Consider the following 144179-nt stretch of genomic DNA (forward strand, 5'->3'; position numbering starts at 1 on the left):
ACAAGGAAGGCAAGAGTTAGCTACTGTTTGATTGGGATGGGTAGGAAATGCGAACTCTTGCATTAACCCTGGCCACATGCTCCAGGACTTTCACATAGCTGGTTTCAGCGAGGGCCCTTGGACCCCACAGGAACTCGTAGCGCACAGGATCACTGCTGGGCACCTGGTGGTACTCCAGGTAGTTTTCCTGCACCCAATCTTGGGTGAGCAGCTTCCTGAGCTCCCAATAGGCGCTGTGCTCCCTCCCATCATACAGCCCCATCACACTCAACGCTTCCCAGATTGCCTCCTCCGGGGCGCAGCTGCCCTCCATTACGATCATGCCCAGGACGATTATCAGGAGGCCGGTCTTGGGCGTGCTCTGATCGTCACCCAGCAGGCCGTCATAGGAGAGGCCCAGGCAGGTGACAAGGACGTAGCAGTGGCCGGCGGGGTCCACTTCCTTCACGTCAATGCCAAAGATCACCTGCATGCACTCAGAGGCTTTGCTGAAGATCTCAGGAAAGTGGTTCTTGTAATTTTTGATGACACTCTCCAGCATTTCTGCCTTTGTGACCGGCTCCTTAATTTGATATTTGCGGAGCAGGAAATGAACTAACTCAGCCACTTTCTCATCAAGTGCTTCCCGGAAAAGGGACTCCAGGTGAGCAGGGTCTGGGGAGGTGCTTGGCCCCTCCTCTTCATTGCTGCTGGAAACCTCATTGGATTGGCTCCATAGAGTGTCGTCGGTGACGGTCAGGGAAGAGGAGGCACCCCGAGGACTCTGGGCAGGACTCAGTGACCCAGAATCAGGCACCTCCTCCAGGGTTCCCGCGATCAGAGTAGAGGAGGAGGATGCAGCCTTCTGCTCCTCAGTTGTGAGAATCTGCACGTCCATAAGCCCCGGTGCATCTCCTTGGGCCTGACGGCCTTCCTCAGCCTTGCAGGACTGACGCTTCTGCCGAAGAAGCATGATGACTCAGGTCAGGGCAGCAGGCGAGTGTGGGCCGGAGCTGGGCAATTGAGACCCACAGGCCTGGGGAGAGAGGAAGCGTGTGAGAGGCCTCAGCTGGGTACCACACCCTGGATGCCCTAACAAAGGCCTACTTACAGGTCTCCTTCAGTGCTCCTCTGGGGCCTCCCGACCTCCCGGCTGGCCTGTTCCCTGCGAACCTGAAAGAGGAATTGAGAGGGCATCTCAGGGTGCAGCCTCTGGGCAAAGGCTATGGCTCCAGGACTGACAGAAGGGCTGGGAGAGCCAGGAACTGTGGGGTTCCTGTTGTTTTGATGCTAGAGGGGCCTCTAGTATACACACAGGGGAAACACCACCTCAGCTTGACTGCTGGTACTGCCTGGACCTCTTATGCTCTGTGACTAAAGATACTGCCTCAGACCAAGGCCTCACAGCCTGGTTCCTGGAGCTCCTAGAAGATAAATCGAGGGGGAACTCAGGCTGCAGACTACAAGCACAGCCCCAGCACCCCAGTGCTGTCAGGAGGTTGAGCCTGACTCTATGAGCTCGCCACTATTTTGCGTGGATGGTCCTTTCTGTGCTCACTCAGGGCCCTCACCTTTCTCCCGGCAGGGCCCGGATCTGGCCCTTTTGCTGGCCTGAGCAACTTTCAGATCAAGGGTTCACATCCCTGATATGGAAGAGAAGGACGTAAAGGGACCCACATCTGGCCCCATGTGCCCAAGGCCTCCTGGGGAAAAAGCAATAGCTACAGAAAGTACATTGGGGTCCATGTGTCCTGTCCTAGGGTGAGAAAACAGCAATAGCTACACAAAATACATTGGGGCCCATGTGTCCAAACGTGAGGATCCTGGTTGGTCCTCATCTTCCTGAGTTTCCCCAACTTCCTGCCCATAGCACAGGTGAGATTGCCACTTAGGACCACCCTTGATCGGGTTTCCCCACAGATAATAACCAAAGTTAGCTAGACTTTGTGGGGTCCCTTCTTTCTAGGCCAGGAGTACCCCCAGTCATCACAAAGGGTACACACGTTGGCTCCTGCAGATGTTGTGATCCCGTCCCTCGGTTGAACAGGTGTGGCTCCCTGTGCTAACCTGTGAGTGACACTGGGACCATGGTTCTCACCCTCCTGAGACTGCCCATCCCCAACCATGTGGCAGAAATGAGAGCGTGCCACATGTGACCCATGCCTGAGGCCCCCTAGGACTGAGAACCGAAGTCACGCTCCACAAGTTCCCTTTTTCTTTGGGCTGTGTAGGTACCTTCTTACCTTCAGTCTTCACCAACCTTTCTCCCTTTGACTCCAGGCAGACCCTGGATTCCTCCCTGTGCTGACCAGGTGTGGCTCCCTCTGCTGAGCTGAGGACACCCTTCAGACCCAGGTTGCCACCTCCCTGAGACCCCGGAGGCAGAAGTAAGGGGAGCACTACACGGGCACCCCTGCAGAGGATTTCCAAGGCTGACAGAAGTAGGTTTCATGGGGGCTTTCTCTGTCTGGATGTCATCCAGGTATTCATATTTACTCCATGCAAGGCATGGTCCTTTCCTTCCTGCTGAACCACGGATGTGTCTTGCAGCTCCCTGAGGCCCCCGACTGGGGAGTGGGGGAGCACATCCCTTCCCCACAGTCTTATCCGCGGTGCCCCAGCCTGAGAGCAGGGGCAGGTTTCCTGAGGCCAAATGTGGAGGCGCCTGAGTCTCAGACAGGGGTAAGGTGAGTCCCCTGTCCTGGGGTTCCTGGTCCTCTCAGGTCTCCCTCATCTCCCAGTACGGCCTGGGCCGTCCCTCTGCTCCTCTGAAGCCGTGCTCATGATACCAAGCCCCTTCCCTGCATCAGTCCCCTATGCGGACATCAGAATCAGTGTGCCCGGCCGCCATGTCCGGCCGCCATGCCCAGCCACTGAGCCCAGGGCTTCCCAGGGCTGACAGCAGAGGCAGAGATGTGTTCTGTGGGGCCTCAGCCCTCCCTCAGGGTCCTGATCTTGATGTCTGGTAGAACCTGGGCCCTGCCCTCTCCTAACCAGCCCTGCCCTGGTCACACCAAGCTCTGACTCCAGAGTCCCCTGGGGCTTGAGCCAGAGGTGGTGAGGGGTGGCCCAGCCTGAGAAGTCCGCCCCCGAGTGGTCCAGGGCCGGCAGCAGGGGCGGCGCTGGATTACTGAGGGTCCTCTGTCTGGGGCGGGGGCCTCCTCAGTCCCCCCTCAGCGTCTCACCTCGCCTCCTCACAGAGTCTGGGCCCGCTTCCCTCAGCCGATCGCAAGCGAACCCTTCAGAAGCAGGGCCTCGCTTCTCTCTGATCCATGCGGCCGCGTCGTCAGCGGCGTCACAAGCGGCCACCCGGGGCTCACCTGGGCTGACGGCAAGGGTGGAGCCGGATTCTAGCGCGGGGCAGGGAGGGGCGGCTCAGTCATTCCTCAAGGTTCTCACCTGGAGATCTGGGACAGCCTGGAGCCCCGCCCTCTGCTGATGGGGTCTGCACCCCTCAGACCCAGGTTCTGACCCCGAGTCTCCTGAGGTGGCAGTGGGGGGAAGGGTGTGGTGGGGGGACAAGGCTGCTGGGGTCTTTCAGGGCTGACGTGAGGGGCTGAGCTGAATTCTGTGGCCCCCCTATGGGGTGTGGGTGAACCCTCAGTCTTCACTCAGGAGGGTCCTCTTCCCGAATCCTGCTTTTAGGAAATACTCTATTTCTGTCACCTCTGAGCATTTGCACAACTGCACCCCTTACAGAGAATGGCTGCGGGTCCCAGGCTAGACGCTCCCTGCGGGGTTGCAGCACTCACGATTCTAGTGACCTCTGGGAGAAGACACACACCTTCCCACGGAGGCTCTTCTCCAGCCAGAGGTCGACCTTTCAAACCTTTGTGTACTAAATGACTTATTGTTACACTGAAGAGGCTGAGCAGCTGCAAGAAATTTGCGGAGGTCCTGAGCTTTGAAGTTATCTAACCATTCCTAGTCCACTTCAGTGATTTTCGTATTTTAACCCTCATTCCTATAGTAAGGAAGAAATTTTTCATCTATGCCAATTGTGTATGTGCATTATATATGGTATATGTAGATCATATTTGTGTTTACATGCATAAGCACATACATGTATGTATATATGTTTATATTATATAGCTATATGTATTTATATGTATGTATCTTTACATATATTCATACATATATGTGTGTGGACTATATGTACTTATTTTATTAAACAATATCTACTAATACTATGTGTGATTCACTCATACTATTCTATTTCTAGTTCATTCTATATATTTAATTAAAGTAATAATATTTTGGAAAGTCAGTCCTAACCTTCTCTTTGTCTCTAGTTGTTATTAGCAGAACTCTGGAGCCATAGTCTCTCAATCAATCCAATTTTGCTGGTGTCCTGATATTACCTCGTGGCTACTGGCCTCGTGTTTTGAGGTGCAGACTCAGATTGTACATTGATGTGAGGTGGTCATTTAAAACTTTTCCTTGCAACACACCCTGTCATCTGCAGTGGTTGCAGACCTCCTCAACTTCCCTGCCTCTCCACCTGCCCAGAACACAAGTACCAGTTCAACACAGTCTTCAATCTTCCCCAGGGTTTTTCTCTGTTTCGTTGTTTAGACTTTGTTGCTGATATTGTTGTTTTATTTTTCTTTTTCCCTTCTATATTTTTCCACAGTTGATTTTGGGAGTAGAGCACAGCAGCCTGGGCTTGATTGTCACTTTGGCAGCTACAGGTAGGCATTCACTCTTTATTTAATTTAAGTGAGATTTACACCTTTGCCATATTCTGTTCCTCATCAGTGAACATCATATACTACTCCATTTATTTGGGAATTTTTTCTCTGAATCTGTCAGCAGACTTGTACAGTTGTTCTGTAAATGTCTTGCATATTTTGGTTAGGCTTCTTCTTCTTTATATTTTGGGTTTAAATGCTGTCGGGGATGGTGTATTTTTAATTTAATGTTCTAAGTTGCTTATGTGTGGCAAGTCTCTTGTATTCGCTGTAGTGGTCTTTGCATGCTGTCTTCTGGAGTCTCTTATTCATTTGAACATTCCATGCGTCTCTTCCTTCGAATTTTCTTAACGGTCATATTGTGAAAAATACAATCTATTTCTTTTCAATCTTCATACCTCTTTTTCATCTTGATATCCATAGCTCTGACACTTTCTCCTTTTGATATCCATTGCAGCTATGAACGGTAGCAATGAAAGCATGTATCAGTGACTTGCCCCAGACCAGGACGGGAATGGTTCTAACATTTCACATTCAAGTATGTTTCCCGCCAATTTTAGAAAGTTAATGTGCCTTTGAATCTTAGGTTTGCTAAAAGTTTTTCATTTGAAATCGCATAAAATTTATTTCAGAGGCTTTTTCTGTATCCATTGACCTGACTGCTTTTTCTACTCTATCGTGTATGTAGAAAATTAAAATGGAAGTTTTCTATTGTTAAATAATATTTTTGTTCCTTGCATATGAGCTGCTTGTTCGTTTAGTCCACTGTTGTGTTGAATATACAATTATCCATTTAGGACATTTGCTGCAATATGAGTGAACACGTGGCTCACATGTTCTTTTTATAAAGGCTGGATGTCTTTATCTGCTTTTTCAGTGCAGGAGACGGAGCCCTGGAAAATGAGTAGAACAATTGCCACGGTTTGGGATTATTTGGAAGAGTTAAGATGGCAATTTGTTTTCCCTGACCACTTGGTGGAACTGACCCCCAAAACTGCCAGCCCTAGAACAACAGAGGGTGGATTGAGCTTTAAATACATTTTCAGTTTCTGGATGTACTGTAGGTTATATCCATTCACCACTTGGAAAAAGTCTTGATTGTAAATTACAAATAAGCTGAGATGGAGTCTCACTCTGTCGCTCAGGCTGTAGTACAGCGGTGCAATCCTGGCTCACTGCAAGCTCCGCCTCCTGGGTTCACCCCATTGTCCTGCTTCAGCCTCCCGAATAGCTGGGACTACAAGAGCCCACCACCACACCTGGCTAACTTTTTAAATTTTTTTGTATTTTCAGTACTTTTAGTATTTTTGTATTTTTTGTATTTTTGTATTTTAGGGGTTTCACTGTGTTAGCCAGGATGGTCTCGATCTCCTGACCTCGTGATCCACCTGCCTCACCCTGCCAAAGTGCTGGGATTACAGGCGTGAGCCACTGTGCCCGGCCAATTTAATTTATTTCTTTATCTCACCCATTTTACCACTTTGTTCTTTCACATTAAAAAAGATACTTAATCCTCTGCTATGTTATGTTGTCCCAATTCAAATAAATAACATAGATTTCCCTACATAAATAAAAAACAATGCACTTACTTTTAACTATATAAAAAACAATAAGTCTGCCTACTGTCATACATGAAATGAATGTTGAAGTTCATTACAACATCCATTAAAAGGAACATTCGAACAACTCCAAAAGGAAACAAAGATAAACCTCCAAATCGCCCAAGAGAACAGGAACCAAGAGATGGTCTGCCTTGTATTCCCTCACACCCAACTTGTTCCCCACTGCTGAGAACGGTGACTGCTCTCTTCAAACACAGAGTGAAGAATGGGCCTCATGTAACAGGATAGGGAAGGTGGTGGATGTCGCTTTGGAACGTGCACTGGCCCAGGCCCTCCCCCAACCTGCTCCACTGGCCCTGGCTGCAACTCCTGCTCAGACTCCCTCTTTGTCCTCTCCCAAAGTCTCTTCATGCAGGGATGGGTAGGAAATGCTCTCTCTAGTACTGACCCTGGCTGCATACTCCAGGACTTTCACATAGCTGGTTTCAATGAGGGCCCTTGGACCCCACAGGAACTGGTAGCACGGGGGATCACTGCTGGGCACCTGGCGGTATTGCAGGTAGTTTTCCTGCACCCAATCTTGAGTGAGCAGCTTCCTCAGCTCCCCAAAGAAACTGTGCTCCATCTCATGATACACCTCCATTACACTCAACGCCTCCCAGATTGTCTCGTCAGGGGCACAGTGGCCCTCTGTTAAGATCATGGTCAAGACCGTAACTCCAGGTGAGTGAGGTCTGGCGAGGTGGTTGGCCCCTCCTCTTCCCGGCTGCTGATGCCCTCACTGGATTGGCTCCATAGAGTATTGTCGCTGATGGTTAGGGAAGACGAGGAGCCCTGAGACTCAGGGGAGGACTGGGTGACCCAGCAGCAGGCACCTCCTCCAGGGTGCCTTCAACCAGAGTAGAGGAGGAGGCAGCCTCGTGCTCCTCAGTGGCGGAAGCCTGCGCACACACCAGGCCCAGAGCCCCCTCTCCTTGGGCCTCAAGGCCTTCCTCAGGCTTGCCGTGCTGACTCCTCTGCTCAGAAGACATGATGACTCTGGTCAGGGCAGCAGGCTAGACTGTGGGCAGGAGCTGGGCGATGGGGAGGAATCCACAGATCTGGGGAGAGAAGGAGCTTGTGAGGGGCCTCATTTGCGAACCACACCCTGGAAGCCCTAACAAAGCCTACTTACAGATCTTCTCCTTCGGTGCTCCTCTGGGGCCTCCTGGGGCTTCTGATCTCCTGGTCGGCCTGTCTGCTGAGAACCTGAAGGAGAAAGTGAGAGGGCACCTCAGGGTACAGCCGGCCAGCAGAGGCTGAGGCTGCAGGACTGACAGTAGGGAGGGTGAGGCTGGGCTCTCTGGAGTCCCTTGTGTTCTGGGGAGTGTGGGGCCCTTGTTGTCCATTCAGATCAGAACCTCGCCTTGACTGCTAACACTGCCTGTGACTCCTCTGCTCTGTGGCCTGAGGACAATGCCTCAGACCAAGGCCTAACTGCCTGGTTCCTGGAGCTCCTAAAAGAGGAATCGAGGGACCCTCAGGGTGCAGACCGCAAGCACAGCCCCGGCTTTCCAGTGCTGTCAGGAGAGTTGGCCACACTCTGTGAGGTCCCTACTCTCATTGGGTTACATGGTCCCCTCTGTGCTCACTCACCTTTCTCCTGGAGGGGCCTCATCCTGCCCTTTTGCTGGCTCGAGAAACTCAGATAAAGAGTTCACAACCCTGATATGGAACAGAAGGGTATGAGGGGACCCACATCGGGCCACACGTGCCCAGGTCCACTGGGAGAGACAGCAAGAGATATCCAAATTCACTGGACACCATGTGTCCTGGGCGAGGAACCTGCTTGGTCCTCATGTTGACTCCTGGCAGAGTCTGGGGCCCTCCCTCTACTGACCTGAGTGCAGCCCGCTAAGGACCAAGGCATCCTCCTCCCTGACACTGAAGATCCCAGGATGAGAGAGGGTCCTCAGCTGACAGCCCTGCCTATGCTCTCTGGAGTGACATCAGGGGCAGGGAAGATTTCTGTGGGGCCCCCATTTGCGTTCTTGCCTGGGGTACCCTCAACCCTCCCTCAGGTTCCTCACCTGGACACCTGGCAGATCCTGGGACCACTGTGTCAGTCGATCAGATTGGGGTCCCTGTGTTGACCTGAGTCACCCTCTGAAAGCAAGGCCTGAGGGTGAGCCTCCCTGAGATCTAGAAACAGAAGTGAGGAGGCTCCACATCCCATCACCCTTGGGTGGGGTGTCCAGGGTTCACTCCGGGAGCTGGCCCCTTTGGTTCTGGGGTGAGGCTTCCAATGTCTTCTGGTGGGTTATTCATCTTTACTCCTCCTGGCATCTGCCCTTCCTCAACCCCCAAACTCCTGAGATGAGCAGCCATCTCCCCTTTACACCAACACCCCATGCTCCCAAGGGTTCCCCAACTTCCTATCTGTGGGACAAGTGAGATTGCCAATTAGGGACATTCCTGATCTGGTTGCCCCAGAGCTAAAAACAGGTGGCAGCCATAATCTGTGGGGTCCCTTCCTTCTGGGCCAGGGGTACCTCCAGTCCTCATGAAGGGGGCACTCCTTGGGTCCTGCTGATCCTGGGACCCCTCCCTCTGCTGGCCAGATGTGACTTCCTCTGTTGAACTGTAAGTGCCACTAATACCAAGGTGTTCACCTCCCTGAGACCTCCCACCTCCCGCCGTGTGGCAGAAAGGAGAGCATGCCACATGGTACCTATGCCTGGGGCCACCCGGGGCTGAGAACAGTGGAAGCCAGGTTCTGCAAGTTCCCTTCTTTTTCGAGGTGTGGAGGTACCTTCTTACCTTCAGTCCTCACCAACCTTCCTCGTCTTGACTCCTGGCAGACTCTGGACCCAACCTGTGCTGACCAGGTGTGGCTATCTCTGCTGAGCTGAGGACACCCCTCAGAGGGAGGCCCCCACCTCTCTGAGGCCTGGGAGGCAGAAGTGAAGGGGCGCTACACTGACATCCCTGAATGGGATTCCCAAGACGGACAAAAGGTGCATATTTCAGGAGTGCCTCCTGTGTCTGGGTGTACTATAGGTATTCAGATTTACTTCCGACAGGGCCTGGCCCTTTCCCTCCTGCTGAACTTTGGATGGGTCTTGTAGGTCAAGGCCACCATCTCCCTGGGATCCCTAACCAGGAAGTGGGGGCCAGGTCTGTTCCCCACAGTCCTGCCAGAGGCCCCCCAGGACTGAAGGAAGGGCAGGTTTCCTACATCTGGGAAAGGAGCTCTGCTGAGTCTTCCCTCAGGGTCCTGAGACTCCTCCCTCTGCTAACCTGAGCCTCCACTCCTCATACCAAAGCCCTCTCCTCTTTGTCATCTCCAAGGCATAGGCAGGGATGTACCACATGCAGCCATCGTGCGTGGCACCTCCAAGGGCCGAGGTCCCCAATGATCTGGAGTCCAAGGTCTCCTGAGTCCTCCCTCTTTTTCCTCCCCTTGATCCTGGCAGTGCTGCGTCAGAGCTCCTCTCTGCGGACCTGAGTCTATCCGTCGGATTCCTGAGGCGGAATGAGGAGGTACCTTAGCCTGAGATGGGGGCGGGGTGGGCCCCCTGTCCTGTGGTGATTGTCCTTTAAGGCCTCCGTGCTCTCCTGGCAGGACCTGGGCCCTCCGTCTACTCCTCTGAGGTGGTGCTCATGATACCAAGCCCCTTCCCTCCATCAGCCCAGGATGTGGACAACAGCATCAATGTGCCTGGTCTCCATTCCCAGAGCTTCCCAGGGCTGACGGCAAAGACAGAGCTTCCCTCTCTGGGGCCTCAGCCCTCCCTCAGAATCCTGACCTTGAGGCCTGGCAGAGCCTGGCCCCTGCCCTCTCCTAACCAACCCTGCCCTGGTCAAACCAAGCTCTGACTCCAGAGTCCCCTGGGGCTTAAGGGGAGGAGTGGTGAAAGGTGGCCCAGCCTGAGAAGTCCGCCCTCAGGTGGTTTAGGGCTGGCAATGGGGGTGGTGCTGGATTATTTGGGGTCTTCTATCTGGGGTGGGGGCATCCTCAGTCCTCCCTCAGCGTCTCTCACCTTGCCTCCTCACACAGCCTGGGCCCGCTTCCCCCCAACAATCTCAAGCCTCCATCAGAACCAGACCCTCACTTCTCTGTGATCCCCAAGGCGCAAGTCACTGGCATCACATCCGGCCACCAAGATAGGGGATTCCCTGTGTTGACAGCAGGGGCGGGACTGAATTCTGTCACGGTGAAGGGCAGAAGAGGGGATTTCGGGGGTCGGGTGGGGAGTGGACACATTTGGGGGTGTAGGTGTAGGAAGAGGTGTGGAGGTCAGAGAGGGTAGTGGGGGTGTGAGGGTCTGGGGGAGAGACTGCGGTGTGGGGGTGGGGGAGGGGTGTGGTAGTGGGGGAGGATGGGGGTAGGGCTAGTGGGAGACTGCAGGTGGGGTTTGGGGAGCCCTCAGTCATCCCTCAGGGTCCTGACCTTGATTCCTCGCATAGCCTGGAGCCCTATCTTCTGCCGACGGTGTTGGCTCCCATCCGACCAAGGCTCTGACCCGAGTCCCCAGAGGTGGCAGTGGAAGGAAGGGAGTCCTTGGGCAAGGCTGCCGGGGTCTTCTAGGGCTGACAGGAGGGGCTGAGCTGGATTCTGTGGCCCCTCTATGTGGGGTGAGAGAACCCTTAGTCTTTGCCCAGGAGGGTCCTCCTCCTGGCTCTTTGATGAAGTGATGGGTGGGAGATGCTCTGTTTCTGTCACCTCTGAGCATTTGCCCTGCTCCACCCCTTGCAGAGAATGGCTGCGGGTCTAAGGCCAGATGGTCCCTGGGGGCTGCAGTAACTGTGATTGTAGTGACCTCTAGGAGAAGACACACACCTTCCCACGGGGGTTCCTCCCCAGCCAGACCTAGACTTTGCAAAGCTTTTGTCCTAAAAGCTTTGTTTTTACACTGAAGAGGCTGAACGGCAGCAAGAGATTTGGGGAAGCCATGAGTTTTGAAGCTATCTATCATTTCATAGTCCAATTTAGTGATTTTCGTATTTTAATCCTCATTCATATAGTAAGAAATAGATTTTAAATCTTTGCAATTGTATGTGTACATTATATATGGTGTATGTAGATTATGTTTATATTTATGTGTATATACATAAACACATACATTTGTATATGTTTATATCATATATGTATATTTATATGTATGTATCTTTAGATATAGGCACATGTAGATATGTAGACTATATATATATACACACACACACACATGCACACATATACATATTTCATTAAACACTATCCCCTCATAGTATGTGTGATTCACAAACACTATTCTACTTCTAGATCATTCTTTTTTTCCATGAAAATAATTTTTGGAAGGCCTGTCCTCTTCCACTAGGTTTGTTCCAGGTGGTTATTAACAAAACTCTGGAGTCAAAAATTCTCACTCAGTTCAAATTTCCTGATGTCCTGGTATTATCCCAGGGCCACTGGCATCATGTTTTGAGGTGCTGCCTCAGATTGTGCGATGATGTGGGGATGTCGGGTAGATTTTAATATCTTTCCTTCTACCCATCCCGTAATATGCTGTCTATACAGACTACACACCTCCTCAATATCCTTTTGCCTTCCCCCACCCCAAACATGAATACCAGTTCAACACTGTCTTCAATCATCCCCAGAATTTTCTCTGTTTTCTTCAGATTTTTTTTTCTCTTATCTTTCTATATTTTTCCACGACTGATTTTGGGAGCAGAGCACAACAGCCTGAGCTTGACTTCCACTTAGGCAGCTACGAGAAAGGCACTTTGTATATAACTTAAGCAGGATTTACATCTTTACCATATTCTGTTCTCCATCAATGAATGTGGCATGTTACTCCATTAATTTTGGATTTTTTTCCCTGAATCTACCAGTAAACCTGTATGGTTGCCTCCATAAAGGTCATTTTGGTTAGGCTTCTTTTAATTTATATTTTGGATTTCAATGCTCTTGCAAATGGTATATTTTCTATTTTAGACACTAAGTTGCTTTTGTGTGACAATCCTCTTGTGTTGCTGTTGTCATCCTTTATATGATGTTTTCTGAAGTCTCTTATTCATTTGAACACTTCGTGTGTCTGTTCCCCTGAATTCTCTTGATAATTATATTGTCAAAATACTTTTGTTTTCAATCTTTATACCTCATGTATATTTTTCATGTCCACATTTTTGGTTCGTTTTTATTTTCGTATCCTCTGTACCTATGGAAGGCCATGGTGATAGTCTGTGTCGATGGTTGTCCCTGCTGTGAATGAGAATGCTTCTAACTTTTGAGATTTAAGTATGCTTCCTGCCGATTTTATGAAATGGAAGTTCCTTTTCATGTTAGTTTGCTGAAAGTTGTTAATTTGAAATCACATAGAATTTCGTTCAAAGTCTTTTCTGTACCCATTTACACGACGGAACTTTTTCTCTATCTTGTATGTAGGGAATTACAATTGCAACTTTTTCTAACGTGAAATAATATTTTTATTCCTGACATACAGGTTGCTTATGCATTTAGTCCACTGTTCTCTTGAATATGCGATTACATGTTTAGGACATTTGCTATCTTATCAGTGAACAATTCACTCACGTGTTCTTTTCATGTGAGCTGAGGATGCATCTTTATCTGTTTTTTGAATCCAGGAGTCCTAGCCCGGGAGAATGAAGTGGACAATTGCTCATCTTTTTGGCTGCTTTGGAAGAGTTGAGATAAGTTGATGATAATTTCCCCTGACTATTTGTTAGAATTGGCCTCCAAAAGTGTCTGTTCCAGAACATTTGAGGGTGGCTTGAGCTTTGAATAAACTTTCAGGTGATGGATGTACCACTTGTTTTATCCCTTCACCCCTTGAAGGAAGTCTTGGTTGTTGATTTTGAATAAGCTGTTATATATGTTTGTGCACACAGTTTTGTCTATGGGAACCTACATTTTCAATTTAAACGAAATCTAGGAGTAGGATTGCTGAGTCTAATGGTAATTCTATGTTTCCCCATGTAAGAAACAATCAAAAGGTCCTGCCGTGCAATGTAACAGTTTTCTTCTTTCCCAGCAATGAATGAGACTTCCACATCCTCTCCAGAGTCTGGTATTTTCAGGTCTTTGAATTTTATTCATTGTATTAGGTGTGTAGAGAAATCGTACTGCTCTTCATATTTGCATTTTCATTGAATAATTACAATGATTATCATTTTTATATCTTCTGTTCCAGTCACAGAAGAATCCATTTTCCAAGTATTTCTGCTTCCTTGTATTGAGGAAAAGTATTAGAATCCTAGATGTGCGTGCTAGGAATGCTCATCATTCCTTGGGAGATGTTGCTTCTTGCTCTCTCATTTACAGAACAAAGAAATATATGCGTGTTTATTTACCTGCTTATTAGTGTTTATGTGTGCACCCTCTGTATGTTTATGAAGTTGAACATGAGTATTTCCTGATGTCCATGACACTACTCTAATACCACAAGGAGCTTTTAGTCTCCTTCCTTTGTTTATCTGTAAATATCTACCTCAACAGTGAGAAAGCTACTTCCCACCAACCTTCATCTATATAATTAGTTGGTCTATGGGGATAGATAGACAGATGGATAGATAGATAGATAGATAGATAGATAGATAGATAGATAGATAGATAGATAATTATTCTGTTGTCACATTGCTGTAAAGAACTACCCGAGACTGTGTAATTTACCAAGAAAAGAGGTTTAGTTGAGTCACAGTTCTGCAGGCTGTACAGGGAGTATGGTTGTGGAGACCTCAAGAAACTTACAATCATGACGAAAGGTGGAAGGGAAGCAGGCACAGCTTCAGTTGGAGTAGGAGAGAGAGAGATAGCAAAGAGGGGATAGTTTCACACTTTTAAACAACCACATCTTGTGAGAACTCAATCAACTCCTTGAGAACAGCAAAGAGGAAGCTCCCCCCCACCCCAACATGATCCAATCACCTCCCACCAGGCCTCTCCTCCAACACTGAGAATTATAATTCGACATGGGATTTGAGTGGGGACACGGAGCCAAACCGTATCATTCCACCCCTGGCCCCTCCCAAATCTCATGTCTTTTCTTACATGTTCTTACACAACCAAGCCTTCACAACAGTCCCCCAGAGTCTGACCTCATTCCAGCATTAACTCAAAAGTCCAAGTCGAAAGTCTCATCTGAGACAAGGCAAGTCACTTCTGCCTATGAGCCTGTACGATAACAAACAAGTTAGTTCCTTCCAAGATACAGTGAAGGTATAGGCATTGAGTAAATGCTCCCGTTCCAAATGGGAGAAATTGGCCAAAACAAAAGGGCTACAGGCAAGTTTGAAACCCAACAGGGCAGTCATTAAATCTTAAAGCTTCAAAAATAATCTCCATTGATGTTATATCTAGCAATCAGACCACACTGATGCAAGAGGTGGGCTCCCAAGACCTTGGGCATCTCTGCCCATTTGGCTCTGCAGGGTACAGTCCCCTCAGCTATTTTTTAAATTGCTTCCTTTTAAGCATTCTCTGTAGATTTTAGATACTTGTTATTGTTTAATTTTAAGCTTTCTGTAAAGATTTTAGATATGAGCCTTCTGTCAGATGTATGCCTTGCAAATATTTTCTCATAGTCTGTAGCTTGCCTTTTCTTTTTCTTAATAGTGTCTTTTGCAGAGCAATTTTTTTTTTCTTTCAGAAAGTGCACCTTTTCCGTTTTGTGTTCTGTGGGCCATGTTTGTGATGTTGTATCTAAACACCCATCTCCAACATCAAGGTCATGTGCATGTTCCCTTGTGTCTTCTTCCAGAAGTTTTAAAATCGTGTATTTTATATTTGGGTTTATGACCTATTTTGAGTTAATTCTTTGTGAAAGGTGTGAGGCTCTCCCCAGGTTCATTTCAGTGTGTATTGGCATTCATTTTGTCAGGTGCCATTTGTTGAAAAAACTACAATTTATCCATATGACAGCCTGTGCACTTTTGTCAAAAATCAGTTGACAATGTTTGTGTGGGTCTATTTTGGGGTTTTATTTTGTTCCGTCGATGTGTGTCTATTCCTCCACCAATACCCATATTTTCTTGATTAGTGTCGCTTTACAGAAGAAGTGCATACCAAAGCTAACATCAATCATGAGAAGTCGTATTTCTGGTAATTTCCTTTGACATGATGTAATGAGAATGGGGTTTTACATCTGAGATCTTCCTCTGAGAGCTCATACCTCCAATGCTAATCATGAGAAAAGAGATAAGACAAATCTCACTGGATGGACTTTATGCAGAAGACCTAATCAATACTCCTCAATGCTGTTAAGGTCATCAGAAACAAGAAAAACCTCAGAAACTGTCACTACGAAGACAAGATGAAGGACACGGGATTACCAAATGTCATGAAGTATCGTCGATGGGATCTTGAAACAGCACAAGGACATTTGGTATAACTGAGGATACTTGAATAAAGTATGGACTTAATAACAATGTATCAGTATTGATTCATTAATGGGGACAAATATAGATGCTAATGTAAGATGTTAATAATAGGGAAACTAAACGTGAAGTGTATGGAAATTCTCTGTATCCTGTTTGCAATAATTCTGTAAATCTAACACTGTTCTGAAATCTAAAAGTTTATTTTACAATGACACTTGGATGTCATTAGGAGTGCGAGCCGGGCACAGTCGCTCATGCCTGCATTCCCAGCACTTTTGGAGGCAGAGGCATGTGAATCGCCTGAGGTCAGGAGTTTGAGACAAGCCTGCCCAACATGGTGAAACCCCACTACTACTGAAAATACAAAAATTAGCCGGGTGTGGTGGTGGGTGCCTGAAATCCCAGCTACTTGAGAGGCTGAGGCAGGAGAATTGCTTGAACCCAGGAGGCAGAAGTTGCAGCGAGCCAAGATTGTGCCGTTGCACTCCATCCTGGGGGACAGAGCAAGACTCCATCTCAAAAAAAAAAAAAAAAAAAAAAAGGAAGAAGTGCAACCACTCCTTACTTGGTGACTATCGGCAATCCACTGGAAATCATTAAGCTTTTTTCTGCCCTTCCTTTGTATTTCAAAAATTCACAATAGTTACGGTAGTTGAGGGAGAGGTCTTCCTCACTGAAACATTGCAGCTGAGGATGGTAAAGGCTATGTTTCAGAAAAAAACCAAAACCAAACCAAACCCAATATCTGCAACTCCCAGTGAGACACTTGCTGTAGGATGAATGAAACGCTTTGGTTCAAGGCCAATGAGGCATCCTACAAGAGAGGAATGAGACTGTCATCACCTGAACCCACCTGTCAGTGTCAATAAGCTCAAGAGTGAAACAACCAGAAATCATGTGCCTCATGCTAGGATGCAGTAGGAGACAGGAAACCAACAATGAAGTATTTTCATCAGAAAAGAGTGAGACCTACCTCAAATCTAGATATGAACCTAAAGCCAGATAATCAGAATCCACGGAAAGGAGCAAGAGTTAAATGACACAATGAGGCAGCAGACAGACAAATGAGTAGTGGGGAGACATGCTGTAGGTCCACTGATCAGTCAGCTGCAACAAGTCAATACAATGGAAAAGGACGGTGGGATGCAGGAGGGCATTGTGGGCCATAGGTCTGCTAGAGACTAAAAGAGACCCAAATGTATGAACTAATGCTGAACACCCATACACTTTAAGCCCCTCAGAATGTCCTCTCAGAGGTATGTACTAGTGGAAAGGCACACATTCATTCAACAGAAGATGTGTATAAGAACACCCTTAGGAGCGTGCTAGAAACAACCCCCATGTTCATCACCATGAGCATGGGGAAATACGCTGGAGCTCATGCAAAGGAATACTATACAGCCCTGAGCGTGAAAAAGCTATGGCTACATCCATAACGTGGAAGAAGACCACGAACCTAAAAAGTAGCCAATGCAGAGAATATCAGTTCCATAATTCCATTTAGGTGGAGATCAAAAGAGGCAATACTACTCTACGGCACTGAAGTCAGGATAGTGGCTACCTTGGGAGACAGAGGCTGGGAGGGAAATGAGGGGAAATTCTCATGGCAGATGTTTTTTGTGTGGTGAGTGATGGGCTCTCCAAGGATGTTCATGGGTGAAAATTAAAGAGCTCTACATTTATGATCTGTGCACTCGTTAAGCAGAGGGAGAGAGGATTAAGAGACACGAACAAAAGCAGTGCATAAACCTAGTGGGTTTGGATCAGAATCCCAAAAGACCCGACTCCGTAGGCCATAATGCCAAATGCTGAAAGCCCATAATGTCAATCTCTGACATCTAATTTCGAAATGATCAATACCCCTAAGCAGAAAATAGGGAGGGTTAATAAGGAATGCTCATTTCGTGTATCATAGAATTTCTAAAAGAGCAGCGCCAAATAGAAAATGAATGTGAGATATCCTTCAAGGACACACATGTCCTAAAAGAAAAAACAGCAGGTACATGTGACGCAAAACTTCAACATATAGTTAACGACTGTGAAATTCAGCCAGCTCTTAAGGGCTATCTCCATCCAATTGCCTATATCTTCACCTGTAGTGCCTGTTTTCTCAGAATTTTCTAGTTTCTTTTTCCTGTTTGTGTATTTTCACGGTGTTGAAGTGTCAGCGTTATTTTTAACCACTCACTATGCTATTCCTTTCTTTGCATTATTTCCAATACTGGAGGTATAAATTGTGTGGAGACTTTGAGAGAGTTCTAATTTGTTTTATGCATTTTTCAGATTTGACTCCACAAACGTACGTTATCCCATTGTTAACTCTGTGTGCAAGCACTGTGCACGCATGTATAAACATTGACACTTGCTCAATAAATGAAGAGATGTCCTTTTTTAAATCTTCATTTGTGAAAGAAAACATTTCTCATGATCGTGGCTCCTTGGGTGAAACTATATGCAGTGTGATCTGTCAAGGTTTTTCATAGATGTCTTAGGATGACTTAGCTTCTGGTCACAGTATTTCATATGACTGCAGTTATGAAGAAGGCTGCACACAATTACTAACCTTAGTAATATTTGTTCATATATTTTCCTTTTTGACCTATTGGAGTTGGTCCACAGGAGATCATTGGGCCACCCAGTCAGCAGGGAGAGATGGGGAGGAGTCAGGGCAGGTTTATGGGGGTGCAGGCCCCACGCCGGGACAGGAGTGCAGCCTCTGGAGGGCGGAAGGGACCTGCATCATCCATGTACAAGTGGAAGCTTCTCCATCCTCACTCACTCTGTTCTAAACCCAACGTCTCCAGCAGAGCCCTCATCTGAATTTCAGAAAGGGTGGTGTCCTAATGGGGTTGGGGAGAGGCCAGGTGGGCCAGGTCCAGTGACAGTCTCTCACTGGCTTCCTTGCAGGCCTCAGCCATGTGGCATGGGGCATCGGGCATTGGGTAACTGTTGATGAGAGCAGCCCTCCCCTGGTCATGGGGAACACAGCGAGGCCAGGGCGAGGGCAGGGCTCTGTGAAATGTGACTGCTGCTGGTTATAAGCTGAGTCAATCATGCGCCTTCTGTGTGCCTCGATTCTTCATTTGTAAAATGGACATGTAATAGTACAACGTAAGAGCATTGTTGTGAGTTTATACCTGAGGTCACCCGCATGTAAAATGCCTGGCCCAAATGATGTGGTGAATAGGAAGTAGCTTTGTTTACTGTGTGTCTAAGTTTTAACTTCCCCCCGTATTTTAACATTTCTAAACCTATATATGTCTTATGATCCACATGCACATTGGTTAATGCATTTATTTTCTTTTTCTCCTGAAAATCTGCCATCACGGGTAAATCATCTCACATCTCAGACCTGTGCAGGCATGGTGGAACTTGTTCTAGTCCTGCCTGGGACGACAGCCAGGGCTATTGAACCAGACCCAGGATCAATACATGTGTCTGTGGGAGTCGGCCCTGGGGGAGTCTTCCAAGACATTCTCCAGGCTCACCCTGCCTGTATCCATCCCCACAACTCAGAGCTCTGAGAGGAGAGTCCTCCGCCTGGACACTGTGGGTGCCCCCACTTTGCTTGTCCTCAACCTTTCAGGTGCATGTTTCTAAGGAGGGCTGAAGCCACATTGCAAATTCTTCTGCCACAGCTTAGACATGCAGGGCAGCCCTCTACATGGCTATTTGAAACACAGTCTTGCCCACACAGTTGTTTTCACGGTTTGAAACAGCCTGCAGTTACCTATTTAGTAGCTGCAAATCTCTCTTGAACCTATGATCGTTCCCATTTTCTTTTCTGTATTACCTTCCAGAAAGCAGCCAGAAGAGGAATTATGTCCCCAGGACATGAGTATATGCTGAATCATGGCTCAGAACTTGTTGATTGCATGGACATCAACTCCTCAGATGTCTCAGGCCTTCCTTTCTTCTTTGTCAGCCACTGCACTCCTCTTTTTCACACACTCAGGCATCTGCCACACCAGGTGCCCTTCACCCTGCTTGGTTCAGGGTTTACTGGGTGCCAGGCAGCTGCTGTGCTAAGTGCTCTGCTGGTCTGTGTCATTTTCTGTGTGCAAGCCTCCCTTGGGTGGTTGGTAGGAATGAGCCCATCTCTGTAATGAGCTAACCTTTGCAATGGTGGGATTGAGCCATGACCCTGGTTCCACAGTGAGGAAGCAGAGGACCAGAAATAGGCCCACAAGGTCAGACCCTCGGACCTGCAACCTCACTCATTTAGAATGGGTATTCTAATGATCTGTGCAGAGGAGTTTGCCTTTCTACACAGAAAAGTGCTGAAGAAAGCAGAAACAGCAAGCAAAGAGCAGATTGCTCATTTCCAAGTTCCTTTCCATTTAGGGTTCAAGCAGAGCGCATCTCTTGATTATGCTGAGTCATATTGATTGGCATCTTCTGAAATTTTTTAACTGGCCCCCGTGAAAGTTCAGTTTCATTTCATGACACTTAGCATGAGTGACCCCATTCTGGTTTTATGATCTTCCGGGGCCTAGTTCAGGAAGCTAGCCTGGCACAATGGCCTCCCATTAATTTTGTTTCACAGTCTCCTTTCCTTTGGGTCATGACCAAATCGTAGGACATGAATGCTACAGTTAGTCACCATCAGTTTTGGGTTTATGGAGTTAACATGCCATTCATATGTTACAGTGTCCTTGTTACCATGTGTTTCTTGGAGCTTTCATCATTCCAGCTGCAGACAGACCATATGGCATTCAGCAGATGGCTGCATGGAGGTTAATAAGCCTTTTTGAGAGGATGCAGTGAACCAGGGGGACTACTCTTATGACTGTCAGGAGGATAATACCCATAGTTTGGAGTATGCCCTTGTTATGGGAATGGCAGAGCGGAGGTTGCTGCCTAGGAAGTTGAAGTAGAACAGTACACTCAACTGGCTCAAGCCTGTGGGCAGAGTTAAAAATTTAGAGGCATCTCTCCCCGCTTTTCCTTCAAAATCCTTTTCTTTGAAAGGACCATTCAGACTTTTGACTGTGAACCTACCTGACCCATTCCCTATTCCTGTATATTTATATGTTCTCTCTCTCTCTCTCTCTCCTCTCTCTCTCTCTACCTGCCTGATTATTTGGCTCTTCGTTCCTGCCTCACATGATCAGGGAATGGAGAACTGTCCTCCCAACTCTTTGAACTCTCTCTTCCCAGGATCAGTAAGTAACAAGTCTTTGAATTTATTTTGTGTTGTGGAGGTGATTTGAAGTTGTGCCTTTCACCTGAACATCAAATGGCAACCAAGGTCAGACTTTATCTGGGATGCTGGGGGATGGAGAGAATTTCAAACTCCAAGCGCCGGAATGGTGGTCACAGGCAGGCATAAGCTGGACACAGATCAGACAAGAAGCACAAGGACATCTGCCAGAGTAAACAAGTTTCCCATATGAGGGGCCACGTGATCACTGGTCGGTTGGACAACTGGATATTAGGCTGTCTGCCAGGCACAAGAATTACCCTATGGAAAGCATGCTGGAAAAACTTGCCATCAGCTCCCCTCCATTTCCAGTTAGGTCAGCCTTTCCAGATACTCTGGTACTAGAATCTCAGGTTGGCTGGGGGCTCTGAAAACAGCCCCTTAGGCAGGCTTCCCATGAGCTAAACCAACTGAAATTGAACAGACCAAAGAATGAGCCAGATGAGGAATCTACCCATTCTAACTAACCAGCCTGTTTGTCTTATTCATCCACATACAACAGAAAGTGTCAGCAGCTGCACAGAGTCCTCCCTGTGGCTGCATGGATGCTGTCTTGAGGCTGGCGGTGACATGGTATTTAACTTGTTTCATGACCAGCTGATCCTAATACAGATATCTTATTTTTAGGTGGTGAGTGCTCCAATCGCTCCTGAGTGCCCAAACTGGAGCCACCAGTCAGTCCTGGCTACGACTCTGAGCTTCTCTTGACTAACGTAACCAGTGAATCTCTCCTACCGAAGCATACAAGCAAAAGAAACTGGAGAACCCAGATCCCTGCAAATTTCCCAAAACCAGAGTCACACACTGCCTGTGATCAGCTGCTCCCTCCATCAGTTACCTTTAAAACTACACGTCTTGTCAGTGACTTGTCAGCCCCCACAAACCCCCAGGTCATGTTCTCTCTCACAGGACAAATGAATCCTGGAATCAAGAGCCAAAAGGATCAGGGGAATCAATGCAAAAATGTGACCCGAGAGGAACTGACAACGCTTGTGCCTCTGTGAGGGTAAGAGGGGCCTCCGAAGCTGTCAGCGGCATCTCCCCTGCATTTGTCAAGGGGTCTCCAGGGACATCAGCTGTGTCTTTTGGGTCCCCCAAAACCACCAGAATCTGCCAAGAAAATAATAACAGCAAATATGATTTAAAGATCAAACTGGCTTTTATTGGCGATGCTAGAATTGAGCAACACTACATTCTGTAAAATAAAATGAGTGTTACAATGAACCAAGCAGACGAGGTTGGCTTTGTAGGCAGAACAGTGCTAAAGAAAGCAGAAACCAAAAAAAAAAAAAAAAAAAAAAAAGAAAGAAAGAAAAGGAAAGAAAAAGAAAACAGATTCAGCATTTCAAAGTTCCTTTCCTTCTAAGATTAGAGCAGAAGGGTCTTCCTTATTTCGCTGGCTCAGGTTAATTGGAAGATTCTAAGTTTTGTTTTGTTTTTTCTTTTCTTTTCTTTTCTTTTTAATTGGCCCATTGGAAAGTTCAGGATGATTATGTGGCACTCAGCACAAGTGACCCCATTCTGGTCGGGTGTGATCAGCTGGGGCTCAGGGCAGGAGGCTAGTCCACAGCAGTGGCCTCCCCCGAATGGTGTTTCACACAGGCCCGTCAGTTAATCAGCCTTTCTAAAGGAGACAGTGCTGGCTTTGCTTAACACTGAGCTTTCCTCCCTTGCTCTAGACAGGGATACTTGGATGCTTGTGATTTCCACTGGTTTTCTTTTCTACAGAATCTTAAAAGCCTTTTGTAGGAAACTTTGTCTGTGAGGAATTATAGTATTAACATTATTCGCAATCCATCTATATCTAGTGCTTGGATTTGCTTTCACGCTTTTTCTCTCTAACTCTGCGTGTGTGTTTGTGTTAAGTTTTTCAAGTATGGGTAACAGAAAGCGTTTCTGAAGGTGATAATTCTTGCCTCCTGGGATCCCTGGAGGAAGGAAGTCCACATGGAAAAAGAGAGACGGTCTCCAGGTGGAGATACATCTTCAGAGACTTTAAAAACAGCTTTCAGCTTGTGTCCTATAAATGAACCAAAGATGACCTGTGTGTGTAGCCCCTAGGCTGGAGGAAGGCCTTGCTTATTGTTTAGATGTGGGATGTGGCTGGCAAAGGGCCTTGCAGCAGCATCTCAGCTGTCGTGCAGCATTGCTCATGTTTCTCTATGTTTTCCTTCACAAGACTGAGACCTGTTGGCTCAGAAGCCCATCAGCACAAAACTGAATTTTTCACACATTTGATTGTTTGAAACGTGGCACTGCCAAGCAGATCGTTAGGCATTCAGAGCCTTGCTGGCTTCCATACCCTGCTAGTCCTCACCTAACATCTGCTAACCATAGGTAAGATAGAATCTTATGGTTACGAGACTCCCAAGCCACTTTGCCCAGCTGCTGAGCAATATCACCTATACCCATAAGGTCCTTCTCCAATTCCCATCTGCACCATCAGTTCTCCTGCCTTCCTCCCGTTCTGATGGTGACCCTGGAAACACAGACTCTGGACAGTCTGTCCCCTCCCTGCATTCCCTGTCCAAGCACCACCCAAAAAAGCTGCTTGTGTGGTATTGCCTCTGGTGATCCTATCATTTTCCTTGATCAACCCCCAGTCCCAAACAGTGTGAAATGAGCTCTTCTGAACTGGGACGTCAGCCACGTATAAGCCGATGACTGTTGGAGCTAAGGTGCATGATTTGAGGTGCACGTTTGGACTGTAAGACTGGCAAGGCCTAAAGGCCATAGGAAAGCATACCATGCAGGTGTCTCCCTGCCTCACTGTTGTCTGGCCTTGCAGCATGCTGGCTATCCTGCTGCTACAGAATCCCTTCCCCCCACTACCGACTGTTTTGGAATTGCAAATTCACAAATCTCAATAGGCTGGCCTTGACTCTAAGCTAAAACCAAAGGATCTGCTCTGGGCGGTTTCAGACTCACCACAGGCTGTGCCAAGCAGAAAGCAGGCATAGCTCAACGCAACAAAGGCATCTTTGACTCTGGAACCCTGGTAGGCTTTAAACACCTGTTAGTGAGGTTCAAAACTGTCACCACACAACACAGATGCAGCCCTGGACCTCGCACATCTCTTGCAGATGCCCATGATGAAGGGCCTGTTCTCCGGTGGGGCCAACTGGAGTGAAGCTGCTCATGGGCACTGTATTTCTGATGCAGACAGGTTGCACTTCTAACTGGTGAGATGTCTGCTGAAAGCTGCATGTTGTGGGATGGCACCCCCCACCCACTGTGATTTCTCCACCCACTCGTGACAGATCAGTCTGAGATCTTCTCTCTAGCATGTCCACTGCCAGTCACTTGTGTCCCAGGACCCACGTCAGTTGCAATTTTAGGTAGTGGACAGACAGCCTAACTCTGCTTCCTCTCCTTCCTCCTGGTCCACACGCCAGGCAGTAGGATTATCAAATGCAGCTGAGCCCAGGAAGTGATGGATTTTTTTTTCTTTTTATCGTTGTTGTTCTACACTGTTTACTGCATAAATGAGCGGGATGAAAAGGGTTATGCAAACTCATTTTGGAATCTTCTGGAAACACAGGACTTTTTCCTGGCTGCTTCCTAAACATGACGGGTCTTTCTATTCACATCTTGTTTTATGACAGTGTTCTTCTGTGAAAATGTTTTTGTCCCCGTGCCACATAGCCCTGCCAGGTGAGAAGGCCTCGGGCAGGGTAGGAGATGATTGAAGCAATGTAAAGCTTTTATTATTGAGTGGGCCATGCTGACTTAGTAAGGATGGAGGAAAAACACAACATCTGGGGAGGTGTGAGGAGGGCATTGTGATCTTGGTGTTGCAGAACTGTTCCCGGAAGCTTTCTTCTCTTGCTGAAGGAAAACTCGCCATGCTGCCTTTGCAAGCAGCTGCAATTTCTGTGACTCCAAACTCACGGCTGCACCCATGACAACATCTGACCTTGCTGACTAGGGGACAGAGGGAGAGGCCCCGGCTCCTCTATGTTGCCCGCGGAGTACCTCCAGATGCCCTCCCTACCAGTCATGGAAAAGCCAAATTGTCTGCAAGTGAAACCAGGGGCTGAACTGGATTATGTGTCCTGTGTACTGGATACCCTTGTAGCTGGCAGGGGGTGCCATGGTGGGATGTCACAGTGAGGCCTCGATATTCTGTGCTTCCTGACTGAGTTCGGCCATCTTGGGGTGCCCAAATTATGGTACAGTGTGTGTTTGCAGGGGGACCACATGTGCCCTTGGGGTTGTAAGTCCCATGTGTGCCCTGCCTTTGTGACACGGCCTCAGCCCTGGATGACTTTCAGGTCAGGTCACAATAGTCCAGAGCTGTGTCCTGTCTGAACTCATGCCCCAATTGATTGAATTGGCCAAGTATAAAGAAAACATTAATACTGAAATTTAAGAGGGGAGCCACGTGGCTGTCTAAGATGCACCTCTGTGGTTAATGGGGTTTGTGTTAACTGGTTCAGTCCAGGACCCCTAATGGCATAAGTGACATCAATATGCAGCTCAGTTTCTCCCTGCTGTGTCAGGTCCTACTGATAATTTCCTGTAAAGACGCCTTGTCCAGAAGGGTGCATGGTTTAGAAAAGGAGCACTGGGCAAAGAAACCAGAAGTTGTAGTAAGGTCAGTATAGTGGAGAAATGCCTGTGCTATTTTTCCCTCTTGTATCTCCAAGCATGGACTCAAAGGCAGCCTAAATTTGAGAATTACACAAGGATAGGAAAAGCTGTATATATGAAGGTCTCTCTGTATGGTTCAAGAGCTAGGAAGGCAGGCCCGTAGAGGACACGGATAATGAGGGAAAAAAACCTTTTGATCCTGCTGGACCTGCCTCCACACCAGCCCCAGTCCTGAATCTGTAACCTGCGGTGGCAGCATCAACCACAGCTGGGCAGGCATCTAAAACCCTCAAATAGGTGATTCCTGCTCTCTGACAAGAAATTTCAACCAAAAAGTATGGGGAGAGTTGGGGGGTAAGAAATGAAAAGCACTTGTGCAGGTCATGGCACAGTGGCAGAGGCCAATGAAAAGACAGGCCTACTCATAGGTGTGTAGAACGCTTCCTCTCCCCCATACCTTTCCACGATGTCAGTAGGCTCCTGTGTAATAGCAGGGGAACAGTACTGAAACAAGTGCACATCGCAAACTTCATTTAAGAAGAGTCCCATGCCAGGCACAATGGCTCCCACCTGTAATCACAGCATTTTTAGTTGACAAGGCGGGAGGGTAACTTGAGGCCAGGAGTTTGAGACCAGCCGAGGCAACACAGAGTGACACTGTGTCTAAAAGAAACAAACAAAATAGAAGAAGAAAAAGTCTCTAGGGAAATCCAAGACAGGAGGTAAGAACAAAACAAGGACACCTGAGTAAAGTTTAACCTCTGACACATATAGCTCCAGCAAACAGTAAACAGTCTACAGCATAGTCAGATAAAAATAAACTCTCATCTGAAAGGCCCTTTCTCTTCCATTCCATTTACCCAGGACATTACTACTGGCTTTCATCAAAAAATGTTACAAGGCATAGTGAAGGGGGAAAAAAAAAATCACAGTTTGAAGAGTAAATATCAGGTACAGACGCAGGTATGGCAGAGATGTTGGAATTGCCGGATTGAGAATTCATACCACTATGATGAATAGGCTAAGGGCTCTAACGGAAAAAGTGAACAACATGCAAGAACAGGTGGGTAATATAAGTAGGGAGATGGAAACTCTTTAAGAAGAATCACAAGAAAACACTAAAAATCTAAAACACTGTAAATAGGCAATAAAAGAAAACAGACAAATTAGATTTCATGAAAATTAAGAACTTTTGTGCATCAAAAAGCACTATGAACAGAGTCAAAAGGCAAGTCAAAGACTGTGAGAAAATATCTGTAAATCATATATCTGATAAGGGATATATACCCAGGATGTATAGAGAACTCCTGAAACACGACAAAACAACAACAACAACAACAAAATCAAAAATGGGTATAATATTTGAATAGACATTTCTCCTAAAAATATATGCAAGTGACTGATGGGCACCAGAAAAGATACCCAACACCACTAATCATTAGGGAAATAGGAATCAAAGGCACAATGAGCCACCTCCTCCCACTCACTAGGATGGCTACTGTTAAATAAAGCAACAAGGAACCAGGAAATAACAAGTTGGCAAGGATGTGGTGTTATTGGAATCTCTGTGTTGGTTGGAATGTAAAATGTTACAAAATTGCTGTGGGTAGCAGTATGTGATTCCTCACAAAATTCCAAATAGAGTTACCATATTATCTAGCGATTCCCCTTATAAGTGTATACCCGGAATAATTAAAAGCAGAGTCTCAAACAGATGGTTGTAGATCCATATACATGTAGCAGCAATGTTCACCATAGCTAAACTGTGAAAGCAGCCTAAGTGTCCCTTGACACATAATTGGATTCGGAAAATGCAATATACATGCAATGGAAAATTATTCAGCATTCAAAAGGAAGGAAATTCTGGCATAAGGTACAGCGTGACTGAACCTGAGGACATTATGCTAAGTGAAATAAGTCAGGCATGAAAAGACAATACCATAGGATATCATTTACACACGGTACATAGAGTGGTCAAATTCATAGAGACAGGAAATAGAAAGCTAGCTATCAGATGAGAGGGAGGAAAAATGGGGAGTTATTTTTAACGGGTATAGTGTTTCATTTTTGTCAGAGGAAAAGAGTTCTTCAGATGAGACATGGCGATGGTTGAATAAGGGTATGAATGTATTAAGACCCCTGAACTGTGCACTTCCCATGGTTAGGAAGGTTTATGTGATATGTGTTGTATCGTGATAAAAATAATTTATTAGGAAAAATAAAACAACCCCCCCTGTAACAGAAATGAAGGATATCTTTGATTAATTCACGAATAGGCAGGACATGGCTGAGGTAACAAGCACCAAGCCTGAAGAAATGTCAATCGAAAATCCAAACCTGAAATGCAAAGAGAGAAAAAAGGAAGGAAAAAACAGAACAGAATGTTCAAGAAGTGTGAGACAGTTACAAAAGGCACCACTGTGCACAACTGAAATACCATGCTCAGAAGGTGAGAAAGAAACAAAGGAAATATTTGAAGTGGTAATGGCTGAGAATTCCCCCAATTAATGACAGACATGAAACTGCAGATTCAGGAAGCTCATGGAACAGGAAACAGGATAAATACTAAGAAGTATACATCTATGTATATCATATTCAAACTGCAGAAAATCAAAGAGAAAAAAGTCCTGAGAGAAGCTGGAGGAAAAACAAGTGTGAAAGAAATCCATATTACGTTTCTCTGTTTATCCTCCCAACACTTGGCCGCCTAGCCTGACTCCTGAAAGGGAAATGCACAGCAATGTGAGGACACCAAAGACTTACCTTCTAGCTAGAGGATCAGAGGAAGTCCCCAGGGACCCAGTGAACTTGGGAAAAACCACTGAGAATAGCAAGTGTAAGCAAGAGAACACATTAAATTGAGCAGAAATTCCTGGGCCCAACCTAAGGTGCTCATGCAGAAATCTTCATAGTTACTAAGGACTGGAGAAATGAACTAGTGGTAGATCATCACCCAGTTCTCAGCCATTATTCAGGATGACTCAGAAATACTATGGATGCAAATATCACAGCACCACCAACATCCGAATATGTCTTTTTTCAAGCACACCTGGAAGACTCGCCAGGCAGATTGTCTCTTGGGTCATAAAATAAACTTTTTTTTTTTTCTTAAGACAGAGTCTGGCTCTGTTGCCCAGGCTGGAGTACAGTAGTGAGATCTCATCTTACTACAGCCTCTGCCTCCTGGGTTCAAGGGATTTTCCTGCCTCAGCCACCCGAGTATGTAATACCATTTGACCCTAGACTCTAGAACTCTGGGATTTAGTAAATGTTGTTGTTCTCCAAGACTTACCAGAGAATATACAGCTCAACAGGACATGGGATAATCAGCCCAAACAGGAAGTTTTGTCAATGAAATTAAGTATTTCCTCTTTGCGAATGTACTTCAAAATTTGGGTGTTCTGGAGTCTTGCGCAGCTGAATGCAGCTCAGAGCTCCTAGAATCTGAATCCAGAATCAACTCCTTTCCTCTCTGCCACCTGCTTTTTGATCCAAGACACTGTTTTCACTTATTTTGTTAACACTCAAAATCTAACCTTTGCTTACAATTGGTCAAATCCCACCTGAGATAACTTGATTAGAATGCCTTTTAAATACAATCAACTCTGGCTCTCCCAGACAGGCAGAAAAGCACCTGGCCAGTGACTTCTGGGCTTCCCTTCCCGGGAGATTCACCCTCATCTTGCGGGAAACCCTTGCAGATGATAGGTATCCATCACCTAGCCCCTGCACTGTGTTCAACCGCACCGAGACGAGAGCGCTGGACAATTTCCTTCTATTCCTGTCCCAGGTGGAGACTCTTCTCTGTTCATCCACTATCCAAAAGGAACTGCTGAGCAGTTCTCCATTCCAGGCCTTTCTCTCATCCTCTGAGAATCTAGCTCTGCCACCATCCAGCTTCAATAGAATTACCTCCCCCAGAAGGAATTGCAGTTTCCCAAAGCCCGAAAGACCCTGGCTCAGGGCATATACACTCGACTGCTGTCACCTAGAGCCCCAAACCCTCACCCATGTTTTATTTTCCTCTAGTTCTTAGAGGACATGGCACCATCTTAATTTTAGGATTGTGGCTCCTAGACTTCACCACCCTATGGGGAAGGGGTGGGTCTGGCTTACCTAGCCTCTCTACTACTAACCCAGGGTTTTCCGAACAACAGATGCTCAGTCCATGTTTGAAGAAAAAATGAGCCAGTGAATAGGAAAGATTATTCTTTCAATTTTTATTTCTCTTACATTCTCAAAGAAGCCAAGCAAATCCAGGTATACATGTATATATTTTAATTTTACAGGGGAGAGAAAGAGGTATAAGGCAAGAATTAACTACATTTTCATTTCATTATTTCTTTATGAGCTCTATTTTGCTGCTAAGTTCAAGTTTCTAAAAAAATTATTAATTCCTCTGCTACGTTATCTTGCCCCAATTCACAAAATAACAGGGATTTCCCCATGTGAATCAAAAGCAAGAGTCTTACTCCCAAATAACATAAACAGCAATAAATGTGACTACTGTCATTCATTAACCTCGATGGTGAAGTTCATTAAACTGACCATTAAAAGAACATTTGAACAATTCCAAAGGGAGCAAAGATAAATCTCCAAATCACCGAATAGATAAGGAACCCAGAGAAAACATACAGTGTGTTCACTTCCACCCACTGCCACTGAGAACGCTGATTGCTCTCTTCAAATACAGAGTGAAGAATGGGCCTCATGTCGCATGGGGCAGGGCAGCTGCTGGATGGGGCCCTGACCCCACAAACATTGGCCCTGGCTGCAGCTGGTGCTCAGACTCCCTCTTGTTCCCCCCCAAAAGCCTCTTCATAAAGGGATGGGTAGCAAATGGGCTCTCTTGCATTGACCATGACCAAATAATTTATGACCTTCTCATAGTTGGTTTCAGCATGGGCCTTTGAACCCCACAGGAACTCATAGTGCGCAGGATCACTGCCGGGCACCTGCCGGTACTCCAGGTAGTTTTCCTGCACCCAATCTTGGGTGAGCAGCTTCCTGGGCTCCCCATAGAAAACGTGCTCCATCCCAACATACACCCCCATCACACTCAACGCTTCCCAGATAACCTCTTCGGGGGCGCAGTTGTCTTTGGTTAAGATCACACCCAGGATAATGATCAGGAGGGCAGCCTTGGGCATACTATGATCATTACCCAGCATGCTATCGCATGAGAGGCCAAGAGCAGTGACAAGGATGTAGGAGGGGCCGGCAGGGTCCACCTCCTTCACCTCAGTGCCAAAGATCAGCTGCATGAACTCGGAGGCTTTGCCGAAGATTACAGGAAAGTAGTGCTTGTAATTTTTGATGACACTCTCCAGCATTTCTGCCTTTGTGACCGGCTTCTTGACTCGATATTTGTGGAGCAGGAAACGAACCAACTCAGCCACCTTCAATTTCAGTGCTTCTTGGAACATGAACTCCAGGTGAGCTAGGTCGACCGAGGTGCTTGGCCCTTCATCTTCTTGACTGCTGGAGCCCTCATCGAATTGGCTCCATAAAGTGTAGTAGACGGAAGTGGAGGAGGAAGAGCCTCCCTGAGGACTCTGGGGAGGACTTGATGACCCAGCAGCAGACACCTCCTCCTCCTCATCAGAGGAGGAGGAAGCCTCCTGCTCCTCGCCTGTGGGATCCTGTGCACCCATCAGGCCCAAGTCCTCTCTTTGGGCTTCAGGGTCTTCATCAGGCTTGCAGTGCGGACTCCTCTGCTCAAGAGACATGATGACTCTGGTCAGGGCAGCAGTCGGGAGCGTGGGCAGGAGCTGGGTGATGGAGACCCACAGGTCTGGGGAGAGAGGGAGTGTGTGAGAAACTTCAGCTGAGAACCAAACCTTGGAGGTTCTAACAAAGGCTGACTTACAGGTCTTCTTCAGTGCTGCTCGGGGGCCTCTTGGGGCTCCTGTCCTCCTGGTCAGCCTGTCTTCTGAGAACCTGAAGGAGGAAGTGAGAGGGCTACTCAGCGTGCAGCTGGCCTGCAGAGATCAAGGCTCTATGAGTGACAGTAGGGTGGATGGGGTCAGGTGCTCTGGGTTCACATGTGTGCTGGGGCAGGTGGGGCCCTTGGTGCACATTCAGGGCGAACACTTCACCTTCACTGCTGACACTGCCTGGGCCTCTACTGCTCTGTGACCTGAGGACACTGTCTCAGACCAAGGCCTGCCTGCTTCCTGGAACTCCTGGAAGAGGAATCGAGGGGCCCTTAGGCAGCAGACTGCAGGCAGAGCCCCGGTCCCTCAGTGCCGTCAAGAGGGCGGGCTGGACACTCTGAGTTCTACACTTTTGGGGTGGATGGTCCCCTCTGCGCTCATTCAGGGCCTTCACCTTTCTCCTGGCAGGGACTGGACTCCACTCCTCTACGTGCCTGGGAATCTCTCAGATCAAGAGCTCACATCCCTGACATGGAACAGAAGGACATGTCCCAACCAACATCTGGACACACCTGCCCAGGGTTTCCCCGGAAGTACAGTAAGAGATGTCCAAATTCAATGGGGTTCATGTGTCCTGGGATGAGGATACTGCCTGGTCCTCATCTTGATGCCTGCAGGGTCTGGAACCCTCCCTCTGTTGACCTGAGGCCCTATCTCCATGAGACACCTCAAGAGGAAGTGAGGGGAGTCCGTCCACCCAGTGGCTTCCCTCAGCTGACAGAAGGGGCAGGGTCGGGCTAGGTCCTCTGTGTTTGGTGAGTAGGGTCCTCTGTGTTTGGTGAGTGGGGTCCTCTGTGTTTGGTGAGTGGGGTCCCCTCAGTCTGTACCTTGACTCCTGGCAGGGCCTGGGACCCTCCCTCTGCTGATGTGTGCAGCCCCCTCAGACCAAGGCCAGCCCTCCCTGACACCAGGATGGACGAGGGACCTCAGCAGACAGCCCTGCCCAGGTTCTCTGGGGTGACAGTAGGGGCAGGGCAAACTCTCTTGATTTGAGAGTTTCTCTGGCCTGGTGGTACCCTCAATCCTCCCTTAGGTTCCTCACCTGGACTGCTGGCCAATCCTGGGACCACTGTGTCTGTCGAAGAAAGGGGGTCCCTGTTTTGTCCACACACCCTCTGAGAACAAAGTCCTCACCTCCCTGAGATCCAGAAACAGAGGTGAGGAGGCCCCACATCTGTCACCCCTGCGTGGAGTGTCCAGGGCCGACCCCACCAGCTGACCCTTTCGGGTATGAGGTGGGTGTTCCAAAGTCCTCCTGTGGGTTATTCATCTTTACTCCTGCTGGGACTTGTATTTCCTCGACCTCCAAACCCGTGAGATGAGCAGACATCTCCCTTTACACCAACGCCTCATCCCCCTGAGGGTTCCTCAACTTCCTGCCGTGGTACAAGTGAGCTTGCCACTTAGCGCCATCCTTGATCAGGCTTCCCCCTCTCCCCCAGATCTAAGAACAGAGTTCACCTAGACTCTGTGGGGTGGCTTCTTTCTGGGCTGGGAGTACCTCCATTCCTCATGAAGGGGGTACACCTTGGGTCATGCTGATTCTGGGAGTCCTCCTTCTGCTGACCAGGTGTGGATCCCTCTGTTGAATCTCTCAGTGCCCCTGGGATCAAGGTATTCACCTCCCTGAGACTTCTCATCCCCAATCACGTGGGAGAAATGAGAGCATGCCACATGTCATTCCTGCTTGGGGCCACCTGGGGCTGAGAATAGGTGACATCAGTGTCTGTGAGGTCCTTTGTTCTTTGGGAGCATGGAGGTACCTTCTTATCTTCGGTCCTCACCAAACTTCCTCCCCCTCACTCCTGGAAGACCCTGGATTCCACCCTGTGCTGACCAGGTGTGGCTCCCTCTGCTGAGCTGAGGACGCCCCTTGGACCAAGGCCCCCACTTCCCTGAGACCCGGGAGGCAGAAGTGAGGGGGTACCTCATGGTCACTCATACATGAGATACCCAAGGCTGACCAAAGGAGCAGGTGTCAGGGGGCCTCATCAGTCTGGGTGCCCTCTAGGTATTCGTATTTACTTCGGACAGAATCTGGCCCCTTCCATTTTGCTGAACCAGAGATGAGTCTTGCAGACCAAGGAAAACTTCTCCCTTAGACCCTCTTTGAGAAAGTGTGTTTTGGGGGTGGGGTGGGGCACTTCCCTTCCTCACAGTCCTGCCTGGGGCCTCCCAAGACTGACGGCAGGGGCAGGTTTCCTAGGTCTGGGATGAGAGGTCTGGTGAATCCTTCCTCAGGGCTCTGGGACTCCTCCTTCTGCTCACCTGAGGCCCCACTCCTCATAGCACAGCCCTGTCCCCATTGACACCCGATCTCAGAAGCCACAATGCACCACATGTGGCCACCGTGCCCGGGATAGCCCAGGTCACGATCCCCACTGAGCTGGACCCTGGGGTCCCCTGTGTCCTCCATCTTGTTCCTTCCCTGGTCTCCTAGGGGACCCTCTGTGGACCTGAGTCTCTATCTGTCGGATTCCCGAGGCTGAATGAGGAGGCGTCTCGGTCTCAGATGGGGGTGGGGTGGGCCCCTTGTCCTGGGGTGCTGCGTCCCTTCAGGCTTCCCTTGTCTCCCAGCAGGACCTGGGCCCTCCCTCTGTTCTCCCGCGGCCATGCTAACGATACCAAGCCCCTTCCCTTGGTCAGCCCAGGTTGCAGACATCAGGATCCGCTTGCCCGCCATGCCTGGAACTTCCCAGGGTTGACTGCAGGGGCACTGACTCCCTCTATGGGGCCTCAGCCCTCCCTCAGGGTCCTGACCCTGATGCCGGGCAGAGCCTGGCCCCTGCCCTCTCCTAATCAGTCCTGCCATGGTCACACCAAGCTCTGACCCAGAGTCCCCTGGGGCTTAAGCACTGGGGTGGCGAAGGGGGGCCCAGCCTGAGAAGTCCGCCCCCGGCTGGTCCAGGGCTGGCAGCAGAGGTGGTGCTGGATTATTTGGGACCCTCTATCTGGGGTGGGGGCGTCCTCAGTCCTCCCTCAGCGTCTCACTTCGCCTCCTCACAGAGCCTGGGCCCGCTTCCCTCTACCGATCTTCAGCCACCACTCAGAACCAAGCCCTTGCTACTCTCTGACCCCCAGTGCGCAAGTCAGAGGCCTTACATCCGGGCACCTGGAGCTGCTCTGGGTTGACAGCAAGGGCCGAACCGGATTCTGCCGCGGGAAACTTGGGGGGTGGGGTGCGGTGGGGTGGAGTGGGGGCGGGGTGAGGATGGAGGTGGGGAACCTGAGGCTGTAGGTCACGGTGGTGGTGGCTGGGTTAGGGGTGTGGAGGCCTTCGGCCCTCCCTCAGGGTTCTGACCTTGATTCCAGTCAGAGCCTGGGCCCAGCTTGATAAGCCCGACCCTGCGGGGTGATCCAGGGCTGGCGCAGGGGCGGCGCTGTATTATTTGGGGTTCCGTATCTGGGGTGGGGGGGTCTTGAGCCCTCCTTGAGGGTCTCGCCTTACCTCCTCACAGAGCCTGGGCCCGCTTCCCTCCGCCGATATCAACCCACCCCTCAGAGCGAGGCCCCCGCTACTCTCTGATCCCTCAAGTGCAAGTCACTGGTCTTACATCCGGGCACCTGGGGCTTCCCTGGGTTGACAGCAGGGGCGGAACGAGATTCTGGCGCGGGGGGAGTTGGGGGTGGGGTGGAGCCTGTGGTGGGGTGGAGTGGAGAGTGGGGCTGAGGATGGGGCTGGGGAACCTGGGGCCGTAGGTCATGGTGGGGTGGGGGGGCCCAGCCCTCCCTCAGGGTCCCGACCTTGATGCCCCGCAGAGCCTGGGCCCTGTCCTCTCCTAACCAGCCCTGCCCTGGTCACACCAAGCTCTCACTCCAGAGTGCCCAGCAGCTTGAGCGGCGGAGGGAGGGAGTGGGTCCAACCTCACAAGTCAGCCCCAGATCGGTCCCCGGGTGGTCCAGGGCTGGGAGCAGAGACGGCACTTGGTTCTTTCGAGTCCTCTATCTGGGGTGGGGACGTCCTCAGTCTTTCCTCAGCACCTCACCTTGCCTCCTCACAGAGCCTGGGCCCGCTTCCCTCCACCGGTATCAAGCCGCCCCTCAGAAGGAGGCGTGTCCCTTCTCTCTGCCCCCCAGTGCGCGTGTCAGTGACGTCACATCCGGCCTCCAAGCCTGGGCCTTCCCTGGGTCGACAGTAGGGGCTGAACCGGGTTCTGGCGGAGTAGGGGTGGGGATGGGGATAGGGGCCCTCAGTCATCCCTCAGGGGGTCCTGACCTTGATGCCTGGGTCTGGATCCCCATCCTCTGCCGATTGGGTCTGCTCCTCTGGGACCAAGTCTCTGACTCCCAGTCACATGAGGTGGCAGTGAGGGGAGGGGTGTGGTCGGGGTGACAACATTGCCAAGGTCGTCCAGGGCTGACAGGAGGGGCTGAGCTGGATTCTGTGGCCCCTCTATGTGGGGAGGGTGAACCTTCAGCCCCCACTCAGGAGGGTTCTCCTGGCTCCTGCTCTTTGGTGAAGTGATGGGTGGGAGATGATCTGTTTATGTCACCTTTGAGCATCTGCTCAGCTGCACGCATTGCAGAGAATGGCTGTGGGTCCAAGGCTACATGCTCCCTGGGGGGCTGCAGCACCTGTGATTGTAGGACTTCTGAGCGAAGATGCACACCTTCCCATGGGGGCTCCTCCCCAGCCAGAGCTAGACTTTGCAAACCTTTTGTCCTAAAAGATTTATTTTTACAGGGAAGAGGCTGAGCAGCAGCAAGAGATTTGGAGAAGCCATGTGTTTTGAAGGTATCCGACATATCAGAGTCCAGATCAGTGATTTTCATATTTTAATCCTCATTCATATGGTAATAAATTTTACATTGTATATGTACATTATATATGTTATATGTACATTTTGTTTATATACATGTTTTAGACATCATATACATTTATGCTTATATGTATATATACATGCATCTATATCTTTATATCATATGTATAATTATCTGTACTTATATATCTTTAGATACATATTCGTTTGTATTTGTAGACTTTATACTACATATATGCACACATATTTTATTAATATCTACTCCTAGTATGTGGGTTTCACACATACTTACTATTCTATTCCTAGTTCATTCTTTATATTCCATTACAATAATAAGTTTTTGGAAGGTGGGTCTTCCCCTACTAAGTTTGTTTCAGGTGGTGGTTAGCAGAACTCTGGAGCCATAGTGTCTAAATCAACTCAAATTTCCTGGTGTCCTGATATTACCCCAGGGCTACTGGCACCAGATTTTGTGGTGTTGCCTCAGGCTTTGCGATGATATGGGGTGGAATGTTAAACACGTTCTCCTACCTATCCTGTAATCTGCCATCTATGCAGGGTACAGACCTCCTCGATTTCCCTGCTGCTCCCTGGACCCAAACACAAGTACTAGTTGAGCACAGTCTTAAGTCATCCCCAGGGCTTTCTCTGTTTTGATGTTGATGTGTGTGTATACACACACACACACACACACACACACACACGTATATATATATTTTGTCTTTTCCCTTCTATATTTTTCTGGGGTTGATTTGGGGAGCAGAGCACAGCAACCTGAGCTTGGTTGTCACTTTGGCAGTGACAGTTAAGGCACTCACTCTGTATTTAAGTGGCATTTACATCTTTGCCATATTCTGTTCCCCATCAAGGAATATGGTATACAGATCCATTTACTTGAATTTATTCCCTGAGTCTATCAGCAACTTCGCACAGTTGCTTCCATAAAGGTCTTGTTAGGCTCTTCTTATTCACATTGTGGATTTTAATGCTGTTGTGAATGGTATATTTTCTATTTTCTATTTTATGCACTAAGTTGCTTTTGTGTGGCAAGGCTCTTGACTTTGCTGTAATGATCTTCTATATGATGTTTTCTGAAGTCTTTTACTCATTTGAATAATCAATGTGTCTATTCCTTTGAATTTTCTATGCAGACAGTCATATAGTTAACACATACTATCTGTTTCTTTGCAGTCTTGGTATCTCATTTTCATTTTGTCATCCATAGCTCTGGCTCTTTTTCATTTTGATATTCACTGCAGATGTGGATGGTAATGGTGACAGCATATGTCAATGACTGGTCACTGCTGTGAATGGCAGAGCTTCTGACATTTCACATTTACATATGCTTGCTGCTGATTTTAGGAAATGGAAGTTCCTTTTAATGTTAGTTTGCTAAACGTTGTTAATTTGTACTTACATAGAATTTCTTTCAGAGCCTTTTCCTGTACCCATTGTCATGACTGTTTTTTTTCTTCTAGTCTATCTTGTGTGCAGGGAATTAGAATTGAATTTTTTGCTAACATTTAATCGTATTCTTATTCCACGCATACAGGTGGCTTCTTCGGTTAATCCACTGTTGTGTTGGATATGTGATTATCTGTTTATGAGATGTGCTGCGATATGAGTGAACACTTGCCTCACAAATTCTTTTCATGAGTGCTTGGGTGCCTTCATCTGTTTTTGAATCCAGGAGAGGGAGCCTGGGAGAATGAGTTGAACAATTGCCCTTGTTTTGGATGCATTGGAAGAGTTGAGATAAGATGGTGATTCATTTTCCCTTGCCACTTGGCTGAACTGGCCTCCAAAATTTCCTGTCCTGGAATATTTGAGGGTAGACTGAACTTTGAATACACTTTCAGTTTGTGGATGTCCCATTGGTTTTACCCAGTCACCTCTTCAAGGACATCTTGGTTGGTGATTATGAATAAACTACTATATACATTTGTGTACACGATTTTCCATGGGAGAACCCAAGTTTCCAATTCACTTAGGTAAAACCTAGGAGTACGACTGATGGGTCTAATGGTAAGTCTGTTTTACTACCTAAGAAAGGGCCAAAAGGCCTTCTAGAGTGAATGTAACATTTTTCTTGTCTACCAGCTATGAATGAGAATTCCACATCCTCTCCAGAATTTGGAATTCTGAGGTATTTGAATTCTATCCATTGTAAAAGGTGGGTAGAGGAATCTTAGTGCTGTTGACATTTGCATTATTAGTGAATAATTAATGGCGATCATCTTTTCATATGTGTATCTTCATTGGTGAATGTATATGTACTTCTGTGTATCTTCATTGGTGAATGTCTTCAAATGATTTCCATCTTTAATTGGATTCTTTGTTTCCAAATGGTTGAATGTTAAAAGTTTGGTATTTATTTAGCATATGAGTTATCAGACATCAGATTACTAATATTTTCTCTCCATCTATATATTTTTGTCCCTTTCTTTTAACAGTATTTTTTTTCTTTTTTTTCTTTTTTTGAGACAGAGTCTCACTCTGTCGCCCAGGCTGGAGTGCAGTGGCGTGGTCTTGACTCACTGCAACCTCTGCCCCCCGAGTTCAAGCGATTGTCCTGCCTCAGCCTCCTGAGTAGCTGGGATTACAGGTGCCTGCCAATGTGCCTGGCTAATTTTTGTATTTTTAGTAGAGACAGGGTTTCACCATCTTGGCCAGGCTGGTCTTGAACTCCTGACCTCGTGATCCACCTGCCTCAGTCTCCCATAGTGCCGGGAAGACAGGCGTGAGCCACTGCGTCAAGCTGAGATTTACAGGAAAACCAGGATTGGAGCAGTATAAATTTGTAGGGAAGAGTTTTTGTTTTGTTTTGTTTTGTTTTTTGAGACGGAGTCTCACTCTATCGCCCAGGCTGGAGTGCAGTGGCGTCATCTCAGCTCACTGCAAACTCCGCCTCCCAAGTTTACACCATTCTCCTGCCTCAGCCTCCCAAGTAGCTGAGACTGCAGGCTCCTGCCACAACGCCTGGCTAATTTTTTTTTTTTTTTTTGTATTTTTAGTAGAGACAGGGTTTCACCGTGTTAGCCAGGATGGTCTCGATCTCCTGACCTCACGATCCACCCACCTCAGCCTCCCAAAGTGCTGGGATTACAGGCATGAGCCACCGTGCCCGGCCAGGAAAGAGGTTTTTAAGTGGCAGCATCTTTGCATGATTCAAACTCTGGAGGCATATGTATAAAGTCCAAGAAATACATGTGAAAATTGTACTTCTTGGAAGCTAAGGAGCTCACAAATGATGAAATGTGATTCACACCAATTTGTAAATGAGCACCCATTTGTAAGTGAGCAGGTCGAGACAGGGAGATCCACCTGCAGACCATGGCTGGACTGTGAATCCATTCCCGTGTCTGCATTCTCTTACGGCCTCTTCCCACTTCTCCCAGGACTCTGCCACCTACTGTCAAATTAAAAATCACAGACAGGGATATGTGTCGGTGTTGGGGCTGTCTGCACGCCCTGATTTCAGAGCTGTTTTGATGTCTGTGCCCAGTTGTGTCTACGGTAAGAACTTGAACCTATTTCCTCAGATCATTCAGTCAAAGAGGCTCATTGATGATAGCATGTGTTCTAAGTTGAACACTCCAAGTCACCAGAAAAGGCTGCTTCCTTAGTTAAAACATGACATCTTTTAAATTAATTTTTGACTCAAAAAGAAAGAAAGAGAAGGAAGGAATGGAGGGGGCGAAAGAGACAGAGAGAGAGAGAGAGACGGGAAGGAAGGAAGGAAGGAAGGAAGGAAGGAAGGAAGGAAGGAAGGAAGGAAGGAAGGAAGGAAGGAAGGAAGGAAAAAAAAACAAGAAAGAAAAAGTGGGGGCGGCCGGGCGCGGTGGCTCAAGCCTGTAATCCCAGCACTTTGGGAGGCCGAGACGGGTGGATCACGAGGTCAGGAGATCGAGACCATCCTGGCTAACGCGGTGAAACCCCGTCTCTACTAAAAAAAATACAAAAAACTAGCCGGGCGATGTGGCGGACGCCTGTAGTCCCAGCTACTCGGGAGGCTGAGGCAGGAGAATGGCGTGAACCCAGGAGGCGGAGCTTGCAGTGAGCTGAGATCCGGCCACTGCACTCCAGCCTGGGCGACAGAGCGAGACTCCGTCTCAAAAAAAGAAAAAGTGGGGGCGTAGTGGGGGAATCAAGGAAGGAAGTAAAAAACACCACCGGCTCCAGTACAGACATAAAAGCCAAACGTAAATCCTGTCCACCAGACACTAATGAGCACCCTCTAAACCATAAACCCGTAGGACTCCTTGGTGGCATCTGTGACCTCCGCAAGTAACAAGGGCACTTTTTAACCCAATGACAAAGCCAGACGTGATCTCATCTGTGTGTAAAGTGAAGATCCTGTTATATAAAGGCACCGCCACGACAAGGTATGGCCAGCAACACAGTGACATTGTGAACCCTCGGCCATCAATGCTAGCACCACAATTGGCACTCAGCAAGCAGCTCCAGGTAATTTTTTTTTCTTTTTGAGACGGAATCTCCCTCTGTCGCCCAGGCTGGAGTGCAGTGGCGTGATCTCGTCTCGCTACAAGCTCCGCCTCCCGGGTTCACGCCATTCTCCTGCCTCAGCCTCCTGAGTAGCTGGGACTACCTGCGCCTGCCACTACGCCCGGGTAAGTTTTTGTATTTTTAGTAGAGACAGGGTTTCACCGTGTTAGCCAGGATGGTCTCGATCTCCTGACCTGTGATCCTGCCGCCTCGGCCTCCCAAAGTGCTGGGATTACAGGCGTGAGCCACCGCACCTGGCCAGCTCCAGGTAATTTTTAATGAGCAGAGGCAGGATGTCTGTGGGGCTTCCTAAAACCCAGCACCTGCTCGAGTATCTCCTGGGCATTTTTCCAGGGAGGTGTGTTAGGCTGAAGTCTTTATCATGCAAGCCAAAGATGTCGGAGGGGGTACTCGACTGCAAAGAAACAAAAAGGACGGAGACCATGAAGACTCTTTTGTGCAGTCAGAAAATTACTCATTTTGTGACACATTTATTGACCGGCACATATTCTGCCCAAATGCTCGCCTCTATGTGCGCTGGTCTGCGTAGTCTGGGTATGCCTGGGGCCATCGCTAGCTGGCATGTACTGTGATGTGCGGTGGCTGTGGGGGCAATGGTGGTGCAGAGCTAGGGGATGGGGGAACATGGCCATGGAGACAACAGGCTGTGCAGCCCCAGCAGCCACTAGGGTCACCGGCACCCAGAGATGGCAAAAGGGCAGCATGCCAGGCGCAGGAAGTCCTGTGGTCTCCATGGCAAGGGTACTGGGGGATGCTGTGGGAAGGGCCACCACAGGCCTGTAAGAATTCATCTGGGTGGGAGATCCGGGGACAGAGAGGAATGGCTGCGATGCAGGCCCAGGGACAGCGGCCACCGGAGTGACGTGAGCCTGGCTGCCCTCTGACCACTCGCCGGCCGGCTGGGTCACTGGAGTGTTGTCACTTGCCATGGCGGGATCGGGCACCATCACAGGACTTGCTGGTAGAGCAGAGACACTTCTGATTTGGGTGTTGGGACCCACCGCTTCCTGGTGTTGCGGTGTGACCTGATCATTCTCATTCGGAGATGTGTGATCTTGTTGCTCAGTGTCTGCTGGTGCCAGACAGGATCCACCAGCTTCTGGCTTGTCCTCCTCCTGATGTCCTGGTGCAGACTTGACGCCCACTCTTCTCTTCATCCTCACGAGGAGGTGAGGGGAGTCTCTTTGAAAGTAGGGATGGCAGTAGAACTCTAACTATGAGTCAAAGTTTAAATAAAGAAAAGGAAACTGCAAGTCACAAGGATGAACTGCAACTCCCAACCATCTACGCCCCTGTGCAAGAGAACTCTACTGGCCCAGGAGGACTTTCTGGAAAAGGTCCCAGTCCCCAAAGGAAGCTGGGGACTCGCGTTCGCATCATCAAGGTTTACCAATTTGTGGCGGGCCTTTCCGTCTTGGAAAAAGCCTCAAAATGGCAGATTAGGGTGGCCACGGCCGGCGGAAAGGGTCTTTGAAGTTGCAGACCAGGAGGGAAGATGATTCTGGGCCTCCCCCACAGTGTCAGCTGGCAACAGAATGCACCCCGGCTGGGCTGGAGGTCCTGGGCACTGGCTCTTCCACAGCAGGGGCCCCACCTACCAAGGGCAGCAGGAGCGTCTGCACCTCCTGTGCCAGGCGCCCTTCAGCGCTTCAACTTGAGCACTTCTCCGACACCAGCTAGGGTGATAGTGGTACAAATACCAGACTCCCCTGGCCTGCTCACCTCACAGGGTAAAGCGCTATGGAGTCAGGGGGACACAGCAACCACCAGAGGACATGGCTGGTCCCGGGTAGGAGGACATGCAGATACGGCTACTTAGCACCTGTGATATTTTACACACTCCAGAGGGGCCGGCACCATCCTCAGCCCTCTCCCCACATTCACTCTTAGTTCATGTCACCTCCACCCAGAGGGAGACATAGGCCCACAGTGATGGCCCCACACCCTGCCTGAGGTCGCCCACTTCCCAGGAGGCAGTCCTGGGACTTCCACCTGACCGGGACCCAGAGCCCACAGACTTAACACCTCCAGAGGCTTGTCGTTCATTACCTTATTCAAGATGGAGACCGGCCTTTGTGCGGGGAAAACGTGGGTGAGGGTCCTGAAAGAGCATTGACGCCGTTTTCGGAAGCCATACAAGTTTAGCTGGCGGAAGAAGCTCTTTATTGAATCCGTGGCAAACACTTTGTGTGTGACGTCCCTTTCGAGAATCTCCTTTTCAAAGAGTTTTTGATTGATCACTATAGAAGCCCCTCCTTCATCCCACCAGATGGATGAAAACTGATTGCTGCTGACCAGTCTCCACAGTTTCTGCGGAAAAGGGAGGGAGAGGAGATTGTCTTCTCCCTGGGGCGGGATGTCACCATCAGGGCGCGGCCTTCTGAACGAAGCCTCCTCGGCCAGAGCTTGGAAAGCGATTTCTTCTGTCAGCAGCCTGAAGTTAGGGCTCCCAGTGGACACTGGGTCATCCCAGGCAGGGGAAGGATCTGCTGGGTGAAGGTAGGTCTCTGAGTGCAACTGGGGAGGAAAAGGCACCCTGTCCAAGCCATGACCCTGTCCTCTCGAATTTCTTTCTTCACAGAGAGCCACACTCAGTGATGGCTTGTCCTCCATCTGGCAAACTTGCTAGTGCAGTGTGGCCAGCAGCACCCCTTGGCAGTCATGTAACCAGCCCCACGACATCACAAACGGGCTCTGACTGCTGGGGGGATGACATCTCCACAAACCCAGCAAGTTATGTAATAAAGGGCCAAGGCAGACAAGTAGCTGCCCATCTGCACGTGCACATTCTAGTCCTCACAGTCATTTCAATGGGAAAGACGACACTAGTACACAGGAGTGTCGAGGGGCCCTGCCACACCTTAGGTGTAGACCTGGAGCGGTCCCCTTGTCCCAGAGCTCCTGAGCCAGGCAGAACCACAGCAAAGCCCTGGCTCAGGAAGGTCAGAGCTCACCGTCTGAGTCATGAGCCCACAGACACCAGCACGACTGACCCTTTGAAGCACAGAATAAAGGGTAGGATGGTGCCCACGGGTCAGGCTGTAGCCACGCCCCCCTTTCTACCCTGTCCTAGCCAGCGGCAGCAATGTGCTCCATACAGATCCACCTAACACACCCCCACTGTCGGTCCCCAGCACGCAGATGCCCGAAGGCCACTTACGCAAATGGCTTAGCTGACTGCCCCACCAGCGTCGCCATGCAGTCCAGTGGCGAGTCGGAGGCTGCCTTCTTCCCGCCTCTCCTTGGCCTGCATGTGTCCCCCCACCAAGCAGAGACACTCTTCTACACCCCGGGTCTCTGCGGTCACATCGTGGTGGGGCATGCAGCTGTTGGCCTTCGAGCATGTCTTGTTTTCCTTGGCCAGTGTCTCCAGAGAAACGCACGTGGGTTTGTGCCCAGAGGTCCATCTCTGCAACAGTTGTTCCTTTGGGATGTAATGCTAGGAGGTCACGGGAGCGGCGTCCCTCCAAAGCAGTGTCTGTGTCACACACTGTCCCCACACACAGGGCCACCTCTCTACAGATTCCCCTGACTCATTTCTGGGCAAAGAGCTCAGGGACCTTCCAGAGACTTCCACAAACCAGTGATGCCTCCACGCTTGAGACATCCTGACCCCAGGGCCCAAGACGCACTGGCTCAGGGGGTGACGGTGAGGGGTCTGCAAACAGACTGCTGATGCTGGTGTCTCGACCCGGCCGCTGCCAAGCTGTGTGACTTGGGCACGTCACTTAACCTCTCTCAGCCTCTGTCTCCTCCTGGGGATAAGAGTAGTAGCACCTGCTTCCCAGGGCTGTGAGGATCCAGTGGGACGAATAGGAACTAGCAAGGCACCTGGCAGTTGGGTCATAGCTACTGTTGTCACTTCACAAGGCATTTTCTTGAACAGCAAGTCGGAAATCTCATGAGCCTAAGGCAGAATCCACCTGTGGCCTCTGGTTACAACCCACAGGACTGAAAATCCTTCCAGCCACAGCAGCTGGTGGATTTCCTCGTCAATTGCCGCAAGTCATGAGCTCAACCCCACTTGAGTTTCAGTTCAGGCAGAACTCTAGAGACAGCTAGGGCTAGCTAGACAGCAATTGCAGAGCCTTTTGTTGCAGCATGAGCAGTCCTCAGCTGTTGACATGACTGGGGAGCAAACGAGGGCCAGCAGCAGTAAAAGGACAGTGTCTGCTGCAGACTGTCTTAGCACCCGAGGAACACTCCAGAAAGCCTCCTAAGCAGTAACAAGTGTGGCACGGTGTAGCCCAGCCAACAGTGGCATCTGCGCAGCGTCCCCTCCTTCCCGCTACCCCATATATCCCTGGGAGCTGTGCGCTCAAGGACTCATTCTAAAGGCTGTGTCCTAGCAGCCGCCAGCCTCACTCGGCTGCATGTGCCAGCTGGAGATTTCTTTCCTCTGAGGCTGGCTGAGAGGGCCATTCCAGTTCCTGGGCCATCCAGCAAATAAGATACACATCGTGCACATGTAAAACGAGGAACCAGTTTATTGAACAGCTTAAGAGAGCAAAAATAGTGGCTTTTGCTACATTTTTTTACACACTGAGCAGGAAAGGCTAAACCATCCTGCTCCCCCGTACCCCAAAAAGAGCAGGCTTGCTGGAGGCCAGTGCCAGGGGCGGAGTCATGTTCGCAGCAGAGTTGAATTAACCCCAAGTATGCCGGCGAGCAGCTGGTCGTGTTAAAACGCCACACTCTTCTCCTGGCTGAGAAGATCAATACTCATTTTTTACCCTTTTTTCAGCATAGGACCTATTTGTTTTCGGGAAGGAGGATGTTAAACTTGTAGCCTCCGGCACACGGCGGAACCTGCAGTGCTTGGAGAAACAGCACGCACACGTGAAAACATCGTGCCTACCCCAAAGCGTTCTTGTTGCTGGCAGGAGGGAAGCCTGAGACTTTCCCAAGCATAATCGTGACCCGCGTGGCCATTTCTGCTCTCAGCAACATTCTCCAGTGTTCCGGCTTCAAGCAGCGCTTGTCAGGTTTTAGGCTAGCCACTATTCTGAGAACGTCAGAAAAGCATGGACCATCTCTTGCTTGGCTTTGCTGTTCTGGCAATAGCAGCTACTACGTACCTGCATGAGTTCCAGGGCAGAAGTGGCAATGTCCCAGGAAGGCATGGCACCCCACTGGGGTGGGGTGGGTGTGCCACGGGTGTCCACTTCTGCAGCAGAAGGCATGTGCCTACAGCACAAGCTTGTAAAAAAATACTTGAACAGAATATGCTGTACAGAACTAGGGGTTAACACCGCATATGAAGATGCTAAAACATTTGTATAAATACTCTGTATACAGGCATGGAGTCACTCCCGCAGAAAGGGCTCATCGGTGAGGCTATGAAAAAGTGCTGTCAGCATGCCCAAAGAGAAACTACTTCCACCGTAGGAACAGAAAAAAGGACTGTGCTGTGTCTAAACACGTGGTGCATCAGAGACATAGTTACAGTTCCTACTGACTGCGCCAGCTACGACCTGGGAGTGCTAAGGACCTGGGAGTGCTGAGAGAGCTGCAGGAGGTCAGCCCCGTAGAGAAACATTTCTAAACAACACTTTTGATTGGGATTTCAGCACCGTGTAGACAGATGTTCCTTTTGCGGACCTGGTAAGCAGCCATCCCCCGGTGGGTCTGACGAGGAAGAGGGGTACCTGGGGCCCCTCCCAGACAGATGGAAATCCCGCCCCTGTTCTCACACTCTTCCTGGCATCCACATCTGCTGGCACACACCCCTGTCACCTGCCACTTCCACGTCCCGTCGTGGTGAGTGGCTGATAGGCGCAGGATGCAAACAAGGCATGAGATGGACGTACCTGGAGACCCAGCTCCAGTACTGGTTCTGGTTTGTGGGGTGAACGAGGGGGCAGAGGAAGGTGGAGAGAGTGCATCGCAGTCCACTTTAGCTCTGTCCCCGGAAGTGGCATCTAATCTGGCATTTCGATATTTAATTTGGGAGGTGGGAGCACATACTTCCCAGGGCTCTGGGTAATGACCACCCTGGCCTTCTTTCGAAACATGGGTGCGATTTTAGGAGGCTCCGGAACTGGGGTCTCTTCGGTTTCTTCATTATCTTCGTGATGGAGATCATAGGAAATATTTCCATATTCTCGTAGAAATGGGAAGATTTCAAGCAGAAACTGACAGAAATCTTTGCGGATACCAAACCACCCTGAAAAATAAGAATTTTTTGTTTCACACACGAGGCTCAACTGACCTTCCTGTTAACTTTCTTTCCATAACAAGAAGTTTCACTCCTACAACGTCATAATATACTTTATCCAGACTCCTGAGTCACAAAGCCTGAACAGGGCTTGAGTACCCAAAATGGGGGAGAAGTACAAATGCTAGCTCTGTGGTTGTCTGAGTGAGGTTCCCGGACTGGCAGGGACAGCGTCCCCGGGGTCTATTTAGGGATGCCGTTCTCGGGCCCCAGCCCAGACTTCCAGAAACTGAGTCGGGCTAGGGTGGACTCCAGCGGTCCCCTTTTTCTGGCCCTTTTGGGATTCTGCTGGGTGCCCAAGTTTGAGAACTACTGCTCCAGGGAGTCTCAAAATATCTGTGGTGCGTAGACTATGGTGTCTTCCGCTAATCTTCTCCAGCCAGGATAAACTCATGGATGACAGTGCCACCCAAAAACAAGATTTCCATCACCCTCTAGAATCTGCGAGGGCAGTAGTCATGCGTGGGTCCTGGCCAGGAGGGGGCCTGAACTCATGGAGCCACCTTAAAGCCACTTTCCCAGCCCAATGCTACTGGAGTGTCAGCTCGGTGCAGGCAGAGGCACAAACAGCAAGCATAGCCTGGGCTGCTGGGCTGCAGTGAGGCCCGGCCCCCAAACCCACTGGCTTTCCGAAGGGCAGTGCTCTGGGCTTCCATGCCATGGAGCTCACAGCCTCGCCAGGAAGGCACCCTCTGCAGAGACCATTTTGGCAGTGTCTGCCTCAGCAAGCAGATGGAGGGGAATAGAGTGCTAGCAAGGCAAGACAGGCAAGGCTCAGGTGATGGCAGCAAGGGTATGGGGGAGGCAGAGGGGCCAACAGGGACCTAGGATGAATCCCAGGGTTTGGGTGGGAGATGTGGATTTTCCATCAAACCCTCACAGGCCTGGGAAGAATCTATCTTGATCCCCATTTTGCAGAGGAGGGAACGGGATCTCTGAGAGGTTGCCTGCCTTGTCTGGTTCTACCTCAAATGGCAGCGTGAGCTGCGAGAAAAGTCCCAGTGCAGGCCAGCGGAACACCAGAGTTATGGCATGCCCTTCCCTTAGAGGGTCCCAGAATTTCCTCAGCCCTCGCTTTCCCACACAAGCTTCTAAATTGGGGCCCTCGGAGACTCATCCCTTCCTAGACTTCTATCCATCCCCCACCCCATGGTCCCACCCCACATACACACCAAGGACTTCTCAAATGCTGAGTACATACAGTGGTTTCCTCCCTTCTGTCCAAATGTGGTTGCCATCAGCGTGATCAACGAGAGCCAAAGGGGGACAAAAATCGGGATGCAGGAGAAGGCGTTGTGGCCATCCAGTTTGTGAACCAGCAGAATCTAAAGAGACATAGTCCCTGTTGATGCCAACATCGAAAATGGATAGAGGCGGAAGCCAGACCTCATTAGGCAGCTCCTCCCCACCACCCCACCCCCACATGGGCTCCCAGAAGAGGGAACATCAGCACCGCAGGAAAAGGCAGGAAACCACCCATCCATGGGGAAAACTCCAAATGAGCTTTTATGTCCCTCTTCAGAGCTCAGCAGTAGCCTCTCCACTTGAAAAGTTCCCAATGCCAACAGTTTTATGGCAAACTCTTCCCAGTGTTTGTTCTAAGGAGTCAACAGCTCCCATTCTAGAATTCTCCATGCGACTCCAATACATAAATCCGGCATCCAACTCTGCTTTTCCAAAGTGGAAACTGGAGCCATACAGAGGCACCATGGCTAAAAACGGTGCACTCTTCTCCCTGCCAGGCCCACACACTGCCCCCAAGAGAAAGGAAGGATGCTTTCCTGTCTCCAAATCTCCCTCCCAGAGATGGCCGTGTTCTCTCCCCTCTCCTGGAGTGGGCTCACTGTGAGCTTGACGGACAGAGGCTGCCTTTCCAGGGGTGCAGAATCCTGTCAGGGGAAGCGCAAGCTTCCGGGGCTGAAGAGGCTTCCCGTGGAACGCTTACCTCAAACGTAAGAAGGGGCACGACGATGGTCATCCAGCTCAGGGCCATGGTTATGTGTGTCCTGCGCTGCTCGGCAATCACATCCATAGAGCGCAAGAACAAGACGGACCACACGATGTAGTAGAGGACCACCAGGCACAGAAAAGACATGAGAATCCACAGCGGGACACACACAACCTGGGAGTGGGGGAGAGAAGAAGTCTCTTTAGAGCTTCCCACCCGGCCTCTGATGGAAGGCACCTTTAGCACCTTGCTGTGTCTCTCCAGTTAAGGCGGTCCCTCCCGCGAGCTGAATAAGGACGTTCTACCTCCCAGGACTGCTGCGAGGATCGCTCAGGACGGAAAAGGTATGGTATGTTCACTATGGGGCCTGCTGCCACCGTTTATGATACAAACGCTCAGTGAGTCCTCAGTCCGTCTTCTTTTGGGTGACAGACAGCCCTGCATCTGGCTCCGCAGCCTCTACTCTTCCAGAGGCCCACCCTCTCACACTCGCTCAGGCTCCCCCAGGCTCTGCTGCCATCACAGCTTCCCAGGAAACGGGACACAGCTGTCACCCTGTGCACACACACAAGATCTCACCCCAACAGACTCTCTTCACAGCCAACATTCCCACAACCTGCTGAGGGTACTTTGGCAACACAAATGGGAAAGGGCTCCCCGGAAAGTGTGGCTGCCTGGGCTCCTAAGGATCCCTAACCTCACCCCTACCAAGTTAGTGAACTTGACAGGTTGATGCTGGATACAGGTTGATGCTGGATACATAGGGCTGCCGGGTCCCTGCCTCCACGGCAAGGGTGCATTCCAAGTATGTTGCTGTCGTACCAGGTAGACCTTGTCTCATCCACACACAAGCCCAGAGGATGAGTTCTGGGGATGCCACTTGGCCAAGGCTCCCCTGTGACACGTCATCGCCCTCCTGGCCTGCCCCCTGGGACGACACTTCTCTGTTCTCCCTTTTTATTAATTATCTATCATACAGCAGGAAAAGTGACTGTCTTCCTTTAGTGTGCGTTCCCTGAGTATTCACACAAGTGTAGATTCGCACAGCCATAGACAGGATGCGGAAGAAGTCTGTCACCCTGCAAAACTCTCTCGTGCTGTCCCTCCACTATCACACTGTCCCACCATTAGCCCCGGCAAACACTGATCTGTTCTCCGTCACTGTACTTTTGTCTCTGCTGGAACTTTATGTAGATGACATCGCGAGACAAGACTGTTGAGACTGGCTTCCCGCCATCCACATAATGCCTCTGAGATTCATCCAAATTGTTCCCTCCCTGTATCCACAGGTGGACCCTCTCATTGCTGAGTGGTATTTCATTGTATCGATGCCTACAGTTTGTTTACCCAGCCTTCCGCTGCGGATGGTTTCCAGCCCTTGGCTATCACAAACACGGTGGCTACAAACACTAGAGTGTGGGTTTCTACCTGGCTGCGCCCTTTCACTTCCTAGGGTAAATACTTAGGTGTGGGGCAGCCACATCCCAGGGTAAATGTGCTTTTAACTGCATGAGAAACTGCCAAACCATTTTCCACAATGCCTGTACCATCTGCCTTCCCCCCAGTGACACTGGAGTGTCCCAGTTCCTCTGCATCCTCCTGGGCACATGCCCTTGTCAGTGTTATTGAGTTTCGTCATTCTGAAGCCATGTGTTTCGGGCCCTCATCCTGGTTGTAGTTTGCCTTCCCTAACCTGTAATGACATTGAGCATCTTTTCCTGTGCTTTTTCCCCATGCATATATCCCATTTGCAAATTGTCAACTCTTTTGCCAATTTTTAAAGTAGGTGTTTCTTTTTGCATTTTTGAGTTTTTAAGAGTTCTCTGTATGTTCTCGGTACAAGTCAGTGTTTTGATGTGTGCTTTGCAAATATTTTCTCCCAGTCTGTGGTCTGTCTTCATTTCAATTTTGAGGAAGTCCAAATTTATGATTTCTTTCTCATATGGACTATATTAACAGTGCCATTTCTAAGTACTCTTTGCCTAATTGCAAACCCCAAAGATTCTGTCCTATGTTATTTCCTAACAGATCTATAGTTTCACATTTTCTTTTAGATCTATGATTTGAGTTGGCATAGGAATTTTACCCCTCCTGACCAGCCTGGAGTTTTTGATCGTAGGTTTTTCTGCAGAGTCTATGCACAGCCTTTCTTCCCCCTTCCCCGTTCTGTGATGAGATTCTCCTTTTTACTGAAGTTCCTTCATGGGTGGAATGTTAGATCTCAATAGCCTTCCTTCTTGTCTCTCGCTCACTATGGGAAACATGTACTCAGACTGCTTCATCAACTGGGATCTACAGAGGATGAAGGGCAGAAAAAATCTTTCTTCTCATTTGTGGAAAGCACTAAAAATTACTAATCATTTTTTTTTCCCTGACAGTATCTTATACTAAAAACTTTGGTCTTGTTTGGACATGTTTCCTCCATGTCACAACAGAAACAGTTTTGAACCCAATGACCATTCTCCAGATACAGCACTGTGAAGTTGAGGATGAGTGGCTGAATAAAAACAAAGGCTTTGGGCAGAAGAGATTATTCCCATCTTTAAGTATGGAGTGTATTTAGCTTCCCTTCGTTTCTTCTCTGCTCCCAATTCTTTACTGTACTTTTTACTTTTTAAAGGTAACTATATTTAATACATAAAATATATTGTATGCAAAATTATACATCAAACAACAGAGAAAATAAAACTGAAACAAAAACACTAGCATGACCTTACCTCCCAGTGGCAATAGAACTCTTCTGCCTTTAGTCTCCATCTTTTTTCCATGCATTTAATAGTGGAAACTATACTGTGTTCTCTAATTTCTGTCTTGCCACTTATCTTTCTGTCTCTGCATCCATCCACCCATTTATTCACGGTTAATTTCAACCAAATGCCCAGTAACTGAAGTCACAGTTTAGAAGCATGACAGATGCCACCACCAGCAAGAGTGTAAATGGGTATGGCTTTTTTTTTTTTTCTAGTGAGACAGGGTCTTGCTACATTGCACAGGTTAGTCTCGAACTCCTGAGCTCAAGTGATCAGCTCACCTCGGCCTCCCAAAGTGCTGGGACTATAAGTGTAAGCCACTGCGCCTGGCCAGGTATGGCTTTTGGAAAAGCAAGTTGGCAGTGTAGTATATGTATATAGGAATCTCAAACAGTTCCCAACCTGTAGCCCAGTAACACTATTTCTGGACTATTTCCTAAGAAAACAACCAAAAAAAAAATTAAGGCAAAAATTTTAATGCATAAACATATACACTGCAGCATGATTTAAAATCATTCAGTACTGGCAACAATGGAAATACCATATTTTAGAAATAAGAGGATGGTTTGATACATGCACTTGAAGAATATTTTGTATCAATTAAACTTTAGAAGTCATGTTTATAAAGACCTTTTATTAACATGATAAAATGTTTATGATACAACATTAAAACAAAAAAATCAGGATACAAAACGGTACACACAGTTATATCCCAACTGTTTGTATAAAACACAGACATAAAAAACACTAACCATGTTATCTCCCCATAGTGGGATTATGGGTGACTATTAGGTTATTATTTCTGCTTGTCTGTCTTTTTCAAGCTTTCTACAGTGAATATGAATTACTTTTATAATAAAAAAAGAAGTTTATTTAAGCATTTTAAAAGTTACATACAAGCCAAGGCCAGTGGATGATCTTGTCCAGTCTTAAGGCAATGAATATAAACTGGAGAATGTTGACAGAACACAGGATTTCTAACTAAAAATGAAGAGAAGAATCAGTTAAACAAAGTATAATTTGCATTTAATATTGCAGTAATTTGGTTAACACACTAAAAGACAATACACATTATAATACAGTGTAACTTGTATAATATTATGTTGCACTGGAAACTCCTGATTTTCGGTACCGGAGGGGCACGGCAGTATTACGGCAAGGGGAAATATGGCTCGGCCTGCTGCCTTGCCCCTCTGCTGCCTGGCCCTTTGTGGCCTGAGGCCTGAGCACAGATGAGAACCTTGTTTCCAGGTTCGCTGGGAACACAGGCTAACTGCAATAGACCACTAAGCTTCCTTCATGCCCCTACCAACAATACTGTCTATTCAAAACCATCCTTGTGCGTCCTTCTTCTCATACCTCAGATTTGCCCTTGGATCCCACCCTTTCCTTTCAGGCTCCTTGAGGACCTTGTCACATCAAGCCATCAATTATAGATTCTTTACTGTATCTTTAACCCCACCTATTCCATTGATCCCTCCTAGCAGCACAGAAATAACTCCTTCTCATTAAAAACAAAAAACCCCAAACCAGATAAACGCACCCCATCCTTTGATCCAAGACCCCTCTTAGCCTCAGGTTTCTCTCTGTGAGACAGTAATGAATATGCAAGCCCCTACTATCTCATTTACCATTCCCAGCTTCCTCCATTGTGATCTGGCCTCCACCCCCCATGACCATCAGTAGACAGCTTTCATCAAAGTCACCAATAACCAGGAGACAGCAAAAACACTTCAGCTGGCATCCTACTGATACTGTGGATGAGTCTTTCCTGTTTGCTCCCCTCCTCCTGGCCTTCTAAGATCCCACCATGCAGTCTTGGAGCCCTCTGGAGTGCTCTGGTAATTCCTTCTGTCTCCTTTTCCCCCTCCTTAAATGGTGATGCTCCCCAGAGCCACAAACAGTCTTCTCTCCCCATTAGGGAGACAGACACAAGAACACACATATTTTCACTCACCTGCTGCACCCTGGACTGGGGGAGAAGAAATTTCAACCAGACCCTTGGCTTCCATTATTACCTCCTTAGTGGTGAGTTCTCTCATCTCTCTCCAACTTAGCCTTCCTGCTGCATAGCAAACCCAGCTGTGCATATGCCACTCGGCTCTCCTAGAGGCACCTCAAATGAAGCCAGTCTCAAACAGAGGTCATTATTGCCTGCACTTAGAACCTTATCTCTTCTCTTTCTATAGCCTCCCATGTCACTTTGAGGCACAACAGTGGTCTCATTTGTCAAGCCATGAGCCCGGGAATCACCCTGTATTCTTTTTCCTACACTGTTGCATTCAGTCACCACATCCTGTCCACTGTAGCGTCCAGACTTCTCCTGAATCCCGTGCCCACTTTCTATGCTGATGATGGCTGCCTAGTGAGGCCTTCTTCCTCACCATCCCCTACCACTGCAGCAACCCCTTACTAACCTCCTGCCTCCAGTTCAAATGCCCTGCAGGCTGCTCCTCACTCTGGTAAAGTACATTCTTGCCCACAAAATCGAAATCTGGGACCAGGCCCAGAGCTTCCCAAAGTTCTCAGTACATAGGTACATGAGGAATTTAGTAATTCCTCCATAGACCTCTAGGCCAAAAGAAATCCCTAATGTGGCTAGGAATGTCAACCGTTGCATTAAGTAATTACGTCTAACCTAGTAAGTATTTCTAAGTAGCCACTTGAAAAAATAATTCATATAAATCTAAAGAAAAATGTTAATATTATTCTTAAATAACCAAAACTAATTCCCAGTGGGATGCGTGTGACTGTCAGGTAGCTCACCATTTCCCACGCCTTGGAATCAGACAAGGTGCTCCCACTCTTGTCACCTGTTCTTCACCTGGATTTTCACACAGCACTAGCCTTCTGAGTTTTCAAAGCAGCTGCCGAAAACCCAGCTTCTTAAAGATACGACATCACTGAAAGGAATGTAGTGTGGCCTAAAAATAAACCTGTAAACTATTTCAAGCTAGTAGTTTGTATGGTGTCCCAACAAATGTCAGGTATTACTGTTTTCCTCAAAATGTCCACTATCCCCTGGTGCCCTGCGAGTGCACTGGGGTGCCTGGGGCACTTCAGCACATGCTCTGCAGGCTGAGGATGTGGCCCCTATTTGGCCCAATCCCTCTGTAGAGGCTCCCTCTCATCTCAACTCCCACAGTTCCTTCCTTTCCACCTTGTGCTCCCGTCGGATCTGAACTGCCACAGTCCACTCAGCTGATGGAGTGTTTCCTGCCTCTAGGCTTCAATGTGTCCCAAAAATGCCATCCCTTTCCTCCCGACACAGGGCTCCCTGGCAGACCCTCAACTCCTCCTTCCCATCTCTGCATGAACCTACTCCAAACCACCCCCTCACCAACATAGGTACTGTTCTTGCGTCACAGGAGGAGGGAGCTCAGCTCCTGGTATGTTGTTTCTTCCAAGGGCAGGAATGCCAAGAGTGTGAATGTATGAAAGACTTACTTTCTGCAATTCAGGCCCAATGCAGTCCTAGCCCTTGTATAGTTGTCCCTCGGTATCTGTGGGGGATTGGTTCCAGGACCCCCCATGGATACCAAAATCCATGGATGCTCAAGTCCCTGATATAAACTGGGAATTCTAGGGAGGGTGAAAGTGGACCATCAGATACTCTCTCTCCATAGCTCGCTCCTACCTACCAGTCATACCCATGCTGTGGCCTTTCCACCAGCATGAAAATCAGGGAATAACTCCCCTTGTTCAAGGCCAAACCCTTCCTGGTGCTCCGGGTCCCATTCTCCCTGAGTCCCACAGGGCCTTGCTCCATCACCATCCCTCTGTCTAGGTACCTTCCCCTCAGGCCTATACCTGGGGTCCAGGCTTATATGCCTGACCCACCCTACGGCTGCTATGTTTACTTCCTAAGCCAACTGCGGTCTTCTTCCTTCACTCTTTATCCACACAGCTCAAAACCAGACATCTACAGCCTCTAGTTCTCCCCTTAACCCATCAGTATTCAGCTTTGGGCCCTCAGCTTCTGTGCAGTTATGTAGTTATGTGCCCAGGCTTTAGAGTTGGGCCGACTCAAATGGAATCCTGGTTCTGCCCCTTCGCATGTGGCCATGAACAAATGACTTATCTTCTCTGGACCTACCTCACAGGGTTGTGAATAGTTAATAAGAAAACTACTGCATGTGATGTGCCTGGCACAATGCCTGGCACACAGTAAGTGCTCAATAAACATTATCTGCAATTATTTTCATTACTACTATTACTAGTCCTGGTATTTTATTCATCTGCATATCCCCTATGCTTAGGGAAAAAGGACTTGGCATCCAGTAAATACTTGATAAATGTTTATTGAATGAATAAACAAACACATGGGCACATCAGTATAAGCTAACCAGAGAGCAGGGGAGGTGCTAAATCATGGGGTCTGAGGTGGGGAGATGGTCAGTTTTGAGGGTCAACTTGGCTGGGCTATAGTACCCAGTTATTTAATCAAACACTAAGCTTGGTGTTGCTATGAAGGTACTGACTTTGAATAAAGGAGACTACCCTCCATAGCATGGGTGGGCCTCACGCAATCAGGTGAAGGCCTTAAAAGCAAAAACTGTGGTTTCCTGGAGAGGAAGAAATTCTGTGCCAGGACTGCAGTGTCAACTCCTCTTAGGTCTCCAGCCTGTTCACCTGCCATGGAGATTTCAGACTTGGCAGCCCCACAGTAATGTGAGCCAGTTCCTTAACTCTCTTTATACGTACATCTGTATCTAACCTATCAGTTCTGTTTCTGTCTGATACAGGATATGAAGCTGAGAGAAGGCTGATGTCCTGGGTGAAAAGCTAGTGTTCTAAGTGAAGAAAGAAAAATGGTTATTTCCATTGTCTTTTGTTGCCTTGTTGTCTCATGATGTAGAGTTGTTAATGATCAAACTCTTCCTAACAAAGGGTAAAAAAACTGACATCTGAATAACTGAGCAAAATATTTTACTTTTGAAAACATTCTTTTTTTTTTTTCTTTTTAAGATGGAGTTTCACTCTATCACCCAGACTGGAGTGCAATGGTGCAATCTTGGCTCACTGCCACCTCCACCTCTTGGGTTCAAGAGATTCTCCAGCCTCAGCCTCCCGAGAAGCTGGGATTATTGGCACGTGCCACCACACCCGGCTAATTTTTGTATTATTAGTAGAGATGGGGTTTCACCACGTTGGCCAGTCTGGTCTCGAACTCCCGACCTCAAGTGATCCGCCTGCCTTGACCTCCCAAAGTGGAAAACATTCTTAAATATATGAAATCTCACCTCTAGTGACCTGTCATGTCGAAAGCCCCAAACACAAGCTGCAACAGACACCGGGGAAACAAAGAACAGCGGCATGAAGACCAGGAGCCAGAAATGGCTTCCTCTCTCGATTCTGTCACAGACCAGAACTTCAAACATCAACAAGAGCAAGTGGATGCCCACTGCAATCAACATGGCTTTAAACTCCACACACGTTTCTCCTTCTGCTCTAAAAAGGGAGAGAAGAAGAAAACACCCTCATTTCAGAATCTCCATTATAAGCAAGCAGTTCAGGGCAAATACCAACTTATACTGATACTTTGAATTTTACTTGAAAATTTGACAAAAGTAAGGGAAATCAGGTAGAAAGCTAACTTAAACCTAAGCTTTGGTAGGCAATCTCTGAAACATCGAAGAACTACTACATAATACCAAATGAACATTACAACCAAACCAGAATTTAATGTTTTAACTGTATAGGCATATTCTCAAAAGTAATAGCCAGTTATTTCCCTGACAATGTACATAAACACTTCTGTTCACATCTTTAAATTCAACAACGAGTTACTTCCAAGAGTATTCAAGCTGATTTGCTCTGCTGCTAAAACCAGGCAAATACCCCTTAAGTCTCACGATCCTCATTTTTCAATGAATTAAAAACCATGTAAACCATCCTTCACACAATATTATAAAAATAACTCTAGTTCTATGAACAAGTGCCGGTTATATTTAAACAAGATGGTAGTAACTATTGTTAGGTGCTATTTTAAAATGCAAATAAAACATATAAATGATTTTCATTTTCCTTTCTATTCCATTAAGATACATTAACACCTGCAGATGAAAGAGAAAGAAGAACAAGAGTTAAAACTGTTCTCAAACAAAATCAGTTTAATTAGTTAAGTATCATACACAATAACCTTAACAGATCTACAATTGAGCAATGGTAAGGCCAGCAATCAGGAAAAGGCTCTATAATGCATTTGAAAGGCCTACAATGTTTATTCAAAATACAGATGAACATTTATGATATGCATGTATTGTGGGTGATAAATACACCAGAAGTTAGATCACAGAGAAAATGCTATCAGAGGTTATTCCTGTAGGACCCAACCGTGTTCCACTGGTTAATGTTAACACGAGAATGACCACGCCTGTACATTCCTTATTCAACCCCACATAAACAATTCCTTTCCTTGCTCCAAGCATCTTAAATAAGACCAACAAAGAGAAGTTTGAATATATTCTAAATATCAATTAGTAGAACCTAAATGTTTATTTAACTTTGCATTCTTTGAGAAGCAAACATTAGATTATCTGAAATATCTCATTAAAAAAAGAAAACATATACAGCCACACAGGTCATCAATCTTTCAAAACAAAATCTAAGAACTTTGAAACAGCTATACATGAATGTTCCTCACCTGCCAAGGCTCTCTGTGTAACTGTTTTACAGTTCTTAGACATGTATGTGATATGGAATTTACATGATCTGAATCATTTTTATATTTAGTAAACAAAAATTTAAAAAGTTGATGTAGTGGCTGGACGTGGTGGCTCACACCTGTAATCCCAGCACTTTGGGAGGCCAAGGTGGGTGGATCACCTGAGGTCAGGAGTTTGAAACCAGCCTGGCATGGTAAAACCCTATCTCTACTAAAAATACAAAAAATTAGCCGGGCATGGTGGCAGGTGCCTGTAATCCCAGCTACTCAGGAGGCTGAGGCAGGAGAATCACTTGAACCTGGGACGTGGAGGTTGCAGTGGGCTGAGATCACGTCATTGCACTCCAGCCTGGACAACAAGAGCGAAACTCCGTCTCAAAAAAAAAAAAAAAAAAAAAGTTTCAACTTTACACTTTTCCCACACGAGCAGCTGCCTTCTGGGAATTCCTGTACTCCTCATCTTCCCAGTGAAGGTTCATAATAGCCTCCCAGTCTTAAGTCCCCCTTTTCCCTTTATGTAGTTACAGTCTCTGTGGCAGAGAAGGGAAAGTTTCTTGCAGGTCCCAGCAACACCAGGCTGCATGCTGGTGTGAGCCAACTCCCAAGAATTTGGGCCAGCAGAGGTATCCAAGAGCAGGGAGGGCAAGAGTTGGAAACAGTAAAGGGTACTCCTCTCCCCTGCCCCCAAAGGCTCTGCTTTCCTTCTTGGCATCCAACCCTTGACTTTCCTCATTCCCCAGCTGCTGTCTGAGGGACTCATGGTCTCCTGGCCAAGCCACCTCCCTTACACTACTAATAGTTCTAAAGCTCTGGGACTACGAGGGTGGGACAATGGGAGCCCCAGCTTCAAAACTGAATTGGAGACAGATCTTTCATGACCAAACATAATATGAGTGTCTTTTCCTAAAAACAGGGTGGTTTCATGCTGCTTAGTCTAGTATGGCATACCAGTTCTGTATTTTGGGTACATTTTGGATTATACAGGCATTTGTGAGCTGGCTGGCAACTTACCCCCCAAATGGCACTGCTTTTGTAAGAAACTACATACCAAAGACCAAATTTTCAAAAACACAGAAGAGATCTGTTAGCTTATACTATAGTTCTAAGACCCCAGATAGGCAGAAAATAAAATGGTCCTTACTTCATCAAAAGTGAGAAAAGTCAAGATATTGCTCCCTCATGCTAGAGACCAATGAGTTGTATAAAGCAGTATTACCGATATTGAGGATTTCGTGCCCAGACTCCAGTTCCAACTGAGGCTCCAACAATGACCATTAACTTCCACAGCCATATTGGAGCAAAGACAGCCCAGTAACTCCACTGTATGATGCCATCCAAACGAAGGGCCAGCAGCACAGAGAACAGCAGCAGACAGGCATAGATGAGGAATTTACTAGGAGAAAAGTAAAACGATTAAAGAGGATTCACTTTCACAAATATGTGATACTGAAATGGGGAGCAATAAGAGCCATATTTGTCAGCATGTAAAAGGAGTCACTAGCTTAACCAATCATTTATTGAAAAGGTCTATGGGGCAGACATAATGTGTTAGGAATAAGAGAAACATAAAGAAGTCTAAAATAAGTCTCCTGCTTTCCAAGGCTTCCTCATAGAAGGAAGACCACACAGAAACATATAATACAGCATGATGTTTGTGATGAGAGCTTGGAAGAGGAAATACAGATTGTGTCTGAGGCACTCAGAAGCAGAGAGGTGGTGACCCTGGAGCTGGTTCCAGAGGGCAAGCAGAAAGCTGCCAGGCAGGAAAGGAAGTGAGATGAGGAAGTATTCCAGGCAGACGGAACTAGCTATACCAAGACACAGAGACTGGAAAAGGCTGATGTGCTCTGAAAATGGTCAAGTTCTATCACTGACTGATTCTATTTCTAAAAAGGCAGCCATCTGTCATATTCATATGGCATGAACGTTTTAGTATATGTATTATACTTTCTATGAATGAATAAATTACACATACACACATGCTCACGTCTCATATAAAAGGGAATCGCTACTGAAGATGTCCTTGAAATAATTAGAAATTATACTCTTGAGGACCTCTATTTCCAGCCTTGATTTAATAATGGGAATATAATTTACCTTCCCGCCTAAATAAGAAACTTGATACCATCTACAAAAGAACAGTTTTCAGACATTGACAACAGGCAGTGGAGAACAGGTGAGAGGGAGGAAACAAAGGAGGTAAACCCCACTATTGCCGCAGTTTGCAGATCAGAGGCAGCTTCCAGGCTGCAGCAAGAAAGTAGTTAAAACTCAACCCTGTCAATAACTATATTAAATATAAATGGCCAACTGAAAGACAAAGATGATCGGATTGGATTAGTAAGCAAGGCACTATATGCTGTCTATAAGAATCCCACTTTATCTATCTATAAAGACACAGACAGATTAAAAGCAAAAGGAAAGAAAAAGTTATACCAAATAAACACTAACCAAAAGAAAGCTGGAATGACTATATTAACATCTGTTTAAGTCTTCCATTGCTGCTATAACAAATTACCACAAACTTAGCAGCTTAAAACAACGTAAATTTATTATCTCACAGTTCTATATGATAGAAGGCCAGATGAGCTTGGTTGGTTTCTCTACTCAGAATCTCACAAGGCTGAAATAAAGATGTCGGTTGGTGGAATGCTTATCAGGGGACTCTGGCAGAATCCACTTCTAAGCTCATTCAGGTTGTTGGCAGAATCCAGTTTCTTGTGGTTGTAGGACTGAGGTACGTGTCTCTTTGCTTGCTGTCACCCTGCAGTTGATCTTAGATAGTAGGGGCTTCTATTGGGCCTTGCAAATAGGCCCCTACATCTCAAAGCCAGTAACAAGCTATAGCATATTGAATCTTTCTCATGCTTGGGAATTTTTTCTCACTTCTGCCATATCGCTTCTGCTTCCAGTGAGAGAAAGTTCTCTGCTTTTAAGAGTTCATGTGATGAAACTGGGTCCACCTGGTTAAGCCAGGCTACTCTCCCTATTTTAAGGTCCATAACTGTGGTAGGCAGAATTCTAAAGAAGTTTTCCAGGATTCCTGTGCCCTGATTATTCAATCAAACAGTAATCTAAGTAATACTGTGAGGGGACTTTGCAGATGGAATTAAGGTTACTAATCAGCTAACTTTACAATAGGGAGATTATACTGGATTATCCAGGTGTGCCCAGTGTAATCACATGAGCCCTTAAGACAGCAGAAGAGTAAATCGGAGAGATGTGGTGGAAGAGAAATGAGGCAGAAGAAGTCAGAGACATTCCAGACTTGAGAAGGATTCAGCCTGTTACTTCTACCTTTGAACACGGAGGTAAGGAACCATGAACCAAGGAATGCAGGCAGGCTTCAGAAGCTGAGAATAACTCACAGCTGACAGCCAGCAAGGTAAAGGGGACCTCAGCTCTACAACCCCAAGGAACTAAATTCTGACAAGAGCCCAAATGTGCTTGAAAGCAGATAATCCCTGGAGGCTCCAAAAAGGAATAGAGCCCTCCTAACACTTTGATTTTGACCCTGTGAAACTAGGCAGAAGACCCATCTGAGTCATGCTGTACCCGGACTTCTGACCTAAAGAACTGAGAGATAATAAGCTTGAGTAGTTTCAGTAATTTGTCATGGTAACAGCAGAAACTAATGCTAATAAATATATCTTCAAAGTCCCCTTTGCCATGTAAAATAACATATTCACAAGTTTCAGGGCTTAAGGCCTGAGTATCTGTGTATTTGTGGGGGTGGGGCATTCTGCCTACCACAACATAAGACACAGTATATTTTTGAACAAGGACTATTTCCAGGGACAAATAGAGGCACTTCATAATGATAAAGGGGTCAATTTGTCAAGATCTAACAATCATAAATGTTTATATGCCTAATAACAAAGTTTCACAATACATGTAGAAAATACTGATCAATCTAAAAGGAGAAATAAAAAAAATCAAACTGTTATAAATGGAAATTAACATTCCTTTCTTAGTAACTAACAGAACACATAAACAGAAAATTACTAAGGATATATATGATTGTAGCAACACTATCAACCAACTTGACCTAATTAATATTAATGAGTTCTTCCCAAAAAAAGCAAAATACAGATTCCTTTCAAAAACACATGGAACATTCACCAAGACAGATTGAATTCTGGGCCATAAAACAAGGCTCAACAAATTTAAAAGGACTGAAATCACACAAAGTAAATAAGCACAATGAAGTCAAACTAGAAATCAACAGTAGAAAAATATCTGGAAAATTCTCGAAATACTTGAAAATTAAATGCCACACTGCTAAATACTCCATAGATCAAAGACTATGAAGAAAATTGAAAAATATTTTGGATTAAATAAAGGCAAAAACACAATATACCAAAATTTGTGAGATACACTAAAGCAGTACTTAAGGGAAATTTTAGCATCAAATACTTACATTAGAAAAGATATCAAGTCAATAATCTAAAATTCTATCTTATGAAAATAGAAAGAACGTGGAGGTAAGGAACCTCCATGTAAGAAAGGGAAGGAAATTTTTAAAAAGTAAACAGAAAGAACAAACTGATAAATATAAGCACATTAATCAATAAAATACAGTAAAAAGGCATTAGAGAAAAAAATCTATGAAACTAAAAGCAGTTTCTTTGAGAAAATAAGAAAATTGGTAAATCTACAGCCAGAGTAATCAGTAAGAAAGAGTAGGCTCAAATTATTAATATCAAGAATGAAAGCAGGGATATCACTACAAATCCTAAAAATACTAAAGGGATAAGTAGGGGATATTATAAACAACTTTATGCCAGGAAATTTCTTGAAACAAAGACATGGAAACTGCAATTCTAGTTAAAACTTTTTTCACAAAGAAAATATCAGGCCATGGCAAAATCTACCAAACATTTAAGGAGGAAATAGCAGCAATTCTTCACAAACTCTTGCAAAGAAGATGAGGGGGGAACATTTCCCAATTTATTTTATGAAGCCAGCATTACCCTGATACCAAAACTGACCAAGAAAGAAAACTACAGACCAATATCTCTCATGAACAGAGATGCAAAGATCCTCAAAAGATTTTAGCCAACTGAATTCAGCAATATATAAGGATACTACATTATGACTAAGTCTGGTTTAGCTGGGATTGCAAGATCACAATCCTGGATTAATATCTGAAAATCAGTTAGCAACCTTCGTGGTATTAGTAGGCCGAAAAAGAAAAATCACATGATCATCTCAATAGTTGTTTAAAAAGCATTTGACATAATTTGCTACCCATTCAAGGTAAAAGCTCTAAACAAATTAGGAGTAGAGAAGCATCTATGAAAAACCTGTAGTTATAATGCTTAATGGTGAGAGACTCAATACTTTCCCCTTAAGACAGGAAACACGGCAAGTTTGTCCACTTCAACGCATCTATTCAACAATGTACTAAAGGTCCTAGCCACAATAATAACATGATAAAAAGAAATTAAAAGAATATAGTTTTGAAAGAAAGAAGTAAACCTGTCATTATCTACAGACAACATGATTTTCTGTGTAGGAAATCCTAAGGAATCTACGAAAAAGCTAGTAGATCTAGTAAGTGAATTTAACAAAATTGAAGGATACAAGGTAAATGTACAAAAATTATTGCATTTCTATATAGTAGCTATGACAAATTGGAAACAGAAACTTAAAAATATATATCATTTACTGCAACTTTCCTATAAATTTAAAACTATTCAAAAATTAAAAGTTTATGAAAAATCCACTATTACAATAGCATCACAAATATAAAACAGGGACAAACGTAACAACATATATGCAAAACCTATATACTGACAACTACAAAACACTGGTAGGACTGTGGGGAAGCTAATAAACAATAGAAATTTATTCCTCACAGTTTCAGAGGCTGGAAGTTGGAGATCAGGATGCCAGCATGGCTGGGTTCTGGTGAGTGCTGCCTTCTGGGTGGCAGATGGCAGACTTCTCACACCCTTCACATGGTGAAAAGAGAGTGAGCTAGCTCTCTGGTCTCTTCTTATAAGGACACTAGTTCCAACCATGAGGGTTCCACCCTCATAACCTAATCACCTCCCAATGCCCTGTCTCCAAATACCATCACATTGGGGATTAGAGTCAACTTGTGATTTTTGACGGGACACATTCAGTTCACAACTGCCTAGAAAAATTAAAGATCTAAATAAATGGAGAAATATACTGTGTTCATAGAACACTCACTACTGTTAAGATTTACATCCTTCGTGTATTAGTTTCCTATGGGTGCTGTAACAAACTACCACAAAATTGGTGACTTAAAATAGCACATATTTATTATCCTGTAGCCAGACATCCAAAAACGGTTTCTCTGGGCTAAAATCAAGATGTCAGCAGGACCTACTCCTGGAGACTCTACGGGAGAATCTATTACTTGTTTTTTCCAGAGCTGTATTCCCTTGGTTCATGGCCCCTTCCTCTATCATCAAAACCAGCAGCACAAAATCTTCAAATCTCTCTGTTTCCACCACACTGCCTTCTCTTAATGTTATCTCCCTCTTTTAAGAGAACCTGTGATTGACTGCATTTATTCCCCACTTGGATAACCCCATCATCTCAAGATCTTTAACAGGTTCCATGGAAGTTGGTATCTTTGAGGGCCATGATTTAGCCTACCACACACACCAAATTAACCAAATTATTTTAAAGAATCAATGCAATACCAATGAAAATTGGAAGCCAGCAGGTTCTTCTGTAGAAATTGACATACTGACTTTAAAAGTCATAATGGAAATGCAAAGGACCTAGAATGGGCAAAACAATTCTGAGAAAAAGCAAAGTTGGACAATTTATACTATGTGCTTTCAAAGCTTACTATAAAGCTACAGTAATAAGCACAATGTAGTACTGGCATAAGGATAGATATATAGAACATACTAGAGAGTCGGAAAACAGACCCACACATACTGAGTCAGTTAATTTTCCACAAAGGTGCCAAGGCAATTCAATGGAGAAATAATTATGTTTCAATAAATGGTGGTACAACTGGATAAATGAGGAAAGTACACCTCGACTCTTAAACTCACAACATATACAAAAATTTATGTAACATGGATCATAGACCTAAATGTCATATACACAACTATAAAATGTCCAAAACACATATGAAAAAAAATACTTGCAACCCAGGGTTAGGCAAACATTTCTTAGATGGGATATGAAATTGGACTTCTCCAAAATGAAAAACTCTTACTCTCCAAAAGATATCTATCATTAAGAAAATGACAGCCAAGCCACAGACTAGACGACCATACTCTGAAAACACGTATCTGACAAAGTAATCTGTATCCAGTATATAAAAAGGACTTTTACAACTAAAAAAATAAGCAAACAAGCCAATTAAAAATGGCCAAAAAATTCAGAGACATCCCATCAAAGAAGGCATACAAAAAGCAAATAAGCACACAACAAATACTCAGTATTTTCAGGTGTTAGGACAATGCAAATTAAAACCACAATGAGATAAGATTACACACACACTAGAACTCTTACATATGCTGGTGGGAATGCAAAATAGTACAGCCACTTTAGAAAACATTTTGGAAGTTTCTTATACAGTTAAGTGTATACTTCTTCTACGGCCCAGCAATCCCACACCTAGGTATTTTACTCAAGAAAAATGAAAACATATGTCCACACAAAGACTTGTAATCAAATATTCAAAGAAGCTTTATTCATAATTGCCACTGGTAACAACTCACATATCCATAACTGGTGAATGGTTAACCCAATTTTGGTATATCCATTCAATGGAATACTAATCAGCAGTAAAAAGTAACAAACTACGGGTGAAAAGAACAACACTGATGAATCTAAAACACACTATAAGTAAAATAATTCAGATTGAAAACACAAGATACTGTACAATGCTACTTATTTGACATTCTGGAAAGGGCAAAACTCTAAACACAGAAAACAGATCAGTGCGGTTACAGATAAGGAACAGAAAGCTTAGATGTTAAATAACTTGTCTAAGAGCTCAGAGTTGGGAGTCAAACTCTTTGACTCCAAAATCCTTTTAATTCAGTATTATACTAAACAAGTTTTACACTGATAAATGAACATGTTCAGAAAAGCATCTGAATAAGTATCTGCTGAGTAGCTAACGGGTCTCCACTCGGGAAGATTAAGGATAGTCTTTATACTCTTTTGCTTATGATATCTGAGTTTTCTGTAAGGTACGTGTACTATTTTTGCACTATGAAAAATAACACAAGAAACTTCGATTGGAAAAAAGGGAGGAGGGTTGTAAGAAGATGGGACCTACAAAATTAAACTCAGAAGCAAGCCTCTAAGAGAGAAAACTATGCTGGGAAGACCATGAGATTCAGAGGGGTTGCTAACAAAAATATACATAGCATCACTGTGTCATAGTATTCTTACCCGTAAAGTTAGGGCAATAATATGTACCCCATAAGGTGGCTACGAATGTAAGATAATGAGTATAACAAGTGCTTTGTATAAAGCACTAAGTCAGTGGCTCTCAAAGTTTTTAGTATCAAAAATTTTGACGTTTAACTCTTAAAAAGGACTCCGTTTCAGTCTTAACAATTACTGAGGATCCCAAAGAGCTCTTGTTGATGTGGGTTATCCCTATTGGTATTTAATATTTCTGATACAGTGGTTATTCAAAAAATATCTACTCTTTAAAGGTAATAATAAACACATTACATACTAACATAAATAACATTATTTAAAAACATTTCTAAATCCAACACAAATTTAGTGAGAGCAGCAGCACTGTTTCTACAGTTTAGCAAAATTTTAAATGTATGATTTCATAGAAGACGCCTAGATTCTAATATCTACATTGACATTCATTCTGTTGCAATACATTGTTTTGGTTCAAGTATATGAAGAAAATCTGGCCTCACAGAGATGTGTAGTTTGTAGAAGACTACGTGCTCGCAAACGAGACGTTCCCGATAAGTCCTGCTCTTGCAAACGAAGCAGGGCGTTGGGGGCTTATGTGTAAACATCTTGAAAATCCAGAAAGTCAGGGAAAGGTCAGAAAAACAACAATGTGTCTTGTGACTTGGCAACATTCCACAAACGACTGTATAAAATAAAGCAGAGCGCGCCATTCGAGGCGGCCGCCATGTTTGTCTTGTCTCGTGTTGTCTTGTGTGTTCATTCCTTTGTTTAGGAAACATGCGGACCCCAACAGTAGTTAGAAAAGAACTATTTTAATAGCTCTTTCAGATAATGGTAGATATTCAACAGGACACTGAAACTCAACAAGTGGTAGTTTCTTAAAGGTTAACTGCGATGTGGAATCCGGAATCATATCAATGACCTTTTTGTACTCTGCTACACTGAAATCCACTGGTCTCTCTTATACTTTCAGTGAATCTTTTATCCCAGCATTATTATATAATACAATGTAGGTTGACTGGAAAATATTGGTTTACTGAGTTATAAAGAGCTTTCAAATGTCGACACATTTCATATACAATAGCAAAAAAATATCACATTACTTACCATCTCCACCGACTTCATCAGAAATATTTTAAGTACTGGGAGGCTGTCAAACTCATGGTAGTAGATACAACTTTTCAAAAATTCTGTTTTCCCCATGAAAGATCAAATTTTACCATTTATAAAAAATACCATGAGTTGTTTTCTTTAAAGGTTTGCTTCTTGCATTTTCAAGAAAATGTCTGTCAAACACCATAACACAAATAACCACAGTCTTGTCTGTCAGTTATCCTTCCAAATAAAAATGATACTCCATGAAAACAGCAGCTTGTAACTCAGGCACACATGTTTTTCCTTAAGTCAACCACTGCATTTCAGCATACAACAAGCCTTTATGCATTGTTCTCATTTCATCACATGGAATATTAAACTAGATGTGCATTCAGGGGTCAAGATTAAATGAGATTAATATTTTTCTGCTTTATCAAGGACATTCGTAAGTGAAGCTGGCATTTTTTTTAACTGCAAGTCCAGCATGTGGTGGTGAAGAATCCAGTGACAGAAGACTAGTGTAGCTGGTGCCACTGTCCTGATTTGTGCTCTGGCACCAGCTGTTTGACGCACCACTTTTGCACCACCAGTGCCAATGTCGACCAAGGCAAAGAATGTCTTAGTATTATTATTATTTTGACTTTGCGGATACCTGGAAAGGGTCTCAAGGCCCACCTCCAAGGTCTGTGGAAAACAGTCTGACAACCAGCGTACTCAATACGCATTAATTAATATTATTAATACTCGAAAACAAAAACAGGCTTTTACAAGCTGCTACAAAGAGAGGGAGAACATTTAAAGAAACCAAGATAAAAATGACTTCATCCCTTAGACTTTGGACAAGAAGAGAGCCTGTGTCAAGGTGGGGTGGAGCAGGATTCACAAGTTAATAGAAATGGAGTTATCACCACAAATACAGTGCACAATTAGTAGAGGCAGAAGTTTTCTCTCTTAAAGCAAAGGGGAATATTCCAAAATCTAAAAAAACAGAGCCAATTTGTCAACTAAAGCCTGTGGCTACAAATATAATTATCAGAAACAATGGACTTGAAAACACACAATTTAAAAGAAATTAGTGGATACAAACATTAACAAATGCTAAGATAATGAAAGACACAGGATTCATATGTAAATTAGATAATAGTACAGGTAATTTTTATCCTAAAGGATTTTCAGACTATAAATAAAAAAATAGACTGCTGGTGGTGGTTGGGGGGGTAAATGCTGTAAGCTAACTTCATTATCCTCTGTAAAACAGTTTCCTTATTTAATAAAAAAAGAGAATAGTGGAACTAAAGAAAAGGGAAGTACCAAAATGTTTTCAATGCTGGAAAAGTGATTATTTATGTGGTTTTTGACATAATTTAAAGGAAACTTAAAATTTTATGTCTATTACATGGAAAAGAGAAAAGAAGATAAACTTACAAAAGGACACACAAAACATAATTCATGATTCAAATACTAGGGTTAGAAAAATATACATGGGCTGAATGTTCTTTTATTAATTTCCTACTGCTGCCATTCAAAACTGCCACAGACCTAGTGGCTTAAAGAGCATAAACCTAGTAGTTTAAAAAGCATAACCCTTACAGTTCTGGAGGTCAGAGTCCAATATGGGTCTTGCTAGGCTAAACTTAAGGTGTCAGCAGGACTATGCTTCTGAAGGCTCTAGGAGAGAATGTTTCTTTGCCTTTTCTAGCTCTAGAGGCTGCCACATTCCTTAGCTCATGGCCCCTTCCTCCATCTTCAAAGTCAACAATGAAGAATGCAGTCCTTCTCATACTGAATCACTCTGACCTCCTTTTCTGTCTCCCTCTTCTATATTTAAGGACCCTGTAAATACATTGGCCCCAGCCAGAGAATCCAGAATAATCCATCTTAAGGTCAGCTGATTAGCAAACTTAATTCCATCTGCTACCTTAATTCCCCTTTGCCATGTAACAAAACATATTCCCTGGTTTCATGGATTAGAATGTGGACATACTTGGGGGTCATTATTCTGCCTACCACACCTCTATAAAAAGAAAGCTTGCTTCCTAGATTAAGAAAGTAAATCTGTTACATTCAAGAGTTACACTTGGAACCAAAGTCAAAAGTCGAACCAACTATCAGAAATCAGATGACAGAGGTTTAGCACGCCTGGATAAAGATAAGAGCAACAATTTACTAACTTTAAAATGAGATAAATTAGATTTCAAAGCCAAAAGTATTAAAATGCCAAGAGGACTAATAAGGAAAACCTAAATAACAAAAACCTAACAACATGACCATGGAATATGGAAATAATTTTAGAAGTTTTCTTTCTTTTTTTTTTTTTTTTTTTGAGACGGAGTCTCCCTCTGTCGCCCAGGCTGGAGTGCAATGGCGGGATCTCAGCTCACTGCAAGCTCCGCCTCCCGGGTTTATGCCATTCTCCCGCCTCAGCCTCCCGAGTAGCTGGGACTACAGGCAGAGCTTGCAGTGAGCTGAGATCCCGCCACCGCACTCCAGCCTGGGCGACAGAGGGAGACTCCGTCTCAAAAAAAAAAAAAAAAAAATTACTAAAATACAATTGAAACATAAAAACACCTGGGCAGCTGCCAAAACAAAACTCAGAGAAAATGTGTTCATTTCAAATGTTTAAATAAAAGTAGAAAACAAAGAAAAAAAAAAGAGGCAAAGGAAAACTAGTAAACTGAGTTTCTAAGAAATTTGGGGGGAAAGCCAAGACATGAAAATAATAAAAGTAAAGGTAGAAATATAGATATGAAAATGAAACTGATCAGTAATCCCAACAGCTGGCTTTAAAAAAAATTAAACTACAAAGCTGATCAAGTAAACCAAAGTAATACAATCAGAAAGTTCAAAAGATGTAATTCATACACATTCCTAGTTGGGGAAAGAGGATAGTATCTTAACTATATCAATATATTTGGAAGCAAAGTCTAAAAGGTGACTGCATAGCCAAAAGGAAATATCAAGCCTGATTTGCAAGAGAATACACAATAATGTGCAATAATACAGTGATAAGAAAATGCATTTACAAAAATAAGTTACAGTCATAGCCTAAACTACTTTGAGTTACTTTTCAAGAAATATTCAGACCAGATTCCAAATATAAAAATAGACTGCTTAATTCTCCACAAACCTGGGAGAATTGGGAGGTTCCGGTTTAACATTAATCACTACTTCTTAAAATGCACCTTTCCAGTTACACCTTTAGAATGGATTTATTCCACTCTCATTTGAATCTGTAGTGTTAGTATATTATGAATCACTAAGTAGTGTTACCTGGTGTCCTCTCTGAAATTTATATGGAGCTTTCTGCTCAGGCTCAAATTCCCTCTCTCCAGTTTGCAGGGTTGGGAGAATAGGTAGAGAAAAGGAAGCAGGGAGGGAGAGAATATACATAGCAAAGGAATGATGACTCTGACTGTAAAAGTTCTGGTATCTGTTTTCTGCATATCATAAGAATGCAGCTGGACTCTTTTTAGACCTATCAGTTTTTTTCCAGTGGAAGCTGCTGGCTTCCCTGGAGCACATACACGCGCCTTAACACATGCCTGCATGCACGTACACACGCACAGGCACATACGCACACACAAACTTTGGATGGCACATCCCAGTTTACAGCTTGACAGCATGGCTCCAAATGACAACCTGACATTCTCACAAACTATCAAGGGAATTGCCCCTCTTACACCTTATTAACCAAATTTAAAGTCTTTTAGTGGAGATTTTAGCTGGTTTTATTAAGATGAAAAATGTTTAAGAGCATTTAACCAGTAGATACAAAAAAGCACAAAAGCCAAATAATAGCAGAGCCTACGCCAGTAGGAAGATCTGCATTTAAGTTCCTCAACTGCTATTCATCAGCGGTGTGGTCTTGGGTGAGTTATTTTCCCCCAGGTCTGTTTCCTCATCTGATTCCTCATATACTGATTCATTAAGACAAGGGTATGTGAAAGCACTGTGTAAATGATACATTTTACCCATTCTAGTTTTAGCAGTACTATGAAAGACAAAAGTTCTGCCACACTGTAGGTAACAACCTTGTTCAGTAATCATTGTTGTCACTATTAGGTTGGAGCTGACAAAGTATGAGTCTCCACTTATAAAGCATCTATCTCCAGAGTCCGAAGCTTTTGTCTTAAATTCCAGTCACCTTGTACAGGCATGACATATCAGGCAAAATAATTAAAAACTCAAGCTCCATATTAAAAAGCTTAACTTCTGGAGTCCTAGGAAACTATCTACAACTCCTTCAATTCACCGTCTCTCCTGTACAACAAAGATTTCCCAGTGGTAGATGTCTATTTGTACTCAACATCCACTCATTCAGCACCTAATTCAGCACCTCCAAATCCTGGCCCTTAAAGAACACAGCTAAGAACAATGTGTGTATAATCATCAAGTAATAGGAATGATATTTTTAAAGCTAGAAATTATACATTCAAATGAGATTTCTCTCCTTTAACCAGTCCCCTTGGGAGGCAATGCAGTAATTCCAATGGTACTTCATTACTCAAATCATCTTTGAAGCTTTTTTCTTGGAAGCACCTTAAGAACCTGCAGTCTGATCTTCTGACTATCCCAAATGGTACTACATTTTCACTGAGGGTGGATTCGAATTTTGGAAATGGCAGTCAGTCAGAGCCAAGGTTAGTGAATAGGATGTGTGATCAAACTAGGTGGAACTATTTTGGTTGAAAATGATAGATGATCATAAAGCAATGAGATGGATCCTCTTATGTGATATGTAAACTGACTTTAAAGGGAATTCCAGATGAGTAACAAGGAGTATGAACGATGGAATAGGTTTATACATTCTCTTTCCCCAAGTAATTTCTTTGAATGACAACACTCATTTGGATGTATAAGCGCCACTAAGAGGTTTGTTTTAATTACTTACAATTTGTAAATAGAGGGTTCCTTAGTATACTGGATCTACAACGTCATGGGGGAAAGGAGTTGTCACTTAACTAGAAATATGGCATGGCATGCAGGAAAGAGCACAGGCTTCATGAGACTGACGTGGATTCGAATCTTGACTTGGATTCTTCCTGTCTGAGAAACTTCAGGGAAGTCACAAGCTGTCAAGACTTTAAAATAAGGCTGATATCTAATTTTGCAGGGTTGTTGTAAAGATCATGGATAATGGATGCAAAGCCCCTACATTGGGCCTGGCATGTGGTGGGTACTCAAGAAGTCACAGCTATTATTAACAGCAACATCAGTAAAATCAAGACCATTTTCTGACTGTAGGTGGCTTGAGAGGACAGAACAACAAATAAGCAGTCACTTGAGTGGTAAGTAGTTCATTGACAGTATTGACAGTACACTTGTGCATTGGATACTGCTTTCTTAAAAACAATAACGTGTAAAAAACATTTGCAGTAACTAACACTATATATTTTTAATTCACACAACACATGTCATCTGCAGTGCTCATACCACACGGACCTCTTCACTACCTGAACATACCAGGCACTATCATGACCCCATGCCTTTGTGTACTTTGTCCCTTCTGAGATACGGAAAGGGGCCAGCCCCTCCACACCTATGGGTATTTCTCATCAGGTGGGACAAGAGACTGAGAAAAGAAACAAGACACAGAGACAAAGTATAGAGAAAGAACAGTGGGCCCAGAGGACTGGTGCTCAGCAGATGGAGGACCCGCACCAGCACTAGCCTCTGAGTTCCCTCAGTATTTACTGATCATTATGTTTACTATCTTAGCAAGGGGAGTGTAGCAGGGCAACAGGTGGGGAGAAGGTCAGCAGGGAAACATGTGAGCAAAGGAATCTGTATCATGAATAAGTCCAAGGAAAGGTGCTGTGCCCGGATGTGCACATAGGCTAGATTTATGTTTCACTTTACCCAAACATCTCAGTGTAGCAAAGAGTAACAGAGCAGTATTGCTGCCAGCATATCTTGCCTCCAGCCACAGGGCGGTTTTCTCCTGTCTCCAAATAGAACGAATGGGAATGGTCAGCTTTACACCCAGACATTGCATTCCCAGGGACAAGCAGGAGACGGAAGCCTTCCTCTTATCTCAACTGCAAAGAGGCCTCCCTCTTTCACTACTCCTCCTCAGCACAGACCCTTTATGGGTGTCATAAGGCCCTTCCTTTCCCATGAGGCCATATCTCAGGCTGTCTCAGTGTGGGAAAACCTTGAACAATACCCAGGTTTTCTTGGGCAGAGGTCCCTGCGGCTGTCCGTAGTGCACTGTGTCCCTGGTTAATCGAGAATGGAGAATGGCGATGACTTTTACCAAGCATACTGCCTGCAAACACATTGTTAACAAGGTACATCCTGCACAGCCCTAAATCCATTAAACCTTGATTCATTACAGCACATGTTTCTGTGAGCACAGGGTTGGGGCTAAAGTTACAGGTGAACAGCATCTCAAAGCAGAAACAATTTTTCTTAGTACAGATCAAAATGGAGTTTCTTGTCTTCCTTTTCTACATAGATACAGTAACAATCTGATCTTTCTTTTCCCCACAAGATACCCTTCCAACTCTCTGGTCTGATGACAACCCTACAATTTTAGCTCAAAAGTCTGGCTCAAAAGACTAGCTCAATTCAAAACCTAGCTCAAAAGTTATTTCCATTATAGACTCTTCCCTGCCTGCTCGAGACAGAACTAGTGGCTCTGCCATTTGTACTTCTAAGACATTTGTTTTCTTTCTCTGTAATGCCTCATACTCTACTGAATTCTTATTTCCCTTTCATTTCTGCTTCTTCCACTAGGCTTATAAATTGAGAGGAGGACTATATTCCATTTATTTTTGTACTTAGAGCACCTAGTACATCGCTTGGCATGAGATAGGAACCTAGGAGATGTTTGATGAATCAATGTTCTAAATATACTTTGCAAATAACTATTAGAGGCCAGGTAGCTGCCTTTAGTGAACTATATTACCAGCAATCGCATTCCTTTTTCCTGACTTCAAACAAGGTACAAGATAACTTATATGGACTACAGAATGTCTTTTGAAGATGCAGCATATAGAAGTTTCCAAACACTACTGATCTCATCAGTACCCCATGCCCACATGACGGAACCCCTGGAGCAACATTTCTCAGCCTTTGTTCCAGTCTAGCCCACCTGAGGGATATACCACACTCTCATCAGGAGCTCACCACACAGATGACTAAGAAGGCCCAGTAGAGTTCTCACAGCCTTCCAGTGCCACATGGCTGCGAGGGTGGAAGAGCCTTCTCTGAACCAGCAACTCCCCCAAAGTAGCAGAAAATTTCAAGGCTCCGTGGTGAGTGCAGGGAGCCCACCTAATGCTACCTACTACCAGATCCCTACCACCCAAAATGCCTCAGAATCAGTTTGCCTATTCTAAGAACAGGGCTCTTTCACTGTTAGGAAGCCTCAGGCATTCAAGGAAGGACTTGTTTGTGAGTCCAGTACATCTGTTTCAGCATGTGTTAACCTGCACAACTAAAAAGCAATTATGAAAAGAAGTTCATGATCAACCAGTTCTGTGCCAGATGGAAATAGGCAGAGTGGGTCAGCTGGCAGCCCTGTACATCTGAGTGTTGACACCCGTGAATCATTCTCTGTCACTGCAGTTTCCAGAGCCTTGCCAACACGGCAATGGGTTCAGACTTACCAAGATCCAAAAGGTTGGAAAGGGGATCTGGAGCCATGACCCATGCCTTGGGACCCACCAAACCATGACAGTGACTATTTCTGTAACAAAGACATACTCTTCAAAGTAAATATAGCCATATTCTGCCTTAGTGCCATGTTATTTCCCATCTCTCCAATGGAATGGCTGCACTCTGAAGGTGGGAAGAGTGTGAGAAGAAAGAGAACCAGGCCACAGACCACCAGGAAAGCAGTGATTGAAGGCAGCAGCTCTAGATTTCTCTTATAGGCTCTGTAGAGTTATCCACTTATTTATTCAAAAAATATTTATTGAGCCAGGTACTATTCCAAGTATGCAGGCTACAATACTGACACAGTCACAGCCTTGACCCCATAGAACTTAAAGTTTAGTGGGGAGGCAGGTATTAATCAAATAAGAATCCAGACAGACACAAGGGTACAAATATGTACTATGATGGAGGAGTAGTAAATACTACAGGAACCGTAGAAACAGGGAGCAGTAAATCTGGTCAGGGAAGTCAGGAGAGCTTCCCTTAGCAAGTGCCAAGTGAGGATAAATAGCAGTTCACTAGGCCTAGAGGAGAGGAAAAGAGAGGGAAACATTCCTGGTAAAGAGAACAGTAGGTGACAAGGTTCTGGGATAGGAGGGAGATATTGAATGGATTCAAAATTAGAGGCAGGGGGCAAAGCAGTAGCATCAAGGTTTGAATCCCCAGCATAAGGTAACTTCCTGTGTACACCCCTCAGTTTTCTTTCTAGCTATTGGGAAGGCCTTCCTCAGCATTCAAGGGGACTAAAGCACATTGTCAAAAACTAGTAGTGCTCAGGAGACATGAAACACTACCAGCTAAAAAAACAAATCTGATTTACCAATAATACCTGGCCAATGTCCTCTTGAAATATCTGTAAAATTAAGGAACTCACTACCTCTGGCAACAATGAATCAGGAAAATGGCACAGTATAAAAGACCTTTAAACTTTTCAGGCAGAAATACATTTTAATCCAGGTAGAATTAAGATATTGATAAATACGTTGATAATTACTACAAATCTGCTTAGATACCAGGTATTTCATTGTAATTTCATATACTAATTTTTTTGGGGGGGAAAGGGCTAAAGGAAAAAATGGTTAAAGGTAATATCAGTGCAGCACTATTTTGCTTTGGTAACTCTGTTAGCCTGTTTGATCACTTGAGGCAGTTTCTTGTGGCTTCTGAATTATCTGTCACCTTGCAAACAAGTCATGTAGCTTTCTATTTGTAAGGCACTTTGTAATCAATCATTAATTGGCCTCCTTACCCTGCTGAGAGATTATACTCATTCTACAGATAAAACAATAGATGAGTGAGTTGCCCAAGGGCACAAAACAATTCAGTTTTTACTTAACTTTCTTATCACCATCTCCAAATAGAAGACACACATGGCTTGTCCAGCTACAGCACCAACCCTACTACCCTGCAGACCAATCCTAACCCCTTGATGCAGCAGAGGAACGGACTGCAGTTAGTTCTGTTACCTCCTCTATGCCTTCCAGGCCAGCAATGATAATGTCTGCACTGTGTTAGAGACACTGGCACTGCAGACCAGAACATGAACTCAAAGTGGAATAAGAGCACATAGAAAGTCACAATGACTCACAAGTTAAAATGTCACCATCCCTAGGGAGACTGCACCCTCAACATACAAATACTTCCCTAAAACTTCCTTTCATCCTCAACAAGCAGCCAAGACAACGGTCCCCAGAGTTGACCCCCATAGTACAGCACTGCACAGTACTGTAAGGCATCTTAAGTGTACAAGCCCTTCTTCACTCCTATGCTGAGACCGCCAGCATCTAAAGCACCTAGCATAGGTTACAGCACACAAATGTTCACTGAGCGCGTGTCTTCCCAACTAGCAAATAAGGGAAATGCATACTTCCTTCGGAGAGCAGTGCACTTAAGTGATCAGTTAGGCCAACTCCTTATTTTACAGAAGGGCCAAAGAAGGGCAGAGAATCACCCAGTTACATATGGCCTGGTCTCCAATCCAAGTCTTAGGGCTCAGTTTAGTTCCACAAACATTTTATATGCCAGATACGGTGGGTGGGAGGCGCTGGGGACACTGAGATGAGCAGGAGATGGTCTCAACTTCAGGGAGCTCACAGCCTGGGGGAAAGAACAGTTACAAAACAGTCGGGCAAGTGCAAGGACAGGCGCTTGAGTTCTTAGCCAGTGTTTTCTCCACACTGTCCACTGGGTGTTCCCCAGCTGGAAAAGAAGGCCAGCAATATCTACTTCCTGCAAATAAACTTGTAGTGAAGACTGATGAGAAAATGAGTATGGAAAATGATCAGGTTTACCCAGAAATGCATTATATAAGGCATTGCCATACCCTGACACTGACTCCAAGTATTCAACACTGTTGCAGGTATCCGTTCAACAAAGAAGCAAACAAGAGAGGGATGGGCATAAACCCAAGGAAAACCCCAAGGACTGCGCGGAACTGGAGGAAACAGCTGGGGTGGGGGTAGGGGTGTTGGGTCAAGTGAGACGGCCCTGACGCGGAGAATGGAGGGCCCGCAGCGGGGTAGAAGAGGATGGAACCGAGAGGAAGAAATTGGGACACCAATGAGGGACAGCAAGCAGAGAGGATTGGGGCTCCCTTGGGGCAGGACGGGGCCCGCGGCCGGGCAGGGGCTGAAGGCACCGGGCACGGGAGGAGGAAGCGGGCGGGCGCCGAGGCCGACTGCTTTGCCTGGGGACAGCTTGCACCCGCAGGGAGGCTCGGGCAGGCGCCCGGGTCCTCGGGCTGCAGCATCTCGCCCGCCGTGTCTCCCCGGAGCCGAACACCAGCAATTGCCCGAGCCCGCAGCGCGGACTCCCGGGGACGCCAACGACGCCGCCTCACCTCGGGTTGAAGTCCTGGAAGAGGCCCCTCAGGTTCATGGCGGAGAACTTCACCGCGGCGTCCTCCTCCTCCTCCCCCGCAGCCCGTGCTGCACAGCCTGCGCCTTACAGCGGGTTCATGGCGCCAGCTCCAGCCGCGTCCCCGCTGCTGCTCCCGCTACTGCTCCCGCCACCGCCACCGCCACCGCCGCCGCCGCCGCCGCCGCCACCGCCACCGCCCAGAGAAACCTGAGCCACCGCCCCCTGCCCCTCCTTCCGGGCTTCCGTACGGCGGCCGCGCATGCGTCCGGAGCCCCGCCCAGAGCGCACAGCGCTGAGAGGCCCCCATGCCTGGGTCTGCACGCGACCCGCCGAGGAGACGAGATGGCAGGGGGATGGAGGCTGGGAGTGAGCAGGGCACCGAGGAAGGGGATACTGACGGGCTGAAGTCCTGCAGGGAGGGAGCGCGCCGCCGAGGAGTCTGGCGGACAGGTCTTGGCAGACACCTGTCACCTTGGCCCGCGCTACCTTCTGGAGATTTTCCCCAGTGACAACTGAGCCCTGGGAGTAGTGACAACGAGTGAGACGTTGCGTTTTGGCGATGTCATCCCAGGCTTCACCTGTCACATCTGTCAACGACTCCAAAGTTTGGGTCCCAGCTTCCCTTCCAGTTCCCAAGGCAGCATGTCCAGGTATGCTGGCTATTCCCAACTCAAGCTACCTAGCCCCAAAGTCACTTCCCGTCACAACCGCCTCCCCCTCCTGGGTTCCCTTTTTCCCTTAGCAGCAGGCCTATTCGTAGGGGGATATTCAAGCAGGAGACGTGGAAATCATCCTCATTTTTCTAACCCAATTCAGAGCCTCCTTGGATCCTGTCTAAACTTTGTGGTCACTTCACACTGACGTCTGCCTCCACTCCAGGCTGCCCTACTTACAGGTACTAGGTTCATCTTCCTTGGGCAAGTCAACATCTTTGAGTCTCAGTTTTTCTCCTCTGGAGAATGGAAAGATAAAATCCTCTTTTCTAAGCGTGTTAGGAAGATTCAGTGAGATCATGTGCATAACACACTGCCTGGTACACGCTAGGTGTTCAAAGAATGCTGTTGATATCTGGTACTCTTTCAGGTGTCGGCCCCTCGAGGATTTTGTTTGCTTTTGGAATCCAAGAGCAAGACAAGCTCATAGCAGGTGACCTAGTTTACCATCTTCACTTCGGGCAGATTTAAGTTTTCATGAGCACAGCAATGTCTTAAACATTAGTCTAGTATCATTATGGATAGTAGTCATCCTTTGTTGCAATAGCAGAGTTTCACAAATGACAATTTTATACTGTTTAGCCCCAAGGGCAGCTTGAGAGAATCACAATTGCTATAGTCATACTTGGCCTTGATGTATCACCTTTCTTCTGAGAACGTAAAAACATATCATAAGTGGTAATTAAGCTTCCCAACACCCACTGGGTAATGGATATTATTATATAAGCTGATTTTAAGGATGAGTAACCCAAATCAAGTTTTCATCTGCTGAAGCACCAGGACCCTGTCTCAGACTTTTTCACCCATCTTCCTTTCCCATCATCTGGGTAAAGTCCAATGTGTAGCCCAGAGGAGGTTCTCAATAAACACTCAAATACAGACGAGGAACTAAGGTACCGAGAAGCTTGTAAAACAGACCCTGAGCAAGCCAGCAAGTAAGGGTGGAGGAGCACAGATGCAACTCAGGGTCTAGCTGAACCTGAAGTCCACACCGTTAGAAAGAGATGCTTGCCAGTGGTCAGATCAGACAGCACCATCTTCATTACCAGTGACCTTGCCCCAAGCAGGCATGAGAAGATGGTCTGCCAGTTCAGACACTTGAATAACAGGCACCGTTGTCCTTTCAAGAGCTTCATAGATAGAGACCAGGCAGGCTTCTCAGAGTCCAGATCCTTGAGGGCAGATGCTATTTTAGTGAGATCTCAGGGAGTCCTGGAGCTGAACCACCGCTCTACAGGCCCACAAGTTCAGTTTTAGCAGTTCTTCCAGAGTTGACCAGGCCCTAGAAGCTATCTAGCAAAGGCAACAGGGCATTGATGCACAAATTACTTGTCAGTGTGTTCTTTAGCTCTGACAAGGTAAATTGCCAAGAGGAACATACGAACCTGTCTGTGAGGAAATACAGGAAGAACTGGACTTTCCCGAGGCCTTACATCCCCAGTCTTCAAGAGGTGAATTACCTGGACTGCTTCTAGAAGCCCAGCCCGGTACGCTACTGGGAAAAAAAAAAGCCAGAAACCAGATGTCCATCTGGTCCTCTCTCCAGCAAGTGCAAAAGACCCTACTGACAACCCGCTGCTCACTTCAGAGCCCTCACTCAGTATCCCACCCTAGATGGAGGTCCAAAGCCTCAATGACCTGTGTAGACAGACCCACAAGTGATCCTGACATTAGAGAAAGATCCTGGGCCATATGCAGGCACCAGGATTGTTGGGAAGCTTAATTACCACTTATGAAATGTTTCTACGTTCTCAGAAGAAAGGTGACATATCAAGAGTAAGTATTACTAGTGGAGAAGATGACACCCACATCTTCTCCACTAGCAGAGTTTGACTTTATCTTTTTCTTGACTTGCCACAAAATTCCAGGGCTATCTTACTAGGGGCTCCCAGTGTTCTTCACTCAAAGGCAAGAAATGGCTCTGGATTGAAAAAGCATGACCCCCAAATAAGCCAGAAAGCATATTCTTGTGACTTTGGGGTGGGCTTAGGTTACAGTGTTCCAGAAGCATTAGTGTATATCTGACCATGGTTTTAAAGACTAACTTGGATTTGTACCACCCTTCTGATAAGTTGGTGGCTTGACCAATTCAATATTCACATTAGCTCCAATGTGGTGATATAGGATGGCTGTCCTCTGAAGAGCAAGGCCCTAGTGAAGAGAATCCTGGTGCATTTAGACACTTGGACTGGGGAGACCTGGCATAGGGGAAGAAAATGGCAGTGGAACAGCTCTCCACACCACCAAGGCTCCTTCCCTGGCTGCAGCAGTAGAATGGAGAGAGTGTGGAATTAGTAGATTCGAACTCAACACCAGCTTCACCCTTGCTCCAGTGGAGGGAGGGCCCGCTGGGATCCAGTCCCTGCAAGGTCTATGGGACTATAAAGAGCTTCTGGGAGGTCAGATTGACAAGTTCTTTAGCCAGGAAACATGGAGGTGCCAGTCTGCAAGGCTTTCTCAGTCTGGAATTCCCCACTCTAGGTTCCCTAAAGTCCACACTTTGAATGCCACCAGTTAGAGAATTGCTGAAGATGCTGGGAATTAATCCATCTGCAGAATGCAATCTCCCCCTTCCTGACAGAACCCGTTGTTTCAGACAACTTTAGCCTAACTTGGATGCACATTGAGATCTCCCTGGGAGGTGAGTAGGTCTGGAGTCTAGACAGGGATTTGGTTAAATACAGGGCTAGATTTAGGGGCTTGGAGAACTGGAGGAAGAGATTGCGGGGAGGCAACCGAAGGGACCACAGAGGTAGTAGCTATAGTTCTGCTTGGACTAGCAGCAACCCCCATGGCCTTCCAGAGCCCAGAAGGAGCCACCTCCTCAGGGAGTCTTCCCTCAGGTATCAAACTACAGTTACTGAGAGAGAAGAGGGAGGGAGGACAATCCCAAGGCCCCAGTGGACCTCCTGTCACCCAGGGTAGCCCTGGGAGTGGGTGGTTTATCATCCCTCATGGAGCAAGCTTTCTACTAAAGGAAGCAGGGGCCATTTCCTGTTGGAAGGCAGAATGGGGAGCATTTGCCTGGGCCTGCAAACCACCACGGTATCCCTTTGCTGCTTCTCTGGACCTCTCCTGATGCCAGGGTTTCCAGGAAGCCTTCCCAGCTGTGCCACATTCCTCCAGGGTGCGGTGTATGCAAAGCCCAGGTCAAGTGCACGTGGCCAAGCACATGGGGCAGACAAAAAGGCCCATGCTTGCCAAAGGTCACCAACCAGCTGCCCACATGATTCCTTTTTCTGCTTGTTCCCAACCTGCTCTCATTCTTGAATCTCCACTCACTGCTTGTCTTTCTCCCTTTGTGTTTCCACATTGGATTTCTGACACATTCCTCTGGGGCCCTCTGCCCTACTAATCAAATGCACTCTTCCTCATCTTGCCTTCCCCTAATGGATCCTTTCATCTTGGGTAGGCTGTAACCTTCACTCCTTTAGTCGCATTCATCTGACATATATCTTCCAGAGTGTCTGCTTTGTGCCGGGCGCTGTGGAAGGCACTGGGAACACACAGATATGAATAATGAAAACACAGCATTGTGCACGATAAGCATTGGGGATGTGGGAACCGCCGAGCTGAATCTGAAAGAAAAAATAACATTGCAGGGTAGGAAGAGAGGAAATGAGGTTCCAGGCAGAGTAAACAACAGTTGTAAAAGCACAGAAGTCAATGAGTGGAGGCAGGTGCACCATTTTGGAGAACAGTGTTGTCTGCAACCATCCTCCCTTCCCTTCCCACCACCCCACTCTGCCTACAGGCAGCTGTGCGTGTGCTCTCTCAGCTCTCTGCACTTGGAGGACTCAGTTCTAGAGTCCCATGATGCTTCCCCACTATGATCCTGCATCCTTGGATCCCGGTATGCAGTAGGTGCTCAGGCAATGGTTATGAAATGAATGCTGATGTTGGACAGTCACAGGGCACAGACAAAAAAGCAGTTCTTCCTCATCCCTTGCCTCAAACCAGGCAACTTGTGTCTGCAGAAACAATGGCCATTTCTTTCCAAGTTTCTAATATCTGCAGACATTATCTGTGGATACCCACATTCCCATTTTCCTACCAATCATTGACATGTTGAGGTTTTTTGTGTCTTCTTATAAAACAACTTATACTGTGCTTGTACAGTTCTAAGATGTGAGATGAACCATCTATTTAATAACAGATATTCAGGGGAAAAACCCTGCATGAATCAATGTACTTATGCATCTTATGATCTATACTCTTTCAGAAATATTACCATGTACAGGAGAAGGTGCACCTTAGATGTTCAGCATTAATTGCTCCTTCTTACTGATCATGAGAAGGCCTACTCTGGGCCATCTAATTGTTGTTATGAGTTGAATTGTACCCTCCAAAATATACCCTTCAATATGCTGAAGTCCTAATCCCCAATACCTGTGAAGGTGACCTCACTGGTAATAGGGACTTTGCAGCTGTAATAAAGTTAAAATGAGGTCATTGGAGTGGGCCCTTAATCCAGTATGACTAATGTCCTTGTAAGAAAAGGGAAAATGAGACACAGACCCAGAGAGAAAACAGCCATGTGAAACTGAAGCCAGAGACTGGAGTGATGCTGCCACAAGCCAAGGAATACCTGGGGCTACCAGAAGCTGGAATAGGCAAGGAAAGATCTTCGCCTAGAGCCTTCAGAGGGAGCACAACCCTGCCAACACCTTGATATTGGGCACTGAACCTCCAGAACTGAGAGAGAATTAATTGGTGTTGTTTTATACCACACACTTTGTGGTACGATACTTTGGTATGGCAGTCCCAGGGAACTAGTGCAATCTTAACCAGTGCTCTGAAGTTGTGCTATGGTTTGGTTTGGCTGTGTCCCCACCCAAATCTCATCTTGAATTGTAGTTCCCCGTATCCCCACGTGTCATGGGAGGGATCTACTGAGAGTTAATTGAATCATGGGGGCAGTTACCCTCATGCTGTTCTTGTGATATTGAGTGAGTTCTCACAAGATCCGATGGTTTTGTAAGAGGCCTTTTCCCTTTTTGCTCAGCTTTTCTTCTTGCTGCTGCCATGTGAAGAAGGACGTGTTTGCTTCCCCTTCTGCCATGATTATAAGTTTCCTGAGGCCTCCCCAGCCCTGCAGAACTGTGAGTCAATTAAACCTCTTTTCTTTATAAATTACCCAGTCTCTGGTATTTCTTCATATCAGCATGAGAATGGACTAATACACCCCATTTTTCAGATGAGGAAGCTGGCAGATCACTAGGGGTCAGGCATAGAAAAGGTGCAGCCGGAACAACTAATATTTTATAGCCTGTATGAGTCGGGGTTCTCTAGGGGGACAGAACTAGTAGGATATATATGTGTATATATATTTAAAGGTGAGTTTATTAGGTATTAACTCACACAATCACAGGATCCCACAATAGGCTGTCTGCAAGCTGAGGAGCAAGGAGACCCAGTCCAAGCCCCAAAACTGAAGCCCTTGGAGACCAATGTTCAAGGGCAGGAAGCATCCAGCATGGGAGAAAGATACATCCAGCATGGGAGAAAGATACATCCAGCATGGGAGGCTAGGCCAGTCTAGTCTTTTCACGTTTTTCTGCCTGGTTTATATTCTAGCCATGCTGGTAGCTGATTAGATGGTTCCCACCCCGATTAAGGGTGGGTCTGCCTTTCTCAGCCCACTGACTCAAATGTTAATCTCCTTTGGCAACACCCTTACAGACACACACCCAGGATCAATACTTTGTATCCTTCAATTCAATCAAGTTGACACTCAGTATTAACCATCACAGAGTCTTACCCAAACCACTCAGAGGTGGCTTCCAGTTCATTATGCGGGCATAATTATGTCCTCAGAGACATAATTCCTCTTCTGGCTGCTTTCTGGGAGGAAATGGAGAAAAGGAAATTGGAAATACTATTGGCTCAAGAGAGGTTTGCAGTTGACAAGTAGGTAACCCTAGGCTGATTCAAACCTTGAAAATGATTGTGTGAGCAACAATAGTTTTTTTTAAAAAAAATATCAATAGTTTTGGAGGTATAGTTGATTTTTGGTTACATGGATACATTCTTTAGAGGTGATTTCTGAGATTTTGGTGCACCCGTCCATCACCTGAGCAGGGTACACTGTGCCCAATATGTAGTCTTTCATCCCTCACCCCTGCCTATCCTTCCCCCTGAGTCCCCAAAGTCTATTATATCATTCTTACACCTTTGCATCCTCTTAGCTTAGATCTCACTTCTAAGTGAAAACATACAATGTTTGGTTTTCTGTTCCTATGTTACTTCATTTAGAATAACGGCCTCGAGGTCCATCCAAGTTGCTGCAAAGGCCATTATTTTGTTCTGCTTTATGGCTGAGTAGTATTTCATGGTGTCTATATACCACATTTTCTTTATTCACTTGTTGGTTGACGGACATTTAAGTTGGATCCATATTTTTGCAATTGTGTATTGTGCTGTTATAAACACACGTGTGCATGTGTCTTTTTCATATAGTGACTTCTTTTCCTCTGGGTAGATACCCAGTAGTAGGGTTGTTGGATCAAATGGTAGTTATACTTTTAGTTCTTTAAGGAATCTCCATACTGTTTTCTATAGTTGTACTAGTTTACATTCCCACCAGCAGTGTAAAAGTGTTCCCTTTTTACCACATTTATGCCAGCATCTTTTTTTAAAATTTTTAAATTATGACCATTCTTGCAGGAGTAAGGTGGTATCTCACTGTGGTTTTAATTTGCATTTCCCTGACAATTAGTAACAATGGTTTTTAAATAATCATGTGGAGGGCCAACCTGCAAGTACAAGCTGTGACAGAGATAATTTGGAATGTGGCTCCAGCATTCCTCAAAACTATGAACTTGGGAGGCCAGGAGAAGGCACAGTGTGGAACCTTTTCTTTGGCATTCAGGGTGTCCAGCCAGAGGACTGTCCCTCACAAAACTTTGGGGTGTTGGGTTGAATGCAAGGAGGGTGGGCCTGGAAGATGTCTTAGAAGCCTCCCTCGTGGTCAACACCCACAGATCCATGTATTGATCCTGGCCCCAGTTCAGTGACTCTGACTTTTGCCCCAGCCGGGGCTAGAACAAGTTATATCTGCACAGTTCCGAGATGTGAGATGAACTACCCACGACAACAGATTTTCAGGAGAAGAAAGCTGTACCAGTCAATGCACATGTAGAATCTAAGACAAATATTGGTACAGAAACATTAAAAACAATAAATGGAGGCATTTAAAACAAATATACATGGATAGGAAGATTCAGTATTGTTAAGATGTCAGTTCTTCCTAACTTCATCTATATATTTAACAAAATCCCAATTAAAATCCAGCAATTTATTGTGTCGATGTCAACAAAGGCAAGGGCTGACAAGAGCCAGGCAGGAGATCAGCTCCTTGCCAAGGAGGCTGGAGTTCAGAGTAGGGTGTTAGCCATGGCTGGTGGAACAGGGAGGTTTCTGAGGGAAGCGAGACCTTGTCTGAGAGGCCTCCCACCAGCCCCTCAGTGGGCAGGCTCAGGGCATCTGGAAACCCTCAAGACCTATCCACGGATGGGCACAAGGAGACTCCCATCTGCTCTGCCCTGCCATGGTCAAGATTGGCTCTGTCCTGTGTGGTGTGTGCCCACACTGGGGGCTGCTGTGGAGGATGCTGGACCCTGTAAATGCTTCCAGGGGAGGCTGTGGGGATGTGTGGAACATCCTAGCTGCTCCAGCCCCTCAGTCCTTAGGAAACATAGGGTGAGCACTCTCCACACACATTGGCTCTAAGAAGGGACATGCAGTGTCCCTGTTTCCAGCAGTGTCCTTGCTTCCAACCTGGAGTGCCACATAGGCATCTGCCCCTGGCCATTCCCAGGAGCACCTGGCTCATAACATGGTCCAGCCTTGTTCTGCTCCCATGCCCCTCTCCCCACAGCCAGCCCAGGGCAGTACAGCTGGATTTGGCAGGTGCTCCTCCTCACGTATCTCCTGGGGTAGCTGTTCCTCAGCGTGGCCTAATCCCTCAGGACCCCAAAACCCTCTCACACCAAGCTCCTTTCTAAATCCTAATGTGGGTCTAGGAGTATTCTGGGGACCACGGAGTGTCCCGATGTTCACTGCCCCCACCATCCGCTATAGCCTTTAGTCTTCTTTAACTGCCTGTCTGGGGATACAGAGGCCCTAGCTGCCTCTGCTAGGACACCCCAGCCACACCTCTCTGGATCAACCTCAGAAAGCAAAACCTCATTGTCACCCATTTAAGGTAATCAGTTAATCAAAAGCCAGGCATTACATGGGGGATTATTTGAATAGTACCTCCTAATCATAGTGATTTGTCACTCATCACACTGCAATGATTATTATTTACCAACTACTAGGAGACTCGCCAAAAACTTCATCATCTCCTGCCAGTTCTACCACAATATCTTGGAAGGGGATTCCTTACTGGGGAATTTCAAATGATGATATTTGCGTGTTAACATAATCATCAGATCCTATCTTGGGCCCAGTGGTTGTTAGTAGAGATAAGAATGGTAAAGCTGTAAACAGGGCCAACTGAGGCCAGGTATTGGGGAGTATGGGCTAGTTTGGGCACAGCAACAGGAGAAGGAAACCCCTGGTCTCAACTGAGATTTTGGCTATTTTGGCCACTGCCTTCCACCCATACTGAGGAGAACAACACAACTTTCAGAAGCCTGAAGATTGCAGGTAACATGAAAAACTTCCTATAGTCAGCATCCTGTAGGGTGATTCCTACTCATGGCCTTAAATGCACAGAATCTGGTTTCTTACATCTAAGGGAGCAAATGTGTATGACAACTCCTAGGTGTAGAGTGATCTGTGTTCTGTGTTGTTATGGTTTGAGAATGCATTGCTTCTGCAGCACCTTCAATAGAAATGACTGTCACAAAATAATGTGTCTGCTCATATTTCAGTGGCAAAGAGTCATCACATGACCCTTCCTAACTTCAAAAGGACTGTGATGTTCCCCTGTGTTCAGGAAGGAAAGGAGGATAAGACATAGATGAGCACTTGTGTTCTCTCCCATAAACTGTTTTGCAGATGTCCAACATAAAGCAACTACAATTAATCCTTGAACAATGTGGGAGTTAGGGGCACTGACCCTCCATGCAGTCAAAAATCCACCTATAACTTTTGCCTTCCCCAAAACTTAACTAATAGGCTATTGTCGACTGGAAGCCTTATTGATGATGTAAACAGTTGATTAACAGGTATTTTTGTGTATTATGTGTATAATACACTGTATTCTAACAATAAACTATAAAAAAGAAAATGTTACTAAGAAAATCATAAGAAGGAGAAAATGTATTTACTATCATTAAGTGGAAGTAAATCATCACGAAGATATCATCTTCACATTGAGTAGGCTGAGGAAAAGGAAGAGGAGGGGTTAGTCTTGCTGTCTCAGGGCTGGCAGAGGAGGAAGAGGTATCAGGGGAAGCAGGAGAGGCAGGCACACTCAGTGTAATTGAGTGAAAATAAGTTGTAATTTTCTTTTTTTTTAATCTAAAAATGTTTCTATATGGTACCAGTCTTTCTTCCACTGTTTGTTTTCGTTTCACTGCCCACATCACAGAAGGGTCCATGTCATAAAAGGAGTCAAAAGCAGTCTTAAAAAATTGGAATCCTTCTGCCAGATTGTCTAGTGTTAATTTTTTTTTCCTGGCGCTGTTTCTTATACATCTTTTTCCTCATGATCTGTCACTGGTTTGGAAACACTGATCTCCATCAAGTCACTTTCTGTTATTTCCTCTGGCATGGTGTCTATTAGCTCTTGAATTTTTTCAAGATTGGTATCTTGAAATCTTTTACACTCCATCTTTTGGACCATATCCACAACCTCTTTCGTTATTTCCTTATTTGTCTCTGTCATAAATCCTGTGAAGTCATGCACAACATCTGGGCATAGTTTTCTCCAGCAGAAATTTATTGTTTAAAGTTTGATGGCTTTCACAGATTTTCTATAACAATAATGGCATCTTCAATGGTATAACCCTTCCAGACTTCCACATTTTTTCTCTATCGGAGTTCTCTTCCATAGCATTGACAGTCCTTTCCATAGAGTACCATGTGTAGTGAGCCTTAGAGGTCCTTATCACCCCCTGAGTTAGAGGCTGAATTAGAGACCTTGTGTTTGGGGATAACTTCGATCATTTCAGCACCTTCAGTGTTGAACTCATTGGGTTCTGGGTGGCCAGGGACATTGTCTAATATCAAAAGAACTTTAAAAGGCAGTCACTTACTGCCAAAGCACTTCCTGTCTCCAGGGACAAAGCATCGATAGAACCAATCCAGAAAAAGTGTTCTAATTGTCCAGGCTTTCTTGTTGTACAACCCAAAGACTAGAAGCTGGTGTTTTATCTTTCCCTTTCAAGGTTTGAGGGTTAGCAACTTTATAGATAAGGACAGTCCTGATCACAAACTTGACTGCATTTGCATAAAACAATAGAGTTAGCCTATTGCTTTGTGCCTTAAATCCTGGTGCTCACTTCTCTTCCTCTTCCTCACTAATTAATGTCCTTTGTGGCATTTTTCCCCCCAGAGTAGGGTATTTTCATCTGCATTAAAAACCTGTACAGGCAGATATCTTTTCTCCTCAATGATTTTCTTAATGACGTCTGGAAACTTGTCTGCTACCTCTTGGTTAGTAGAAGCTTCTTTTCCTGTTATCCTGACATTTTTCAAGCCAAACCTTTTTCTAAGATTATCAGACCATTGCCTCTAGCCCAGTTTAGTGCAATACTTGTTTAGTGCAATACTTTAAAACTTGAATAACACCATCGGATCTATACAATGTGCCACTAGTGATGCTAGAATTCCTGCCAATAAGCAGAGAAAAGAAATAACATTACAAGAAAAGTTGAATTGCTTAACATGTACAGTAGATTGGGTTTGCAGCTGTAGTTGCCCACTGCTTCCAGATTAATGAAATCAGCATAATAAGCATTGTAAAAACAAAAGAAAAAAGAAAAAGAAATTCATGAAGCTGTTTCTGCAACTACATCAGCAGGTGTCAAAACCTTGCACATTTTGTGAAACACCTTTTTATCTCATATGGAAAATGCAGCCTTTATGTGGTGCAGAATTACCACAAGAAAGGCATACCTATAGATTCTAATATGAATCCAGAAAAAGCCGTCATATGATATATATAATATATATCATATATATCCTATATGAGATATCTATATGATATATCATATATATCCTATATGATATCTCATATATGAGATATATCATATATGTCCTATATGATATATCACATATGAGATATATCATATGATATATGATATATATCATAAATATATGGGATATATCATAAATGATATATATCATAAATATATGAGATATGATATATATCATAAATATATGAGATGATATATAGGATGTATATCATACAGGACATATATGACATATATCATACAGGACATATATGACATATATAGGACGTATATGACATATCATATAGGACGTATATGACATATATCATATAGGACATATATGACATATATAGGACGTATATGACATATCATATAGGACGTATATGACATATCATATAGGATGTATATGACATATCATATAGGACGTATATGACATATCATATAGGACGTATATGATATATATACCTGTGCTTTGCCCAAACGTGCCCATACTCCCCAATATCTGGCCTCAGTTGACCCAGTTTATATATGTGTGTATATATATACATGAAATTATATACACATAATTTCATTTTATTATGTATATATTTAAATATATATATATTCACATAATAAAATTATCAAACCATCCTTTGCTGGCATTATATTCTCCAGCTTTATATTCTTCACATTTCTTTTGCTTTAAGTTATCATATAATGACTTGGCTTTTTCTGGATTCATATTAAAGTCTATAGGTGTACCTTTCTTGTGGTAATTCTGTACCACATAAAGGCTGCATTTTCCATATGAGATAAAAAGGTGTTTCACAAAATGTGCAAGGTTTTGACACCTGCTGATGTAGTTGCAGAAATAGCTTCATGAATTTCTTTTTCTTTTTTCTTTTGTTTTTACAATGCTTATTATGCTGATTTCATTAATCTGGAAGCAGTGGGCAACTACAGCTGCAAACCCAATCTACTGTACATGTTAAGCAATTCAACTTTTCTTGTAATGTTGTTTCTTTTCTCTGCTTATTGGCAGGAATTCTAGCATCACTAGTGGCACATTGTATAGATCCGATGGTGTTATTCAAGTTTTAAAGTATTGCACTAAACATGATGAAAAATGTGTGAGAACCATGAGAGATCACTTTTTACTGCTATAGGCAATTTACTGGAGAGACAAACTCCTCACATGGAGATAATTAGCATACCATGACTTTTCAAGCAGATACAAGAACACTTGAGCTCACTGCAATAGCAACAGGAGGTGGCTATGAAATTATTACAGTAGCACAGCTTATGCTATAGTTAATTCTATGTAGTTAAGATTTAATACTACATCTCAACATTTGTTTACATTTATCTTGACTGTGAATAATACCATGTATGGTCTGTAACTTTTTGTGTGCATAAATTTTGATAAATTTTAACCTTTTACAATAGACTTCATATATTTTATGGTACTAAATAACAAAATAGCCTAGTATCCACATATATTTTATTCATTCATGACATAACTCTTTTCTTTTTTGTATCTCTAGGCTATGCAGTTTGTGAGTTTTTTGAAATTGTTGCAAACTCCAAAAAAATTCCAATATATTTATTTTTAAAAGTCTGTGTATAAGTGAACCCACACAGTTCAAACCCATGTTGTTCAAAGGTCAACTGTATTATAATTTATTACTACAGCAATCCTCTTCATTTCTGGGAGGAATTTCTGAAAAGGCCAGATTTGCTTCAAAATTCCCCAGCTTTTTCAAGTACCTACTTATTATGTGACAGATGCTTCAAATACAAGATCACATCTAATTTTCAAATAATTCTAGAAATCTCATCAAGGGAAGGTTCACCTTCTTCACTCAGTGGCACATTTCCGCACTTCCCTTTGCAATAACTTCTAATCTTAGTAGGTTGAGATTTTTACCCTTTTTGATTCATGGTCAAAATTTTAACTTGTGAGTCTTTGTTACTGTCCACATAACTGAATTTACCTGAAGACTTGTGCAAGTGCCATTAGGCACATTGCAAGCAAGGATTTTCCTGTGGAGAGGTACAAAGACAAGAGATAGTAGAAATATAGTTATTTTTTTCTTTTTAAATCAGAGCTAGCATGTCCAAAAAGGAAGCATTTTTCACCTCCTTGGAGGGTTCCAGGGTTTTTAGAAATTCCACTTCAGTAGATTTTTTCTTCCTACAGTGGTTTACATTGTCTTTCTGCATCTACAAGCTTTGATGTTTGACCACCTAGGTAAACTTATTAACCTGTGTGTATTCAGTGGAAAGTCTAATAAGACATTTTATTAAAATCCTACTGCAATATCTAGATGCTTTCAAAAACCTTTCTCTAACTTTACATTTCAGTAACAAGAAGGAATACGTTGTGTGCCAAATCAGACCCTACACCCATTTGAAAAAGTTTCAGAGTATATTTTGACTCTCAGGCGTATAACCAGGCATCTGAACATCACTGTCCAAGTGAACTTTTATGTCAAAGAGGCTGTTGCCATTAGAAGAGTTCCAGGGTGAGCAATGTGACAGCCACAGGACGTTTGCAGGGAGCAGGCATGCTCTATGTCAGGGGGAAGGCAGGTGATTCTGGGCCATTCCACTGGGAGCAAGGCAGAGTTTTCAGACGACCATTTTCACATTCTTACTTTAGGTCAGCTTTTAGTGTCTTGACCTCAGTATTCTTCTTTTTGTCACCTTAGAGACACTCTGCAATGCTTACTACAAAAATGAATTACAAGTCAGAAGGCAGACCTCAAGCTGGGAAGAATGGGAATAGCATGGTCTCTAGATGAATCAGGCCAGGGATCAGCGTGATCTCTAGATGAATCAGGCCAGAGATCTGGTGCCAGTCTGTCACTCACTAGCTATGTGATCCTGGGAAATTACTAAGCCCAGTGAGCCTCAGCTTCTTTATCTATAACATGTGTTTGGTACTTCTTATAATAGACTATTAGAATATAAGAAATTTATTAAAACACTTGGCACAGTGCCTGACATACATTGCATCTTTAATAAGTATCATTTATTTCTAATATTATTTTGACCCCAGATTTTGGAAAATATTTTTGTTTTCCAGGACATCTCAGAGAATTTGCAGTTGAATGGGAAACAGAATTATCACTAAAAAATGCTGCTTAGTAAATGTCCCTTGAAGAGGATTCATTATTTAATTAGGTGTTAGGGAGTCTTCCATAGCTGAGTGCAACTCACTAACTTTAAGATCCTAGAATTTGGGTCACAAACTCCTTTCTTCCCTCCCAGCTTCTGTTTCATTCAAACCACTATTTTTCATTCACCTCATTCATATCATCCCCACCAAAAGTATAGCCATTTCAGTGGAGTCAGCTGTACACCAAACCAGGCAGAAGAGTACCTGGCCAGTGGCTTCTGGGCCTCCCTTCCTGGGAGATTCATGCTTATCTCTTAAGAAATTCTTGCAGATGGCAGATGTTGGGTATCAATCAGCTACCTCTTACACTGTGTTCAACCACACTGGGACAAAAGTGCAGGACACTTTCCATTCCTGCCCCTGATGGAGACTCCTCTCTGCTACATCCACCACTCAAAAGGAACTTCTCAGAGCAGTTTTTCATTCCAGGCTTTTCTCTCACCCTCTGAGACTCATGGTCTGAGATGCTGGCCCTTGTCAGCTTCATTATAATCAACTCTTCAAGAAGGAACTACAGTTTCCCAAAGATCAAAATGCCCCAGCTCAGGGCATTTAACTTCACCATTCTCACCCAGAGCCCCACACCCTCACCTCTCTCTTACTTTTCCTCTGCGTCTTAGAGGACATCTCACCACCATAATTACATGACTGCAGCTCCTAGACTCTACAACTCTAAGGGTAGGGGTTTCTCTGGCTTATTCTAGTAACTCCACTATAACCCAGAGCCTTCCAAAGAGGAGATGCTCATAAAAGTTGTGGAAAGAAAGAGTCAGTGAGCAGGTCTTTTAAGTTGTAATTTCTCCTACAACCTTGAAAAAGTGAAGCAAATCCAGGTATACGTATATGTTTCAATTTTATAGAACAACAAATGAAAATGAACAAAAAGGCTAGAATTAGCACACTTTTCCTTTTATTTCTCTATTTTATGGCCCCATCAATCTTACTGATAATTTCTTACATTTGCCAAGAAAATATCTATTCCAATGCCATGGTATATTGTTCTAAGTCACAAAGCAATATGGAAGGTTTCCCAGTATGTCTCACTGAAGGCAGCAGTGATCAGACTGGAGTGGATGCTACCATCACATGAGCTACAACAGGGAGGTGCAGCCAGGGCTGCACACTCCTTGGAACCAGCGTGAGGCAGGGACAAGTGGGAGCCCTGCTCCTTCTGAGTTGGTGGAGTGGGAGCTCCCTGGGTGCAGCCACAGCCACCCAAGTTGCAGCTTTGGATACAGACCTCCCGCTTCGTGGAGCAGACAGGAGCCTCACTCCCCTGGGTGCAGCTGCAGCCACCCGAACCATGGTTGCAGACCCAGACATCCTGCCCCATGGAGCAGGCAGGAGCCCCACCCCCCTCCCCTGGGCACAGCTGCAACCGCCCAAACCATGACTGCAGATTCTGGCATACCTGCACTCTTGGGGGCCCAGGAAGGCCCCCACTGCTCTGGCAGGGTCAGAAATGCCTGCTCCTACTCCTGGCTTCTCCCTGCTATCACTAACCACTCCAGACTCAGAGCAAAGTTGGGCCAAGCCCAGTTGCTGTCACAGCCTGGCTGGGTGTGCACACACTCGGGGCAGTGCTGACACATCAGCCCCCTGCTGGCTTGGACCCCTATGGAATTCGGCCACCAATGAGCATAATAGGGAAGCTGATGGGGTGGTGAGGGCAGCTCATAACTGGCCTGTGGGCATCCCTTGGCACCTATGGCCTGGGCTCTGTGAATGACAGCAGGAGGCAGACAGGTTCCTGGGCAGAAGGGAGTGAGTCCCTGGTGAGGCCCCACCTTCAGGCCAGGGAGGGCCTGAAGTCTGGCGACTGGGCTGCCTGTCCTGTGGACCAGAGTGGGAACTTGTGGTGCCTTTTCTGGGCCCACACATGGCCACCTATGTACCAATTGGCTTGCACTTCCTCCCTTCTGAGGCCCCAAAATCCCCAGGCTCAGCCAGAGGTGAGCAGATGTCAGGACAACCAGCTTCAGAGAGGAGCTATCCACTCTAGGGCCTCCTCTCTGCTGGAAGCGGCAGAGACGGGAGGACTTGCCTGCAGAGAGAAGCTTCCCACTCCAGGGTCTCCTCTCTGCTAGAAGCTGAACACTTGTTGGGACACCCTGCCTGCAGGAAGGAGCTGCTGCCTGCAGGAGACTAAGCTGTTCTATTGCTCATTAAAGCTCCTCTTCATCTTGCTCACTCTCCATTTGTCTGTGTACCTCGTTCTTCCTGGTCATAAGACAAGAACTCGGGACCCATTGAATAGCTGAGCTAAAAGAGCTGTAACACAAACAGACTGAAACATACCCCTTGCTCACCATGTTGCGAGCAAAGAGAAGGAGATAAGAGCTGTGGCTGGCCCATCAGGGACCCCAGACCTGGGAGCTCCCTGAGCCAGGGCTGTGACTCCCTCTTTGGGGCGATTCCTGGCATCTCCAAGCTTCCAGGTGCCACCATATTCTGCAGTGCCAGATGTGGAAGCTGCTTGTGGTGTGCCTGGCCCAGCTGCAGGTTTGTGGAGAGCCAATACCTGTGCCAGTGTCTAGAGCTGCCTGCCCCACTGCAGCAGCTGGCATGTCGGACTTTGTACCATGGCTGGACCCCACAGTCACTCACACAACCCTTGCCATTCCACACCTGACTCGCCCTTGGTGGGAATGGGATCCAGACTGGTAGTGTGAGCTGGGCACAGCATGCCGGGTTGAGTGACCCAAACAAGCCCAGCAAGTCCAAGCAAAATTCAGGCAAAGGTGCCACTGGCCACAGAGGTTTCTTGCCAGAAAAATGACACCCCAAAGGTCCCATAACATTACAAAATAACAAACTCTTATGCATGAAATGGATTAGTAAAAATACATGTGTGATTAATATCATCCATAAACTTAGATGCTGAAACTAATTAAATCTTCTGTTAAAAGGAACAAATTTGAAAATTACTAAAAGGAAACAAAGATAAATCTCCAATCACGCAATAGAACAGGAAACCAAAGATGGTATGCAATGTGTTTCCTTCCACCCACCATGACCTCCCTTACCAAGAACTCTGACTGCTCTCTTCAAATACAGAGTGAAGAAAGGGCCTGATTTCACATGGGGTAGGTTGTGCCCCTGGAACATACACTGTCCCTGTCCCTAAACCTGCCACCTACTGGCCCTGGCTGCAACTTGTACTCATACTCCTTCTTCCCCCTCTCTCAAAGCCTCTTCATACAGAGATGGGTAGGAGGTGGGAAATGTCCTGTGGACCTTGGCCACATACTCCAGGACTTTCATCTTGTTGGTTTTAGTGTGGGCTCTTCGACTCCACAGTAACTCATAGTGTGCAGGATCACTGCTGGGCACCTGGTGATATTCCAGGTAGTTTTCCTGCACCCAGTCTGGGGTGAGCAGCTCCCTGGGCTTCCCATAGACACTGTGCTCCCTCCCAGCATACAGCCCCATCACACTCAGGGTTTCCCATATGACCTGTTCAGGGGTGCAGCTGCCCTCCATTATAATCGTGCACAGGACTATTATCTGGAGGCCTGCTTTGAGCTTGCTCTGATATTCACCCAGCAGGCCATCATAGGAGAGGCCCAGGGAGGTGACAAGGATGTAGGAGTGGCCAGTGGTATCCACTTCCTTCACGTCAACAAAAAAGACCAACCACATGCACTTCAAGATCACAGGAAAGTAATCCTTATAATTTTTGATGACACTCTCTAGCATTTCTGCCTTCGTGATTGTCTCCTTGACTCAATACTTATAGAGCAGGAAATGAACCAACTCAATCACCTTCCCATCAAATGCTTCTTGGAACAAGGTCTTCAGGTCTGCTGGGTCTGGTGAGGTGCCTGGAGCCTCCTCTTGGTTGCTGGAGCCCTCATTGGATTGGTTCCATAGAGTGTTGTTAATGGTAGTCAGGGAGGTGGAGGCTCCCTGAGGACTCTGGGGAGAACCAGGTGACCCAGCAGCAGGCAGCCCCTCCAGGGTGCCCACTGTCAGATGAGAAGGAGGCAGCCTCCTGCTCTTCAGCCAAGGGAGCCTGCACACCCACCAGGCCCAAAGCCTCATCTCCTTTGGCCTCAAGGCCTTCCTCAGGCTTGCAGTGCTGATTCCTCTGCTCAGGAGACATGATGACTCTGGTCAGAATGGCAGGTGGGAGTGTGGGCAGGAGCTGGGCAATGGGGACCCAAAGGCCTGAGGAGAGAGGGAGTCAATGAGGGACCTCAGCTGAGAGCCAAGCCTTGGATGCTCTAACAAAGGCTGACTTATGGATCTTTTCATTTGGTGCTCCTCTGGGGCCTCCTGAGGCACCTATCTTCCTCGCTGGCCTATTCACTGAGAACTTGGAGGAAGTGAGAGTGTTACAGTGGGTAGCTAGTCAGGTATGAGCAGGGAAGGAGAAGGCTCCCCCGGCCCTTCCACACATGAGCACGTGTGCACGCATGCGCGTACACACACACACACACAAACTAGGAATGTCGGGTGACCATCAGGCTATGGTCAAGTGGTTGTTAACTATTTCTGTAAAGTAATAATTGTTCACAGCCCTTGCCAGGGGAAGGCAGTCTCCTAATAGAAAACACTTGAATTGGATCAGCAGCTTCCCAATAAGATCTCAGGGCTGGGGACAAAGTATCACAAGATCTCTGAAGCAGGCTGATAAGGTTTGGCTGTGTCCCCACCCAAATCTCATCTTGAATTCCCATGCATTGTGGGAGGGACCCAGTGGGAGGTAACTGAATTATAGAGATAGGTCCTTCCCATGCTGTTCTCATGATAGTAAGTCTCACGAGATCTGATGGTTATTATAAAGGGGAGTTTTCCTGCAAACGCTTTGTTTTTTGCTTGCTGCCATCCATGTAAGACGTGACTTTCTCCTCCTTGCCTTCTGCCATGATTGTGAGGCTTCCCCAGCCACATGGAACTGTAAGTCCAATTAAACGTCTTTCTATTATAAATTGCCCAGTCTTGGGTATGTCTTTATCAGCAATATGAAAACAGACTAATAGATATGCCAACATAAAACCCCAAGCCAAGAGGTCAAGCTGTGCCTTTGGTTTCTCAAGTTGCCCACTTGGCCCTCTTCCAGGTTATACTTCTCTTGTTTCCTTTTCTTCGTTTCCTTACTGTTCTAAAGCTTTTTTTTTTTTTTTTTTTTTTTTTTTTTTTTTTTTTTTTGCCTCGTTCTCTCCTTCTGCCTTTTGCCCCTCAGTCGAATTCTTTCTTCTGAGGAGGCAAGAACTGAAGTTGCTGCAGACCTATAGTGATACACCACCAGTAACTCAGGGTAACTTGGGTACCTGCCACCGCTAACAAGAGGGCTCGTCAGGGTGCAGCTTGTCAGCAGAGGCCGAGGTTCCAGCACTAACAGTAGGGCAGGTGGGGTTGGCACTTTGAAGTCCCCTCTGTTCTGGGGCCAGTGGAACCCTTTGTATACATTCAAAGTAAACACCTCACCTTGCCTGCTGGCAATACCTGGGCCTCCTCTGCTCTATGACCTCAGGACACTGCCTCAGACCAAGGCCCAAACCTCTCTGAGACCTGGGAGAAAGAAGTGAGGGGGCACCACACGGAAAATTCTGCGTGGGATTCCCAAGGCTGACAGAATGAGCAGATTTCAGGGGTGCCTCCTCTGTCTAAGTGTCCTCCAGGTGTTCAGATTTATTCCTGGCAGGGCCCAGCCCTTTCCCTCCTGCTCAACTGTGGATGAGTTTTATATGCCAACGCTACCATTTTCCTGGGAACCCCAAGGAGAAAGTGGGGGACAATGTCCCTTCTCCACAGGCCTGCCTGGGGCCTCCCAGGACTGATAGCAGAGGCAGATTTCCTAGGTCAGGGATAACAGGTCTTCTGAGTCCTCTCTTAGGGCTCTAGGTGACTTCTCTCTTTGCTGGCCTGAGGCTCTACTTCTCATATTACACCCCTCTCATCACTGGCACCCCAAAGACACAGCAAAGATGTGCCACACATAGCCAATACTCCCAGGACCTCCCAGGGTCGAAGTCCCCTGAGTCCTCCCTCTTCTTCCTCCTCTTGATCCTGTCAGGGCTGAGGCTCACCCCTTTGTGGACCTGAATCTATATCCCTCAAATTCCCAAGGAGGCGCCTCAGTCTCAGACAGAAGTGGAGTAGGCCCCCTGTTCTGGGTTGCTGGGTCCCCTCAGGCCTGCCTTGTCTCCCAGCAGGGCCTGGACCCCGAGGCCATGCTCATGATACCAAGCCCGTTCCCTCCATCAGCCCCCAATGTGAACATCAGGATCCACATGCCTGGCCACCATGCCTGGAACTTCCCAGGGCTGAGAGCAGAGATGGAGTCTCACTCTGTGGGATCTCAGCCCTCCCTCAGGGTCCAGACCTTGATGTCTGGCAGGCAGAGCATGGGTCCTGCCCTTTCCTAATCAGCTCTTCCCTGGTCACACCAAGCTCTGTCTCCAGAGTCCCCCTGCGACTTAAGTGGCAATGGAGACGGGAGTGGCCCAGGCTGAGAAGTCTGCCCCCAGGTGGTCCAGGGCTAGCAGCAGGGGTGGCACTGGGTTAATTGGGGTCCTTTATCTGGGGTGGGGGCATCCTCGGTCTTCCTCAGTGTCTCACCTTGCCTCCTCACAGAGCTGGGGCCTGTTTCCCTCCACCAATCTCAAGCTGCCATTCAGAGTGAGGCTCTCGCTATCCTCTGGCCCTTGAAGCCAAGTCAGTGGAGGGATATCCAGCCCCCAAGCCTGGGACTTCCCTGGGTTGACAACAGTAGCGGAACTTCCAGGTGTGGGAGTAGGAATGGTTATAGGGGCCCTCAAGCTTCCCTTAGGGTCCTGACATTGATTCCTTGCAAAGCCTGGACCCCCGTCCTCTGCCAATTGGGTTTGCTCCCTTCACACCAAGTCTCTGACTTCCAGTCCCCTGAGGTGGCAGTGATGGGAGGTGTGTGGCTACCGCAACAACATTGCCAGGATCTTCCAGGACTGATAGAAGGGGCTGAGCTGGATTATCTGGCTCCTCTAAGAGGGGAGGGTGGACCTTCAGTCCTCACTCAAGAGGATCCTCCTCTTGGCTCCTGGCTCTTTCGATGCAGTGATGGGTGCAGACGCTCTGTTTCTGTCACCTCTGAGCCTTTGCCCAGCTGCGCCCCTTGCAGAGAATGGCTGCGGGTCCCAGGCCAGGTGCTCCCTGCAGAGCGGCAGCTTCTGTGATTGTAGTGGCCTCTGGGAGAAGCCGTGCACCTTCCCAGGGCGGTTCTTCCCCAGCCAGAGGTCGAATTTGCAAACCTTTTACCCTACAATATTTATTTTTACAGTGAATAGGCTGACCAGCAGCTAGAAATCTAAGGAGTTCTGCCTTTGGAATTATCTAACATTTCATAGCTCAGTGCAGTGATTTTCATTTTTAAACTTTCATTCAGCATCAGAAATCATACTTAACCTCATTATGCCTGTTACATTCTAATGCTCAACACTCTATTTGTAACCCAATCTTTATGTTCAGTTAAGCCAGTCTTCACCTATTAATGTGGTTTTAGGTGGTTATTAGCACAGACTGGAGCTACTACTGTTTCAAACCAGACTACTGGCACCTGTGGTCTCAGGTGCCACCTGACATTTTCACAGTGGAATAGGGGCAAAAGTTTAAACATTTCCTGCTACACGTCCTGTCATCTTCCTTCTATGCCAGCTACGGACTCTCCCTAACTTCCCTGCCACTCCGGCCACTTCGATTAAAGGTACCAGTTAAACACAGGCTTCATTCTCCCCCAGGGTTTTGCTTTGTTGTTTAGATTTTGTTGTTGATACTATTTGTTTGTTTGTTTGTTTTTTATTTTAATCTTTCTTCTATAGCTTTCCGGGATTGATTTTGGGAGTGGAGGCAGAAGTCCAAGCCTGACATTCATCTTGGCAGCTAAATTTTAAGCATTATATCTGCAAATCTTGAATGAGAAAAACTGATATCTTTTCAATAGTCTGTTCCCTATTAAGGGATTTGGAATACGGCTCTGTTTATTTGGGAACTTTTTGACCTGAATCTGTCAGTACTTGCATAGTTGTTTCCATAAAGATCTTGTACGCTTTGTCTGTCTCCATTGGATAATTCCTAGATTTTGTTGTCATTGTGAATGGGGTATTTTCTATTACCTGTTCTGAGTGGTTATTTCATTGGGTTGCAAGGATTTTGATTTTACTGTAGTAACCTTCTGTATACTATTTTTCTGAAGTCTGTTATTTGACTATTCCATGTGCAAATTGCTTTGAATTTTCTAGATAATCCTATTGTCATACCAAATATTAGCTCTTTCTGTTTAATATTTATACTTATTTCTTTTGATATCCATATCTCTGGCCATATGTTACAGTGTGGTTTCCAAAGATAGAGGTTATAGCATAAGTCCATGACAAGAACTCTTCTAAGAGTTCATATTTAAGTATGTTGTCCATTGATCTCAGGAAAAGAAAATACCCTGCTAACCTCATTTTGCTAAAAGTTTTGACCATGACCTTGTGTAGAATTTCCTCCAGAAGCTTTTCTGTACCTACTGTACCTATTACAGTGGTCCTTTTTAAAAATCTTAATTGATAATATAGGAAATTACAAATGAAAATTGTTTTATATTAAATGGTATTTTTTGTTCCTTGGACACGATCTGTTAATTCACTTCTAGGTTGAACATACTACTAATTTAATTAATATATTTGCCTCTGTGTGAGTGAAGTTTGGCTCAGTGTTTTCATGGTGCTGTCCTGCTCTGGTATTTGAATGAAGAACAGTTAGCCTGGGAAAATGATTTGAATAATTGCCCAACATTTCATATGCTCTGGAAGAGTTTACTCAAGGTGGTTTTGAGCTTTACCTGATAATAATGTAGAATTGGCCTCCAAAGCTGCCTTGTCCACATTTGAGGATGGCTTGAGTTTAGATTAGTTTCACTTCTTATTGTTTGGTTAAAGATGTGAAGTTCTTTTTGTATGAGTTTGTTCATGTACTTATTTTCCTAAAATATTACCCATTTCACTTAGGATTTCAAATTAAATATCATATTTATTTCAAAAATACTTTAATTACAAACATTTAAACATAAACACACCTAACAGTAGAGTAAATATTATAATTAATCTAACATACCAGACTTTCAGTATCAGTAATCTTCAATTCATGGCCAATCTGGTTCTAATTATACCCCTACCTACTCCACATAGCAGAAACTGAAATAATGCGGAGCAAACCCGAGACACCATGTGATCTCATCTCCAAATACGTCAGAGTGCATTTCTAAAGATAACTACTCTCTTATAAAACGTAAAGCCAACATTATTATCTTTCCTAAACATTTAAGCAAGTCATTAATATAATGAAATATTCACTTATTTGTCACGTGTATCTGGTGGACATATGCTCCTGTTAAAATGCAGTTTCTTTGAATCGGTTTGCAAATATGATCTATACATCGTGTTTATGTTCCCCCAGCCACTTTAAGTAATTTATGGATTCCCCCACATTATCTTTTTTTGAAGCTCGTTTGTTGAAAATGAAGACATGCTTTGTGTTCTGTCCAGTTTCCCATACTCCGGATTTTGCTGAACACAATACTTCTCTTCCTGCATTACCTATCTGTTTTTCCACGTTGCCTACTTTTTCCGTTAAAGCCTCTTAAATTTTTAAAAATAGTTATTTTAAATTATCCACCTCATAATTCCAAGATCTGAGTCATATTAGAGTTCAGTTCTGTTGATTGCCTTGTCTCTTCAGACTATGTATTTTCTTACTCTTTTGCGTGTGTGTGTCCCTTGCAATCCTTTTGTCGAGAGTGCACATGTTGTGTGAGGTCATAGGAACAGAGGCAATTGGATCTCTACTGTGTAGGAGTTGGGCTTTATTTCTTATAGCTATAGATGCCAGAGGCTTCAAATTCCTCTAGTGTCCTTGTTTTTGTCTTTCGTTTTATTAATTGTGGCAAATGTGTAATGCTAATATAAGAGGATGGTAATAGGGAAAACTGGATGTGGGGTATATAAGAATTCTCTGTACTATCTCTGCAATAATTCTGTAAACCTACACATTTTCTAAAATAAAAAGTCATTAATAAAGAATGACTCGTTGGACCCTGTTGGAAGGAACAAGAATAACCACTCCTCACATTGAGAATTGGCTGTGCAAGAGAGAGAATAAAACATTTATCCTGCATTTCCTGTACTAACTGTATTTCAGGGTGACACAATAGCTACAGTTGATGAGGAAAGTTTCTTCCTTACTGGAGAATTCCAGCTGAGGAAAATGCAACGTATGAGAGAAAAAGAAAGCAAGTATTTGCAATACCCAGCAATGCAACTGATGCAATCCATGCTAATCAATGGATGAAACATTGTTGAAAGGTTGATGGCGCACTCTACAATGGAGGAACAAGGATGACGCACTCTATAATGGAGGAACAAGGCTGTCTCCACCTGAGCCCACTGATCAGAGCCAATACGATCAAGGGTTGGACAGCCAGAAGTTGTATGCCTCCTGCTGGAGTACAGTAGGAAACACGTAGAGCCTCCTATGTGTACCTTTCCCCCCAACAAAAAGCCATACCTGCTTCTGGCCTCCACCTGAGGTGAACTTTGAAAGACAGGAAATCCAGTCCTGGATTAAGACATCTGGCCCCTCATTGAAGACACAGGATCTACTCTGGAACGAGCACTAGGTGTCACCAGAGAGCCTTCTGCTTTGTTCTGCACCCAGTCTTTACATATGCATCATTGTCCTGCCCACTGCAGCAGTGCCACAGCAGCAGGCCAGCAGCCTTGCCTGTTCAATGCCAGCGGTGCCTTCCATCCCCTTTATCCTGAGAGAAAGGTTTCTGGACACCTAGGCCTGTATTCTGTACCCAATCCTCAGCTCAAGTCAGTAACCTGGAATGGAAACCTGGATCCAATAAGCCAGTTCATGGTACAGTGCAGCTGACCTGGCTCTGAGGCAGTCCGTGGCTCAGAGGATCAGGGAATGCCCTTTACCTGGCTCACCAGACCAGTGTCTCTAGACCCTGCCTTCTACACTCTGTTCCAAGGCCCTGAGCGACTGCTTGTCTTTGTTCTCTTCTAGACATTTCCTCTTATAATACTGTTAGCATTCCTTCCCAGACATCCTCAGCTCTGTCTGGAAATATCTTTTCTGTGAGGCCTTCTACGACTACCATTGTAAAAACTGCAATCCCTCCTTGCCCCCAATTGCCAAGACTCCTTATTTAGTTCTCTCGATTCAATTTGTTTCCGTAGCGTTTGTCACCATAACACTTCCTTCACCTTTCACTTTGTTCCACAGTTCGTTGTGTGCCTGCCCCTCCCCTCCTGCTAGAATATAAGCTCCACAGAAGCAGGGAATTTGTTCAATGCTGTATCCTCAGAGCTTAGAGCAGTGCCTGGCAAACAGTATATGCTCCGTACTCAATTGTGGGATGCGTGAAGAACTACAGCTCCATGGTCCTAGTAGTTGCAGCCTCTGCATTGGAGCCTCGTGGCATTTTCAGTCCTCCCAACCACCCAACGATCAAAGATTAAATGCGTCCCAGCATCTTCTTATTGTTGAGTCATGGAAGAGGTAAGCAACTGAGCTCTAGGGACTCCAGAGACCTGCTGTCCCGGCGCCTGGTCTGTGCTCCTGGCATCTGGGGAAGTCAGCCAGGCAGGGCTACAAACATCAGTGGCTATCTGAACGCTCTCTCTTGCCAGTAGGCAGCTGTGGCCCTTGTCCCAATTCCCTGCTCCTCTCTCTGGTCGTTTGGGTCTGCAAGCAGCCAGTGTCAAGGTCTCACATGTCCCTGGGTTTCAGCTGGGCCTTAAAGGGATTTATGTAACACTCAGTTCAAGTAGCACATTCCCATTGATTCTTGGACAAGCTCTAGACAGAAGTCCCATATTCACCCACGACTTTGATGCTACTTCCCTGGAGAAAGTAGGAAGGGTGGCCAACGTGGTTTGCAAGGTTACATTCATCTGGAAAGTGCTCCATCATGATTTCTCCCCAGTGCCAGTAGACAGGTGCCATCCCTGCCTTTGTACACACTGTTCCTTGCTTCTCAAAGTTATTTGAGGAATCATTACGCATTCTCCGAGAGGTAACGTGACGTGATTTCATTCACTCATTCATTCAATATTTATCCAGCTCCTCATATGCTCCAGGCACTGACCTAAGTGCTGGAGATACTGTATTCACTATAAAAAGGGCTTTCCAGTCCCGTGGTGTTCTTCCTAATAATGCATAATCATGCATCCCCTTCTAATCGTGAGAAGACATTAGACCCGCTGAAACTGAAGGATGTTCTACAAAAATCAGACTAGTATTCCTAGAGTCCTCCAAGACAGATTTGATGCCAAGATGGGGAAGAAGGGAGAGTATGTTGGAGCCCTAGGTCCTTGCAGACATATTCTGGAGATACACACTGGGGTTTGAGAGCACAGCAGGAGGGACTGTGGAGTGTGCAAAACCCTCCAGGGAGAGGTCAGGGGAGCAGTGCAGGAGTTTGAGGCTGCACAAGAATGACATGACCCCCAGTGGGAAGTGCACACTACTCACCCTCCTTCTGAGATCAAGCATTCTCTTCCCTTTCCTTTAGCCATGTGACAGGGACTGGTCAGGTGAGGAGAGGAGTGTCACAGATGGGGAACCGGCACCAGATCCTCAGGGGATGGCAGGCAAGAAGCTGGGGCTCATGAAGCTCTATGAGGCAGGTTCCATAGAAGGAGACTCGGGAGTGCTGGGTTTCATTCTCACATCCTGAGAACACATCCAGAGACTTAAGTCATACACATTTGCTCCCTTCTATGTGAGATACCAGATTCTGTACTTTGAAGCCGTGGGCAGGGATGGAGGTCTTCAAAGGAGGCAACACCCCACAGGAGGCTGACTCCAGGAATTCCTGGGTTGCCATCTGCACCCTTTGGGCCATGAAGCATGACCCATCGGTATTTTAAGAGCCATGATGTGTCCTTGAAGTGGAGGCTGGCAGCCAGCAGTCTTATGCCCTTGTTGGGATTGCAAGTTTCCTTCCCTGGGGCCCATAGTTGTGTTCTCATGTCCCCCCTGCTGCTGTGTCCACACTGCCCCAATCGGGCCTCAGTCTGCTCAGCTTGGGGCTTTGCCCTTCCTGTCGCCCCGCTAACTACTGCTCAAAACCTGGAGCCTATGCTCATATGCAATTATCACTGTGATAAATTCCCTGGTAAGGATCTCCTTCCAAGGTCTTGTGGTGACAGAACTGGCAGGAGATGATGAAGCCTTTTGGTGAGTCTCCTCGTAAATAATAAGCATTCTGATATGATGAGTGACAAATCACGATGATTGGGAGATGTTATTCAAATAATTCCCCATGTAATGCCTGGCTTTTGATTAACTGAGCACCTTAAATGGGTGACTATGAGGTTTTACTTTCTGAGGTTGATCCAGAGAGGTGGGGCTGGGGTCTCCTAGCAGAGGCAGCTAGGGCCTCGGTATCCCCAGACAGGCAGTTAAAGAAGACTATAGGCTGTAGCAGATGGTGGGGGCGTTGAGTACCGGGACACTCCGCAGTCCCCAGAATACTCCCAGATCCACATTAGGATTTGGAAAGCAGCTAGGTGTGAGAGGGCTTTGGGGTCCGGAGGGATTAGGCTGTGCTGAGCATCAGCCACCGCAGGAGAGATGTGAGGAGGAGCACCTGCCAGATCCAGCTGTACTGCCCTGGGCCGGCTGCGGGGAGAGGAACATGGGAGCAGAAGGAGGCTGAGGTGAGCTGGAACCCTGGACCAGGTCATTAGGTGGGTGCTCCCAGGAATGGCCTGGGTCAGACCCCTGTGGGCACTCCAGGATGGAACAAGGACATTACTGGAAACAGCGACATCACTTGTCCCTTCTTGGAGGGAGCCAGTGGGTGTGGAGAGTGGTGCCCTAGGCAGTTAAGGACATCCCAAGTACCTCCCCATCTCCCACATGCACAGCCTTTTCAGGAGTCATTTCCAAGATCCAGCATCCTCACCCGTAGCCTTAGGTGCTGACATACCAGGGCCCAAGCCTGTTGCATGTATTGGAAGCCAGATAAAGTTGATCCAATAAGATTATTTGATTTTTGAGTAAACCATTATTTAATAAACATACCATGATCTCCTACTGGGTGCTAAGGCTTATCACGGGCACCAGTAGTTCAAAACATGGCATTCAAACCTTGCTTTGAGGTGCTCATGATCTAATAGGGGTATGTGGCTAGGTTAGGAGATTCTTTCCGTATGGTTTCAGAAGAGCCAAGGTGTGTGTAGAACACAAGTGTACAATTAGAAACACGTTTGTTTCCAAGTGAGAATAGTTTAGCCGGACTTGGGTTTAAGGGACACAGCTGGAAGCAGGGGCTCTGGATCCAGCCAGCCTGGATATGAATCTTGGCGCTGCCACTTCCTAGTTGTGTGATCATGGGCAAGCTTCCAATCTCCTTGTATCTCAGCTCCCTCATCTGTCAAACACGAATAGCAGTAGTACGTACTTCACGAAGCACATATAAGGACTGCATCAGGTAATATCTGTCAAGCACATAAACAATGCCTGGTACCTAGTAAGTGTCATAGGAGTGTTTATTAAATCAGCAACTCCTGACCTCACTAGTCACTGGTGTGTGTGTGTGGCCTCAGGATTCAGTAAGACGGCTCACGGAAGGTTGGTAAAATATGGCCGAAACTTCTCCTCCCCAGGGCTGTGAGGAACTTGAAGCACTTAACCCACTGCCTGGCACAGTAAATGATCTGTCAGTGGTGTATAGTTATCCTCATCCTTAAGGCTTGCCCTGATCCTCAGGTGCTCCAGAGGGTGCTGTTGCATCTGTCAAATGTTCTTACTTTCTGCAGCCTCTTAGTGTCCAGTCCTGGTGAAGCCCCTTAACATCCTGAATGGCTTCTGCCATCATTATGCAGTGCTGGGCAGCCCTGGGTGGGTCACAGGCATTTTCTCACTGGAGCTTTCAAACAACTCAGGTGTTTTGATTTCAAAGCTCCGTTCTTATCCACCACTACACTGGCTTACTGTGGGATGCAGAACTATTGCCGTGAGAGCAATAATAGCGTCCTCTTACTAGTACTTTACAGTTTATTCAGTGGGCCACAGAGGTTATCTCATTTGCTGAAACAAGTAACAGAACACAGTAGGCTTGAGAGTCTGGCTTTTGATTGAGCCCAAGTCAAATTCCTGGGGAGTCTATTTCTAGAGTTCCCAACAGAGGACAGGTATGGCCCCTGCCCATGGCTTAAGCCTCCAATAGTGGTATTTCAGGGTCTAACTTCCACTTCATTCTGCCGTCATTTCAGAGCACAGTAGTCACAGTAATTTTTGAAAACAGAAAGCAACCAGGATAGCCTTGAAGAAGTAACCCTACAGAAAGCAAGGGGATGAGGGCTTCGTACTCCTCCCATTGATTCCTTGACTTGTCACTAGAAGGAAGTTGACCCCAGAAAAGAAGTTTCCTACAACTGAGGGCCACCCATGGAGAGGACCCTGATTATCAGTCATCAACAAACAATACCTTTGGGGGAATGAGAGCCTCAGTTGTAAAGGAAAGATCTTGGTAGCACTATACCATCCACTACAGTCCATCTTCTCTCACAACACTTAAACCTGCATTTTTGTCTATAGTTTTTTTTTTAATATTTATAATGTTTTGGGGTACATAGTAGCTGCATATATACTTATGGGGCACATGAGATATTTTGACACAGGCATACAATGCATAATCACATCAGGGTACATGGAATATCCATCACCTCAAGCGTTTATCCTTTCTTTGTGTTACACACATTTCAATTATAGTCTTTTTTGTTATTAAAAATGTACAATAAATTATAGTTGATTGTAGTCACGCTGTTGTATGACCGAATACGACATTCATTCAATCTGACTGTATTTTTGTACTCATTAAACATCCTTTTCCGCCCCCACTCCACTACCCTTCTCAGACTCTGTTAACCATCCTTCTGCTCTGTCTCCATGAGTTCAATTGTTTCCATTTTTGGCTCCCGCAAATAAGTGAGAATATGCAAAGTTTGTCTTTCTGTGCCTGGCTTATTCCACTTAACATAATGTCCTCCAGTTCCATCTTGTTGCTGTGAATGACAGGATCTCATTCTTTATTATTGCTGAATAGTACTGCATTGTGTATATGTATCACATTTTCTTATTCCATTCATCTGTGGATGGATGCTTAGGTTGCTTCCAAATCTTGGGTTTTGTGACCAGTGCTGCAACAAACATGGGAGTGCGGATATCTCTTCAATATCCTGATTTCCTTTATTTTGGGTATATACCAAGCAGTGGATTAACTCTACTTTTTCATGTAGAAAGTTCACCTCATTTGAACACAACTCCTCAGGGATTCTGGTGATCTCTTACTAAAGAAGTTCACATGAGAAAGAAGAGTGGACAAACGATAGGCCCTCTGTTGCAGCTGGCCTCTAAGCCACAAGTGATGATAACTCTGTTCCTCGTCTACTATCCATTCTAGAGTACTATCAGTCTCAACCAGAATCTTTGCTGTTCTCTATTACTTACCCAGTAGAGTAGTGCAAACCCTCATCCCAGAAGGTTCTGCGCTCCTCGTCCTCCATGACCTTCTCAGGCTGTGGCACTTACAATTGTCCCCATACTATAGAAATCTGGCAGGGGACTATCAAGACACATTCAAGTGGTCACTTGAGAGCGAAAGATTCCTCTCTGTTCCCATTGTATAAGGGCAGCCCTACCTCCTCCTGATGATCAGGGCCAATGCCCCTGCAAGCATGGCAACTCCTTTTTATGCTTGCTGGTCCTATAGCATGAGAAACTCAAAGTGCCCAGATGGGAGCAATAGCTTGAAGTTTAATGGAAAGAGTCTCATTAAATTGTTTTTTCCTGGTGGAAGTAATCTTACTTTGGGAACCAATATATCTAGCCAGCACCGTCCAATATGGTAACCAGCAGCCACATGTGAGTATAGAAATGTGGTTAGTGTGACTGAGGACCTGAACTTTAAATTTAATTTTAAATAGTTTAAACTTATGTGCAAATAGCTAAATGTGGCCAGTGACACCTTATTGGAAAGCGCCGTTCTAGAACTACAGAACCTAAACTTATGCAGCAGAAAGTACAAATTCCCATATAGGTCACAGGGAGTGACAGTAAGTGAGGTCATCCCACCTTTTGGTATCTGGATCATTTATTCTATCTTTTGATGGAAGAGAGTGATAATAGATTTAGGGTATATACAGTACAGTAGAGAATGACACCCCATCCTCGTAGGCTGTGAGCTCCAAATTTGCACCTCATTTGCACTGTGAAGAAGTCACTCCATTGTTTCAGTACACCAGTGGCTTTTGGGTGGCGCAGTATGAGATCACAACTTTAGATTACACGGTCATGTGCCCACTGAGCACTTCCTTTGCTACATGTGGGTCCCTTGGTCCCAGCTGATCATATGAAATATCCTGGCTCAGTGTATCCAACATTCTTTAAGCCCTCTGTTAGTGGTGCCTGACAAAGAAATGTGAGCGGGAAAGTCAAACTTACACCTCTAATGTAGACAAATTCCAGTAAAGATGAATCTCTGCTCCTTCCAGGATGGAAGTTGCTGGACGCAATCAACAAGTCACGAGGGGCTGATTAGTCTCCTTAAGCAATGGTGCCATACTGGGTATTCAGCACTGGTTCCTGGCAGTTTAAACATTTGGCAAAAATAGCTGGATATGCCTGGGTGAATGTGGACCCACGCTGTTGAACACGTGCATAGCATCCACTTCTTCCACCATGGCTATTCCACACATAAGGCCATTGTGTAGCATTAATGTGGCCAGGGACTGAGGCTGGCTAATGTCAACTAGTCAGGTCATTTTTTCTTGATTAAACGTTTAGTGTCTCTTCCACGGTGAATGCTCCCTTGAGCCTTAAGACGTGATACAAATATCTTCACATATAGTGTCCCTTCTCATACGTCCATCAATAAACCTCCTTCCCCAATCCTGCTTGTTGCAATCTGTCACTACTTGTCATTCTAAGTCCCTGAGCAGCTGTCCAATTTGTTTTTCACTGTCCATAAGTCCATTCTCAGTTTGGGTCACTTCTCTTTCAGATATGAAGTGGATCGTCAGATGCACCATTTGAAGCTCTGCCAACTGGGGATTTCTGCTCAGCATTGTATTTCTTGACCACATTTGATCGAGGTAGTATTACAACAGAAGTTCATTTTCAGTTTGCACTCTAAATCCAACCAAACCATCTATCATCTAAGCTCAGCACTTCTACTCCTCCAGCAGCTGGTCATAAGAGAACTTCCTGGTCCATTAATCTATAGGAATAAATAAAGAGCTGAAGGAGAGACACAGACACAACATTGGCAGATGATACTGGGCATTAGGTCACCTGCTTGTAATGTATGGCCGTGCTGGTGTCTGATCCTGGATGTACTACTTCTATCTTATCACAGATTACTTTTGGAATCACCTGACTTTGTGGGCCTGACAGAACCTAGCTCATGATGATCAATGGCTACATGCCATGTGCCTGAGGCCATAGTGACCTGTTGTAGTGAAGATAACACATCTGTTAAGGCTCTCGTCATTGAGCTTGCAGTGGTCCAAAGTTGCAGTAGTCCCAGTGACCCATCAGGTTTTTGTAGGAGCCAGGCTGCTGACTTAAATTAAGATATGATGGGGATCACCACCGCTACATCCTTTAGGTACTAAGGATGTCATTAACATTTTCCATCCCTCAAGATGCAATATTGTTTATCACTTACTATCGTGGCCAAGGTGCAGGAAGTGCACTTGGCCTTCTCTGCTCTGCTAGCTCTTCTACTAACAGCCATGGACCCAATCAGGGTTTGTGCCCATTGTCGAGTAAGTCCATTTCAATTTCCCATTTGGAAACTGGATAAATGGGCACTCTGGGTCAGACCTAGGCAAGAACTCCATTTATTGCTGGGCCACATTTGCTTCCACTCTAACAGGGGGCAATGATGAAGCTTCAGGTCCTAGGTGTCAGTGTCAATGCGGATTCTGTGTCCAGCAGTCCTTGAAATGTTTGGGTGTTTTCCCCCTTCCCAGTGTTCAGTTACTGAGGTGAATAGACATAGGTTCCTTTGGAAACTGGACTTGGAAAACCACGATTGTATCAACTTGCCATAGTATTGCAGGTGGTTTCCTCAAGAGGACTCTACCATTATATTATCTTCAGTTAATAAATTCTGTGTCTGAGAATTGGCTCAGGTCTGGAAACTGGGAGATGGATTAAGGCTTTATTGGAGCAGTTTACCCAGCCTCCTGCTCATTCAGCCTTGATTTCATGTGCCTATGTAAGTTAAGCAACATACTTGTTGTCTGTTCTTCTATCTTGGCTCTAAAAGCACTGTGTTCTGTTAACAGAGTCTACTCCTCTCTGCAGATGAGATTCCCTGGTTGCCACTCAACTTTCCTGCTTAATATGATCGTTGTGATCATCTTGCTTTTGAAATGTAAGTGCCACTTCCGGAGTCAAAGGGGCAGGTGGCCCAAAGCTTCCAGTTTGGGGTGAAATTGCAAGAAATAGAGACTCTGTAGACAGCATCTGCATATCACCATATTCCGGAATTCACTGACCACAGGTGATGCTGTGGACCCTAACCTCCCATGGCTTCCCAGGGTCTGGACTAGGGGAGAAATAAAATAAAATAAAATAAAATAATAAAATAAAAATAACACTAGAAAACATAAAATACATAGACATGACAAAATAGGTAGAAGATCTGTACACCGAAAACTACGAAATATTGCAGTGATAAATTAATGAAGGATAAGTGCCTAAATAAAGTTTATTTCGGTATATATCTCTTAAATAAATGGAGATAGGTATCTTATTCATGAGTTGGAAGACTTAATATTATTAAGATGTACTTTCTTTCCAAATTTACCTGCAGATTAAATCAAATCCATACAAAAAACCTGAAAGGGTTTTTTAAAAATAGAAATTGACAGACTGGTGTTCACATTCACGTATAAGTACAAAGAACTTAGAGTTGCCAAAATAACTTTTAAAATGACAACACAAATTGCAGGGGTTACGGTAATTAATTTCAAGGCTTATTTAAGTGACGATAATCAGAAAAGTGTGGTGTTGTCATAACAATAGAAATATATCAATGGAACTAAAGAGAGTCTAGAAATATACTCACACATACACGTATTTATGGAGAATTCATTATTGATACAAGGAGAAAGAATAGTTAACACTTATGTCTGGAATAGGTTGATATCCATATGCAAAGAATAAATTTCAGTCCATATCTTGATTCATAGAAAAATGCAACGCTAAATGGATCATAAACCTGCATGTCAAAACTAAAATAAAAAATTCTTGAAGAATACGGAGGAGAAAGATCTTTGTTACCTTTGATTACTGTGATTAGTTTAAGGATTTGAGAGTTGATCAGGAAAGGGGCAGGACCATGAGATGCAGTAACATACAGCCAGTTTTATTGGGAAGCACTTGGACAGGGTTGCATGAGGGGAGAGAATCATCTTGGGAAGATGAATAAGGCAAGTAACCTTCCAGGAAAGAAGAAATTGATGAGGTGGTTTACATGTCTAGGAAATGTTACTCAATAGCAAGATTGGAATCTCTGGGTAAGAGGAGAGTTACAAAGGACAACAGCAGCTTGGAGGTCTTTTACAGCTGCGGATTTTCTATGGTTAGCAGATAGTGGTGCATTTTTGTGGGGTATGCAAAATAGATAGGTTCCAAATTGTTAAAATATGTTTATCTGGACTATATTGAAAGCAATTGGATGCATAAGAATTTGAGTTTAGCACTAGTGGGCTTTGGGCTAATGACCTTAAGTTGCTGTGAAGAACTAAATGCCATGGGGGTTATTTTAGGGCAAAACGCAGGGGCCACCTTTGGCTCATTTATGTAGTAGCCAACAATTACTTAGATGCAATGAAAATGCACAATCCAGTAATAGAAAATGAATAACTGGAATAATCTTGATAAGGTAGGTGTTTTCCTGGGAAGTACAGGAATCCTCCGTTCTTGTCTAAAAACACAACAACATGTGTATACCTATGTAAGAAACCTGCACATTCTGCCCATATATCCCATAACTTAAAGTATAATAAATTTAAAAAAAAAGACAACAAAAGTTGCAGGGGTTACACTATTTAATTTTAAGTCTTATTATAATGTCACAATAATCACAAGGGTATAGTATTGTCATAACAATAGAAATGTGTCAATGGAACTAAAGAGAGAGTCTAGAAATATGCTCACACATATATGTGTTTGTACAGAATTCATTATTGATTTGAATAGACCGATCTCAAAAGAAGACATACATATCGCAAACAAGCATATAACAGGTGCTCTGCCTGTTTGATCATCAGAGAAATGCAAATCAAAGCTACAATGAGATATCATCTCACCCCAGTTAGAATGGCTTAAATCCAAAAGACAGCAACAACAGATGCTTGCAAGGATGTAGAGAACAGAGAACTCCCATACACTGTTGGTGGGAAGTAAATTAGTATAAGTACTATGAAGAACAGTTTGAACGGTCTTCCAAAAAGTAAAAATAGAGCTGCCATGTGATCCAGCAATCCCACTGCTGATCATATACTCAAAAGAAAGGAAATCAATATATCAAAGAGATATCTGTATTCCCATGTTTGTTCCAGCACTATTCAAAACAGCCAGATTCGGAAGCAACCTAAATTTCCATCAACAGATGAATGGTTAAATAAAATATTGTACATATACACAGTGGAGTGCTACTCAGCCATCAAAAATAATGAGATTCTATCATTTGCAACAACATGTTAAGTGAAATAAGCCAGGCACAGAAAGACAAACATCGCATCTTCTCACTTATATGTGGGATCTTCACATCAAAACAATGGAACGAGTGGACATAGAGAGTTGAAAGGTGGTTCCCAGAGCCTGAGAAGGGTAGTAGGGTCGGGGGTGAGTGGGCGGTAGGGGTGGTTAATGGGTCTCCAGGAAGGAGACAAAAATAGTCAGAAAGTATGTATAAGATCTACTGTTTTATAGCACAACAGGGTGACTATGGTCAATAGTTTTTAGTTATTTTAAAATAACTAAAAGAACATAATTGGATTGTTTGTAACACAAAGAGTAAATGCTTGAGGGGATGGGTACCCCATTTCCCATGATGTGATTATTACACATTTCATGCCTGTATCAAAACATCTCATGTACTTATGAGATGTACATCTACTATGTACCCACAAAAAGTAAGAATTATTTAAAAATGACACATAAAATGCTTTAAAAATGCTATTCCCACAATTGATTTTGCTTGTCAAATATTAATTGTACCCATTTTAGTCTAAACATCCTTGATAAAAGAAAAAACGTAGGAAGACTCACACTTCCTGATTTCAAAACTTATGACAAAGCAACTGTAGTCAAGAGAGTAGTGGTACAAGGATAGAAGTATAGATCGATGAAATAGAATTGAGAGTGCAGAAATAAACTCATGTCTCTGGGGACAACTGATTTTAGTAAGGGTGCCAAGACAACCCAATGGGGAAAAGAATAATCTTTTCAACAAATGGTGCTGGGGCAGCTGGATAAGCACATACAAAAGAATGAAGTTTGACCTTACCTCACACTATGCAAAAATTAAGTCAAAATGAATAATAGACCTAAATATAAGAGCTATTACTATAAAATTTGCAGAAAACAACATAGGGGTATATCTTCATTACCTTAGATTAGGCAAATAATTCCTAGATAGGACACCAAAAGCATGAACAGAAAAAAAAATAGATAAATTGGACTTCAGAAGAATTTTAAATTTCTGGGCTTCAAAGGACACCATCACGACACTGAAATGCCAACCCAGCTGATGATTATTATTCCCAGATTTCTCAAAACTACTCCTGTACGTTGTCCTACGCTCCCTCCTCCTCTGGCTCCTTTCCCCTGGGTTCCGGGGTCCCTACCCCCACTGGGCTGAACTCTGGATTCAGAGCTCTGAGTGTCAGCCTGCCTGGGGCTCTGTAGACTTGGTTTTGCATGTGGTCTCACTCATGCACTCTGACAATTGCCCTCCCCTGGATCCACCCAATGCCCCTCACGGGCTGAGCATGTCCTGTCTGCTCTCCTTCCCTGCCTCCTGGTCAGTCTGACTGAATCTTTCCTCCTCAAATGAAAAACATATGTTGACATTTCAAAATTTTAAATCATGCCCAGAGGAATAGTCTTACTTAGAACACGGCATAAATCCAGCTTCATATGGGTAAGAAATTAACTTAGTGTTCTAATTAACCTAACTAGAGAATGCAGTGACACAAATTAAAGTAACATTGAGAAAATATTTTTCACTTATATTTTTGATCAAAATTTTAAAATTAATATAGTACAATGTTCACAAGAGTATAAAATATTCACATACATTAATTCCAGGTCTGACTGGCAGACCCTGACCAAGCAATGGATGAAAAAATGTACTCAGACACAGGCATCCAGTGAAAAAGAGAGCTAGGGGACCAGACCACTCACAGAAAGAGTTGTAGCAGCCTCCCGCCCCAACAAGCCAGCACTGTGGGCTAATATTCAGTATGGATTTAATGACAAAGGCTTTGAGTCAACACATCTTGTAGGTAATTAACATGGTCGCCCCCCAGAGACAGCAGTCCTGCACACAGATGATTAAAGGCCAGGTTTCCGGCCTAAGTAAACTAACTTATCTAGATCAATTCCTTTACACTTCCTTGTTATCTACCTTTTACTCTCTGGCTTTGGATAAGAGACTTTGGCTGCCTTCAGCCAAATTATGTTTTGAAGCCTTTGCAAAACCTCCCGGCTTCCAAGAAGGTTTGTGTTTTTCCTATAATTCCTTCTTATAATTTCTCCCACCACCCTGACTGATCTCTTACATCTCCCCCTTTTCTGTTTTTTGCATCAGGTTTTGTTGATTGAAGAGCATAGATGTGTGCAGCAACAGGTTTGTCTGGCACAATGGTTATAACTCATATTCTGGCTTTGAATCCTAGAATTAGTAAATAACATAAGACAAACATGAGTATAATTATCAACGCTCTTTTCCAATCAAGGAGTGACCCCCAGGAGTGGGGATCTATCCAGGAGAGATGTTCTTGCACACCCTTCTGTATGGCTATTTGTTGGGCTTGTAGATCTATGGCATTTAGGGATTCTAGAATTTTAGTTTCAAGTTACTTTACGTCTGCTGTTAAATTATCATGAAAGGTTCCCCAGAGGTGTTGTTGCACCTCATTCCAACTATGTATTGATTGATTCCAAGGTAGAGAGGTAACACAGATGTGCCTAAGCTACCAGTCACAGTTTAATTGCTGTTGGAATGCAGGTGCCTCTTGTCGCTCCCCTATATGTTCCAATTCAGCCTCAAGGGCTTGTAGATGTGCAAGAATCTTTTGCTCTATACCCTGCTTAAGTACATTAGACACATTTCTGGCCAAATTATCTACAAAAGTAGCTGTCTGTACTGATTCAGTAATAGATGCTACAGCAACACTAGCAGTTGCTAGGATGAGTATGGCTGAGACCGTAAAGGCTATAAGTGTAACTATAAATCTTTTGCGTCTGACCTGGGACAGGGCACATTCTAAGGTGGCAAGGGCAGAGGAACCTTGCCAATCACGTGTTAAATTGACTGGTAGGAAAGGCTCAGATTGTCTCCTCAATACCATGACACTAGCAATATTTAAATTAGATGCATTATAATTAGTGATACAAGAGACGAACCAAGCCTGTCCCTGCATTCGAGTCACAAACGTGGAGTTTTGGGGTGTAATAGAAATATTGGTTCCCATAAGGAAAACATATGGATGGGTAGTACAAATCAGGCACTGATCAGTGTGATTATGAAAAAAGGTCATAGTATAATTGTGACTGGAATTATGACAGGTCCCATGCCAGGTGTTAAGGGAAGTGCTAAGATGTCCCAGGCGCCATAAAGTGTCTTTGGGTGGCATGGACTCTACTTGGGGTCTGGGATATCCCTCCCCCCATCGGCCCAAATTATAGGGGAACAGGATGTGGCTACAAAACTGCCATTGATACCAAGATAGACGTGGACATCAGTACGATCGCCCTGCAAATGGCTGTGGGGGCTCCAGTCTAAGATGTTATAATTGCCTAACTGGAGGCTACAGGCCTGTCCCCAGTGACAGACTTCCTAGCTGAAATGGAATCCATTACTTTCCTGGCTTCGTTCTTTAGCACAGGGAGGAATGTTTGGGAAAATGGCATTGATTGCGTTGCTGCGTTTGAGGCTACCTGCTACTAAGACTGTTAAGGCATTTCCCTTGCCACAATGTGGCCAAAATTGTGTTTGGGCAGGTACACAGTAAGGGTCAGAACTTTTATAACTTACACACAGTGGGAGGATAGTGGAGTGATATGTAGTGTTACCTGGCACCTTAGTCCACTGTGTGCCATTAATGAGGGACCCCACTAGGCGTAAATCTATCTCTCCCAGCCAAGCAGTTATGTTACTAGAGGCTGGGAAGGGGGTGTCTGCCCAGGTGACAGGGCAGAAGAAGAGCAGATCTAAGCAATGAGCCCACTGGAGTGTAGCAGGTACAGATTTCAGACAAAGGGAGAGCATTAAAAGGATCAATGCCCTATGAGAGTTGAAATGTACAACAGAGAGCATAGCAAGGAACAAATTATCTGGAGTGAATGGTGTCTGTGTCCGGAGCAGGATTCGCTCAGCCTCCTGAGTTGTCTTCTTCAGCATCCCCCAGGTAATGTCCCGGGCTTGTGTCATCCGAGGAAGCAGCGTTGTCTAGGGCTGCGGGTCCTGCTGGGTCATTTTCTTCATTTCTGGTATTAGGTTGGATCCTAGCCATGCCATGGTTTGCTTTGATGCATCCTGCTGGAATCCAAAGAGGTTCTGGGGGGGGGGGAGGTGTGAACACAAGCATATCCTCTCCCCCATGTTAGCAATTCATTTGGACCACACCATGCATTACTGCTTACATCTTTCCATGAAACAGCAGGTTTCATGTCTTGAGAGGTTTTGGCAAAGTGCTTTTCTACAGCTGATTGAAATGTATCATTTAAATTAAAAAAATTAAGAGTAAATAAAGCTTGTGCCAATAGTGTTGCAGGGTCCTTACTCATATTCCCCCCCCCTTTTTAGCATATTTTTAAGGGTGGATGGCCATGTTCTACTATGGCCTGTCCTTGGGGGGTTATACAGGATGCCTGTGAAATGTTGAATGTTCCACATGTGACAAAACTGTTGAAATTGTGAGCTGGCATAAGCCAGACCATTATCAGTTTTATGTTTTGTGGGCCGCCCCATAAATGCAAAAGTTAAAAGAAGACGTTTAATGACACATTTGGTGGACTCTCCAGGAAAGGCACGAGCACTAATTAAGTGAGAATTGGTATCAACAGACACATGTACACATCTTAGATTTCCAAATTCAGGGATGTGTGTAACATCCATTTGCCATAACTGATTAGGTTCTAGTTCTCTAGGGTTAACACCTGTAGAAGGAGGGGATGTGCCTGTGAGCTGGCAATATGGGCATTGCAGGATAATTTGTCTAGCTACTCTCTGGGTCAGTTGAAATTGTTTAGATAAGTTTCTCCAATTTTGGTGGAAAAATTGATGCTATTGGGTGGCTTGGTTAAGCAGCGATGTCATAACTTGTAGGTCTGCTCGTTCATTGCCATAAGCCAATGGGCCAGGCAGAGAGCTGTGAGCTTGAATATATGTGATAAAAATAGGATGTGTACGTTCATCTAGCAATTGCTGAAGTCGAGCAAAAAGTGCACACAGCGTGGGCTCCGGAGTGGACTTAATGAGGGTTGTTTCAAGGTTCTGCAGTAAATAAATAGAGTAAGCAGGGTCACTAACAATACTGATGGGCTAAGCGAAAAAATTCTCCAAGGCCAGTATTAAGGCTCCAACTTTAGTTCTCTGAGTGCTAGGAAATCCAGAACGAGTGAGGGAATTATGCAGTCTCCACCAAATAGCCACTTTTCCATGTTCACCAGAGCCATCGGTAAATAGTGCTAAAGTGTTAGGTATGGGCGAGTGAACTATTTTTGTAGGCAAAACCACAGAAGTATGAGATAAAAACTGAAGTAGTTTATCAGCAGGAAGGGCATGCTCTATATGGCCTGTATAATCAGAGAGTGCTATTTGCAGGTCTAAAGATAAAGGCAATACTGCTTCAAATGGCTTTTTACTCAAAGGAATTCTGATGACATCAGGGTCATAACTTAGCAACTGATTGCCTTGTCTGCACCCTGAATGGACGACTTAACTAACTAGCTGGATATATAGAGAGAGTGTTTTAGTCCTGTTATGTGAGCAAAAAACCCATTCTAGAAAGTGCAGCCCTGGGGCCATCTGGCCTATTAATCCTCTTGGGGAATGTTTAGTGGGAAAAACAAACAACTGAACTGAATATTGTGGATCTATGTGATCTAGTTGCCTGTGAGAAATAGCTTACTCTACTCCCTCAATTTCCCTTTATGCTGCAGGAGTTAAGTGCCTAGAAGAGTCTAGGGCAGCATTGCCTCTTAAGATAGAAAACAGGTTTTGTAACTTATTAGTAGTTATGCCTAAGGTGGGGCGAAGCCAGTTAATATTGCCTAGTAATTTCTGATCATTATTTAAGGTGTGTAAGTTGCTAGTATTTAATTTAAACTTTTGAGGTTTTACTGCCCGGGAAGTTAGTATGTACCCAAGATATTTCCAAGGAGAGGACATTTGTACTTTTTCAGGTGCTATGATTAAACCTCTTAACTGCGTGTTCTTTACAACAGAGTCATATAAACTTAAAAGTACTGGCTCTGTTGGGGCTGCCGGTAAAATATTATCCACAAAATGAATAATCTTGCAATTAGGAAATTATTTTCTACTGGCAAGCAAAGCTTGATTTACATGATACTGACACATGGTAGGACTGTTCAGCATTCCTTGAGGAAGCACTTTCCAATAAAATCTGGGAGCTGGCCTTTCATTATTGATAGCTGGCATTGTAAACGCAAATTTTTCTCTGCCTTGTTTTGCAAGGGGAATAGCACAAAAGCACTCTTTTAAATCCGTAACAACTATAGGCCAATCTTGAGGAATCACCGCGGGGGAAGGGAGCCCCTGTTGAAGGGGCCCCATAGGTTGCAAATTAACATTAATACCACATAAGCCATGCAAAAGTCTCCATTTACCAGACTTTTTGGGAATGACAAAAATGGGTGAATTCCACGGGCTATTTGATGGTTCTATATGGCCGGCTTTTAATTGCTCCTCAACTAATTCACGGGCTTTTTGTAATTTCTCTGCTTTTAAAGGCCACTGTTCTACCCAAATTGGATCTAGAGAGAGCCACATCAGGGGTAGGGGAGGAATTACAACAGTGGCCATTATTAGAAAGGGGTCTGTAGAGTGACCCCCACATTGGGCTAATAGGTCCCACCCCCAAAGATTAACAGGGATGGACATGATTAGAGGTTGTATACCTGCTTTCCTTCCCTCCAAATTGCAGCATATTAGTGGATGTGTGCTCTGCTTGGCTGTGTGCGCTTCCCCAATGCCGACAATTTTTTGTTTCTGAGTGACCCAAGGACAAGTTTCTGGACAGTTTCATCACTCGTGATTGAAATATCTGCCTCTGTGTCCAATAAGCTAGTAACATCTTATTTCCAATTTTTAAGGTAATCATGGGTCTCTGATAAGTGATTAATTGGTTCCAATATACTCCTGTGGCTCCTGTGCTTCCAAAACTTCCCTTTCCCCTTCCTTCTCCCTTGGCATTGGGGACCCAGTATGGTAAGAGTATTAACTGGACTACCTTTGATCTAGGGAGAAGAATATGCAGACCTTTATATTCCATCATAACTAATATCTCACCTTGATAATCACTATCAATTACTCAAGTGAGCACATTAATTCCTTTACTGGATAGGCTTGATTGCCCTAGAACTAATCCCACTGTTCCCGGAGGCAGGGGACAGTGCAACCCTTTTAGAGTCTTCTTCTTTTAGCACTAATTCGCTGGGGCAGAGTAAGTCCAGTCCTGCACTTCCAGTGGTGGCTGCTCTGAGAGAGAAGACTGTGGGCTTTCCATCTGACTGAAGAAAGCTGCTGGCATTGCCCCTGTTTGGAACAGGACCTGGGGCTGGCCCCTCATGAAGTTTCCCACCTGATTACTTAGGGGGTTGCCGTTTTTATCAAATTTGAACCCGCACTTATTTGCCCAATGTTTCCTCTTTTTACATCAGGGGCATATAGAAGGGGGTTCTTTTCCTGAGTTACCTTGGTCTCTGTTATTGGGGCATTCCCGCTTCATATGGCCTGGTTCGCCGCATAGAAAACAATTTAGGTTTCTCTCCTTTTTCGCTTTCGGAGGCCTTAATGCCATAGCCAATATTTTTGTTTTGTGTGTTTCAGTCCCCACCAGTTGATATGCTCGTATAAATTCCCCAACTATGGCTGCGTTTCCTCTGATTGCCTGCATTGCTTGCTGGCAGTCGATGTTAGCATTTTCATAGGCCAATTGCAACAATAAGATATCAGTGGCCTGAGCATGACTAATTTGTCTCTTAATTGCCTGGGTTAACTGATTGATAAATTCAACGAATGGCTCCTGAGGCCCTTGTCAAACATTTATAAAAGATCCCTGTTGAACTCTGCTCTGGGGAATTCAGTCCCAAGCCCTGAGAGTGCACAAAGACACTTGTGCATAGACCTGGGGATCAAAATTTAGTTGTCATTGTACATCAGCATGGGGACCCCTCGCCTGGAGCATAGCAGCTGTTATGTTTTGCCCAGCCAATTGATTCTGACTGGCTTGTTGTTTGCATAACTGATCATAGTCTGCCCTTCAGAGGTATTGGCTGGGCTCCAAAGTTGTTTTAGCTAGCACTGACCAGTCCCATGGGGTCATACAGAAGTTGTCTGACATGGCTTCAATTATTCCTATTGTAATGGGCTAGCGGCTCTGTTTTCTTTAATTCTTTTTCTTATCTCTTTATAAGCATTAAAAGAAATGGGTTCATATACCCGATCGTCTTGTCGATTTTGCATTACCGGGCAGGCCAAGAGCTCCCCTATGAATGCCACTTACCTAAGACAGGGTCCCATAGCTGTAGTGTATCCCTTGTCTTTTTTTCCAATTTATTGGAATTTATTGGAGGAGGGGGCTTTGACAAAACCTCCATTTCCTCTTTGGTATATTTGCCCAGAAACAGGGGGCTGAGGGAGATAGAGGTGGTGAGGTAGGTGATGGTTCCTCCTCTCTTCCCTTTTTAGGCTCTTCTGTGTATAGCGGGACCAAAGCAACCCTAACTAAAGAACATAACGTTAGAGATGTTGTTGGGACCCGCTGCCCTTGTACATGATGTTAAGATTTCTCCCAACTTGTTCCCAGAGCTCTACATGTAGTATACCTTCTCCCAGGAACCATGGGTTATGGGAAGCAACAGTTTGCATTAGGTCCCTTAATTGAGGCTGCGAAACTGAGGCTCTGCTAGTTTTAAGCAGCTGTTTCGATACTTTTATATACTCTTTTATATACTTTTATATACACTGATGCCTGTTGTTTGATGATGAAACCCTAGCCTGAACAATTCCCTCGATCTTGGAAATCCCGAGTGGGCACCTATGACTTACTGACTTACTGACTGCACAGTCTCTTCGCCTTCGTTTTTGAGGGTTCCATTGTGATCCGCTGCAGCGTTCCTCACACGGGGCACCACCTGCCAGGTCTGACTGGCAGACCCTGACCAAGCAATGGATGAAAAAATGTACTCACACACAGGTATCTCGTGAAAGAGATGGCTAGGAGACTGTGCTGTTCACAGGAAGAGTTTTAGCAGCCTCAGCCCCAACAACAAGCCAGCGCTGCGGGCAAATATTCAGTACAGATTTAATGACAAAGGCTTTGAGTCAACACGTCTTGTGGGTAACTAATATGGTCGCCCTCCCCCCGCCCCCCCGCCCCCAGAGACAGCAGTCCTGTGCACAGATGATTAAAGACCAGGTTCTGGGGCCTAAGTAAACTAACTTATTTAGATCAATTTCTTTACACTTCCTTGTTATCTACCTTTTGCTCTCAGGCTCTGGATAAGAGACTTTGGCTGCCTTCAGCCCAATTATCTTTCAAAGCTTTTGCAGAACCTCCTGGCATTCCAAGAAGGTTTGTGTTTTTCCTATAATTCCTTCTTATAATTTCTCCCACCACCCTGACTGATCTACACATTAATCTGTGAGAACATGAATTGCTACAGATTTTGGATTGAAATGTCTGCAATATTTATAAAACTGTAAACTGTTTCCACCCTTTCCACTTTAACCTAATGTTCACATTGTTATGTATTTCTTAGTAAAAAAAATGCACATTTGCACAATAATTCACGTTCAGTGATGTTGATTTTAGTTCTATTAATCATAACAACAAGTAGAGAACAATTTATTTATCTGTCAGGTATAGAATGGTTTAATTAATTATGACATATTAATGCTTTAAGATTCTAGAGAGTGGTTACAAAATCGAGGGAGATATATACGTACTGTCATGGTAAGATTCTGTATCCATTTTATTAAGTGGCAAAGGCAAGTAGTATATCAATATATACATAATTATCAAAATGACCAATATGCTAGTATTTTCATAGCACATCTGTATATAAGAAGCCTAAAATCAGCTTTAAAATAATACATATCAGATTAATAATTATGGTGAACTCTGTGATGGGGTTTAAATTGTGCAAGGACTTTGAAAAGGAAGAAATTATAATATATGTGTATATTTAGATTGTTTGCAACAAGAATACATATACACACTGCTATTTTTGTGATGAGACTCTTTAAATAAGAAAAACAGCAAAAATAGTAGCTGTGTATTAGTCAGTAAAAATAACCACTAGTTGATGCAACAGACAAACCCTAAAATTTGAATGGCTTGACACAAGAAAAGTTTCTTTTATGTGCCCATAAGTTCTGATGCGGTTTGGCAGGGGCTCTCTACTCTCACGTGACCCAGGGATCCAGGCTGCTTCCACCTTCTGAATCCATCATCTCAAATGAAGCTGCCGTGTTTACTATTGGATGGAGGAAGAAAACTTGGAAATGGCACACTGGTTCTCAAATGCCTCGATGTGACACACAACACTTCTGCTCATGTTTCAGTGGTAACAAGTGGTCACATGACCCTTCCAAACTGCAAGTGGGCTGTACTGTTCCCATGTGTCCAGGAAGGAGACAAAGATAAAATGTGAGTGAGTGGTGTAGTCTCCTCCATAAACTGTTGTGTAGGAGGTGCTCAAAAAAAGCAATTATGATAATTTGGTATTAAACAACCCTTCTCATTGCTGGGAGTTTCTGAGAAGCCCACATTTGCCTTGAAGTTCTCTAACTTTTTCAAGTGCCTGCTACGTGACTGATGCTTTGAAATGTAGGATCAAAACTGTCCAAGAACCTTGAAAAGTCTCAGCAGGAAGGCTCATCAGGGAATCTTCCCTTTATAATGCCCATTAAACAATTAGTAGGCTTAGAACTTTTCCTCCATTGGATTCCTGGTCAAAATTTTAACCTGTGAGTTTCTGCTACCCTCCACATGCCTAAACACCTGTCAGGTGCCTTTAGACACAATGAAAGCCCATATTTTCCTGTGGGGCAAGTACTAGACAAGAGAAAGTAGAAACTTGGTTAATTATTCTACTAAAATTTGAGCTAGTACTCCCACCAAGGCAGCATTTTTCACCTCCTGGGAGACTCTGGGGTTTTAGGACTTCAGCCTTAGTAGATGTTGACTCCACAGTGATTCCCATGTTCTCCAGCTTATGCGGGAGACTTTAGATTTTCACCACCAAGGTAACGTCATTCATCCTTGTATGTGTTCAGTGACCAGTTTCAAATAAAACACCCCATTAAATTCCTATTACAAATAACAAGGTGGTTTAAAAAAACTCTCTCTGTATAGCTTCATATCTCAAGAATAGTATTATCATGTGCTAATCACATTCCACTCACCATCTATTTAGAAAAGTTTGAGAGTGTATTTAGACACACAGTTGGGGTGACAGGATGTGTAAAGGGGAGGGCAGGTGATTTCACTTAGCCTTCACAGCAAGCAGCAGGGAGGAGCAGGCAGCAGGCCAGATTCCAATTGGAAGAGAGGGCACATAGGGGAGACCAAGAGAAGGCCTCTATGATGAGGGAAAGTGTTAGGGCTGGACAGAAATTCCTGCACCTGGGTAGAGTCAGCTCTCAGGAACCCTAGGGCTCAGGCAGGAGGACCCTAGGTTAATAAAGCCCACAGACTATCCCCAGATTATGTTTCATTCTCATTGTCACCTTCCTTTTGTAGGCCTGCTTTCAGTACCATCTCCACAGGGTCCTTCTTTTGGCCACTTAAGAGACATTATGCAGTACTGAGAAAACAAAGGAATTAAAGGACAGAGGTATACTTCAGGCTGGAAAGAGTGAGAATAGAATGGGCTCTAGATGAATTCAGACCAACCTTGTGGTTTCCCAGTGATAAGATCTTGGGAAAGTAACTGAGCACCATGAGACTCAGGTTCATCCAGAAAATGGGTTTGATAGACCATTTTTTAGGACTGTTATAATGTAGCAAATGTATTAAAACACCGGGGACAATGCCTGGAATATATTGAATATTTAAGGATTGACAGCCATTTCTAGTATTACTTTGACCCCAGGTGCTACCACTCTCTACTTTGGAATATTTCTTATTGTCCAGGACATCTCAGAGAATCTGCAACTCAATAGGAAACTGCATTTCCTTCGTGAATATGTATGTGGGGGGGGGGGTGTACGTGTGTGTGTGTGTCTGTTTGTGTGTGTACTTTCATAGAACAACAGATGAACATGGATAAGACAAGAATTAATGACCTTCTCCTTTTATTTCTGTTTCACAACACCAGTTCAACTTTATTGCTAAGTTCTTACATTCTCCAAGAAAATACCTATTGCAAATCACGCAAGATGGAAGATTTCCCAAAATGTTTTACAAAATGGCAAACTCTTGCACTTGAAATGGATAAGCAAAACTACATGTGTGGTCAGCATCATCCACATACATAGATGTTGAAGCTAACTAAAACTTTTATTAAAGGAACACTATTTGAAAATTACCAAAAGGACACAAAAAGAAATCTCCAAGTCACCGTATGGAAGAGAAACCTAAAAGCGGTATACAATGTGTTCCCTTCCATTCACTGTGCCTTCTACTACTGATAACACTGACTTCTCCATAAAACACAGAGGGAAGAATGGGACTGATTTCACACAGGGCAGGGAAACTGCTGGGTGTGTCCCTGAAGCATGCATTGGCCCGTTTCCCTGCCCACTGGCCCTGGTTGCATCTCATGCTCAGACTCCCTCTTCCTCCTCTCTCAAAGCATCTTCATACAGGGATGGGTAAGAACTGGGATCCCTCCCATTGGCATTGGCTATGTACTCAAGAACTTTCATCTTGCTGGTCTCAGCGTGGGCCCTTGGACCCCACAGGAACTCATAACATGCAGGATCAGTGCCGGGCACCTGCCGGTACACCAGGTACTTTTCCTGCACCCAATCATGGGTGAGGAGCTTCTTGGGCTCCCCAAAGAGGAAGTGCTCCCTTCCAGCATACACCCCCATAATGCTCAGGACTTCCCACATAACCTCTTCAGGGACACAGTTCCCCTCCATGAAGATCACACCCAGGACTATTATCAGGAGGCCAGACTTGGGCATGCTCTGCTCATCACCCTGTATGCCATCATAAGAGAGGCTGAGGGAGGTGACAAGGACATAGGAGTGGCTAGTGGGGTCCACTTCCTTCACGTCAATGCCAAAGAGCAGTTGCATGCATTCAGAGGCTTCCCTAAATATCTCAGGAAAGTAGTCCTCATAATTTTTGATGACACTCCCCAGCATTTCTGCCTTTGTGATCAGCCCCTTGACTCGATACTTGCGGAGCAATAAATGAACCAAATCAATTATCTTGTCATGTAGTATATCTTGGGAAAAGGACTCAGGGTCTATCAGGTCGGGCGAAGTACTTGGCCCCTCCTCTTCTTGGCTGCTGGAGCCCTCATCAGATAGGCTCCCAAAGATGGAGTCCATGGCAGTGGGAGAGGAGGACTCCCCCTGAGGACTCTGGGGAGGACTTGGTGACTCAGTAGCAGGCACCTCCTCTAGAGTGCCCACATTCAGAGTAGAGGAGAAGGAGGCAGCCTCCTGCTCCTCAGCTTGGAGAGCCTGTGCGCCACCCACCAAGCCCGGGTTGTCTTCTTGGGCCTGAAGGCCTTCCTCAGGCTTGCAGTGCTGACTCCTTTGCTCAAGAGGCATGATGACTCCGGTTAGGTCAGCAGGCCAAACTGTGGGAAAGATCTGGGTGATGGGGCCCCACAGCCTGGGGAGAGAGGGAGTGTGAGAGCAGACTCAGATGAGATATGAACCATGGAGAATCTCACAGAGGCCTACTTACACTTCTCCTCTGGTGATCCTCTGGGTCCTCCTGGGGCTCCTGTCCTCTTGGTTGGCCTGTTCTCTAAAAACCTGAAAAAGGAAATGAGAAGGCTGCTCAAGATGCAGCTGGACATCAGAGCAGGAGGCTCCAGGACTGAGGTAGGGCAGGTGAGACTGCAAGCGGGGGGTCCCTCAGTGTACTGGGGCAGGTGGGGCCATTTGCAGGTTGAGGGTGAACATCTCATCTAGACTGCTGGCACTGCCTGGGCTTCCTGTGTTCTGAGACCTGAAGACATTGCCTGAGACCAAGGCCTCACTGCTCGGTTTTTGGAGCTTCTGGAAGAGGAATCATGGGGCCCTCAGGCTGCACACTGCAAGCACCTATCCTGGCACACCAGCACAGTCAGAAAGGCGGGCCAAACTCTGTGAGTTTCTCACTTTTTTGGAGTGGATGGTCCCCTCTGTGTTCAGGGCCCTCAACTTTCTCCTGCCAGGGCCTGGAAGACACACCTCTCCTGACCTGAGAAACTCTCAGATCCATAGCTCTTTCCTAATATGAAAGAGGACATGTGGGGATACACATCTGCCCACATGTACACAAGGCTACCCAGGAAGGACAGCAAGAGATGGTGACAGTCAGCTGGGTCCATGTGTCCTGGGGTAAGGAGCCTGCTTGGTCCCCATCTTGATGCCTATCTTGGCCTGGGACCCTCCCTCTGTTGACCTGAGGCCATCTCCTTAAACCCAACTCTACCTCCAGGAGACACCAGAAGAGGAAATCAGGGAAACAGAAACACCCATGATCCCAGCGACTTCCCATGGCAAACAGAAGGGGCAGGAAAGGGCTGGGTCCCATGTTTTTGGTAAGTGCGGTCCCGTCAGCTCCCACCTTGATTCTGGTCATGCCTGGGACCCTCCCGCTGCTGACCTAACTGCAGCCCTCTCAGACCAATGCCTCTGCTCCCTGAGACCAATGATCCCAGTATAAGAGAGGGGTCTCAGCAGATAGTTCTGCCCATGCTCTCTGGGGAGACAGCAGGGGCAGAGCAGATTTCTATGTGGCCCTCCTCTGTGTTCTGGCCAGGGGCAACCTTCAATCCTCCCTCAGGTTTCTCACCTGGACTCTTGGCAGATCCTGGGACCACTGTATTTGCAGACCAGATGGGGCTCCTTCTGTTGACTGGAAGTCGTCCTCTGAGAACATAGTGCTCACCTGCCCGAGATTCCAAAACAGAAGTAAGGGGCCCCACGTCCCATCACCTCGTCATGTGGTTGTCCAGAGCTGACAGCAGAAGCTGGCTCCTTCGGTTCTGGGGTGGGGATTCCAAAGTCCTCCTGTGGGTTTTTCATCTTTACTTCTGCCGGGGCCTGTCCTTCCTTGACTCCCAACCCCTGAGATGAGCAGACATATCCCTTTACACCAAGACCTCATCTCCCTGAATGTTTCCCAACTTTCTGCCTGTGGTACAAGTGAGCTTGCCACTTGGGGCCACCCATGATCAGGTCCCCATACAGCCAACCACAGGGGATAGAGAGACTCTGTGGGATCCCTTCATTATGGGATGGAGATACCTCCAGTCCTCACAAAGGGGACACACACACCTTGAGTCCTAAAGATCCTGGGACTCCTCCCTCTGCTGACCAGGTGTGGCTCCACCTGCTGACCTGTCATCACCCCCTTGAAACAAGGTGCTCACCTCCATGAGCAAGGTGCCACCCCCAACCTGGTGGCAGAATTGTGAGCACGGCACATGCCTCCCCTACCTGGGGCCTCCCAGGGATGAAAACGGGGGAAGCTGGGATTTGTGAGGTCCCTTTTTCTTTGGCACGCGGGAGGGTACATTCTTACCTTCAGTCTTCATCAATTTTCCTCTCCTTGACTACTGGTAGATCCTGGACTCCACCCTGTGCTGACCAGGTGTGTATCCCTCTGCTGACCTGAGGACCCGCCTCAGGCCAAGGGCCCCACCTCTCTGAGATGTGGGAGGCAGAAAGTGAAGGGGCACTACACGGACACCCCTGCATGGGATGCCAAATGGTGACAGATGGAGCAGATTCAGGGGTGCCTCCTCTCTCTGGGTGTCCTCCAGGTATTCAGATTTACTCCTGACAAGGCCTATCCATGTCTCTCCTGCTGAACTGTGGATGAATTTTGCAGGCCAAGACCACCATCTCCCAGAGAACTCCAACTAGGAAGTGGGCAGCTGCCTCTCTTTCCTAGAGTCCTGCCTGGGGCCTCCAACGACTGATGGCAGGGGCAGGTTTTCTACCTCAGGGATAATTGGTTGCCTGAGTCCTCCCTCAGTGCTCTGGGACTCCCCACTGGGTTCACCTGAGGCCCCACTCCTCAGACCACAACCCACTCCTCTCTGACACCACAAAGGCAGAGTGCGGATGCACCACATGTGGCCACTGTGCCTTAGAACTCCAAGGGCCAAGGTCCCTACTGACCTGGAGTCCAAGGTGTCCTGAGTCCTCCTTCTTCTTCTTCCTCTTGATGCTGGCAGGGCTGCACCCGAGACCCTCTCTGCGGATCTGAGTCTCCATTCCTCAGATTCTCAAGGCTGAATGAGGAGGCACCTCAGTCTGAGACGGCGGGGTGGCAGGGGGTGGGGGAGAGCCGTCCTGGGGTGCTGGGTCCCTTCAGTTGTCCCTCAGGCCTCCCTCGCCTCCCAGCAGGGACTGGGCCCTGTCTGTGCTCCCTCTAAGTCGTTCTCATGATACCAAGCTCCTTCCCTCCGTCAGCCCAGGATGCGGAAATCAGAAACCATATGCCTAGCGGCCATGCTAGGAACTTCCCAGGGCTGACAGCAGAGAGGGAGCCTGGCTCTGTGGGGCCTCAGCCTTCCCTCAGGGTCTTGACCTTGATGCCTGGCAGAACCTGGGCCCTGCCCTCTCCTAACCAGCACTGCCCTGGTCACACCAAGCTCTGACCCCAAAGTCCCCTGAGGCTTAAGCAGCGGGGTACAGAAGCCGAGGGGGGTGGCGGGAGGGGACGGCCCAGACTGAGAAGTCCGTCCCCGTGGGGTGATCCAGGCCTGGCAGCAGAGGCGGTGTTGGATTATTTGGGGTCCTCTATCTGGGGAGGGGGTGTCCTCAGTCCTCCCTCAGCATCTCATCTTGCCTCCTCACAGAGCCTGGGCCTGCTGCCCTCAGCGGATCACAAGCCACCCCTCAGAACCTGGCTGTCACTTCTCTCTGACCCCCTAATGTGCAAGTCCGCAGCACCAAGCCGGGAGGTCCTTTGCGTTAACTGCAGGGACAAGGATGGACTCTGGGGCCCCTCTATCAGCATGGGGTGGAACCTCTCCATAATTTCTCAGAGTCCTGATGTTGATGTCTGGAAAGGCCGGGGCCCCACCCTTTATGGAACTGTCTCTGCCCAGGTCACATCATAGATTCGACTCCCAGAGTCTCCTTGGGCACTGAGGTGGGGGATTGTCTCAGCCTGACAATTTGGTCCCCCCTTGTCTCAGGGCTGGCGCCAGGGTTGGCAATGGATTATCTGGGGCCCTCTATCTGGGGAGGAGGACTCCTCAGTCCTCCTTCAGCTCTCACCTTGCCTCCTCACAGAGCCTGGGCCCGCTGCCCTCTGCCACTCTCAAGACACCCCTCAGAAAGACGCGTTCGCTTCTCTCAGATCCCAGAGGCGGAAGCCAATGGAGGTCACATCCGGCCCCCACGGCTGGAGCTTCCCCGGATTGACAGCAGGGGCGGAACCCGATTCTGCCGGTATGGGGGCGGGGCGGCGGGGAAGAGTAGTGGCGAGGGGTGGAGATGTGGTCGAGGGTCATGGGGGTGCCTGAATCCTCCCTCAGGTTTCTGACCTTGATTCCTCGCAGAGCCTGGAGCTCCGTCCTCTGCCAATGATGTCTGCTCCTCTCGGACCAAGTCTCTGACTCTGAGTCCCGTGAGGTGGCAGTGATCGGGAGGTGTGAGGTTGGGGGACAACATTGCCAAGGTCTTCCAGGGCTGACGGGAGGGACCGAGCTGGATTCTGTGGCCCCTCTATGTGGGGAGGGTGGACCGTCAGTACTCACTCAGGAGGGCCCTCCTCTTGGCTGCCGGTTCTTTCATGAAGTGATGGGTGGGAGATACTCTGTTTCAGTCACCTCTGAGCATTGCCCAACTGCATCCCTTGCAGAGAATAGCTGCGGATCCCAGGCTAGGTGCTTCCATGTGGCTTCAGTACCCGTGATTGTAGTGACCTCTGGGAGAAGACGCACACCTTCCCACGGGGGCTCCTCCCCAGCCAGATCTAGACTTTGCAAACTTTTGCCCTGAAAGCTTTATTTTTACACTGAAGAGGCTGAGCAGCTGCAAGAAATTTGTGGAAGTCCTGCGTTTAGAATTTATCTAACACTTCGTAGTTCATTATAGTGATTTTCATTTTTTAATTCTCATTCAGTGTCAAAAATCATACTTAACCTAACTATGCCTATTTCAGTCTGATGGTCAATACTCTAATTTAATCCATTCGTTATCTTCAATTAAAATGATAATTGTTAAAAAGCCAATCTTTATCTACTGACATGGTTTTAGTGGTTATTAGCACAAATTCCAGCCATATTCCTTTAATCAACCAGTGTTTCCTCCCGTCCTGAAGTTACCCCTTGACTACTGGCACCTATGGTCTGAGATGCTACCCGAGTTTTCCACAGTGAAGTAGGGGCAGAATTTTAAACATTTCTTTCTTCCTGTCCACCCCAACTTCCCTGCCACTCTTCCCCCGCAATCACAAGTATTCCTTCAAAATACAATGAAATTCTCAGGGATCGCTCCTGTTTTTTGGTTTAGATTTCATTGTTTATATTGTTTTCTTGTTCCTTTATTTATGTATTTTTAGTCTGTAGTTTTCCAGGGTTGTTTTGGGGAGCCTAAGATAGAAGCCCAAGGCTGAACACGGTGGTTCACACCTGTAATCCAAACACTTTGGTAGGCCAAGCCGGGAGGAACACTTGAACCCCATAGCTCAAGATTAATCTGAGCTACATAACAAGACCCCATCTCAGAAAGAAAGAAAGAAAAGAAAGAGAGAGAGAGAGAGAGAGAAAGGAAGCAAGCAAGCAAGCAAGCAAGAAAGAAAGAAAGAAGAAAAAAAGAAATGAAAAATTAGTTGGGTGTGGTGGTGTGTGATTGCAGTCCCAGCTGGTAGGGAGGCTAAGGTGGAAGGATCACTGGAGCCCAGGAGGTCAATGCTGCAGTGAGCTGTGTTCACACCACTGCACTCCTGCCTTGGAAATAGAGTGAGGTCCTGTCTAAAACAAAAACAAAAACAATCCAAAACCAACAGATGCCTGAGCTTGAGCGTCATCTTGGCTGGTTAAGGAATTATGTCTGTCAATTTTTGAAAATAGAATTGCCATCTTTGCAATATTCTATTGCCTGTCAATGATATCATATACTGCCTTGTTTATTTGGGTGCTCTTTGAACTGGATGTGTCAGTACTTGTATAGTTGCCTCAGTAAAAATCATACATGCTTTTGTTAGTCTTGTTAGGTAATTTTTGGATATTGTTGCTATTGTGAATGGGATATTTTCTATGACCTGTTCTTAATAGTTATTGTCTGTTTTGCAAATATTTTGATTTTGATTTATTGATCTTCCATTCACTATTTTTCACATGTCTCTTATTCATTTGACTATTTCAGGTGCGCAATTTTTGAATTTTCTAAATAGACTGTTGCATTACCCTACCAAATATCACTCTTTCTTTCCAATATACATACCTCTTATTTATTTTGGTATCCGTATCTCTGGCTTTGTATTCCAATACAACTTTGAAAAACAGCAATGATAGCATACATTTATGACCTGTCCCTGACACGAATGCTTCCAACATTTTATAATTAAGTATATTTGCTATTGATTTGATGAAACAAAATTTCCTTCTACTCTTAATTTTCTAGTTATTTTTATCATGGATGATTACTAATTTTTTCAAAGCATTTTCTGTATCCGTTAATATGATCATATGTTTTGCCTCTATAATCTTGTTAATATAGGGAATCACACTGAAGGTATATTTTAATGTCAAATTGTATTTTCATTCTTTGGATATATCCTGTTTTTCCATTTAGTACACTACCCAAATGAATTGGCTATTAATTTATTTAGGATATTTGTTGCTATGTAGTAACTTTGGTTTAAGTGTTCTTTTCATGGTGAGGTCCTCTTCTGATATTTGAAACAAAGAATACTAGTCTCAGAAAATGAGTTCCACAATTGCCCATCTTTTTGTTTGGTTTTTAAGAGTTTGCTTAGGATGACAATGAGTTCTCTCTAATTATTTGGTAAAACTGGCCTCTGAAACTTTCTTTTCCTGGATCATTTGTGGGTGGTTTGAACTGATAACACAGTTTTAGTTTGTAATGTTTGATTAAAGTTTTCTATTTCTCTATGGACCAATTTGATCTTTTTTTTTCCCCCCCCCCCGAGACAGAGTCTCACTCCGTCACCCAGGCTGGAGTGCAGTGGCACGATCTCAGCTCACTGCAACCTCCGCCTCCCAGGTTCAAGCAATTCTCCTGCCTCAGCCTCCTGAGTAGCTAGGATTTCAGGCATGCACCACCACACCCAGCTAAGTTTTGTATTTTTAGTAGAGACAGGGTTTCACCATATTGTCCAGACTGGTCTCAAACTCCTGACCTCATGATCCACCTGCCTCGGCCTCCCAAAGTGCTGGGATTACAGGTGTGAGCCACCGTGCCGGGCCATTTTTTTTTTTAATAAAATATAGTTCATTTCACTTAGGATTTCAAATTTAATGCCATGATATTTATAATGAAATATCTTTATTATAGAAAGTGTCAAACATGTAAAACAGTATAGTATAATATACCCAATATACTTGATATTCAGCATCAAAACTCTTCAATCCATTACTAATCTGTTTCCAACTATACGTCTACCTACCCCACATCTCAAATGCTGGAATAATGTAAACTAACTCAGTAACCTTGGATAGAAACCTGGATCCAATATGCCAGTTCATGGTACAGTGCAGCTGACCTGGCTCTGAGACAGCCTATGGCTCAGAGAAAAGGGTCTGGCTTCAATAGACCAGCCTCCTTAGACCCCCACCTCCTACTCTCTGTTCCAGGGCCCTGAGGTACTGCACGCCTTTGTTCTCTTCTAGACACATGCTCCTATAATACTGCTAGCTAACGCTGCCTTCCAGACACCCTCGGGTCTTTCTCGAAATATCTTCTCTGTGAGGCCTTCTGTGAATAACTTTTCTTTTTCTTCATAGAATTTGTGTCTTTATTATTTATTTTTGTAATTTCACTTTCATTTTAGATTCAGGGGGTACATGTGCAACTTTGTTACATGGGTATATTGTGTGATGCTGAGATTTGTGATATTATTAATCCCATCACTCAAGTAGTGAGCGTAGTACCCAATAGTTAATTTTTCAACTCTTGCTTCCCTGTCTTCCTCCACCCTCTAGTATTCTCATGTGTCTTTCATTGCCATCTGTATGTTCATGAGTACCATCAGAAACGAAGTATTCTAAAATTCATGTGGAACCAAAGAAGAGCCCGAATGGCCAAGGCAATCCTAAGAAAAAAGAACAAAGCCAGAGGCATCAAATTACCTAACTCCAGACTATACTACAAGGTAACCCAAACAGTAGGATACTGGTAGATAAACAGACACATAGATTAATTGAACAGAATAAAGAGCCCAGAAATAAAACTGCCCACTTACAGACATCTGATCTTTGACAAAGTCAGCAAAAATAAGCAATGGAAAAAGGAATCTCTATTCCATGAATAGTGTGCGGATAGCGGGCTAACCATATGCAGAAAAATGAAACTGGATCCTGACCTTTCATCATATACAAAAATTAATTCAAGATGGATTAAAGATTTAAATGTAAGGCCTCAAACTATAAGAATCCTAGAAGGAAACCTAGGAAACACCATTCTGGATATCACTCTCGGGAAATAATTTATGACTATGTTCTCAAAAGCTATTGCAACTAAAACAAAAATTGACAAGTGAACCTAATTAAACTCAAAAGCTTCTGCTCAGCAAAAGAAACTATCCACAGAGCAAACAGACAACCTGCAGAATAGAAGAAAATATTCACAAACTACGCATCTGACAAAGGTCTAATATCCAGAATCTATAAGGTGCTTAAACAATTGCACAAACAAAAACAAATAACCTCATTAAAAACTGAATACCCTTTCTAAAACTGCAATCCTTCCTCTTAACTCATCCCAAACACTTATTCAGTTCTTTAGATTCAATTTGTTTCCATAGTATTTATCACCACGTGGACCAAAATTAAGACTGATTAGGCAAAAATAATTGGATAAATGTTTATTGGAAGCCAAATGTGAGGACTGACCTGGGAGGAGAAAACAACAAAGTTCGGAGTGTTCTGGAGTGTCTTACAAGTTGGAAGGGTTTTATGGGGGAGTTTAGAAGAAGAGAGGAGAACTTTTTGTATGGCAGTTGTCGTTTTTTATTAGGGAATACAATACGGAGATTAGAATCATTGTATCAAATTGCAACATACAGGCTAAAATGTCCATATACAAGACAATCAGTAAAACTTCATGATTTAAAAATAAATCAGCCAACTTTTCAATGTTGGTACCTTACATATTAATCCATATGTAAACAATTTGTGGAACACAGGATAAGACACTTTACTGACGGACAGGATGTCACCAGAAGTCACAAGACCTCCCCCAGGTGAGTTAATTTGGAAGCCTGCCAAAGGTGATTTGTAAGTTAACCATTAAATCTACTGCACCTTTAAGTTTGTTTCATGATTCATTGTGTGCCTACCCCTTACCTCACTAGAATATAAGTTCCACCAAGGGAGGAAATGTGTTCAATGTTGTATCCTCAGAGCCCAGGGCAGTGCCTGGCACACAGTACATGCTCGGTATTCATTTATGGAATGAATAAAGAACTGCCAGTTCTATGGTCCTAGTATTTGGAGCTTCTCTGTACTAAAGTCTCATGGAATTTTCAATCTTTCCGATGACCCAACAGCCAAAGTTTGGATGCTCCCACTATCTTCTAATTGTTGGCTCCTGGACCAGGTAAGCATCTGAATTTCAAGGGGACTCCAAAGGCCTGCTTTCCCAGCTTCTGGTTTGTGCTCCTGGAATCCTGGGTAAGTCAGCATGGCAGGGCTCCAACCACCCAGGGCTATCTGAACACTCTCTCCTGTCAGGAGGCAGCTGTGACCTTTCCCTGATGCCCTGTTTCTTTTTCCATCTTGTTTGGATCTGCAAGTTAACACTGTAGTCCCTGCAAGGTGGAATCTAACAGCCTAATTGTACCTGTCGGGATTTGGGGTTTCCTTCTCCTGAGGCCCATCTCTAAGCCCCCATCACCTTTGCTGCGGTGCCCACAATTGCCCGCAGTCTCCTGTATCTGAGTTCAGTCTTCCCCCCTGGGGCTTGGAATTGCAGCTTTCCAATACAACTACTCAAGACTCAGTGTTGAGGTTTATGAGCAGTTAATCTTTTATTTAAAATTCTCTACTTAGAAATCCCCTTCCAAAGTATTGTGGTTCAGACGGAACTGGCAGAAGATGAGGTAGCCATTTGGTGAGTTTCCTAGGGGTTGGTAAATAATAAAGAATGTTGTGTAAATGAGTGACAAATCACTATAATGATGAGTTACTTTTCAAATGATCCCCTATGTAATGCCCACACATTAATTAAACTAATCACCTCGTTAAGGTGCCTATGAGTTTTTGCTTTCTAAACTTGATCCACAGAGGTGATGCAGAACTGTTCTTTCAGTGGCCAAAGAGCCATCTAGGATCTCACTGTACCCCCAAAATAGTTTGAGAAGACTAATGGGTGAAGCAGACTATGAGATCTGTGGTCATTAGTATACTCCTCCAGGTCCCAGAAGATCTTCAGGTCAAATTGGGATTTGGAAAGGAGCCAGGAAGGGTAAGGTTTTCTTGTTACCACAGGATGTAGGCTGTGATGAGTTTGGAAAAGTTTGAGAAGGATCATCTGCTGGATCCATCTACACTGCCTTAGGCTGGCCACAGGAGGAATATAGAAGTAAAATGGGACTGGAGGTGAGCTGGAGCCCTGCAAGATGTCATGAACTGAGTGCTTCCAGAAAGAGCTCCAGAACAGACTGCTTTGTCACACTCCAGGATGACAACTGGGACACTTAGTGTCCCTTGTTGGAGAGAAATGACAGATGGGGAGAGTGCTGACTCTAGGATGCCTAAGTACTGCAAGGCTAGCGCAGCTAGGGGGTCTCACAGCGCCCCACCAACAGCCTCTTCTGGAGGCATTCCCAGGGTCTAGCATATTCCACAGAAGCCTCCTGTGTGGTCACACACCACAGAGGATGTAAGCAATCCTGACCAGGGTAAGGCAGAGCAGATGGGAGCCTTCCTGTGCCCATACATGCGAAGGTCCTGACTGTCTCTGTATGTCTTGAGCCTGCCCACTGAGGGACTGATGTGAGACCTGTCAGTCACGGTCCTGCTCTCCTAAGAAACCTCTCTGTTCCACCAGCTATGACTGAAGCCCTGCACTTAACTTCAGCTTCCTTGGCAAGCGGCTGACCTCCTGCATGGTTCTTGAAAGGTGTATTAGTCCATTCTCATGCTGCTGATAAGGACTTACCCGAGACCTGGAAATTTGAAAAAGAAAGGAGTTTAATTGGACTTACAGTTCCACATGGCTAGGGAGGCCTCACAATGATGGGGGAAGGCAAAAAGGAGCAAGTCACGTCTTACATGGATGATGGCAGGCAAAAAGATCTTGTGCAGGGCAACTCTCATTTTTTAAAAACCTTGGGATCTCATGAGACTCATTCACCATTATGAGAATAGCATAGTATGGGGTGACTGCCCCCATGATTCAATTATCTCAAACCGAGTCTCACGACACGTGGGGATTATGGGAGTACAATTCAGAAGGAGATTTGTGTGGGGACACAGAGTCAAACCATATCACCAGCTCTTCCCTGTTGCAATTACCCCGTCAGCCTTTCCGGAGCAAATAAGGGGTCCTGTGTCTCCTTTTATCCTTGATCCCAGGGCAGGAGCTGAACATAGGGACAGCAGGGGCTAGTGGCAGGATGCCTGTTATGTCCCAAGGGAAATCCACAAAATAGCATGAGAGGACAAAGCCAAGGTTGCCCATCACTCAGACTGAGGGTAGTGCAAACGAGCCCTGCAGACACTGACACCTATGTGGATGCAGTGAGAGTCCACATGTCTCATGAGCACTGTGCTTCGTCCTACTTGCCCCACCATGTATCTGGTTGCCAACCTGCTCAGTGGAGTTGGCTTGAAGGAAATCGTTGAGTCACCCAATCTGCTGAGAATAAAAGAGACCAGGCCAGGCAGGTACACAGCAAGGCAGGACACATGTCTGGACATAATAGCAGCCTCTGGAAGACTGGACCTCTAATATTCATGTCAAATGGTCGCTGTAGCCTGGCAACTGCACTTGGGCCATGAGCTTCCAGGGTACCCTAAAGGTCAATGGAAGTCTTCCTGGAGGCTGGACTTCTTGGCACATTTGGGGTTCTAAGCCTGCTGCAGGCTCTACCATCTTCTCACTTGATTTATCTCTGGGATCCCTTTGTTTTATTTGTGTGTAATGCATTTTATCTTGCTGTATTACATAATTCTTTGTAGCCTGCCCCAAATATTTTCTGAATGAAGCAGGAGTGAAAAAGAGGGGGAGGAAAATAGTGAGCGAAGTCCCTTCTCATTCCCATTTAACTCCTTAATGTCTTCACTTCATCTGCATTCCCCTCTGGATCCCCAATGTTCTATTAATGGAGCACAAGCTCATTGCGGGGCTGGTGGTTCCAAACTGCAGGTGTTCTGAACTGCAGCCCATCTGGAGCTCTCAATGCAGAAACTTCTCCATCTTTCTTTATCCTAGGACCCACCTCTCCTCCACGGCATTTGTCTCCATGTCATATGGATAGAACAGGAGAGAGGCCATTGGGTAGGATTCTGTTTCAAGCTCTCACTGGCACCACCACTTGGCTCCTTTAAGATCAGTCCTAGGGGCATATTGATAGGGCAATAGTCAGCAGTGGAAGATGGCTGGCACTCCCTTGTTTGTGGTGGGGGGCGGGTAGCTCAACCCGGTAAAAGAGACAGGGCTTTGAACCCATACGAAAGTAAGTTTGAATATGAGCTCTGTCACTTATAAGCCCATACATCAGGTATCCTTTATGTACTTCAGTTTTCTCATCTGTAAAATGGGAGTAATAATAGTACAACTTAAGAGTGTTTATGTGAGCATCATATAACATGCCACTTGTATGTAAAATGCTTAACCCTAATAACGTGGTCATTAATAAGTGGCCATTATTATTGCGTGCCCATGCTGTATCTTCCCCCACATTTTAATATTCCTGAACCTGTATATGTCTTATGATCCATATGTGCATTAATAAATGCATTTATTTTCTTTTCTCCTTGAAAATCTGTTACCATGGATTCTTTAATCCCACATCTTTGAACTGCATAGACATGATATAACTTGTTCTAGTCCTGCTTGGGGCAATAACCAGGGCTACTGAACCAGGACCTGGATCAACACATAGGTCTGTGAGAGTTGCTTCCAAGACTTCCTCCAGGCTCGCCCTCCCTGCATCCAATCTCACACCCCAGAGCTCTGCAAGGGAGAGTCCTCCAGGTGAACACACTGAATGCCAAAGAAAAGGTCCCACACTGTGCCTGATCCTGGTTTCCCAGGTTCACATCTGTGAGGAGTACTAGAGCCACATTCCAAATTCTCCAGGCCACTGCTTGCACTTCATTGGGATGGCCCAATGGTTATTTTAAAAAGTGCATTGTTCCTTGCACAAATGTTTGCATATTTTGCAAAAGCCTAGAGTTACCTACTTTCCAAGTATAAATCTCTTTTTGTGCCTAATGTGTTGCCAATTTTCTTTTCTCCCTATCTTAAATTTAAAGGAGCAGATAAAAGCAATCTTATGTGCCCAGAAAGAAGAGAACCAAATATTTGTGACCAGCTCTGATATGCACAACTGAGGTCATTTTAGAGGATGAAGCTGAGGCCCCTTTTCTCCATCTACTTGTCATTGCTCTAGTCCAGGCCTGCTCCTATTCTGTGGGAATACTCAACCCTGGACATTCCAGTCTCTTAACTGTTACCATATGACAGTAGCAACACAAAGAAGTAGGAAGAGAATGGAACTGTATGTGAACAAACCCACTGTATATATTTTAATTAAGCTGGTATTAATTTAAATAGATTGGTGCAAGTTAAACTATCAATTGTAGTCCCGAGGACAACTGCTAAGAAAATAATACCTTAAATGACAATGGGATTAAAATGGTAGAACTAGAAAAACATATATTTTTCACAAAGGAAGGTAGTATTGAAAACATAAAGAAGGAAAAATACATATGTGATATAAAGAGTAAATCACTGGCTACAACACAGAAATATTACCTTACCAGTAATTTTAAATGTAAATGGATTAATCACCTCAATTAAAGTCAGAGATTGGAGAAATATATTTTGGAAGCCTATTCTAACTATATACTGATTATAAGAGAATCCCAGGGTGTGAGCAAGATAGCCAAATAGGAACAGCTCCAGCCTCCAGCTCCCAGCGTGAGCAACACAGAAGACGGGTGATTTCTGCATTTTCAACTGAGGTACTGGGTTCATCTCACTAGGGGGTGCCAGACAATTGGTGCTGGTCAGCTTGTGCAGCCCGACCAGTGAGAGCTGAAGCAGAGCGATGCATCACCTCACCTGGGAAGCACAAGGGGGAAGGGAATCCCTTTAGAAACTGAGACACACAACACCTGGAAAATCGGGTAACTCCCACCCTAATACTGCGCTTTACCAAGGGTCCTAGCAAATGGCACACTAGGAGATTATATCCCACACCTGGCCGGGAGGGTCCTACGCCCACGGAGCCTCCCTCATTGCTAGCACAGCAGTCTGAGATCTAACTGCAAGGCAGCAGTGAGGCTGGGGGAGGGGCGCCTGCCATTGCTGAGACTTAAGTAGGTAAACAAAGCCTCCGGGAAGCTCGAACTGGGTGGAGCCCACCGCAGCTCAAGGAGGCCTGCCTGTCTCTGTAGACTCCACCTCTTGGGACAGGGCAGAGCAAAAAAAAAAAAAAAAAAAAAGCAGCAGAAACCTCTGCAGATGTTAATGACCCTGTCTGACAGCTTTGAAGAGAGCGGTGGATCTCCCAGCACCGAGGCTGAGATCTGAGAATGGACAGTCTGCCTGCTCAAGTGGGTCCCTGACCCCTGAGTATCCTAAGTGGGGGACATCCCCCATTAGGTGCAGACTGACACCTCACACCTCACATGGCGGGGTACACTCCTGCAACGAAGCTTCCAGAGCAAGAATCAGACAGCAGCACTCACTGTTCAGCAATATTCTATCTTCTGCAGCCTCTGCTGCTGATACCCAGGCAAACAGGGTCTGGAGTGGACCTCAAGCAATCTCCAACAGACCTACAGCTGAGGGTCCTGACTGTTAGAAGGAAAACTAACTAACAGGAAGGACACCCACACCAAAACTCCATCAGTACGTCACCAGCATCAAAGACCAACGGCAGATAAAACCACAAAGATGGGGGAAAAGCAGGGCAGAAAAGCTGGAAATTCAAAAAATCAGAGCACATCTGCCCCTCCAAAGGAACGCAGCTCATCACCAGCAACGGATCAAAGCTGGACGGAGAATGACTTTGATGAGTTGAGAGGAGAAGTCTTCAGTCGATCAAACTTCTCAGAGCTAAAGGAGGAACTATGTACCCAGCACAAAGAAACTAAAAATCTTGAAAAAAGGATGGAGGAATGGATAACTAGGATAATCAATGCAGAGAAGGTCGTAAACGAACTGACAGAGATAAAAACCATGACACAAGAAATACGTGACAAATGCACAAGCTTCAGTAAATGACTCGATCAACTGGAAGAAAGAGTATCAATGATTGAAGATCAAATGAATGAAATGAAGCAAGAAGAGAAGTCTAGAGAAAAATAAAGGAAAAAGAAATGAACAAAGCCTCCAAGAAATATGAGATTACGTGAAAAGACCAAATCTACGTCTGATTGGGGTGCCTCAAAGTGAGGGGGAAAATGGAACCAAGTTGGAAAACACTCTTCAGGATAACATCCAGGAGAACTTCCCCAACCTAGTAAGGCAGGCCAACATTCAAATTCAGGAAATACAAAGAATGCCATAAAGATACTCCTCGAGAAGAGCAACTTCAAGACGCATAATTGTCAGATTCACCAAAGTTGAAATGAAGGAAAAAATGTTAAGGGCAGCCAGAGACAAAGGTCGGGTTACCCACAAAGGGAAGCCCATCAGACTAACAGCAGATCTCTCGGCAGAAACTCTACAAGCCAGAAGAGAGTGGGGGCCAATATTCAACATTCTTAAAGAAAAGAATTTTCAACCCAGAATTTCATATCCAGCCAAACTAAGTTTCATCAGTGAAGGAGAAATAACATCCTTTACAGACAAGCAAATGCTTAGAGATTTTGTCACCACCAGGCCTGCCCTACAAGAGATCCTGAAGGAAGCACTAAACATGGAAAGGAACAACCAGTACCA

At 45.4% G+C, this 144179-nt stretch overlaps 5 protein-coding genes and 1 long non-coding RNA gene across 10 annotated transcripts; 1 reads left to right on the plus strand and 5 right to left on the minus strand.

Annotated features, from left to right (window-relative positions):
• Positions 1-16: 16 nt before the first annotated feature.
• On the minus strand, positions 17-1025 carry LOC106992463 (melanoma-associated antigen 8). Its single transcript, XM_028842079.2, has one exon. It carries the CDS (start codon positions 950-952, stop codon positions 17-19), a length of 936 nt encoding a protein of 311 aa, XP_028697912.2. The 5' UTR covers positions 953-1025.
• Positions 1026-29653: 28628 nt separating this feature from the next.
• On the minus strand, positions 29654-31324 carry MAGEA9B (MAGE family member A9B). Its single transcript, XM_028842121.2, has 2 exons — positions 31258-31324; positions 29654-31182 (listed from the first exon to the last, which is right to left on the minus strand). The coding sequence occupies exon 2, from the start codon at positions 31115-31117 to the stop codon at positions 30173-30175; it is 945 nt and encodes a 314-aa protein (XP_028697954.1). The 5' UTR covers positions 31118-31182; positions 31258-31324; the 3' UTR covers positions 29654-30172.
• Positions 31325-41043: 9719 nt separating this feature from the next.
• On the minus strand, positions 41044-44683 carry LOC144338455 (heat shock transcription factor, X-linked-like). Its single transcript, XM_077988053.1, is given in 3 exon segments — positions 41044-41153; positions 41156-41825; positions 42661-44683. Coding segments are annotated over 3 exon segments (1269 nt in total). The 5' UTR covers positions 43225-44683; the 3' UTR covers positions 41044-41118.
• A 397-nt stretch (positions 44684-45080) lies between these two features.
• Positions 45081-78467, minus strand: TMEM185A (transmembrane protein 185A). 4 transcript variants are annotated; one of them, XM_077987828.1, is made up of 7 exons: positions 78181-78467; positions 59410-59586; positions 56770-56977; positions 52424-52507; positions 48774-48950; positions 48001-48153; positions 45081-46777 (listed from the first exon to the last, which is right to left on the minus strand). In XM_077987828.1, exons 1-7 carry the CDS (start codon positions 78216-78218, stop codon positions 46553-46555), a joined length of 1062 nt encoding a protein of 353 aa, XP_077843954.1. In that variant the 5' UTR covers positions 78219-78467; the 3' UTR covers positions 45081-46552. The 4 variants fall into 4 exon arrangements, with proteins under 4 accessions (XP_077843954.1, XP_077843957.1, XP_077843956.1 ...); NM_001257432.1 differs by having other exon boundaries at positions 45086-46777; positions 48030-48153; positions 78181-78334; XM_077987831.1 differs by lacking the exon at positions 59410-59586 and having other exon boundaries at positions 48030-48153; positions 78181-78448.
• A 5-nt stretch (positions 78468-78472) lies between these two features.
• On the plus strand, positions 78473-112677 carry LOC144338456 (uncharacterized). Its single transcript, XR_013412631.1, has 4 exons — positions 78473-78850; positions 83919-84015; positions 111249-111339; positions 112540-112677. It is a non-coding gene; the product is annotated as an uncharacterized LOC144338456 (long non-coding RNA).
• A 14343-nt stretch (positions 112678-127020) lies between these two features.
• On the minus strand, positions 127021-132908 carry LOC702090 (melanoma-associated antigen 11). 2 transcript variants are annotated; one of them, XM_077988054.1, is made up of 5 exons: positions 132150-132908; positions 131043-131155; positions 129709-129804; positions 128611-128681; positions 127021-128535 (listed from the first exon to the last, which is right to left on the minus strand). In XM_077988054.1, exons 2-5 carry the CDS (start codon positions 131136-131138, stop codon positions 127509-127511), a joined length of 1290 nt encoding a protein of 429 aa, XP_077844180.1. In that variant the 5' UTR covers positions 131139-131155; positions 132150-132908; the 3' UTR covers positions 127021-127508. The 2 variants fall into 2 exon arrangements, with proteins under 2 accessions (XP_077844180.1, XP_014983870.3); XM_015128384.3 differs by lacking the exon at positions 132150-132908 and having other exon boundaries at positions 131043-131281.
• Positions 132909-144179: the final 11271 nt, after the last annotated feature.

The sequence above is a fragment of the Macaca mulatta genome, chromosome X (assembly GCF_049350105.2).
Source record: "Macaca mulatta isolate MMU2019108-1 chromosome X, T2T-MMU8v2.0, whole genome shotgun sequence".
In the NCBI taxonomy this organism is placed as follows: domain Eukaryota; kingdom Metazoa; phylum Chordata; class Mammalia; order Primates; family Cercopithecidae; genus Macaca; species Macaca mulatta.

What these genes read in the sequence shown, in the direction of transcription:
- LOC106992463 (XM_028842079.2), bottom strand. Translation starts at nt 952, where the DNA reads ATGCTTCTTCGGCAGAAGCGTCAGTCCTGCAAGGCTGAGGAAGGCCGT.
- MAGEA9B (XM_028842121.2), bottom strand. Translation starts at nt 31,117, where the DNA reads ATGTCTCTTGAGCAGAGGAGTCCGCACTGCAAGCCTGATGAAGACCCT.
- TMEM185A (XM_077987828.1), bottom strand. Translation starts at nt 78,218, where the DNA reads ATGAACCTGAGGGGCCTCTTCCAGGACTTCAACCCGAG. An exon ending in GACATGACAGGTCACTAGAG is followed by an intron (nt 52,508 to 56,769) that starts GTGAGATTTCAT and finishes CTTCATTTTTAG; the next exon opens with TTAGAAATCCTGTGTTCTGT. An exon ending in TCATCCACTGGCCTTGGCTT is followed by an intron (nt 48,951 to 52,423) that starts GTATGTAACTTT and finishes CCCCACTCCCAG; the next exon opens with GTTGTGTGTGTCCCGCTGTG.
- LOC702090 (XM_077988054.1), bottom strand. Translation starts at nt 131,138, where the DNA reads ATGGAGACTCAGATCCGCAGAGAGGGTCTCGGGTGCAGCCCTGCCAGC. An exon ending in AGGATCTGCCAAGAGTCCAG is followed by an intron (nt 128,682 to 129,708) that starts GTGAGAAACCTG and finishes TTCCTTTTTCAG; the next exon opens with GTTTTTAGAGAACAGGCCAA. An exon ending in AGGATCACCAGAGGAGAAGT is followed by an intron (nt 128,536 to 128,610) that starts GTAAGTAGGCCT and finishes CTCTCTCCCCAG; the next exon opens with GCTGTGGGGCCCCATCACCC.